Source organism: Salminus brasiliensis, chromosome 2, assembly GCF_030463535.1.
Source record: "Salminus brasiliensis chromosome 2, fSalBra1.hap2, whole genome shotgun sequence".
Taxonomy (NCBI): Eukaryota; Metazoa; Chordata; class Actinopteri; order Characiformes; family Bryconidae; genus Salminus; species Salminus brasiliensis.
This window is the reverse complement of record NC_132879.1, coordinates 20,578,936-20,707,382: the sequence shown is the minus strand read 5'-3', so window position 1 is coordinate 20,707,382 and position 128,447 is coordinate 20,578,936. Positions and strand designations below refer to the sequence as shown.

Genomic DNA, 128,447 nt, shown 5'->3' with positions numbered 1-128,447 from the left:
TCATCATTCACTTCAAAAAGAGGATTTGCAGATGAAGATGAGGAGAACATCCTGTTAGAGGCTTTAAAAGACATACTGTACTCTCAGACTCAGACTACTAGACTCTTTTCCAGAGTGAAAAGATTGAGAGCATTAATCTTAATGTTACAGACCCACACAGGTGCACTCGAATAATAGAGTCAAGTGTTAGTCTTAGCTAGGATTCTGTGTTTAACGTGCTTTTGTACATCTCAGGAACATTAAAAAGGGTGACTCATGTTTTTGTCTTTTAAAGGTCTTTTAGACAGGTGTCGAGGGAAGAATCACTGTTCCTAAATGGCTTCATTTCCAATAAGGTCATTGCTGACTAAAGACAAGGGCAAACCATTTACCGTCTTAAACGCTGTCACCAACAGAGAGAAGCACCACAGCAGCTTTCTCTTTCACAAGCAGAGTCTGGAATTTCTTTGCTGTACCACACTTATAATGTTGAGGGTTATCTTAAAATGTACAACTTGTCCATGAAAATCTAACAGAAATAAACCATCAACACTCAAATATGTGTTAAAATTACAAACTGGCAGGAAGGCATAAAAAGAGGGCTTTAGAATACATATTCCATTTTTGCATTTTCCAGATTTCAAGAAAAGCAGGTTGCTCTGAGGTTAAAGTCACTGAATGAGAAACCATAACCACGCACTCCCTATACACTCTTAGCAAAGGTGTTCTACACAGTACTTTGACTCACAGCAGTAGTGAAACCCTTTTTGGGCTTTTCCACCATACAAGTTAACCTTTTGACCTGGCAAAGAACCATTAAAGCATTCTTCAAGTGAGCACACATGCCTCTGCTGCTGCGCCCAGGGAGCAGAGAGGGTTAAGGGCCTTGTCCAGAGGCCCAACAGTGGCAGCTTGGTGAGCCAAGGTATCAAACCCACAACCCTGCTATCAATAATCCAGTGCTCTAACCACTGCAGGCACCATTGCCCCTGATGGTGTATTTCTGTGTAATACAGTATCAGAGAACTAAGCGTTTTTTCTCAGTGCGTGATGGGAGGGGGAGGCCAACAGGATATTGTTGGTTAATTTTATTTGCACCACTTTCTGATGCACAGTGCCACAGATAATCAATACTCAGAAGATGTTTTAGAGGTGTCAAGCAGTACTGCAAACAATAACTTTGTCTTTTGATGTGAAGAATTAAGCTTAATATAACCAGAGGCATGAACTAACAAGGTAATAGTGGTCAGTGACTTCAGGTTGACTGTGAGCAGCACAGCAGCTTTCTCATGCATATGAATGCTCTGCGGTAAACATACTGTTAGAGCTATACAGGAAAGCAGATTACAGCAGCAGTATATGCGGATCTCAAATTGTTGGAAATGATAACAGTACTACCCAGGATCAAATAGTAACCCAGATTATTAATTAGTAATATAATGTAGCTTATAAATCATGTACAATGAGAGTCATTTTAAAAGGCTCAGAGTGACTCTAGTGAGATTCCCTCTGTAGCAGCTCTAACAGCACACAGGAGGTTTTATCAATGTTGCCGAGCGTTTTATCCTAAAATTACACGTTAGACTGTTCACTCAGCAGTAAATCATCCAGCAGAGCTTTCCAGCAGCATGGTCTCTGGCATGACTCAGTGGATATGAGCCTTAATGTCGTCTGGTGGTTGGTGCGTCCTGTGCTAACCGTCTTGCCGACTAATGGAACTTCCTCTGCATTCCTTAAAAGTGATGTACTTTTTCCCTTTTAGCCCAAACTGCTGTGCATGGTCGTCTGGTGAGGCCACATGAAAATAAAAAGTACATGACTGATTTTAAACCTTGCTGTGATAATCCCCTCGAGTGTTTAGCAACTAGAATCATGTACTTTAAACAGTTGAAGTAACTATATGATAAAATGCAGAACAGATCAAGTACTTCTCGGCTTTGCTCAGAAATAAGCTGTTTGAGGAGCTGATTCTGCCAGATGACTGTCAGTGGTGTAACAGGATGTAACTAGTGGTAGATACTGGAGGTTTCATGTGGTGTGTAATACCACCACGGAAGCACAGTGGCTTGAAAAAAAAAAAAAGGCCTCAGTAACTTCTGCTCTCCAAACCAGTCATGCCACTGAGGCCACAGACCACAGCGTTTTCTTCATTAGGCAGGAAATACACTTTTCTCTGAAAACAGCTTAATTTTGAGTGGCCCTTTTTAGATTAGTCCTTTATCGGTTAAAGTTAGGGTTAAGGCTAGGATTGGGTTTTGGGTTGAGGTTAAATTTAGGATTAAGGCCTGGTTAGTGTATGGGTTTAGGTTAGGGTTAGGGCCAGGGTTGAGTTTTGGGTTGAGGTTAAACTAAGGGTTAGGATTAGGGCTGAGGGTTAGGTTTTAGGTTAAGGTTAAATACATGATTAGGGCAGTGGTTAGGTTTTAGGATAAGGTTAAAGTCAGGGTTAGAGTCAGGGTTGGGTATAGGGTTGTGGTTAAAGTTAGTAATAGGATTTGGGCCAGGCTTGAGTATTGGGTTGAGGTTAAAGTTAGGGGTAGGATTAGGGCTAGGCTTAGGGTTTGAGTTAAGGTTAAATACAGGACTAGGGCCTGAGTTAGGTTTTTGGTTGAGGTTAAGGTTAGGGCCAGGGTTGGCTTTTGGGATAAGGTTAAGGTTAAGGTTAAGGTTAGGGCAGGAGTTAGGTTTTGAGTTAAGGTTAAATACAGGATTAGGGCCCGAGTTAGGTTTTTGGTTAAGGTTAAATACAGGATTAGGGCCCGAGTTAGGTTTTTGGTTAAGGTTAGGGCCAGGGTTGGTTTTTGGGATAAGGTTAAGGTTAGGGTCAGAGTTAGGTTGAGTTAAGGTTAAATACAGGATTAGGGCCCGAGTTAGGTTTTGGGTTAAGGTTAAGTTTAGGGCAAGAGTTAGGTTTTGAGGTTAGGTTAAATACAGAATTAGGGCCTGAGTTAGGTTTTTGGTTAAGGTTAAGTTTAGGGCCAGAGTTAGGTTTTGAGTTTAGGTTAAATACAGGATTAGGGCCTGAGTTAGGTTTTGGGTTAAGTTCAAAGTTAAGGTAAGTGTTAGAGCCAGGGTTGAGTTGAGGTTAAGGTTAAGATTACATCCAGGGCTAGGCTTAAATGTTAGTGACAATTAAGGTGAATTTGTTTAACCAAGTGACATCAACATATAACAAATCAGCAGTATCTCCTTAAGAAATGTACTTCAATGTATTCAGATGCTTCACTGCTGCTTCTTCACTAGGTAGGTGATATATTACTGATACTCAATAACTATCAAATAACTAATCTAAAAGCACAAGCACAGATGGAGGCTCTTAATGAGGTTTATTATGTAGGAAGACTGGAGATGGACATAGATCAGTGTTCCTTTTTCTGTTTCATATTACGCAAACTGAAGCTAGTAATTACATGCTAAGAAGACAAGACTGGTCCTGACTGACCCTGCATCCTGAACTCTTTCTCACATTTTCTTACATTTGCAAATGTCTACCTCCTTCTTTCTGTCTATTTCTTTCAATTAATTGATGCATCTTTCTGCCCATCATCCACACACCCATTCCTTGCCTTTTTTAAATGTCCATCCATCTTTCTAATCTGTCAACAATCCATCAGTTCTTCCTTATATCTATCCAAACAATCTTTCAACCATTTCTTTCTTTCCATCCATCCTTCTTTTTTCTTACTTTCCATCAATCACCTTTTCCCACCTGTCCTTCTTTCTGTCTGTCTTCTACCTAGGTCCCAGTTGCTACAAGCGGAAGTGATTGTTTATAATTCATGACTAGGAGCCAGTAGTTAGTGAATAGAGGCTCTTCTGCCCGCTCTTCATTCCAGGGCTATTTAACATAGCTGAGTGGGGCGAGTGGGGTGATGATAAGGCAGGATGAGTCGGCCCCATCAGGGGAGCATGACTAGGCTGGGTGAAAGGCCCAGGGCTTTGCGCTGTACAAACACGTGGAGAGCCCAGCCTGTGTTTGGGTGCAGTGGCAGGGAAGTGAAGTCCTGTTTAGATTTAGCTTCCAGTCGTCACTGTCTGTACAGTGAGCTGGATCCCTGTGTGTCATATGCCTGACTAATGGAAACCCACCTCACTCGCTTTACAGAAGAGCAGAAACAGAAGACAGCTACGGGGCTACTGAAAAAGCAATTTCATTAGTCATCTTCAACTAAAGGTGGACTCTACTGAAATAATCGATTAAAAAGGTCCCAAGGTTATGAATGGGTTGTGAAAAAATCTGCAATGCACACACAGACTTCTGCAAATAGAACAATGCCAGAGGAAACAGCAAACATAGTCTGTAAAAGCAACTGAGAGGAAATCCTGTCAACACGGCAAGATGCAAGTGTGACAGTGAAGTCTCCCTCAGCCACAAAGTAAGAACACATTTGAATAATCTTGTTCACCTAGTCATAGTGAAAACACGTGCAGCTTTTTGGAACCAAAATAATATAATAGGGCTTGTTTTTAGGTTCAGATTTCTGTTTCTGTTTTTACTTTCAGGACAGCTTCAGTGTCCAGCCCACTTTCATGATGACTAAGTAAATGCCTAACTAAAGACTTACTGGTAGTTTTCCAGTGGTGTTCTCAGTCAAGTCCCAATATGTTGACAGAGAAAAAGGGCAAAGGCATATCCAGACAGGAGGGCTAAAAGCTAAAAAGGCCCATCCACTACCCACGCCTAGAACAGTTTGCTTTCATCAAGAGGATGTCAGTTAAGAAAGCTCTCTTGTTTGAATATGCTTAATGAGGATAAATGACTTTTACTATAGTAGCTGTGCCACAAAAGCATTGGTTCCTAACTGTTGCCGTTTGTAACTTTTTTACATGAATCTGGCAGTTGTTCTTTACATTGTTGAAATTTAATGATAAATAGACCAATAAAAATGCTCCAGAATGACTTGATGTATAAATTTTTATTTATTTATTTTTTTATTTTTTTAAGTTGCCTTTTGGACGGAACCTTTCTTTTTTGCATGACAGTGACACCAGACTAACTAAAAATCACCTCGGCTTTGAAGGAGAGGAATCCAAAGTTGATTTGTACTGACTGAAGGAAAAATGAAGTACACTCACTGGGAGCGGTTCTCTAACAATGACTAGTATAAATGTTCTTTGAAGCAGCGGACAAGCTAGGACTTCTCTCTAGAGCTTCATTCTGACGAAATATGAGCCTCTGTTCCTCTCTTTTACCCTCTTGAAGTGAGCTTAGGGAGACAACGGACTCAGGCCCTGTACGAGCAGGGGAAGTTTACTTTCCTTTTATTCTCAGCATGATGTGTTAGCTTTACTCCCATGACACTGCCGTGGATTCAAGTAAGACAGTGGGTCATTTCAATGTTCCTCTCCGTGAATCCGGAATAATGAATACAAAAGAGAAGTCTGACTCCAGCACGCTTCCTGGGAGCACGAGAACAAAGTGACACTATCACTGTACCTTTTAAATGTATGATAGTGCTGATGTAGAAGTCAACTGGAAGTCTCCTAGACATTAGGCAAGCATTTGTGTCTGTAAACTATTGTGCTGCTATTGTGTAATGTAGACCATGAAGAATTTTATCAGACATGTGAGACCGAAACGGAGACTCCGGATGGCAAATTTGATTTTCCACCAGTCTCACCTCCAACTGTTTTTTTTAATGAGATCTCCCAGTCCCACTATGCTTCCTTACTCAAGGCACAGAATGTCAATTTGAGGCTGGGGGGCAGGCAAAATGTCAGATTCTGCTTTGCTGTGTTAATGTGGCTTTTATCCTTGGAAGCCTTCCATAAGATTTCCCCCAATTTCATTTCAATGGAATTAACACTGGCTTGAATGTCTAGTATGCTTAGAAAGCTAGTCTGGCATTAAAGCGCTAGCGCAGCATTAGTGGCCTCACGACAGGGAGGCTGGCGATGCAATTACCGAATATTACAGTTTCCGACTTTACAGAGCTTTTTAACATCACTCCGTAATTCCATTAGTGTTCCTTCATTGGTAATTAACAAGGTCATTTAGTCTTCCTCTTTGTAACCAAAGGCAAAATCCATAATTCATGACATAGCTGTTCCACTCCTTTTCAGAAAAAAACAATGAAGGCCAATATATCAGGCTGGTTCAGTGCATTTCTGTGCTCCAAGGAAAATTTGGTCCATGTCTAAACGTTGCCGTTTCATGTCCATTGGCATTATAAAGAAAGAAAGAAAGAAAGAAAGAAAGAAAGTCAGCTTCAGCATTCTCCTCATCCACTGGTACCCAGCCTTAAACTTTACATTAGCATCATCTGTGTCACAAAATAAACATTTTTTAAATGGTTCATTAAGCGATGCCAAAGAAGAATCACCTTTGGTTCCTTAAAGAACATTGGGCCATATGTAGAGTATTAGAGTGAGAACACTGATCTAAAGTCAGTTTACATTAGTGGCTGTAGTCCAGTGCAACTGAAAGGAGCATCAACTGATTCCAGATCTGCATGCATAAGAAGTTAAATGTGGGGCATTTATTTTAAAGATATGTGAGTGTAAAGAACCTTTATATCAACTTCAGACCTCTAAAAGGTTCTTCACACTCACACATTCATCACAAACATGGTTCTTTCTAAGGCATCACTCAAAGAACCCCTTTAAGAACCTTTATTGAGTGTGAGTGTATGGGCAAAGCACACCAAAACAGCTGCTGCTCTCTTCTTGGCGGTCAGTTTGACATGGTGGATCTTGATCTGATTGAGTGTGCATCACACAGGGAAATCATCCTGCTGTATCCAAGCATGTCGACTCCTCATCTGCATACCAATCAGCCCTGGAACATGCACAAAGAACAGAGCCTATGGATGCACTTCACACCCGAAAATGATTGCAGCAGTAATTACGGAGCAAACGGGGGCTTTGTCCAGATGGCGAAATCTCAGCGTCTTTATTTGGTTGGGAGAACATGACAGGTCTTTCAAAAGTGTCTTAAAGAACAGCAGGCACGACAGCAGAAGTGTGTGATCATTATTATTATTATTTTTTTGTGATCTGGGCAGGGCGTGGTGCTAGTGAAAAGGGGAAACGCTGAGGGCTGAGACTGTGTGAGAAAATGAATGACGTGCTGCAACAACACCAGTGACAAACTCTTCAAGGCTGGCCATTGTCGAGGTGTGCTTATAACTCCAGTCCTATTGTCAGGGAAGGGATTTGTGCTCCCCTCGCCCCCCTCCCCTCCTTTCTTTTCTTCTCCTGTGCACCTTCCATCCCAGTGGTTACTAGGAGACAGTGAAGGGGTGCATGGCGAAATGGAGGAACAGTGGGTACCCTGTAGCAAGCAGCTGTGAGGAGCAAAAAGCGCTTTAAAAAAATAAAAAAGAACTAACTAAAGAACCCCTCCACCGATTCTTGCACACCCCCCAAGACTTTTCTAGGCACCCCTCATCACGGAAAGCACACATCACTCTGAAACCAAAGCAACGGTACAGGTTGAAAGGCAGCACAGAATATTCCCCAGCCTGCTGCTGCTCTGTTGTGCCTAGATGCTGGGCCAGACTGGCACTGCCAGCGTACTGGTCCACAGAATTATTCTACTATTCCAGCTCTGCAGTGACTTTTTAAATGCATGTGTTCAACAACATCTTTAGCGCCCATGATTCTGCAGCACAAAACTCAATCAAATTGGTTCAGACATGATTTTATTCGCTTGACTGTATGGTGTATGACACTCCAGAGGATTTATGGGTTTGAGTTTTCAGTATGTTAGAGGGAAAACAAAGTTATAACGAACAAGATTATGGTAGAATGGATAAGGGAAAATTGGCCAACATTGCCCATTATTCAGTTTTAAAGTGCCTTTTAAATCCTTACAGTGAACCATCACTGAACTATAATCTTTTAGCTGCAATAAATACCCAAATATGACCAAATGTACATAAATAATTGTCTTTTCCCAGGTTACATTTACATTTACGGGATTTGCTTGATCGAGCGACTTCAATTTCTGAACCATCTTACACATAAGTAGGTGGAAGCAGTGTTAGGAGTTTTACTCAAAGACTCTTATTGGTGTAGTGTGGTGTGGTGTATTTGCCAGGGAATCGAACCCTGGTCTGCCAAAGGGAAGGCAGTGGTGTTACCCACTACACCACACCAAACACTTTTTTTTAATGCAATAAATCCTGGCTCTTTTTCCCAGCTGAACCCTGAACACATTGCTATTCTACTTCACTTGTAACAGCCACTGAGTCCAATAATCTCCTCTATTTCCCTCGCTTTCCCTCTCTTACTCATCATGCTAGGCAAGGGCCATGCGCTGGGGCTTCTCCAAGTTAACGCGGAATTTATCCAAGAAGCGGGACGCGAGTTCGTCGTCCACTAGTCGCCCATCGCTGGACAGGGTGACCGTCATTAGTTGCCGGGTACGCAGGACAGGGTCAGAGCCATCCGGGCTTTCTGGGGTCAGTGTTAGCTCGTCCCTGGAGCGGCCCACCGCCAGGATACAGGCCTGTGGAGGGTTGATCACGGCGCTGAAGCCACTGATGCCAAACATGCCCAGGTTGGAGATACTAAAGGAGCAGAAAGAGACACAACTTAGGGAGGACCGTCAAAGAAGCTCTGTTAATTCTAGAAAGACAGCTTCTTATTTTTACAGATAACACACTTTCTAAAGGAGACACTGAAGAAGAATAGTCAGCAAACAGCTTAAGCTGAACTCTGTTCAGTTCTGTTTATTCTTTCAAAATGTGACAGAGGCGTTTCAGGGACGTTTCAAGGCTAAATATTGACTATTTCCAGTCTTACTGGCGCAACAATGCTGAAGCAATACCAAAGCACTGCTTTCACTTCTTAGAACTACCTACCCACGGACAACACGTGTTTTACAAGCTTAAAGATACATGACACTTCATTCATTTGGATGCATTTTTATTTTTTTATTTTTTTTTGGGGGGGGGGGGGGCTTTACAGTTCTTAGCACATTGACTTTTCTAATGTGGCTTAGTAGGACAACCAGAACAAAGCAGAAGATACAAACCCCCAGAAATAAGACAATGAGTGATGGCTTACTACTGGGATTTCTGGACTATCTTTACTTCAGAAATCCCATTTATTTCAAAGCGACCCTATTAAGTCTCTAATGATAAAAAAAGACCGCCTGTGGCTGGGGTGGAAGTGATTAAATTGATGACCATAATTTATGATCTTCCTCAATATCTCACACATACACTCCATTCACAGTCAGGAGAGGGATACATCAAATATGCAGAGTTTCATGCATGTGTTAGACATCTCCCAGGCTGTGAAGTGCCCAGTGTTCATCCTGCATAACTGTTTATTTAACATCTTCTCACCAGGGTAGACTCAGAGAGGAAATAAAAAGAGAAGAGTTTGTAACAACTGTCAAAACGTCAGATGCTTTCCTGACAAACCGTAACCCTACAGCCACACATTTGGGTTTTGAGGGTGTAAAGGATTAAGTGGCAGAATAAAAGGAATTTTAAGCTGTTAATGAGGTGTTTACCTGAAGGATCCCCCCTGGTATTCTTCTGGTAGCAGTTTTCCTGCTCTTGCTTTCTGTGCCAATGCCTGGGAGGGAAGAGAAGAAAAATGAAGACATGGGACATAGTATTAACCACACATGCGCTATGTTGTCCAAATGTTTGTGGACACCGCTTCTAATGAACACGCATTTCAGCTACTCATAGATTCCACCCACTGCTGACAGAGCTTGGGATGAGGTGGGGTGGTGATTACCTGACATCCTGACCTCACTAACACTCGTGTTGCTGAATGCAAACAAATCCTCACCGCAATGCTCCAAAATCTAGCAGAAAACCTTCCCTGGACAGTAGAGACAGTTATTCCAACAAAAGATACACTCTTTTTAATACCCTTGATTTCAGAAGAAACAGTGAATAAGCAGGTGTCCACATATTGTTATCCATATAGTGTACCATATCCATGTAATCTACAGAACACAAACATGCTCTTATGCTCTTATGCAGACTCGAGTAGTTGGTCATTCCAGATCTCGATACTGCTGTGCTCTCACCTTGTAACATGGAGCATGATACCACAGCACTATTGATCTGGACTGACCAAATACTTGCGCCTGAGCCTGAGCCTCAGCTGCTACAACCTATTGTTATAGTAACACAACAAGATCAGCATCCAGGAGAACATTTCTCATGAAGAAAATTAAAACCATGGAGTGAAGTGTTTTTTTTGTTTTTGTTTTGTTTTTTAAATAAGCTGCGAGGTCACCTAACACACTGATCGAACCTCAATGTGGAGCGTGACGATTTCATGCCCTCTTGTTACCATGACAGCAAATTCAAGTATAAGAAACTGACGACTTGCCAATCAATCTTCTTCTAGACAAGGTGTCCTGTGGTGTCTTGCACCAAGACATTAGAAGCAGATTGTGAACAGTGCCTTGCTAAAGAATTCACTCCCTTGGCATTCCTCCTATTTTGTTGCCTTACAACCTGGAACAAAAATGGATGACTTGGGTTTGTAGATGCAAAATGTTTGAAAATGCAAAACATTCGTTATTGTGAATCAAGAAACAAAACAAAAACTGAGCGTGCATAAATATTAACCCCTCAGTTGCAAGTCTGTTGGGGTATGTCTCTATAAGTCTGTCACATCTATCGACTAGGATTTTTGCCCATTCTTACCCAAGTCATACCACAGATTCTCAACTGGACTGAGGTCTGGGCTCCCCTTAAACCACACAACTGTTGCTTCAGCAGTATGCTTAGGGTCATTGTCCTGCTGGAAGATAACCCTCCGTCCCATTCTAACATCTCTGGAAGACTGAAACAGGTTTACAGAATGTTCCTGTATTTAGCATAAACACTTCAATTTTGACCAGTTTCCCAGTCCCCGACAACGAAAAACATCCCACAGCATGATGCTGCCAGCACCATGCTTCATGATGATGTTCTGGAGGTGATAAGAGGTGTTGGGTTTGCACCAGACATAGCATTTTCCTTGATGACCAAAAGTTACGTTTTTGTCTCGTCTGGCCAGAGTACCTTCTTCCATATGTTTGGGGAGTCTCCCGCATGCCTTTTGGGAAACCCCAGACGCATTTTTTTTCTTCCTTTAAGCAATGGCTTTTTTTCTGGCCACTCTTCCAAGCTCAGCTCTGTGGAGAGTATGGCTTAAAGTGGTCCTGTGGACACATACTCCAATCTCCACTGTGGAGCTTTCCAGCCTTTTCGGTCTTTGGTCTCTTTCTTGCCTCTCTGACTAATGCCCTCCTTGCATGGTCTGATACTTCATACTGAGAACATGTGACATTTAGACTTCCATTCCACTAAGAGCCTGTTTATACTTGGCATTAGCATGTGTTTTTGGTAATTGGATCAGGTTCAGATTTAACTTGTCTGAATGAGATCCAGGTGTAAACACCCCCCAAGATGCACTGTGAGCAGATCACTCAAACCACATTCAGAGGGGAGCAGAGATGGAGCTCATTTACATTTAATACAAGTATAAATGAAATTGGTTATTAGTGGATACCGTCCCTCTTGCTACATCTCCCTCGCTTTCTTGCTCATGCGTGTGGCCGCACTAGCATCTGTGCTTATTTACTGGTAGATGAGAGCCATATTGGAGTGTTGCAAGACCCATCTATTGTTCCACTGGGTTGTAGAACCGCCACTATTAAACCGCTACTATCACTAAACTGTATCTACTATCATTAAACTGTTTACAGACTCCTAAAGCAGGACAATCTTGACAAGAGACCATTGTTTACAGGAAGTGAAATGGTGTTTTAGTGTGCTTTATTATTATTTTTTTTAATGTAAAATCAGATCTCATCTGGTCACACTGGGAATTAATTTTAATGACAAGTGTAAACAGAATCCGGTCAATGTAGATCCAGATACTTTCCGGATACACAGCACATGTTAATGCGTTGCAAACAGGTCCAAAGACATAGCTGGGGACGACTACTAAACGATAAAACGATAAGCTTGCGGGTTTCTACAGTGTGGAATGTAAGAAATGGCAGTTCTGGGGAATTTTAGAGCGACCTGGAAGACCACAAAATTCATGGATGCTAATAAAAAAGGCAATTAAAAACCCATATGACTACCAAGAACCTGCTGAAAGGTTGGTTGTGCAGTGTTACAATGTGTAGGCAAGTGTTGCTTGCACAAACAATCTCAGGGAAGAGCCAAAAGCTCAAAAGATGCTTACAGAACTTGTAGGAAAGCCAGGTGAGTTTTGGGAACAAATGTTGTGGACTGACAAAGTCAAAATAGAACTTAAACCAGAACTGAATTGAGAACACCTTGTGAAGCACCTGTTAAAATTCTGAAATGAGGATGGCATCTACAACAGGTTTAATGGATCAAACCATAAAAGTGAACGACTTTTAGCTGGCCATAAAAAGCATTTGCATGCTATGACGTTCGCCGTAGGGGGTGTTACCGTGTACTTTGTAAGGTGTCCAAACCTTCACGCCGGCCAAATGATGATTTTGATTTATATTTTTTTAAATGTTATGAAAGATATCAAAAGTTATCCAACATGTCTGATAAGTTCCAGAAGCTGTGTTTATTACTTTTGTAAAAATGCAAAATATACATGTCTAAAAATATATTCAAAGATGGGACCATGAGAACACAGATCAATACAGCCCTGAAACTCAGCTGTTCAACTGCTCCATCATGTAAACTTATAGACAAGGAAAATATGACTTGATCAAAGTTAATTGAGTCACATTAGTCACCAAAGAGCGCAGCAGGATTTTACGAGTCATTTGACAAAGCAGCCTGAAGGCGAGCACAGGTGTTTCAAACGTCAGCGTGCAGTCAGATCTGACCTTTTGTTTTGCCTCATTAATGTTCAAAATGGTGCGGTTGCTATGGCAACAGTTACCTTGGCGTTGGCGGCAATCTCCTGCACACCTTTGTCCGCCGCGTCTTTGATGATGGGGGTGATGAGGCCGCGGTCGGTTGCCACGGCGATGGAGATGTGGATGGAGTCCAGGGCCTGTGGTCCTTCCCCTGACCAGGTCACGTTGACCTCTGGCATCTCCTGCAGAGGAGGTGAGTAAGGGGACATACATAAGCAAGGTCATGTTCAAACTCTGACTCAGATTCTGACTGATCTGGGAAACTAAGTTTAGTTTATACAAATAAATAAATAAATAAATAAATACATAAATAAATAAATAAAAAATAAATAAATATGACTTTCACCTCATTCCGGTGCAGCTGATCAGCTAGGCTGTGTTTGGTATCTAATATTTTTGATCTATCATCATCTTGAGTCTTTACCTGATGTTTTTTTTTTTTTTTTTAACCTCCTTGCATGTGTCCCATGAAAAGTTGTGCAGTCCCTTTCTGATGGTAGATGCTGTACTTTCACATCAACCATGGCAAGAGCTACTCGTAGTTTCTGTGAGGACACTTATGGATTGTTGGAGACTTCTTTATGCATCTTGTGGTCTGCTCCTTGGCTGGACTTGCTAGGACTTGGTGGTTGGTGTGGCGCAACAGATAACACCACTATTTGCCAGTGAGCTACCACAGCATGTGGGAGACTGGGGTTCAATTCCTGGTGTGGGTGACTATGCTGCACTACACCAATAAGAGTCCTTGGGCAAGACTCCTAACACTACATTGGCCCACCGCTGTAATACCAGTAACCTTATAAGTCGCTCTGGATAAGAGCGTCTGCTAAATGCCATAAATGTAAATGTAAATGTTGACGGCCAGATCTGGCCATATTGGCAGTTTTCTTAAATGTTCTCCACTTGTAAAACATTCAGCGAATAGTGGGAATAGCTGATTCCTAACCATTCTGAGATCTTTTTAAATCCCTCTTCAGACTCATCTGCATTCTGACTTCACCAATCAAGAGCAGACCAAGCTAAATGTCTGAGATTTAAATAAAACAGGCTCCTCCAAAATCCTCTCTAACCATGTTCTAAACATCTGCAGCTGTTGTGCTGCACCTAAATCTATGGTTCCTTTCTAGCTCCATCTCCCAATATCCTTCAGGTGAAGAACAAATGTCCGTATGTTTAAACATGTTAACAACTTTAAGCGTCAGACACCACAATGTCTTTTCCGCTGAAATACTATTTAAATACTATACTATTTAAGAACGCGTGTTTTGAGATGAGAGAGTGACGTTACAGGCATGAGCTCATCAGTGGTTAGCTCATGTTCCATTACCTTCGGAGGTCCAGTACACAACTAAAGAAGCAAATGTGCCTAAGGACAGGTTTTAAGGTAAGGGTAAAATGACGTTAATTTGGTTTTTAGCCGAGCTTTCACATTAAGACCCGGAACAAGCACATGCCTGGTGTCTGGTGCCTGACCTCAACTTATCTGAGCCTAAGGGATACAGACTTTTAGCCTCTTCCTCTTCCACTAACCCCAAGCAGAGGACATGGAGCCACTGGTTGTTTTATGTCTGCGATTTCAGAGGAAGCAGCTGACAAGCTCAGAGAGTATTGTACAGGAGAAAATACGGCTCCTGTGAATGGCATCTCCCAGCTAAGCGCTTTGTGTTGTGACACATATCAGCGAGCGTGTCGGCAGAAGCAGGACGGGAGGGAGCTGCAGACAATAATGTGACAATCAGACATTACTAGCGCTTTTTTCTCTCTCCTTCCCCCCTTTCTTTCAAAAGCCTGTCTTTTCAGAGACGTACATCCTGCTAATTTCCCCTTTACTCTCAGTAACAGACGGAAAGAAAAGGGACGGGTGCTAACTTGAAACAGTCTCTATTTAAAGGCCTGTCATTAACACAGGCTGTGTGATAAAGCAGGGGCTTGATGAACCTACATGGAGAGCATTAGGGTAAGACAGAAGGGAACAGAGGGAAAGCCTGAAGCTAAATGACTATGAAAGGGTGGCAGAATAGTATTATACAAGAAGATGACTGATGTGATTTGATGTGTGTGTGTGTGTGTGTGTGTGTGTGTAACACACACACACACACACACACACACACACACACACACACACACACACACACACACACACACTAGTTTAGTATATTAGTTTAGTATAGTTTATATATTAATACCTTGTACATTTGAAAATTTTGCAATAATGTATGTACAGCGTCAGTTAATATGTATATTTTGTATATACTGTATTTTTACTACCAAGTTTTTTTTTTCCCCCACTCACCTTAACACCTGTGTAAATGGGATGGAGAGAAACTGATTTGATTATATTTGGTGTGATTTAATGTAACAACAACATAATTCCTGGTGTTGGAATCACTGTTACAGATGAATTACAAAATCAAATCAGGTTTGCTGTCATATCACATTAACATTGCTGTAAAGGTGAGTGGAAAAACATAGGTAAATAGTCCCTCACAGTAGTAAAACACAAATATATACAAAATAAAAATAAAGGATTTATAGCTGCTGTCATGCATCTCCATTTTTGCCCATTTTTTTGTTTTTCTCCATCCTTTGAACCTTGTAGCTGCCCTGTACACAGTGTCAATATTTCTGAATGAATGGATCTATACAAATGCTCAAAATTGACTTCTTTCTACATTCTACAAAATCTTTCTACATTGACTTCCTTAGAAAGTTAAAAAGATTTTTTCCTCCTCCTGTAAAGTGGCATGCTTTTCATTTAAAAGCTCCAATATACACATTAACTTACTTGCCCTGTTTAAAATGAACAGGTTTATTATATAATCTTCAAAATATAGACACTGGATAAGATGTGAATTCAAGTGCGGTGGTGGATACAGTGTGACTGAGCAGAGCTCACAGTTCCAGTAAGTAAGTAAGTAAGTAAGGGAAGGGTGCAGAGTGTGTTTGTATGGGGTGGAGGTATGATGAGATATCTTGCGGGATAAGACCAGTGAGATTTTTGCGCTTTGTGACGGACTAGACTGATACACTGTACTACTAAGCTACTAGGCTATTCAGCAGCCTAATTGCTGGTCTCAATGCTTCTATACCTCCTGCCACCGGGCAGATGTGAGAACAGGCAGTGGCTTGGGTGGGTGGAGTCCTTAATAATGTAGCTATACAGTAGTGCAGCTAGTGTAAAAACAAATGTGTATCAAGTCTACATATGTGTAGTAAGAGGATGTTACTGTATTTATATGAACTGTTTTTTTGTTACAGCTATCGAGATGGCCTTGTGTGAATACATGAGATGAATCTAAAATCGGTACATGTTTAATTACATAAGCTGAACTACTGTAATCCACCTGTAATCATAAATACCAGTATTTACACTGCCATTACATGGATTCTTAATGAGTAACTACACGAGTATTTAATGGCACTTAATATAATGTTATTATAAACCTAATAAATTCCATTTGGAAAATTTTAACATTGTGCAAACAACACAACACTGCCATACTATATTACAGTTATATTAAAAAACTGAAATAGTTTAGCCGAAATGTCAGGTACTTACTTTAAGCGTAACGGCCGCCGCTTTGACAATGAAGTCGTTGACGGACACCTTGATCTCCTCTGAAATCAGAGAAAATAAATGACGTAAACAGATATGTTAAAACAAGATGATTCAACAGCCTTTTTAAGACATGACTGGTCCACAATTTTATGCTTTTTTCCTTTAGTCATGGTTGTTCTCTGATTAATTTTTAAGAAGTGTTGTGTTGTTACAGCTCAAAGTGTCTTAAGACCTAGAGGAATGACCAATAGCAATTTCAGACAGTGAAGTATACACTTTTTAAACAGGAAAAAAACTGCACTGGTAATGGTAAATACCATAAGTTCAGACAGGAATCAAAACTGAGAAAAAGTGATATTGCAGCACACCTAGGTGAACAAATGGCAAGATCACAATGAGCATTGCAATAAACATCTCATTTCTATTATTTAGAGTTATTAGAAACTATTAATTGATTATTAACCATGAAATACAAATACTTAAAACTGCAACTTAAAAACACAAAAAAAGGAACTGTGACAACAATACAGACAGAAATGGCCATCTGAACTCTAAACACAAACATGGTGAGAATTTTAAAATACATGCACCCAAGTGTAAAGTATTATAACTAGGCACTGACAAACAAATCAGTTTAAATGTTTAAGTAAAATAAAATTAAAACCTACATAGATCTGCCAGCTAGTCATGTTAGGGTGATTGTTGAATCGGGAGGACTTTTATGACCCCACTGTATAAATAACAGGAAATTACAACACGAACAGCTTAGGTATTGAAATATGATCTACTGCACCACTGGAATATGTACACAGCAAAATCATTATAATCCTTTATGTTTAAAATATCCTTGCTTTGCTACTTTGGCCTTGTCCCCAACCCAAACTTTAAAACTTACAATAGCTTAAAAAGACACTGGGTATCATTTACGCTCATATAGATACAACTATACAACTATTACATAATTTCAAACTATATATTTCTGTCCCCAACATTACAGTAATTACTGCAACAGCCTATGATTTCTGTAAGGGAACACTTGTTTATGTTGTAACCATGGAAACAAAGACTGGACGTGGAGAACTATCAGCCATGAGAGAAGATTGACATTTTGATGCCTGGAAAAGTGAGTAATTTAGTCATGTACTCCTCCTGATCATGGAGTAGCTTTATTCAGCATTACTTCCATTTAGCATTCTATGGAAATATTTACACATGATATACATTTGAAAGGTTTTTCTTGGTCATTGTTCCATATTTTCATCTAAGCATGCAAACACTGTCCTGAGATAATACAAAGAAATATATGTTACTACTTCTATTTTTTCAAAGTGAACTGAAGAACACTTGAATGCATACATGAATACAAGTGTGTTGAGTTGTCTTGCAGTGGCAGTTTGGAAACATGTAGGATAGATTCTACACACCATAGAGGAAGGATGTGCTAACCCTTATCCTCTCTGTTTTCAGCCATCATGTGATAGGAGAGGTGTAAACAGCAGGAAACATGCAAAAACTAAATTATCCTGGGTGAAACACTTGAACCATTTTTTGTTTTTATCACAAAACACCAAAAGTGTATCAAACTGTGAATGGACTTAGGAGTTTAATAATGTTTACTAAAGTTTGTATGTGACTCATGACCTTTTCCCATGCTCTACTTCATGGTAATGAGTGCCAGAGTCCTGCATAACCTCAGTTCAAAAGGTTAACAAACCTTTTTTTTTTTTAACAAACCTTTTTTTTTTTTTTTTTACAAACCATGCTTTTCTTTCCACAACAACACACACCCACCCACCCTGCACAACATGTGTGGCTTGGACATCTCTCAGAAGTCCTGCCCAATTCTGTGGTTTAGATTCTTTTCAGCATGTGGTGGTAAAGTGGTCAAACGGATCGTGTGAACAAACACTAACTCTGCACAACAGAGCAGAGAGGTTGCACAAGGTGCATGCAACATTTAGTCAAGGCCATCTTGGAGGAGACAACTGTGGGCACCTCAAGACAATCGCCCCAAGCCTCATGCATCAGTGGTCATACAGATTTGGTGGGTTTATGTAAGTCCTGTATTCAAGATTTACTCATCATACAACTTTAAATGTATTGAGATAATGGCTTGATGTGTCTTGCTTTAATGTCTTCAATATAGCTTAGACAACCTCAATCAAGAAACTACAGGCTAGTTGATAAGCTAGTGTATGTATACTAATGTTCAAATTATAGGAATCACCTGTTGCATAAATGTATTATTTTATATGGCATTTGAGTTATTGTAAACTAATATATTAATACTGTATAATATAATTTACACACACACATACACACACACACATACATACACACATTTTATATATATATATATATATATATATATATATATATATATATATATATATATATATATATATATATATATATATACACACACACACACACACACACACACATATATATATATACACATACATACATACACACACAGAGAGGATTGTACAGAGTGTTGCAAAGTAATATTCTGTATTCATAAGCTAGGGTCTATACATAGTAAAGCTATCAGATAAAAGTTGGGGTGCAATACTCATCATGCATCATGCACCAGAAAGACTGGTCGGTCTCAATTAAATTAAAAACAGTCGCTTAACTTTTTATTATTTCTTCATGCTACTAGCATAGAGGAGCTACTGATACACCCATGAGTCTACTGCTCTGATCCCCTGTACTGCTGGAAGCAGGGAAATTGGATCTTTCCTCACTGAGCGTGTCCTAGCTGTTCTGTGCACCCCCCCTCCACTATGCTCTTACCTTGGGCAAGCTCCTTACGAAGCTTTAAGATGGCCCCCAGGTCACAGTCCACTGAGGCGTATGCGTGAGGGATGGTGGTTTTGGATTGGGTTAGTCTCTGGGCGATGACTCTGCGCACATTGGAGGCTGGGACCTCCGTGAAGGTGCCCTGAAAATCAGACATATCTGTCAATACAGTCAGCTAAAAGCATATTCGGTTTCAGGGAAATCCCTCAATACATTGATGCTGTACAGCGAACAATTGACTGATTGGTTTACTCAAGAGCCAATGGAATATCTTGGTGATGTAATGATACAGGTGGAGGTCTTTCAGGCCACTTGCAGTCCGCTTACAATCATTGTCATTTTCCGTATTACTGACTGAGTGAGAGAGGGACAGCAGAACTAGCATACAGGTTTATAAAGTAAAGGGATTTTTCATATATTCAAACATTCGATTTTATGCCAAGATCAAAATTAGGAAATGAAAAAACGAAGCAGGGGCTGAACTTGTTATTTAAGTTCAACAAGTTATCATTTTAAAGTTGCAATGCGAAGTTTGCTGCGTTTGCCTCATCCTTCAGCATGATGCTAATATTCCACCCTAAAACAGTGCCACAGTTACATTCTGGCACTCATAACCTCTGCACCATTTATGGTGGAACAGAAACTACTGAGGTTACGTGACAAGGAGGTTAAATTATTAGAAGCTAAAACAGTCACATTACCTGAGTGTATCTTGAGCACAATGTTTAAATAAGTAAACAGAGTTTAACTTGCATTTCAGATACTCTTCTTTGTCATTGAGAGAGCTTAAAACAAGAAAGTGTGTGACCGGTATGACTGTCAAACTTACACTGATTAACAGGCGTTGCTGTGTGTCAGCAGTATTGCAGAGACACACTGTGTGCTGGGATCATTCCAACCAAGGACCAGCCACAGTGAATCCCCCTGGAGGGACCATACTTGCTAAAGGGTTAAAAAGGCACATGGTCCTAGTCTCTACATCCGTAACCAATGACAGTAATAACGCCCGATTCCCTACGATTGATGGCCATGTTAGCCCTGTATAGATCATAGTATATAGTAATCACTTCTTCTGAAAGTCTGGACCACATTAACCAAACTAATTAAATATCAAATAGCCCAGTTTGCCCCCAGTTCATTTTTGTCCTTTTCCTATAAAACAAACAAACAAACAAACAATAACAACCATTTTTTGTTTTATGGTAACATCAATGGTAATGGTTCCTAATGCACATTTTGAAAATGAACACCATGCCCTGCATCTCCACCCTCTCTCTCACCACACAGCTATTATAGCATGTCAGCTTTAGAATAAACCCAAGCATATCATTCTTGCAAAATGAAACTAAGCACCTGCCGCAAAAAAGTGAAAGATGTAAAACGCCTTTAAAAAATTCCCCTCCCTACAGGCTTCTGGGGTGTGGCATCCTGTAGAAAGATGTCAAATAGCTGCCACTCTGCTAACCCTAACCTGTAAATAAAATGTATACCTGATCTACAAGATTACTGCAGGAGACGAGATTTACTCTAGTAAACAGGGTAAAACCAGCTTCCAAGACTGGTGGTTTGTACTGAAAATAAAAAGCAATATTAGCACCTTTAAATATTCAAGAGTATAGAAGAGTGGCTATTTTTTCCCTCCACCCTCTTCACTGGCTGTGGTTAAAGCTTGCTTCACCAAACTGAGAGAAAAAAAAAATTAAGCAAAACATCTTGGCGTGTCTTTTCCGAAAGCTTGGGGGGAGCTTTATCGTTGCAGCTGCCCAGAGAGAAACCACAAAACAGGATGGGTTTGTAGTAGCAGCATATGGCACAGAATGAAAAGAGAAAGAGAGAGAGACAAAGAATTAAGGTGGAGAAGGCACTGGCACCTACTCCTGGTAAAATGTGAGTCAGAACCTACAGGGTGAGCTTGTCTGGTTCAATCTCTTTATGCACCAGTGAGGGCTATGAGAGAAATCAAGTTGCCCCCCAGTGAAATAGCAGTTCCCACGCTGGAGATTACTACATATCCTTCGACTGACAGCACTGACTCAGTCGAAGCATTCACCTACTCCGAAGAGGAAAGCTCTCTGTGCCCCCACCAAAAAAAGACTCCCCCCCCAGGGACTTTTCAGAGGAACATTCGCCAATATTTGCCCTAACCGTCACCCTAGCAACAGCAGTGTTGAACCAAAATGTGTGCTAGGAGTGTCACTCTAGACAGCCCTGGCTCTGTTGCAAACTGAACAGGTTAAATGTGATTGTGTGTGTGTATGTGTGTGTGTGAGTTGGTAACTGATCACACAGGACAAAATGTGTTTGGATATGTAAGTATTTCATGATACTCACTGGAGCTCCAGGCTTGCCGGGCACCGATATCGGTGGGTAGTGAGGGCGACCTGAGGCAGGAGCAGCTGTGACAGTGGGGGAAACGGGGGCAGGAGCTGCAGGAGCTGGAGCAGGGACAGTAGTAGGAGGAGCAGATATTGGAGCTGCTCTACGCCCAGCATCTCCCTTCTTCAGCAGGTTCAGAGCATCCCTGCAGAGAAGACAGGACAGACATGAGTAAGTAAGGAAATGGTAGATTACGAACTCAAACAAGCAGGTTGCTATTATTAGACAAAATATAATTATTACCACAAAAAACATGTGCATTCTTCACTCAAAAACCCTAACGTTAATAAATAAAAGAGCTAAAGTGTTGCGAATAGGCTTCTGATAGCATTAAGCAGTTATGATAACAGTTTGCAGTTATACTAAAGTACTGGGCAGTAAGTGTTTACTGGTTTAGTAAAACACAGAAGAGTAGAAATAATATACTGCTGCAACAGATACTGGTTAGTCACTGTATTGGTTTAATCATTTCCAGTCTCTAAGGAAGCCCTATATTATATGAAGTTGTCATTCCCTAGAAATGGTGATGGAACAAAACAAACCCAAGCTAGGGAAGTCCAAGCGAAATCTAGAACCAGACTTTGTTTCTCAAACAAGCTCACGCGATATTTACACGTTTTTTCGGCCTCCGAGGTCGGGGGTGGTAAGTACGAATATCGAGCCATCAGCAGCTTTGCAGCTCTCTCCGGGTGGGTAGATCTCTCCCTACATCATTCTTAAGTGATGTTGGCCAAAACTGGGGAACTGGTGCTTCCCTTGTGTTGGCTGCCTGGCAACCCCGCATCGGCAACAGTTTAAAATGAGAAGGTGGCTGACTTTACATGTATCGAAAGTGCCATTGTGCTTGTCCTTACCCTCCTAGTTTGAGGAACATTGCCAGTTACATTGGCAGTACCGAACTGGGAGAAAAAAGAAATTTGAAAAAGTTTGATTATATAAAAACAATATGTACAAAAACTAAATTAAATTTAAAACATTTCTTGTACTTTTTTCCCCAATTATTTAAGTTTAAATGCAAATTTCACAATCACACATGGGTTGTTTTAACAAGCAAATGTTTTAACTTGTGTGCCAAGGGATCAAGAGCTTTTTGCAAAGAAATGTGCATATACTGTGATGCCAAGGTTTTTACTTAACTTAATTATGTGAAGAAGTTTGCATCACTGTACTTTGAGGGAAGACAAGGGAATGTATATCCACTACATTTTTAAGCTAGTTAAGTTAACTGGTTTAGAATTACATGGTTATACACTAATAGCTAAATTATTAAAAAAAAAAAAAAAAAAGAAATAAAAGGTTTGAGAGGTTGCCTACACTTTTTAGAGCATGTTAAATCTTCTGTACCCTAACTTTCTCTAGCCTCAAGGACCCTGTAAGAAGCTTTTGGATCCTGTCTGAAGTAATCTTTGACAGAGTTAGAACAGAAATGGCGGGAAGAATGGGCAGATTGCTTGGTTGTTTGTTGTGCACGGCCTTCAAATCAATTCAGGGATGTTCTATTATATTTGAGTCTGGAAACTTGAAAGGGCATAGCAAAATGCATTCTCAAAACCATGTCTCTGTTGACTCTACCTTACGTTTCAGAATATATTCTTGTTCTTGATATTTTTAACTCCATGGCAAGAGTCGTCCCTCTCGGGTCTGCTGAAATTGCACTACAGTTGTTCTAACCTTCCCTTTCTGCTGAGCTTCAGCACATCACACAGCCCAGGACTTCAGAAGGCCTACGCCACATTGGACTGTAGGAATGGTAGGGTTCTTTTCCTAGGCACTGTTGTTTGTTTTTTTTTTTTGTAGGGAATAATAATGTTTAATGTACATATCTACTGATGCCAGAGTCAGTACATGAGCATGCATGTAATGTAGAAAGCTTGAATAAATCCACCTGGATTTGCATTGTAAAGAGAGAAGATGCTAGCTTATTTCTACAAGGACACAGTAGCTTAGCATCACCTAAACATGTTGCCCAGGTGTATAAAATCAACCCCCATATCCACGCAGTCTGCCTTTACAAACATAAGTGAATGAATGGGTGGTTCTGAAGAGCTCACTAAATTCCAGGATGGTACTGTAATAGGATACCACCGTTGCAATAAGTCAAAAGTAAAATTTCTACCCTCCTAGATATTCCACCATCAACTGAGAAAGGTACCATTGAAAAGGGGACGCATTTAGAAACCACAGCAATTTAGCCACAAAGTGTCAAACCATATAAAAGTTACAGAGCCGGGTCGCAAAGAGCCGAGACGCACAGTACATTAGGCTATTTGCTCTCCTGAGTTCCAAACCTGCTATTACAGCTGCAAAAGGGGGACCAGCTTCTGTAGGTGCAATGTGTAGGTGTCCCAATACTTCTGTCCATATAGTGTGTATATACACACCTTATTAAATGATCACCGTAACTTAACTGAGCATTATGTGGGAACAACTGCAAGGTTAACTTTGTCTCAGTTTCACTTGTTTCAGACTGAAACAGCAGTTTAAGAGTCTTGTTAGAAAAAAGACTGTTAGAGCCATTTCCTCCAACCACTCTCACACATCTGCACACATGCTAGTGGCTACACCCAGGAAACCTATCAATGAATCTCAACATCACACGCATAATAATTAAGGAAATTCATGTAAATATCTTAATAAAGATATTACATGTTAATGAACATCTTGGCTGTGTTATTCTAGCTACTTGAAATATCTAAAGGATGCCTGTGACACCAATAACAGTCATCATGATGATGATTACTGGGTCCCTGCTGGCCATTAAAACGAAATGAAACCAGGGGCTGCTGTCCAGAGCATGCTAAAGTTCATAAAAAGAGTGTATTACAGCAGAAACAACAACAACATGACTGCTTTAAAGGAAGCCTTGAGTCGCTTGTGTGATTCTAAGCCAAAAGGAAGCACATTCATGCCCCAACCCACCCCACCCCTCACCCCAGTACACATGCGGCTGTGTGTGTGTCTTCAGGGTTAGCGTAGCTGTTGGTTAAGGGGGAAAGAGCCAGCATAGCATTTTCAACCGTTTCCTCCACACTCATACACGTACACACCCATCCCAATGCACGTACTTGTGCTAGAGCAAACACCCCAGAGCGCTTCCCCCAAAATGTGCTGAATGGAAATACTACCACCCTCTCAGAAACACCTCTTTTAACCTCTTACACAAATTAAACTACCGTTCAGGAACGTAAACATTTACACAGAGTGGCCAACGGCTGCTTTTCGTTTCTGGGGGCTTGTTTTATTTTAAAAAATGCTCTGTTGTAAATATTGGACAAAGGAATTCAGACTTTTATAGTACTCAGTGATGACAGACGGAAAAGCTGTCTTGTTCTCCGGATGAGGGCCCAGTTTAGACTGACCGGTCGTGTCTTGGAGTGAGCTCATTGTTATCTGTAAGTGCGGTTGCAGTTTGTTCTTCAACTGGTTTGGGATTACTTGCGGGTAAAATACCCATGTCAGAGCAGTGGCATGCCAGCAGTATAGCACACAGGAATACCCCTCCATACCTGCTCAACGAGGCAGCCATCGGTAACCCTTAGTGTCAAACCGGACAGCCTCAGTACACATACACATGCACTGAGAACAGCGAGCGACTTACCTAAAAACCACGCTAACCGTAAACAGGCCAACTGGTTTCATAACCAAAAAAGCTATCACATATTAATCTGGGGTGGGTAAACAAACAAGGCTCTTTATTAACGATTTACACGTTTCATCAGTTCTCACTCATGTGTGATTAAAAGAAAGTGACAAACACCTGGTTGACATCTCATTAAAGCAGCTTATTGACTCACAGTGATCAAAGATCTCACGGCTTTAGGCGAGTCTTTCTCCTATCATTACAAATGCAGGAACACTCATCATGTCTCATCACATCTCAGCTGAGGGGCACTGAAATGTTTGAACACAATACCAGCTATTAAACGGGCAAGTTCTGAGTCTCAGCAGCACAGTTTCACATGACTCACACTGGAGTTTTTTTATATAGTGTACTGCTCTCCATACATCCATACATTAATAAAGTTAAGATCATGTGTGCTTCCTTGGTTTATAAAGAGGCGATAGGTTAACGTTGCTCAAAAACATTGCTGAACACTGCCCTGTCACTAATGTTCAAAGCTCTGTAAATACAGGTCAAAACTTTCATTTATCGAAAAGGTTCAAAATCAGCACAAAGGCAAAGGCAGACTTTATTTAAACATTTCAGCTAAAATTGAAACATCCCAGTTTGTAAAAAAAAAAAAAACAACCTAAAAAAAAAAAAAAAAAACAAACTGCTGTGCACAGAACACCACATACTGTGCTGAGGTCCCACCATTCAGCTATGTGGAGAGGTTTAGTAGTAGTAGCAGCAGCAGTAAGTCATACCGTGTCCTTAATAACATCAATTTGTCTGGACAAAACAATCAATAATTTTTTGGCAGGCTGAGAGATGTTTTTGGGCATGAATTCACGAGGTGCGATCAGTGACAGTCCAAATCCAGTGTTTGTTAACAGGTTAGCCCTGCACCTTCTGTTCTAAACGAAATAAACAAACTCCAGATACCAAATACGTCCTGGCTGATCGACTGCGTCTTGGAAAAGGGACGTATGTTTGATTTTTTTTTTACTGAATTTCTCCTTTAATGCTCAAACCTAAACCTGCCTCGACTGTTTCCACCCCAGACCCTGTTTAGCAGATTCAAACAGGGCCAATATTTAATTACTAATTATATAGTTATTACTATTCGTCATCAAAGAATGTCTTACAAACCTGTCATAGACTGTTATTTGTATCCATCTTCTTCTCTTAAAATGACACCATATTGAACACTATCATAACAGCATTATGGCAAAAGAACACCGGTGCAGACAATATGCCAGGCAGCAAAATAACACATCCAGGCCTGAGACTCATGCAGTGTAAAGAACAATGAATCATGCTTCTGTGCTCACAAAAAAGTACTAGTGATTATGGGATTTAGTAGAAACCAAACGCATTATGGCAGTAATGTTTTGCAATAACTTGCCCTTCACATCCTGAAAGGCATGCAAGTCACTTCAAAAAAGAGAAAGGGAGAAGGGAGGGGGAGGGAGGGACGTAGGCAGTGGTTTATGGTTCAGTGAGAAGGACGTGTGTGTTGTTCAGGTATCAGGTATGCTGCTACCGCTCAGCTCTCTGGTTACAGCCCAGCGCCCGGAGACCTCCACTCTCTCTTACTCCATAAATCAGGCCTTATAGTGTCAGTCGCCTGCCCCCAGACTTTCCATTTACACACACACACACACACACACACACACACACACACACACACACACACACACACACACACACACACACACACACACACACACACACACACACACAGTCTTGTTTGTTGGTATTATTGTCCATCATTGTACAAATTGTGGAATTCCCCAACCCACAGAGAGCAATCAGAGAATACACACTAAGTACACACACCAGCATGTGTGCACTTGTGTACACAAACACACACAGGATTATTGTCAGAGCCCACCCTTCAATCATTTACTACGCAGTAAAACAGTCATTAAGTAGGAGTTATTTACTATTCAGAGTCAGGGTGAAAAAATAAATAAATAACGACAAGAAAAAGAAAAATCACTCACCTACCACTCCGACTACTACTTCTGCTACTACCGCTACTACCACTCCGACTACTACTTCTGCTACTACCACTCCGACTACTACTTCTGCTACTACCGCTACTACCACTCCGACTACTACTTCTGCTACTACCACTCCGACTACTACTTCTGCTACTACCACTCCGACTACTACTTCTGCTACTACCACTCCGACTACTACTTCTGCTACTACCGCTACTACCACTCCGACTACTACTTCTGCTACTACCACTCCGACTACTACTTCTGCTACTACCGCTACTACCACTCCGACTACTACTTCTGCTACTACCGCTACTACCACTCCGACTACTACTTCTGCTACTACCGCTACTACCACTCCGACTACTACTTCTGCTACTACCACTCCGACTACTACTTCTGCTACTACCACTCCGACTACTACTTCTGCTACTACCCCTCCGACTACTACTTCTGCTACTACCCCTCCGACTACTACTTCTGCTACTACCACTCCGACTACTACTTCTACTACTTCTGCTACTACCACTCCGACTACTACTTCTGCTACTACCACCGCCACTATTACTACTACGACTACTACTACTACGACTACTACTACTCCGACTACTACTTCTGCTACTACTACTCCGACTACTACTTCTGCTACTACCACTCCGACTACTACTTCTGCTACTACCACTCCGACTACTACTTCTGCTACTACCACTCCGACTACTACTTCTGCTACTACCACCGCCACTATTACTACTACGACTACTACTACTACTACTACTACTACTACTCCGACTACTACTTCTGCTACTACTACTCCGACTACTACTTCTGCTACTACTACTCCGACTACTACTTCTGCTACTACCACTCCGACTACTACTTCTGCTACTACCACTCCGACTACTACTTCTGCTACTACCACCGCCACTATTACTACTACGACTACTACTACTACGACTACTACTTCTGCTACTACCACTCTGACTACTACTTCTGCTACTACCACTCTGACTACTACTGCTACTACCACTCTGACTACTACTGCTACTACCACCGCCACTATTACTACTACGACTACTACTACTACCACTCCGACTACTACTTCTGCTACTACTACTACTTCTGCTACTACTCCTACTACTGCTGCTAGTACTACTCTCCTCCTACTCCGACTACTACTGCTACTCCGACTACTACTGCTAGTACTACTACTGCTACTACTACTTCTACTGCGAGTACTACTTCTACTGCGAGTACTACTCTGACTACTACTGCTAGTACTACTCTGACTACTACTGCTAGTACTACTCTGACTACTACTGCTAGTACTTCTACTACTACTACTACTACTACACTGACTACTACTGCTAGTACTTCTACTACTACTACTAGTAGTACTTCTACTACTACTACTAGTACTACTCCGACTACTACTGCTAGTACTACTACTACTGCTACTACTCTGACTACTGCTGCTAGAACGACTACTACTACTACTACTAGTACTACTCCAACTACTACTGCTAGTACTTCTATTACTACTACTACTGCTGCTAGTACTACTCCGACTACTACTGCTAGTACTACTCCGACTACTACTGCTAGTACTACTACTACTGCTACTACTCCGACTACTGCTGCTAGAACGACTACTACTACTACTGCTACTGTGACTACTACTAGTCAAGTCAAGTCAAGTCAAGTCAAGTCAAGTGGGTTTATTGTCATTTCAACTACATACAGAGTACACAGTGAAACGAAACAACGTTCCTCCCGGACCATGGTGCAACATAGACAGTGCATACAAGACACAAGTGCAACACAAACAAACAAGTGCGGACAGACAACACAGTACAGACAGAGGATAATAAATAATGACTGTAGTGTGCAAAGTTGTGCAAGTACTACTACTGCTGCTACTCTGACTACCACTAATAATAAATTACATTTTTTATGTAGCAAGTCAAATCTCCAAGGATCAGTCTTAGAAGCTGGAGAGCTTTCTGCTTCTCACCATCCAAATAAACGCAAAGACATTGAGGTCTGGACTGCAGGGTGGTCAGCCCATTGTTCTGAGAACATCAGCAGCTTCATCAGCAGTTTGATTTAATCAAAAATGTTCTTTTTCACGCCGGCTTCCTTTTTTCAGTGAGGGCTTCATGTCCTCAGACTCACAGTTGGTCTTCACAGTGGAAGGATGGACAGAAACACTTTTTTCCTTGTTTCTTTTGTGAGTGGAGCATAATTTTCTCCACTCTCCACATTTTCTCCACATGTTTATCTGATAGGGCCAGTGTTGATAGTAGGGGTCCTATTTTCTTTGCATCTCTGAATCATGTGCTAAACTCTATTCCCCCCCTTTTTATTTTGCTCTGACTTCCACACTCATTATGCAGGAGGATTATCTTGTATCTAATCTCCTTAGAAATATCTCCTGAAATGAACAACTCGTACCTAATGTGCAAACATTTCTGCTTTGAAGGCAAATTATACATAATTCAATAAAGAAATCTGTCAACTGGACTAAAATGAACGTGGGAATAAACAGAACAAAAATATTCTGAGCCTTATTAAAAATTCATTTAAGTGTCTTAACACCAGCAATAGAAGAAACTGAGCACTGTTCCCATAGTGCTCACTCAAAAAGACAAGGTGATGGGTTGAAATTCAGTGTTTTCAAACCAGCCATGTACACACTCCTGCTGACACAAATACACACACGGCTGAAGCCCCAACCTGACTGGAATATTAAAACTCACAGCCTGTTGGCCATAACTGACAACCAGACACACACATACCTAGATACATCACAAGGAAAGGGCTCTCACTGTGATGGAGATTCAACAAGCATGGCTGATTAGGTCTTGATCCATGTCAACACTGAGATTCCACTGCCAACTCCTTATTTGCATGATCAGAACAGAACAGCATTGAGAAAGCCGGGTCTTAGCCTGTCAGGAACCCAGTTACGTGCTTTAAAAACAGACCAAGAACAGCAATTAAACCCGAAGTGGTAACGATACCAAGTGAAGACATAATTAGTGACTACATGGCTATATGTGCCAACAAACAAATATTTCTACTACTGCCATCAGCATTACTACCAACAAGCAAGACAACCATATTCACTATTTGTGTTGGACACAGATGGAATTTGGCTTCCACCTTTAACCCATCCCTGCAGTGAACACACATATATGCTGTAGTGAAACACAGTGAAAGTGAGCACACATGCCCGGAGCGGGGGGTGGCCACTACTGTGGCGCAGGGGAGCAGAGTGGGTGCCTTGCTCAAAGTCCCCCAACAGTGGCGAGCCCGGGTATCGAACAGACAACCCTGTCATCAATAGCCCATCAATTACTACTATTACTACTACTACTACTGAAACTGCTACACGCATAACTACTGCTGTTGCTACAAGCATGATTACTACCACTGCTACTACTACCACCACCACCATTTCCACTATTGATACTGCTTTTACTACTGCTGTTGCTACTACTACAATTACTACCATTGATACTACTGCTACCATTACTACCACTGTTAATACTTCTACTATCATTATTACTACGGCTACTACCACTATTACAACTCTTGCTACTACCACTATAACTACTACTACCACCACCACCACTACTATTGCTTCTGCTACTACCACCATTACTACTATTGCTACTCCTACTACATTGCTACTACTACTACTGCTACATTACTACTACTACTACTACTACTACTATATTACTACTACTGCTGCTGCTATATTACTACTACTACTACTATTGCTGCTACATTACTACTACTACTACTACTACTATATTACTACTACTGCTTCTACTACTTCTACATTACTACTACCACCACCATTACTACTATTGCTTTTTCTTCTTCTACCACTATTACATTACTACTACTGTTACTACTACTACTACATTACTACTATTGTTTCTTCTACTATTGTTACTTCTACATTACTACTACTACCACCACCACCATTTTTCTTCTTCTTCTACTACTATTACATTACTACTACTGTTACTACTACCACATTACTACTACTACTACATTACTACTATTGCTACTACTATTACATTACTACAATTGTTACTACTGCTTCTACACTACTACTACCACCATTACTACTATTGCTTTTTCATCTTCTACTACATTACTACTACTACTACTACCACCACCACCATAATAACTATTGCTTTTTCTTCTTCTATTACTACTACTACTGCCACTATGTCCATGTCTACCACCACTACTGCTACAATTAATAATAATAATAATAATAATAATAATAATAATAAAAGTGCTGAGAAATCTGTGCCATGCGGCACACCTAAATTACTTACTGACTGTGCATACAGAAAGGAATAGCAGCAGGTCATGTATAAAAAGCACACTTAGTTCCTATGTACCACGCCTAAAACACAACCCCTCAGTGTGCCCACACAAAAACATGTTGTAGCATGAATAAATGCCACACACTAGCTCTCTGACCTGAAACCGTATGGGAAGGCACTGGCGTCACTGGGCTTGCAAAGAGTAGACTATGCAATGGACAATGTACATACGCCAACACATCCTCGATACAGCAGAGTGGCATTAAAATAGGCGTTTTGAGTGGTGTTTCCTTTGTTTTTGCTCTTACCTGATAAAACGACTTCCACCCCTCAAAACAGAGTACCACACTGTACTGATTTCCTCTAAGACATGCAAATGATGAGTGCCATTTGAGCTGTGCACTGTTTATTCTAGCCTTGGAACCACCGGTAAAAGCCATTCACGTTTCTAGACACTACTTACTATTAAGGGGGGGGGGGCACTCAATCACCCTATCCTGATAAGAAGACCCTCTGATAAGTATACTGTTATCGCAGGAGTTCCCACTATACAAGTTAATGTTCGAGCATGGGGCAGGGCTGGGCAACTAAAAATCTAGCAGACCAACATACTCTTCATGCCTAATTAAAGGGCTTAACTAACTAAGTTTACCTGTTACTTCTGTTTGTCTGTCTCTTCATCATTTTCTCTCTTGTATGCAGACACTTAGTCTGCCGGTCTGTCAGGCTACTCACTGAAGCTACTCATTTATGCAGTTATCTAATTAGCAAATTATGTGGCAGCTGTGAAACACACACAATTGTGTAGATATGGGCCAGTGGCTCCAGAAAGCTGAGGCTGCAGTGGGTACAGGCTCACCAAACTGGACAGCTGAGGAGCGGACAAATGTACCCTGGTCTGATTAGTCTCTACTAAGGTATGCAGATGGTAGAGTCAAAATTTGGCACCAACAACATGAATCCATGAACCCGTCCTGCCTTGTGTCAAAAGTATAGGCTGGTGGAGAGCTATATCCTAGGACAATAACTTGTGTAAATCAATCACCAGCCTTCAAATGAACACCACCACTTTAGATGGTTTAGCTTCAACCAGAGGTAGGATTATAAAGAAAAATCAATGGTTGGGTTGGTGGAGCTATAATGAATGGGCATGCTACAATACAACTAGAGAGTCAGAGTGATTTATCTGGGAACCCTATTCCACAGAACATCTTCATAATAAATGTTTATGCTCCTACCAAGAGCACTCTAGCAATTTTGGCCTCCTGATATACTGAGAATCTACAGTTTCCCACTAGATTTCAGATTTTAGATTGCAGTAAAAGGCCCACATTTTTTGTTACAACCACATAATTATTATATTTCTCTGTCTTATGGAGGCTTCTGGTTTATCTATGATTTCTAAATCTATCACTGCTGGAACAGAGTAAACATAATAAAGGGCTTACGGATGCAAACCAAATGACGCTAAATTAGATTAGACTATTCAAACATTGCACAGTAAAGCAAAACAGAGCAAGAGAAAGAGTAATGATTGTTTAGTGCACAGTCTCTAGGCAAGCATGTGGACCATGTGTATCGGCTATAGGACCATACACTGCAAGGACCAAAAAATGAAGACTGCTCACTCATTGTTTCTTCTCAAATCATGAATTTATCCTGCTTGGGATAATTGTCTCTACTGTCCAGAAAAGTCTTTCTACTAGATTTTAAAGCTGTGCTGTGAGAATTCCATTACATTCAGTGACGAGAGCATCAGTGAGATCATGCTGCTGGATGATCACCACCCTAACTCATCCCCAGATCATCCCAAAAAGTACTGAATGGAGCACAATCATTCCAGAGAACACAGTTCCACTGCTCCACAGCTCAGTTCATGTACATTTGCTTCTATTGGCAGGACTTCTCTACAGGGACTAGACATGTGCATTTGCACATCTGTGTCGGCAATGGGTGCAACTTAAAAGTTCTTGAATGCATTCATTAGAAGGTGCGTCCACAAGCATGTGTGTCGGACAAAGGCATTGCATGCGCATTACCATTCTACTGCAAAGAGTAATATAACTGCACAGATATTGTCACTGTAATTTAATTAACTTGAAATGGAGTTAAAATAGCAGACTGCATATTGGTGGTGTGCTTTTTATACCATGAGAGCTTTCCTAAAAATGATATAACAAACAAAACAAATGCAATATCACCTTGCTTACAGCATTGCAATATATTGAATCATAACCTTTGTATCATGATGCGTAGCATATCGTCAAGTTCTTGCCAAGTGCTCGCTAAGTGCTACCCTGTGAATTTAGAACACATGGACCTAAACTAGAGGAACTCTCGGTCAAACCAACAGTATTGTTCAGCAGTGTACAAGAAGGTTAAAGGCAAATTATGAATTTCTGCATGAACAAAATTTACATTACATTAAAAACAAAGAGGAGAAAAAATGACTTATCTTAACATCCTGTTCATACATGGTTCCCTCGTCACCCCTTTTCTCATTAACTCATTGCAGGGAATTATACAATAATGGGTGAGCTCATCCTAATGTAACGTGCCCTGTTTTCATACCCACTTTGCAATAGCCTTGCAGCATGGAGGCTGTCAGCCCTGAGCTGAATCTTATCAGATAAACCACCACAATAGAGAGGAAGACCTTTTTTGGAGCTTATTATTAAGGCATAGGGTTAAAATACTGCGCTCGACAGGCAGGTGCATGCTTATATAAACCTCTTATCAGAGGCTGAGCAACATGGCGAGTCTTAAATTGCTCCCGTCTCAAGCAGACCGTGAACTGCTGTCTCTGCCTGTGTGTATTCACACACTGGCATTCAGCTCAGACACTATTGATTACACTCTGGGCTTTAGTAAACGGCTGAGGGAACCCATGCTGGATCACGCAGAAGCTCGTGGGGGGATATTGGGGGGGTCTCTACTGGGCTACCGGCTGCTTTCTCAGTTCTGCTCAGTTTTCTATAGCCTTACTTACTCAAAGCTTCAAATGCCCTTAAGTTACAATAATGTGGGTAAGGTTGCCTGACCTCTTTTGCCACTCAACACACACAGACACACACCATGGTCTCTGCTTCTCCTCCATAGAAACAGAGAGACAGGGTTGTCATGGCAATGCATGTTGCTAATGAGACTGGCCAGTGGGATGGTGGGTAGTGCAGCAGGCACTCCATCAGGCCCCCAGTGGCAGGCAGAGTGCATTAGAAACGCGCTCTCAGCCCCCACTGCATTATACCGACCACAAGTAAAAACACAGCTCTCTTCATCTGTCTCTTTATTGGCGCCTGGAAAAGCTCTCACACCTCAGCCAAACTACTGCTCTATTCCAAATGGGTAAACATGAAGCCTTAGCCCTTTCTCTGTGTGTGCAAGAAAATGTGCTCGTTTAGACTCACTCTTTAGTGATGAGACCACGTGGACCGGTGGCTGTGGCTAGGTGGGGGTCCAAGCCATGTGTGTCCAATATGTGCCTTGCAGCAGGACTTAACCGCAACCTGGGGAACAAAAGCAAACACACACAGATATACACATTAGCCTACAAACAGAAAACAGACAATGTGCTGCGGGTGATAAGAGAGACACTCAAGTCACTGATGGATAAACCCCCCACCCCCAGCACTGCAGTGACACTGACATGATAGTGGTGTGTTGAGCAGGTATGAGTGGATACACAGTTTTTAAACCTTGTGTCTACTCACTGTCCACTCCACTAGACACCCCTACCTAGTAGATGTAAAGTCAAGAGACAGAAGCTCATCTGTTGCTGCACAGTTTGTGAAGGTTATCCTCTTGTCTTCCTCAGTGGTTACAGGATGCAGCCCACAGAACGTTGCTACCTGGATATTTCTGGTTGGTGGACTATTCTCGGTCCAGCAGTGCCGCTAGGGTGTTTAAGAACTCCAGCAGCACTGCTGTGTATGATCCACTTATACCAGCGCAACACACATTAACACACCACCACCACCATGTGGTGCTGAGAATGGCCCACCAGCCAAATAATAATAAGAACTGCTCTATGGTATTATCTGGTTGTGGGGGTCCTGAAGAACAGGGTGAAAGGATAAATATGGACTACAGTCTGAAATTCTAGAAATACAAAGTGCTCCTATTTGGTAGGAGGAGCTGATGTAATGGACTAAGTGTAGAAACAAGGAGGTGATTTTAATAAAGTGGCCGGTTTTTGTATATAAAAATCATCGATATAACTAACATGGTGGGAAAAAGAAACAGCATAGAGAACTGTTATAACTGACGTGCGATTACATTAAGAAATACACCTTAGGTCAAAGTACTGTTTTAGAAGAACAATTTGCCTTAAATGTTTAATGGAGCAATTCACAAAATAGCAGGGTGAGTCAAACGGCAGTAATCACCCAAAAACCTCTAAGACACACAGGGTTCTAATTTCTTGATCATGATGCAAGCGCAATGCTGCAGCAATGTTCATTGAGCAGTGTATACCGAATGCTGCAACCCTGTTACGCCTCTTCATTTCTAACCTCCAAAATAACAACCTGGACACAAACTGGAAAAATGTGTACATGAGCACGACGCCATCATTATAGCACTAAACTGCACTTAACTTAACTAGAGCCTTCAGTGTTGGACTGATCTCTCCATTACCATTACAAAGCAACTTAGCACAATGAGGACTCTTAAACGGTTAAGTGAGCCTCACACTGAACACTCACCCCCCAAGTTAAGGATAATCTTAACACAAAGATGCTTTTGGGAAACAGGGCCCAGATCAGCAAGTGTACCTCTGATGCACGTTTTCCACTGGTCTAATACAAAAATGACACTGATGTGATCATACTACATTAGTCAAACAGATGGTTTGGGGCGTTTCTCTACAAAAATGATGACAAAAGTATGCATAAATTGTTATATCATGGGGAATAAGGTTATAATCACCTTGTCCTCTGAACCAGAGCCCAGTACACCACTATATTTATAATTTTTATAATGTTGTATTAACAAAACCTTTGCTTGGGGGCCTTGGAAAAAGACCTACGGTCATATTAAATTATTAAACTTATTTTTAAAGAAATGTAATTAAAAACTACTAACTACATTCATAGACTCATAGAAAGTTTTGGCAGATAAATTAAATTTGTGCTGTGATTAAATGTGATGGCATATGCCAATTTGTACACATCATTAACCGTCTAAAAGGGGAAAGTAGCAAATAGTGATCAAGCTTTTACCATATAGCAACTGCCACTTGGACCTGATTCAAAATTGAATGTATTATTTGAAGAAACACAAACATGCAGTGTATTGGGTTCCCAGCACTTACTGTGGGGAAATAATGACGTGCAGACAATGGTGATGACTATGTTGTCGTTAGTTACAGCTACTTCTCATTTGGCCATCAGACTGAACTGACCCCTCATATGCTCATAACAGGAATACTGTATTCTTCTACCCATCTCTGCACTTTGGCCCTCTCTAAACATATGCAGTGCAGTGTGCTGTATTGGTGTGGCACTGCCCTGTCTGTTTACTGTGCCAATTGTCATTCATATTTATCATATTTACATCTGCACTGTATGCTGTCTTGCAGTCAGAGTCGTGTTGCTTTGTGCTACAATATGATTGACAGCAATAAAGCCTCCTGAACTTCAACTTTATAAAACTATAAACACACATCCACATACATATTTATTATTTTTTTAATGATCCAAATTCTGTTCATTGTTTTACTGTTCATATCCACACACACAAGCTTAAAATACTACATCAGCAACAAATATTTCAAACACAAAGCCGAGCCCCCTGTGAATCAATTGCTGAAGTTAAGTAGTATGATTTTACCCATTATCTACAGTCAGAACATCAGTGATTCCATTAACAGTTGTAATGACGGCGCTTAGACACTGGCAGGCGCTCCCTGGACTAGATGTATTACATACACCAATAAATATACAAATGGAACAAAGCAAAACAACACAAACTAGAACAAAACAGCAAATTGATACGTTAAACTGAATATGCACTGGATGGCAGTGTGTCATGGTGCTGCCTGTGACGGATTAACAGCACTCTGCACCAACAACCAACCATCAACCAAATTAAAACCCAGTAAAACGATAAACAAAATTGGATCATAATAATGACTGGGAGATGCATATTTCCCTGCATGGCGCTCACTTTAAATATGCCTTTTTAGCCTAGTTTAGATGAACACTTACACAAGACATGACTCACTCGCAAATTAACACAAGCCTAAGAACACAAGTGTAGAAACAAGGAGGTGATTTTAATGAAGTGGCCGGTTGGTGTATATGAAGGGTTGCAACAATCAACCAACCAACATCAGCCAACATCATCGATATAACAGAAAAAGAAACAGCAATATGAACTGTTACGGATGTACGATTACATTACGAAATATGCCTTAGGTCAAAGTACTTTGTTTAGAAGAACAATTTGCCTTAAATGTTTAATGGAGCAATTCACAAAATAGCAGGGATTAACAGCACTCTGCACCAACAACCAACCATCAACCAAATTAAAACCCAGTAAAATGATGAACAGAATTGGATCATAATAATGACTAAATAATAAAACACCACATAAAAATTTATGAGTTTAACTTGTAGCAAACGATTGCATAGGCTTTGGTAGATGATGCATATTTCCCTGCATGGCACTAACGTTAAATATGCCTTTTTAGCTTAGCTTAGCAGAACACTTACACAAGACATGACTCACTCGCAAATTAACGCAAGCCTAAGAACACAAGGCTTTTGTCCAGCTGATGTTATGTGGCTTTTTAGAACTTTATTGAAATCTAAAAGAGCACGGCAAAAAAAAAAAAAAGAATTCATGCTACAACAGTCTGAATAAAAGCACAATTTCATTTTCCAAAGAAGTGATTTCATAGCTCCTGCTCTCTGTTTTTCTGAATGCCATACCTGCCATTTCAAGCTAGAGGCTCTTGACACTTCCTTCTCCTGTGCAATTTAGTCCTGCCAATATGCCTACTTCTCCATCCCACAACCAAGGCAACAGCCTTTCAAATGAAAAATATCATTATCTGTCTTCTATTTTACATTCATGGCATTTGGCTGACGCCTTTATTCAGAGTGACTTACATCTGAATCATATTACACAGGTAGGAGAATGCAGCGTTAGGAGTCCTGCCAAAGGTCTCCTTTGGGCGAAGCACTGCGTGCTTGCCCAGCCTGTGAATGGAACCCAAGTCTGTCACAGGGAGGGCGGTGTTGTTATGCTACACAAACACTCACAACATTTTATTATATTACACACACACACACACACACACACACACACACACACACACACTTCCTAAAGTGGCATTACAATAATTGTATTGTCCGTACACCCTGAAAGTATATAAATACATTAAGATACACAATATTTATCGTGACCAAATGCATCAGTAGTGGCAGATTCTTCAAAGCTGCTACTCAAACCCTAATCCCATATTTATTACAAAAATTTGTGTTCAAATTGGCTGCAATTCATCCAATTAAACAGAACTAACTACAATCTTTGTAATAAAATGTGCAATTATTCAGTGTTCTTTAAGCATCCATGATATTCATATTGAGCAGCTTAACAAATATTAACATCTTAACATTACTTTCATATGGTCCACCTCTACCTAAAGGCTTTTTATTATTTATTACATAAACAACTAGTTTACTGTTATAATATAAAAATGATAGCCAAAGCTAGACCAGGCAAAGCTGATCACAGTACTCTACACAATAATAATAGTTAATTCATGCTCCAAACATCCTTCCTTTCATCTCTTCATCATAAACAGCTCTTTGTTGTCAGGTCATGTACCATCCGCCTTCAAGTCTGCCAGAGTTGTCCCAATCCTAAAGAAACTCTGGACAGCTTGGACATCAGCAACTACATATCCATTTCTCTTCTCTCTTTCCTCTCAAAGATTCTCTAACGTTCCGTCTACAACCAACTATCTCTCTCTCTCCCTCTGAACAATCTACAGAACCCCAATCAGTCTGGCTTCAAAGCAGCACACTACTGAAACTGCTCTCCTTGCAGCTACAGAAAGGCTCCATGCAGCTAAAGCTGCCAAACTGTCATCGGTTCTGATTCTCCTTGACCTCTCTGCAGCATTTGACACCATGGACCACAAGATCCTCCTGTCTATCCTTGCCGGCCTTGGAATTACCGGCTCTGCATGGCAATGATTTGCATCATACCTGCAGGGACGCTCATACCAGGTAACATGGCAGGGGGACACTGCGTCTCTCCACTGGCGTTTCACAAGGCTCAGTTCTTGGTCCTTCTTGGATGGTGGCTCACCACCTCAAACTCAACCCCAGCAAACGTAACTCAGTCATGCAGATTTTCCCTGTACAACATCCAGAGAATTCCACTCTTCCTCTCTAGAGAGGCCGCCCAGGTGCTCGTTCAGTCTCTCGTCACTTCAAGACTAAGTCTAAGCTTAGAGGTATCTTTGAATTTTAAGCCTATTCAAACTAGCGGAGGTTTTTCTTGGGTAAATAACAAAGCACTTTTGAAAGTCACTCTGGATAAGAGCGTCTGCTATATGTCTTAAATGTACAAGTAAATTAATACTTGATGACGACCTCCAACTAAACTAACTTTGACAGTCAAACTAACTTGAGCATACAAAAAATCAAGTTAAAAGAAGCATACCTGCCTCAGAAACTGCATAATTCACACACTTCACTTGATTATCAGTTTCTGTTGCATAATATATATATATAGGTCATACTGGGGGCAATTCTGAATGACATTATGTTTCCAGAATCAAAGGAAAGAGAAGGATGGAGCAGACCGCTGATCCATCCAGTCGTGTGGGTTGGACAGATTCAACATGGAGGATCACAGATGGCAGTGGGTTGAGGCCATTCTAAAAACAAATTCAATGATGCATCAAAACCAAGCCATGTTTGTCCCAAATTATCTGGACCGTCTTCAGTAATGGCTGAAACTCTCTGGGAATTCGCCCCTGCCTCAACAGTGAGTCTGCTACCTCATTACTTGAGCCAGGCATATAAATGCCTCGCTGGGAAGCTAGTACGCATCCAGAGATATTCTCTGAACAAGCTCACTCTCCAGAGAGTATTCTTGTTATCGGGGCACTATACGTCCACTGTGGACGTCCAATGGTTTCACTTGATCCATATTTAAGCTCTGCAGTCATCTGGAACGGACAGAGATGTAAAAGATCCATGAGGAAGAAAGGTGAAGCAGCTTTCATCAGGTCTAATAAACATGAGAATATGGAATGTCGGGCAGCAATCCAACCAAACATGAGAAAGGGGGGGGGGGGGGGGGGGTGTTGGAGACAGGCCTATGAACATGGGCAAGTGACACAAGGCTGAGTCCACCAAACATGGGATTGTCTTAGAGTGGCCTGATGCATTATCAGCAGCATCAAGGAGCCCTATAGCAGGTAGAAGATTGGAACAATGTTCAATGCGACTGCATTGAGCAGCGATGAAGAAGGGGATGTGCTGCGGTGGTCTTACCTCTACAATCAGGCATTTCTAGGCATTTAATAAGTCTCCAGTTGTAATTAAACTAGTGTTGATTAAACCGTGCTCAGCATAGGAACTGGGACTAGTAAAACACAAACCGCTGGTTGTGGAACAGCTGGTAGTATTTCAAGGGAACATAACATGCAGGCAAGAAGGCATGTAACCTCCACAGACCTATACTTCTAGTCTTCTACTTAACACATTTGTAGGCCATTATCAGGAGCAGTGACCTACATAGCTCAAGACGAAACTCTACACCAATATGATATTCTTGCCCTGTATGAACGGATTCTTCATGTGGAATAACTAATTGTAATATACCACTCTTGGCTTGACTCAACTAGGCTATACCATAACAAATGGCCTTTAAAGTTTTACAAGACCCTTCTCACCCGACTAGCCTTATTATTATTATTTTTAATACTTCCTGTCTTTTTTTAACACTTGTTCCAAAATTCCAAAAATATAAAATGTCTTAAAAGTCAGCTGTAATTTGTACATACGGTCCAGCATTTGCAGCTCTGGTGGGTGGGGCTACAGGAACTGCAGAGGAAGGAGCTGCTGCAGGTGGAATAGGAGATGGAGCAGGCTGGGCAGGTTGAGTGGAGACTGGAGAAGGGATTTCCACTTGTTTCCAGTCTTCCCCTTCTTCGACCATCAATGCAATGAGAGTACCTAATCGTACACTCTTACTACCTTCCTCCATCTGTGTGTGTGAGAGAGAGAGAGAGAGAGAGAGAGAGAGAGAGAGAGAGAGAGAGAGAGAGAGAGAGAGAGAGAGAGAGAGAGAGAGAGAGAGAGAGAGTTCATCAATTCTGAACACTGCATTAAGTTCTAATGGGCTTTTGTTATCACCTTTCCCAAGATGTTCACCCATTTAATAAGTGATAAATATTGTCTTTCATATGAAAACAGCAGGAGACAACTGAAACTGGTAGGAAATCAGGGAGTTAGAAAGACAGCAGCACTGCAATGAATTCAAATGTTTAAGATTTTCTGGTACAGTCCATTTAACACAGAATGGTCAGAGTCAAGCAACAGTTTTAAGCATAGATTTAATTCCTTGGATCCTAAACCAGATTCCAATCCTAGACCCTTCAGTGATTGCAAAACCAGAACTGAGGACTGAGGCTTAGTGTCGTCAAAAATATCGACCTACCAATACTGAACATTTTGAAACTGTACAAAACTCAGTTTCCCGCAGTACTGATACGATTCATATCAAATGCGCTTCTAACTAAATGCTACCCAATTCCTTGCGAGATTATTTTCACATGGGGAGGTGGGTAATAACTATCTGGGTACATCTATTTGATTTTATTCATGTCCAATTCCGCCACATCAGTCAATTTTATTGACTTTATTTATTGACTTTATTATTTATTTATTTATTTTAATAAACACGACCCATAAAATTAACCCCATGTTATATTAATCCTGTGTGAAATGGCATGTTGGTAAATATTCCATCACATCCTGTAGATTTTCTATAGTATGCAAGTGCTAAACGGACGTTAAACTCATAATACTAACTTTTTAAATGTAAATATAGCGCCTTCCCTGAAAGCCTACAGCACTAATAAACAGAGGTAAAACTAAAGAGATGGTAATCAGTGCTGATAATGTCCAGTTTGTATAAACAAAGTAAAGACAGGATCAGCCAGTTAAAATTGTGCAGAATTGTGTGTTTTTGCGCATCCTTGATTATAGTAGATTGAGGTTTACAGTCAACTCTTGAGAATATATTTAAAAATGGCATGCAATGCACATACCTGCTGAGGAAACCAGAGTATGGCTGAGAGTGTTTTAACGTATAATACATTTACTTACTATACTACTGTATAAATATACCTGGATAAGGATCACGAAGACCAATTTGTTGAAGATTGCGATTATGGGGGGAAAAAACAGGCATATTTGTCCAGCAGTTGGAAGAAGCAATTTTTTTTCCAGCAATTTTTGGGGGTTCCTACCCATTGTGTTTGTTGAATTTGATCTGCCACTTTCTGGAAAGCATTATTGGGTGCTTTGGGCCACAAAAAATGGTTAAGAATTTATTATTTATGAATTTATTTAATATTTATTCTTCATGGATTCCCCCCCCCCAAAAGTCAATAAAAATGTAGTTGATTTTAGTTGTGCTGTGATTAATACAGAGTGAAGCTGGTATGTGCTCTTAGGTGTGTTTTGTGTGTTGTGTTGGTCTTTGTATGTACACTTTTTTTTGCTATTTATTTATCTATCACTTTTATAGTGTGCAACCTGATGAAGCCAAAGACAAATTTACAGAGATGGACAAGAAACCTTTCTATTCCCATTTAACAAACATTAAGGAAAAGACAAAAAAGGTAAAATGCATTAACAAACAAGCTGGAATGTGGAACACCTTGACAACATTTAGATCTCAAAGATTTTCCAAAGAACGTCTCAGAGGAATAGTGCTTCTGGCAGCTGTAGAGAGAGATTAGCCTCCTACAGTTCGACACAAAAAGGTACTAAACTGCCACATGGGCTTTTTAGGTGTGACGGTGAGATGTTGATACATTAATCATAGTGTCATCCTCATTTCTGTCATTTATACCCTAATTTCTCATCCCGTGTGAATCAGTCATAAATGTTACAGAGGTCCTTCAGCAAAATTACATTAACATTTAATGCTTCTGTATTGTGTAATTATCTGCTTGTATTTAGATAGTCCTGTTTGTATACCCCAGTGTGATTAATCACCATTAAAAGTATAGGTGGAGTCACAGATCTACAAACCATATGATTTAATGAGCCTTATTCTTGCTCTTCTCAGGAAAAATAAATAAATAAATAAATAAAAATAGCAGGCAGGTCATGTTAAGGCTCTGCCTTGGGTCGCTGAGACATATTGCCACACACACAAAACATAATTTGGCAATAAAGAATCTAACTTCCCAAATTTGAAGTACCAGTGAACTTCAGCTGACTGTCATACATAGCATCATGCTGACCTATGACCATTATGTTTCCTCAAATGTGCATGAGTACATTTATTTATTTATTTATTTCAGCACACCGCCACTGAAAATCCACCACATCCCGCCCAGCACAATCAGCCCGTACAACACAGAAACACATATCAAAGATGTTCTGCAACTGATGATCTCTATTCTAGGATTAGTATGAACGTTTAATAAAGCCAGATTGGATCAATTCTCTGCCAATCAGAGCTGCTTCTGAGCTTCTGAGAGTCAAGTCAAGAGAAAACTTTGGCAAAACTGCTCAGAACAAACCTGCAGTGGAAACATCGCTGGCAGTAAACTACAATTCCACACAGTATGATTTCTGCATTGCCAGCACCTGTTACTTGCCACAAATACAAATTAAAGAACCATCACATAATTGAAATCCAATTACAATTTTGAAAAGGTGACAACTTTGTCCAGTCCTTTTCTGGAGCTCTGTGCAGAATGTCAGAAGAATTGGCTTAAACAAAATAAACAAACGTGGTGCATCTTCTAAAAGAAGTGCAGGGGTGCCAATATTTTTGGCCCGTGACTGTAGGTCTGCACTGGACATCTTTAGTTAGTCAGAATTAATCTGAATATTAATTAGTAATGGTTGTATGCTACCTGCTCTATGTAACTCTAGAACTGCGCAACAGTGCATAAATCATGCATGTAACGTCCTCTAAAATATTACTCTACCACCTCAGTCCACATGCAAGAACTACCAATTCTCCAGATTGCTGCTAAATGACAGGTTCACACTACAGATTTTTAAACTGCCAACTGTTTTCGGAGATTGCAGACAAAAGCCTCAGAGCTCACCTAGTGACAGCCAATGCCTTGCAAGCCTCTGACAAATATAATATCGCGCAGGTTTAATATCTGGACTGACTCTAAATCTGGTAGTGTGAAAAGTGTTGTGACTGGAAGTTTGTGCAGCGACTAGTTTTGCTCACCATCAGCCAACAAATCTGGTGAAAAAGTGTCTTGAGGAGATGAGGTAAAACGCAAAATGCTGCCCTATAGCAGCCCACCAGTACGTCAATCAAGGTCACTGGATCACATGCTCTAGATGGCGTCCAGACTACAGTTAGCTTAGTTCAGGCCACTGATGGTGCTGCTGAAGCCAGGACTAAAAGCTCCATCAATGTGAAAAACAATGCGTCTCTCCTGGGGGCTGCTGAATAAAATTGGCAAAGAAATATTCCTTCACTCATTAACACTTACAAGACACTATATTGGTCATCCTCTGCTATCTTCGGCTTTCCGTTCAAGAGCAAGAAAAAGGGAGACGAAAGCAAGTGTGAGAGATAGAGCCTCTCACTGACCGCAGGCAGACCTCACATGCAATTTCCTCCCATTAGTTTCTGCGATTGTGTGCACGTAGCCATTTGACTCCTTTTTAGTAGCAACACCTGTCATGACCTTTTTTTAACCATGATAGAAGGAGACTGTGTACCTTTTGACAAACACTGATACATGTTCTTTTACAGTCAAGACTGATTATTTCTAACACAAAGACCAGACACTTAAGCTAGGGGGGCAAAAACTAATAATTGTTAGGTCATCATTCCTTCACAAGGTGCAGCTCTACCAACTGAAAAGAAGAGTGTCTAGTTTGTGGTAAATGATCCAGTACCAGTTTCAAGAAATGTACATGCAAAATCCCAGCACTAATTATGGTTGGAATATGGTTTCTCATCGGACTTTATCCAACAAAACCTTTAAAGAGACATAGAGCGCAAGCATGCAACTGTGTCTGCCCAGATGCGGATTTACAAGCCTATTTACAACCCTGTTATTTCCCCTCAGAATATAGAATTTATGCTTTGTTTGTGATAAACAAAACATTACGCCCTGCGCTTATTTCCTGGCTTACGGCACCACATTGGCTCACATTAGCCATGTAGCGTAGCATAGCCCATCATAGCTTAGCTTTGTTTTTGCACTGTAACAAGAACATTGTAACTACTTATTTTAATTCTTACCAGAGAGTGTTGTTGTCCTCTCCGGGCCCTTTTGGTTGCAGTAGAGTATACGTGGGTTAGCTTTTAGTCTTGAAAGGCTTTCGCTAGTGGGCTGAATCTATGTAAATTATATTCATTTTATCGTGAGTCAAGATTGTTATGAAAGACTGTTTATTTTACATGGTTGGTTTTGCTTTTGAAGGAGGGCTGAACACTGTTTGAGGGCCTTTTTTCCATGCACTTAACGCTCATTTTTTAAACTATACCAAGGTAAACAGTCTTCTAATATAGGACACTACTCAAAACTAAACAGGTAAGAATGTAGGTACATAATCACTGCTCACTTTTAAAATTGCAATGAAAAAGTACAACATTTTATTATATAAAATATATTAAAGGTTTTAAGTACTATTCAGCTGTGTTTGTGAGCGATGAGTAGACTGAGCATCCACTCCTATCTTCTCCCATAAACTGATATTTCTTATTCTCAGCAAATTTGTAAAACATTAAAAGGACTAAAGCTACAATACAGCACTAAACAATACTGTCATATTACTGAGCCAGGTTGATATAACCTAATATAAGACATAGTAAGCCAAACATTAGTCATAGATGACTGCAATCATGAAAATACTGCTCGTGCTCATTAGTAAATTGGTATTTTGTTGAAGGTGGCACTGCAGAGTTTTAGCTTTTGTATATACTTTAGATTGCATTTTCAGATAAGTAAATACACCTTTGTCTGATTCTTCAAACTGGTAGAAAACCTTTTGTAGACAATTCTACATATAACCTTTTTAAAATGGTTCCATTTAGCACCAAATAGAATCAAGGAACTTTTTTGCAACACTACATAGAACCCTTTCTGTTTAGTGTTACAGTAAGTATTTCTTTTTAAGCACATACTACCTGCTGATACCAATACGGTTCAGATATCATTGTGCTTCCCCACATCTAACCCAGAGTGTGTTTTAAAGATGTTTGGGGTGGGAAACACCTATACAAAGTGCTGCACAGGATGTAGTCAGTGGAGAACTGAATATCACTGTACTAATCTTAATAATAATTCGGATTGCAACAGTATGAGATTTTTATGGTATGATTATAGTCACAGAATGTGGTGTGCAACATTGAATGAAAAAAAAAGGTTGTTTTGTTTTACAATATTTAAAAACATTATAGCCGAGTAAAAAGCCTGCCCTTTGAAAACATGGTAAACAAATAGACAAACAACTGAAGCTCTTTCTAACCATTTTAAATCCAGGTAATTATTATTTGTATTGTGAAAGAATACAAATATTTACTACATTAAAACATTGTTATTGTTTTGTTTTTTTGAAAATTGAAAACAGTAAAAAAAGAATTGGAATTCTACAAAATAAGTGACTAGAAACAATTAATCAAGGGCTTAATAAAGCTTTCATGACCACAGTTTTAGTTCACGTTCACAGCTGTGATACAGGAGTCATGCAAGCACTTGCAACAAACAAGCTGTGAATTGTGCAAGCACAGGAAACAGGCAGGCCAAAAAACAAAAGCGCTGCACAAAAAAAGAAAAATCCACAGCCTTCTTGGAGGTTGGTAGTACATGCTTAGCATGCACACACACTAACAATCACTAACAATAAACAACAATTAAGCTAGAGGGCAGGGGATTTATATAGGCTTTACAATTCATTATTTTCATGAGCTGCAGCCCTGACTCTACTGCTACTGGCGACATAACACCCATTTATAACTGGTGCTCCACCATTCTCTGCCATTTTATCCTTCTCTTACAGATGGCCAGGCTGGCTTAATTGCAAGCAGGGTGAACTTAAGAGCTCAACACTACCATCACTTGGATGGACAAGGTAACTGCACACAAGCTATTCATTTATAGTGTATGTACACACTTTTTTTTCATGACAGCTTTTAAATGACAGACTCCCTTACCCATCCAGTCTTACAGTTACAGCTACAGAACAAGTAAAAAACATTTGCTGAAGATAAACACAATAATGAGAAAGGTGTTGAATCCAGGCCTGTGCACTCTCAACCCCTAAAACACTCACCCATCCCCCTTTCAGCTCTATACAATACTTCACACATCCACATAGCTCCTATACTTGGGGGCTTTCTCACTCCAAGCCTATAAAAAGATCAGCAGCTATATTGATCTGGTCAAACGAGTGGTGAGTGTTGCCATGATCGAACCAAAACATAGTCCTGCTTGTTACTAGGCAGAATAGCATCCAGCAGGACTTCTGGGAGATTTACAAGAAGCTTCACTGCAAGCTTCAGATTTCTGTGCATAATTCATTTCACATACAATGTGAGAGGGGCTCCTAACACCTCAGGGCTATTCTTTAGCAATGAAGAAAAACAAATAAGTGAACACCATGAGTAGCTTGGTTATCCTTTATGAGATTCACCAAGAGGTCTTCTGCACGGTTGTAATTAATGAATGAATGAATAAATAAATAAATAAATAAATAAATAATTTAAGAGTCAAAAGTAACATTCAAGTCTCTAGTCCAAATAATACCAACCCTGTAAGCCAACAAATTTTCATCTAAACAATACAACCCACACTCTCCTCTTAAAAAAGCCTCATTAACTACAATTGTTTATTTCTGAATGAAGCAGTGAGTAAGCTTTTAGATAGAGGAGGTAAAAATAGCACAGAGTGTAGTCCCATTGAAAAGGAGCCGCAGATGGTGGATGACATGGGGCGCAAGAGAGCGGCTGGCACACGCAACCAGGGCAGGAAGCACCGAACTGGGGCACGGTGGAAGGGAGCCGGGCCTTGCTGAGCTAATGAAATGGAAGTCGCATGGCGCACCAGCGAGAGGTCCGCTGAAGCGTCCGTGAAGTAAAGCCTTTGGTTGACAAAAATGAATTAAGAGCTTTAATCACCAGCATGATCCACAGTCATACACTCTTAAAGCTAAAATTCAACATTAGGCTATTGATTTTTTCTCCATTTTGCATCAAAGGAAGAGAGAACATTTACTCTGGTTTAAGGATGTTAGCTTACTTGGAGCTCTCAGTAACACCAGAATACAGTCTCTGTTGTGGCAATGAAGTTGGGATGGAATCAGAAGATCAGATGTCTCCGGTCATTAGACATCTCCTGCCCTTAGTAAGACGATAAACCAGTTAGCGGCCTAAGGCTAAATCGTAGGGCTGTGTATTGGCAACAACCTGGCGATACAACACATATTACAATACAGGGGTTATCTTACACTGCGATATCTTGTGTAAGAAAGACAATATATCGATCAGCCATAACTTTAACATCGCTGACAGGTGAAGTGAAAAACCTTGTCTTTATCTGCAGTGGCGTCTGTCAGGAGGTAAAATATACTAGGCAACAAGTGAACAGTCAGTCCTTGAAGTTGTTGTGTTGGAAGCAGTAAAAAAAATAAAAATGAAATAAAAAAAATAAAAAAAGAAAGAAAATGAAAAATGAAAGAAAATGGTCAAGTGTGAGGATGTGAGCAACTTTTTAAGAGCCCTTTTGTGAAGAGTAGACGACTGGGCCAGAACATTTCCAAAAAGATCAGGCAGGTCTTGTGGGATGTTCCCGGTATGCAGTAGATAGTAGCTATCAAATGCCGTTGGAACCACAAGGATCCACTTGTGAACCGGCAACATGTGCACCCAAGGTTTATTGATGCAAACCATTGAGGCCCCATCTCAAGTTACAGGACCTTAAAGGGTCTGCTGCTAATGTCTTGGTGCCAGTTCCCACAGGATGCCTTCAGACATCTTGTGGAGTCCATGCCTTAAATGCTCAGATCTGTTGTGGTGGCACAAGAGGAGCCTACTCAATATTAGGCAGGGGTGTTAATGTTATGGCTGATCAGTGTACACTGCGATTTTTTTCCATCAATTTTCAGGAAGTCAGTATCCCATCCGGTCACAGTATATTTAAAAAACAACAAACAAACAAACAAACAAAAAAAAAAACAACAACACACAACACACCATCATCTGCACAAAATCTGAGTGAAAGTGGGATCTGAAGACAGCAGCCCGGGGTTGAAACAACACAAAATGAACCACTTTTGGGCACAAATCGTTAGGTGTAAACTAAAAAAAAAAATCACTATCGTGTTTTTGAGAATTCATAAACCATAGCAAAACATAACCTCATGATACTTCAATATATCAATATCTCTTACACTCCTGATAGGGGTGAAGATATATTATCGAAATAAAATGAAAAATAAATAAGCATATTGTGGATATTGCCAGTACCTAAAAACACTGGCCAAGCGCACACATTACAGAGGGTGTAATTAGTGCGGTTTAATTAGATAATGTGCATCAGATTTTGAACAGAAAGAGAAAAAAAAGTCATTGTACTCTGTATGGAAGAGTATATACATTTTAAGAATCTGACGCTACTGATAAATTTTGTCTGTGTGTCAAAATAGTGATCAATATTGTGAAATTGACATTAAATACCATGATACATCACCCACCCCTAAGTCCTAGTAAATTGATGAGTTAGAGGGTCATCTACAATTGTTAAGAGGTAAGGGAATATCTATACACTGTATGACGGCAAAAGAATTGTTTACAGGCAATCTAACAGACCCACTTTACAGAGTGTGTTTCTGTCCTGAGGATTACAATGAAAATAACCCTATCCTCAAAATCGCTGTACTTTTAGCTAGTCAATTTGTAGAGTTATAAAAGAAATGCTATAGAATGGTATTCTAACCCTAAGCTCATATCTAAGCTCGTCAAGCCATCCCTAACTCCATTACTACATTATCCCACCTTTCGGCTTACAGAAGAACCAATGTCAATATCCATGTCGATATTGCCTTCCTATGTGTGGAATTGAATCTTCAGCAGATGGCCCTTTGTAGATTGAAGTCACTGAGGTCAAGGTGGAATAAGCCTACAGCTGAAGGTGGGGGATAACTTGTGTATTGGCGTCCATATTGTTGCTCCCCTGGACACCTTTAGACCTATAAGCACTGTGGACGACGATTAGGGGGCCATGCTGAGAATGACTTCTCCATAAATATACTCTTAACGGCTGCCTGAGGAGGGGGTGGAGTACAGAGAAACATATTCATGCACGCAGACGCATGTGCAGCGAGACTGAACGAGCTGGCGGGGCAGGTGCTCTTCAGGATCACGCTGGTTATCTAATTCAGGCCATATTTCTTCTGCTTCTAAGCCCTTCACCCCCCTCATCTCTATTCCCCTGGCCTGTTGCCATGGAAACTCCCTCACAGAGGAAACTGAAAAGTGTGTGAGAGGGAGGAGACGTGACATACTCAGCGGCCTGTAGGTCAATGTTTTTACTGAAATGTTATAAAAGACTTTATTACAGACCACTCAAGGCACACGTGTTTCTACAGGGACAAAACAGTGATGCTACAAAGACCTATTTGAGCCCACAACAGATGCCACAACCAGCTGCTTTTTCCAATGCCCTATTGCATTACTTCAAGAACACCATGCTATGACCTGTCCCCCACAAAAATGTATAGCTTTAAATCAACATTAGTTTATATATTCATAAACAAATAATAATAAAAACCCTAAGAAAGATCAGAGATATCCCCTCCAAATGAGAAGATAACAAGGTAGTGTTGAGGACAGCCAGACACATCAGTTTAGGCCTTTTCTTTTTTACATGGCTCTAAACTGCACAGGCTGATACTAGATCAGTGTTCTTGCTCTAAGACGCTTGAATAACTGGGCATCAGTTGATCATTCTACAAAGCAGGATTTATCAGTTTAGCCAGATAACTTAAGCCCCAAAGTCAAGCCTGTCCAATCAGATAGGAGGTCTATCTAAATACATAGAGCCTGATAAAATTATTATTTCAGGAACAGCATCAGCATGTGCGTTAGAGGTTTCTAAAAAAACGGCTTGAAAAAATGACTCTCCAGACTGGAGTCTTGTCTGTGTTTACACTGCCTTCCTGTCAGTCACTTTATGGGACACTCCTCAAAAACCCATTACTCCACCCAACATTGTGCAATATGGCCAGTGTCTACACTGCCAGCCTATCTGAACTGTGGGGGGAAAAAAGGGAAAAAAAAACAAAAAAAACAAAAAAAAACCCACATGTTTATTCTTGAAATGGTCGAAGTACAATGCAGAGTAAGTGGTGTTTCCTCTGGACAGGTACACTATGTCAAAATGTCTGTGGACACCCCTTATAATGAATGCATTCAGCTACTTTAAGTTGTACAGCTACTTTAAGTTCGACACAGATGTGCTAATACACTCACACACCCCGATGGTTTAGTCTCAGCGAAGAAATACAGCCAACAGAATAGGACCCTCTGGAGCAGATAAACATGAATCTATTGGCACCATGTGGGCTAGTAGGGTAAAAAGCCTCCTAGCACTGAGCTGTAGAGCAGTGGAACTGTGTTCTTTGGAACAATGGTTGGTACTCCATCCAATACTTTTGGGACGAGTTGAGGACTTATAAGGGAATAAGGTGTGATTGTAATCATCCAATGTCCTGACTTCACTAACGGTCGACACTGAATGCAATTAAATCCTCACAGCAAAGCTCCAAACTTTAGTAGAAAGCCTTTCCTGGACAGTAGAGACAGTTACTCCAACAAAAGTGGAAGAACCTCTTATTCTAATACCCTTGCTTTCTGAAGAAACAATGAATGCGCTGGTGTCCCAATATTTTTCATCCACACAGTGTATGTAAATGTAGTAAATGCATATAATGCACTGATCTGTTTGAGTGCACTGTCTGTTTCGACTTTAAATAAGGAATTGAGTCGATCCATGTTGCCAGATACACGGACAGACAGGACTTTGGTCTTTGAAATCTCAGAGAATGGACAGGCCTTTAGATAGTGCTACACTTTTGGGTCACTAATATTCATTCCTCAACACACAGATGTTATCCCAGCTACTCCGCATTAACACTCTTGTTGCCTTTCCACTACTAAATCAAAAATAAAGGGAAACGTGCAGGAAACAAAATGCTTATTAAGAAATGTTTTAAGCGTGGGAATCCTCCTAGGCTCCTTGGAGAGATCACTGGATTATGGAAATGAGGTACAAGCACTGACAATTCTATTATCTAGTGATGGAAGGCTTTCTACTAGAGAAAGACAAAAGGGAGGGAATTCACAACAAAGAGCCAATTCTCTTTCATCTTTTCTTTTCGAGGAATGCAGCTTCTTCAGGAGCTTTCCTCGACACATGAAACGAGGAGAGAGAGAGAGAGAGAGAGAGAGAGAGAGAGAGAGAGAGAGAGAGAGAGAGAGAGAGAGAGAGAGAGAGAGAGACTGACCTGCTATTGCATTAAGTATTCAGGCAATGAACATGAAAAGGAATGAGCGCGTCTTTTTTAGAGGGGGCTTATTTTTGCTCCTCCGGTTCACAGCAATCTTAATGAGTAGCTCCAATTAAAAAAAAAAAAAAAAAAAGAACACTCACACAAGCACATGCTCGCACACTGGCACACAAACATGCTCTCTCTCTCTCTCTCTCTCTCTCTCACACACACACACAATCTTCTATAACTCTCTAAATGAGCTGAGGAGCAAAGCTGATGGCGTGAGGACTCAGGAGACTGAAGTCAATACAGCAAAATCAGTCCCTCTTCATCTCTTTTCACAGGCCGTCTCATTTCTGCTTTCACTCCAGAGCATCCATAATCACACACGTGTGCATGCGCACACACACACACACACACACACACACACACACACACACACACACTCACCAGAATTTTAGCTAGGACTCCGTCATCATTGGATTCCATGGTAACCACAGCCTTGTCTGTCTCAATTTCGCAAAGAGCATCACCAGCTGCCACAGCCTCACCTGTTCACAAAACACAAACAAAAATGTGCATCTTTAATGAACAAACAAACAAAAAAAAACACTCGTCTGAGAGATGTTATTGCTTAATAATATAATAACAAAATATAATTATATATATTATAAAATAATATAATATACAGTGAGTCCAAGAAGTATTTGATCCCTTGCTGATTTTCTTCGTTGGCCCACTAATAAAGACATGATCATTCTATACTTTTAATGGTAGATGTATTCTTACATGGAGAGACAGAATATTAAAAAGAAAATCCAGAAAATAAATCTAAGGAATATATATTAATTGATTTGTATTTCATGGAGTGAAATAAGTATTTGATCCCTTAGTATTCATTAGCAGTTCTGGCTTTTACAGACCAGTTAGACACTCCCAATCAACTTGTTACCTGACCTGAAGCCACCTGTTCTCACTAATCACTTGTGTGAAAAACACCTGTCCACAGAATCAGACAGATCACACAGATTTCAAGTCTCCAACATGGGTAAAACCAAAGAGCTGTCACAGGACCTCAGAGTCAGAATTGTTGACCTTCACAAAGCTGGAATGGGCTACAAAAAGATTAGTAAGGTGTTGGATGTGAAAGTAACAACTATTGGTGCAATTATCAGAAAGTTTAAAGAGTATAACATGACAATCAACAGACCTCGGCCCGGTGCTCCAAAGAAGATTTCGCCTCGTGGGGTGGCAATGATGCTGAGAACAGTCAGAAATCGTCCTGCAACCACTCGGCAGGAGTTAGCAAATGACCTGAAGGCAGCTGGGACCACAGTTTGCAAGGAAACAATTGGCAACACTTTGCGCAACAATGGATTCACATCCTGCAGTGCCCGAAAGGTACCCCTGCTGAAGAGAGCACATGTGGAGGCGCGCCTCAAGTATGCCAATGATCATTTGAAAGATGAACCAAGTTATTGGGAGAAGGTTTTGTGGTCAGACGAGACCAAAATTGAACTTTTTGGCCTCAACTCCACCCGCCATGTGTGGAGGAAGAAAAATGCTGCCTATGACCCCAAGAACACTGTGCCCACCGTCAAGCATGGAGGTGGAAGCATAATGTTTTGGGGGTGTTTCTCTGCCAAGGGTACAGGGCTACTTCACCGCATCACTGGGAAGATGGATGGAGCCATGTACCGCACAATCCTGAGGGACAACCTCCTCCCCTCTGCCAGGGATCTGAAAATGGGCCGTGGTTGGGTCTTCCAACATGATAACGACCCTAAACATACAGCAAAGGCAACAAAGGATTGGCTCAAGAAAAATCACATTAAGGTCATGGAGTGGCCCAGCCAGTCGCCAGACCTCAATCCGATCGAAAATCTATGGAGGGAGCTGAAGGTCAGAGTTGCCAAGCGACAGCCCACCAACCTTCATGATTTAGAGAGGATCTGCAAAGAAGAGTGGGCCAAAATTCCCCCTGGTGTGTGTGCTAAACTTGTGGTTAACTACAACAAACGTCTCACCGCTGTGCTTGCAAACAAAGGCTTTGCCACTAAGTATTGAGTGTGTTTGGCAAGAGGGATCAAATACTTATTTTCCTCATTGAAATACAAATTAATTAAAATATATTCTTTAAAATTATATTCTGGATTTTTGTCTTGATATTCTGTCTCTCCATGTTAGAATATATCTACCATTAAAAGTGCAGAAGGATAGTGTCTTTATTAGTGGGCAAACAAAGAAAATCAGCAAGGGATCAAATACTTCTTGGACTCACTGTATTATATAATTGCTTAATAACTTTCCTAATAACTTCTAATCTGTTATTTGACATTCAGAAATAATGCCGATTCCACAACACTGATAGATTTAGGTAACATGGAGATGATCTCTTTTAAAATCATTAAATAGGAATTTCTGAGATATTTTATAAAAAATTTAATTTTAATTTTTTTTAATTTTAGTATTTTAATAAAAATGCACCAGTGAGAGCTAGTAACAGACATTTTGGCAACTTTCAAGCAAAATTCCCTCCTGAAACTGGTTGACTGTGAAAGGAACACACACACAAAAGCAAAAAACAGAGACTCTGTGATCCTGTTTACACCTGACATTAGCATCTGATTTTAAACCAGATTTATGTTTGATTTGGTTTTATTAAACAGGGTCAGGTTTGGATTTCATTTGTCCGCATGGATGTACTGTGTGTTTGTGTGTCTGTGTATGCTTGTGCTTGTGTGTATTTACAGGTAGATGAGAGCAGAGTATGTTCCCATGCGGTTTCAGTAATGTGTCCCATGTGCTGATAGAGCCATTAAGGGAATGTGTGAATTATCTATTGTTTCATTGCGTTGCAGAACCACCACCATTACCGTTCACAGGACAATTCTGATGAGAAACTGTGGTTTACAGGTAGTAAAACAAGAATGATGTATGTGCTGGTGTGCTTTTTACATGAGAAAGTAAAATCAGATCTTATCTGGTCACACTTGGGATGCATTTCAATGAGAAGTGTAAACAGAATCCACAAACTAAGTAGAGTTTTTAGAATTTCTTAGAGTTTTTAGAATTTCCTATACCTCACTGTAAAGCAAATAGGTTGTAGTCTGAAGGCCCATTCCGTACTAAAATAGCTGGTTCTTGGACATATTGAGCAACAAAACCAAGATTCTTTTAAGTCTGGATTGGCTAAAGCCCCTAAAAAGCATTCTCTACTCAGCCAGAACTGGTGACAATCGCTTATGGAGCACAGTCTGAAACAAAGGACTACACATATTGATGTTCTCTCATTCTATTAGGGATGCTGGAATTCAATCGTACTCCATTTAGTCTTGTATTGACCGGGGGGTGGGGTGGGGGGGGGGGTGGGGGGGGGAGAGGTATGAGACTAAAGGAAGAACTTTCATCCCATGTGTGTCTTTAATGCTGCATGAGAGCTGCAGCAGACTCCTCATTACTGAGCAAGAGAGGATTAGGAGAGGAGCACAACCTATTAATCTATTAACCTATTAAATCTCGTGAAAGTCAAAACACCACTCAGTAACCTTTCTTGGCCTAATAATGAGTAATAAAACATATTTCTAATTGAGATATTTAGTGCTCAATTTCAATTGACTGTTTTCTTTTTCACTCGTGGACCATCAAGTAACTGAAGTTAGACCTGCCATTAGGTTGAATGTGTGAATTACAGCAGATCATAACACTTAATTCTTTTGTTTAAAAAGCAACGCTTGTATAAGCATTTCATATCTGTGGAAGAAGGGTGATGGAAAATTTAGAGAATCTGGCACTTACAAACTCTGTAAAATTCTCCCCCTAGTTTAGACTTCTAAGTGCAATTAAATGTAACTGCTCAATTCGGGAGAATTCTGTTCCTCACTGCTAGCTGATTTTGTTTAGCATTTAAATCAGGCTGACGAGGCTGGCTTCTCATTCACCCATTTCCCCATTCCACCAAATATGATGCAGAAGCGACATTCTGAGACCAACCGTGCCTAAAAGTAGCTTCTACACCATTTAAGGTGGAAGAAAGAAAGGACCATTTATACATTCTTGAGTGCTACCAGTGGTTTGCACTCTGAGGTAAACCCTTTGTATTTAAGATAAGATAAGATGCTTTTGTCATTAGTCATTGCACAGTGTACAAGGAAATTGAGGAGCAATCAAACGGTGCTTACACATACAATAAATTAAAAATATATAAAAAACTAGAAACAAAATTTTTTTAAAAATGTGAAGAATAAGACAGTTTATTGTAAAAAATGCTAGTGAGGTAGCAATGAGGTACTGCACATGCCCTTTATTTAAAGAATTATTTAAAGAAGATATTGCATAGTCTATCCAATAATTAAATAAATAAATAAATAAATAAAAACAGTAGTGCGGTCATGATAATTAACAATAACAAAATATACTAATTAAATTAAATACTGCCACAGTGAAATGAGGTTTAGCTGTTGTATTGCACTGGGGTAAAATCTGTTTTAAGGCCTGTTAGTCCAATAAAAGGTCTCTCTTGACTGCAGACAACAGTGCTGCTGAATTGACTAGATGTTGTGAAAAGATTTCTCCTTTACCAAGAAAAGAATTTACCAAACTGTTGCCCACTCAAGTTTCTGCTATCTCTGCCGGGTTTTGTTCGTAGGTTTGGTACACACAGCGTTCATTTCTGAGGATGTGCACAACCGATGACCAAATGACGCAAGATATGCAAGGCAGCGATCATGTGTAAGCGGATGCATAGTTGGCAGCAAGTATATCTCCAGCCTATATCTCCAGTTCCTATGAACAGCTAGCAAATGCAAATTCAACACCAGACCTTTTATCTCCTCATCTTGTAATGAAATAACGAGGCTTTTCAGTCGATGGTCCAGTTACTTTCTGAGCCTGAAAAAATGGAGAATGGGTTAAAGAAATATGCCTGTTAAACCCCTTGAATTAAGTCGACACTCCAATTCAACACTGTCTGAATGTCTGAACCTATGGACCAAACTGTATACATTTAATACAGCAGTATCATTCTCTTACTAATGTTGCATGAAAAGAGAGATGCTCAACCTCTTAACTTCAGCACCTGCTCTCATTTACTCGTTTCCTCGACCCCCTAAAGCCCTAATAAAACACGCTATCCTTCTAAATTCACAGTAATCCAACGTGAGACACCCCTGTGGCTAAGAAAGCTGCATCGTGATGCCAGCACATTGCTAACCATGCCACAACTGGGAGAGTCCCAAAGAAAAAAAAAATAACTTGCTGGTGGGAAGGATATCTTTGCTCCAATTGTGGAGACATGCCAGCACACAGAGACAGACTTGGGCTCTCAGCATTTTCTTTCGGGTGCATTCAGTGTTGTGAGCAGCAGGTTGAAAAGATAGGCTGGCCTGCTTGACCTGCTCAGAGAAAAGCACATGCTTGCCTTAACGCTCCCACATTAGTCAGAGCTGTACAATAGACCAGATTCAGAAAATAGGCTGGAAATAATTGGGGAAAACTAAATCCAATGTGGAGAGTGGGAAAAGGTCTTGCGAGATCATTTGACTGACATTTGTATCCACTATGACTCCATTAAGCGGGAGTAAAAATCTATTTTCTCACCTTTTGTTAGGCATGTAACTCAAAGCTTGCTGCTAACACCTCTTATATTGACTGTTTACTGAGGCAAAAACCTTGCTATAAATCTCATTTGTGTGTGTGTGTGTGTGTGTACAAAAAAAAAAAAAAAAAAAAAGTGAACTGACTTCCCTGTTTATGTTTACTGGAGTCGAAGGAGAGAGGGGAAAGAAGAAGAAGAAGAAGGAAAAAAAACAAACATAAAAACAGATGCCGGCACATTAAGCCTGGCTGTAAGCAGCCTGGGGTAAGCCTATGATATATGACACAGAGCTCTGCACCCTAGCTCGAGCGGGTCTTGTAGCTCTGTGATGAATTGAAAGCAGTCCTCTGACTTGCTAGGAAGCCTAATGGGCTGCAAAGGGCTTCCCGGCTGCTCTGTGATCTGGAGTGGAGTCATTTGCCCTCATATTGAAGATGAGCTCACTTATCGCCTACATGGGTCAACAAACCCCGCAGCAGAGATGAAGTCTCAAGTCTTAATAGGGCAAGAGAGAGGAGGCGGAGGTGTGCAATCTGACAGTTTTACCAGAGGAGGTACTGAAATGTAAGTGATTACAGACAAGATCCGTGGCGGTATCTGTAACCTTCGCAGTTCTGACTGGTAAAGCAACAACTCGAGTAAATGACCTACCCAAATTGACTGAACCAGCGCTCCAGTCAGTAATAACCCTTGGCAATTTGACCTCACACTAATATAATAACGAAGCCAAGTAATAGGCATGTGCTGTGTACCTTATTGCTTTTGTAATTGAGGGCTGAAGCTCTTGTGCAACACTACTCCATCTCTGAATTAATGACTCCAGCACAAATACTGTCCAATTAATTAAGCTTATTACTGTTATTAGTCTTGGAAATAAGGTTGGTTAAAGACCAACAAAAAAGAGAGGTGTAAGAGTGCATGAAGCTGCTTCAAATGGCTTGAGCGATGCCATAGGAGAACCACTCATGGAACCTAGTTTGCAATAGAGATTCATTTTAAGCATGGAGAATCTTTACTTTACACGCTTAAAAATGAAGAGCGGTTCTTTGAGCTAGGGCTGGGCGATATGGTAAAAATACTACATCACAATATTTAATTGAACTTTTTTTGTGATACACAATATTTATCACATGATACATGTACTCACAGACTAAAAACATCAGTAGAAACAGATTCTCATCTAACTACTATTCAGATACTCTCCTGTACTAAACAGTCATTTCTATTTAACTTTCTCTCATTTTTATTTATCTGCTGCTCTTCATTGAATTTAACCAGTCTAATTACACTGTTATTAATTAAATCTGCAGCTGAACAGTGTTTATTAAGCATTAACAGTACCCTCCATATGCTTAGTAAAGCATATTCTTATTACAATAAGAAAATTTATCACAATACAATAAAATATTATCATATTGCCCACCTCTACTTTGAGCCATGCCATTAAAGACACTTTTGGTTCCATGAAGAACTGTGTGTAATATATATATATATATATATATATATATATATATATATATATATATATATATATATATATATATATATATTACACATACACTTTTCAACTTTTTCACACACATTTCAACGTCTGATTCGGAAATAGGTTTTTAAAAGATCCCAAAGGTGGTTTGTAGGCACTATTCTACACAATGGACCACCAGAAATGCTGAAACCTACTCTACTCTCGTTCAAGGCTAGTTCAGACCTAGTGCCGACATGGATGCAGACAGCGCTCAATGTTAATACCTCGTGCACCAAAGACACTTGGTGACCGCAAACTTTGACGTCAGAGTTGGTATTTATATGTAAAGGAATTTTGGGATTGTAAAGATAACTTGGTCAAGGTGAAGTTACTCCATAGATCACATTATATTTGATATTAATATAAAATTATGTGGATTTAAATATTTTGGTGACCCATATAACTTTATTTATTTATATAACTTTCTGACTTCAGTTATTACAAAAACAAAACAAAACCAAAAACCAGACCCTAATGTAAACAACCACTGATGACATCATGCACAACCCCATGGGGATGGATGGTGTTGATCAGTAAAGAGGACCATGTGTTGAGGTGAGCTGACAGACGGCAGTGGCATGCACGTTCTGAAAAGTAGCACCGTGAATTTAGCCAACGATTGAGGAGATTAAAGCGATCAGCCTGCTACCTTGGAATTTCCCATGAATACGTGACTAAGAGAGTGTTGTAAATCTGGGCTTTTGCATTGATTGACTGTGTCAGTGTGTATGCTTTGGGCTTGACTAGATTTTACCCATATCTAATGTTTTTATTTAGCCATTTCTTTGCGTAGGGAATCACATAAATACAATAGAGCACATACACTTTGATACGGGGTATAAATACTCCTGACTGTTATGCTGAAGCTTTTGTTTAAACCTGCATTTTTGCAATATTTAAACCTTTATTTACAGTTTTATGATTATAAAAAAATTTAATGCTTAATTTAATGAATGCTTTTATTAATCGTTAAGATTATTCGACAAAATAATCAATAGATTAGTGTATAAAACAGTTGTTAATGGCAGTCCTAGAGAGAGAACAACCTTTAACAGGTCTACAGATCCTTCACTTGATGTAAAGGATGTTTACCATTTTAAAGGTTCTTCACACATCTCAATCTCAAACATGGTTCACTCTGACACCTGAAGCACCTTTATTTTGAAGAGCGTAAAGTAATTCTACATGCCTGAGCTGATCAGAACAGCTGGAAGACGACAAATTGGGTAACAGAGAAACAAAGAACCAGTGTCTCACTCTCACCTTCCTTCTTCAGCCATTTCACAATGTTGCCCTCCTCCATGGTAGGGGAGAGAGCTGGCATCTGTACTTTGATAGGAGCGGCCCCTGCAGGAGAGACAGAGAATTTCACTATCAGGAGAGAGCATCAAGAAAATGAAGCAAATTTAATTAGGTTAATAGCCCACATTTGAGTGCACAAAGTAATTTGGCTGAACGAGATAGGAGAAATTGTCCCAGGTGAAAACAGGCAAACATCGTACATTATCTGTTCTCCTGGTGAGAGAAGGAAAATGATATTGCTAATAAATCACGCTTAAAAATATCACTGCTGCTGCACCATGTGGCTTCTGCCAAAGGAAAAAAAAAGTCACCGTCCACCACAAAGTGCACAGCAAATGCACACAGACAATAAAAGAATCAGAGCACATCAGTGTCATGCTGCAGGCCAGTGGGAGAGCAGCACCAGCTCAGCGCCGCAGGCTTCATGCTCCAGCACACAGCTGCCATCGCACAGACCAAAGGGCACCAGACCACTGGAGGTAGAATGTGTATTTGTGTATGCGTGTGTATATTTGTGTGTGCTTCATCTGCCTGAGCAATGATGATACTGATCGGTCTAAATTTGAGCATGACACAAGAGTAGTCTATTTACCAAACCAGGAACATCACTGGAGACCTTAAGAGACAAAGGACATCTACAATGTCTAGTTCATAAGCAATTACTGCAGAGTGTTAGACACGCATGCATCAGTGCACAGCCATAAAGAGGTTGTCCCAAACACTCGGAACATTGTGCATTCAGTTCACAAAGAGGAAAAATTAGAAATTGCCTTTTGGGTACAGAGAACTCATAACTATTCAAAGACTTGAAAGAATACAGTCTTACGCAAAAGCTGGGGGTCATTGAACAAATCCTAATGCACAGTTACTTGCATTAAATGGTTTTATATAACATTAAAAACCTTATAATCAGTGGGTCCTGTGCAAAAAAAGAGTGCTGCACAGGTTCAGATTATGGCGGAATGCCATTTGCGTACCTTTACAGGCATTCAGTCAGTTTTTTAATAGCGAAAGTTGTTGTTTGCTGTATAAATAGCAATGACATGACTTTGGTTGGGGTGAAAACATCCAGATGCAGTTTTACATGCCTATTTACAATCCTGTTATTTTGAACTTAGAATATGGTGGGCTCATGAATATTTTTGATAAGCTCTGCTTTGACTGTCTGGTTCACATCACTGCAACGGCTCACCGCAGCCACTTAGCATAGCACAGCTTTGTTTGGGCATCAATTGAACAAGCCATATTGTTACATAACTTTGGGGTTTCGCAAGTTTCTCCAGCCCACTATATTCTGACAGAATGCTCACAGTGCCTAATCACTGAAAGTGGATTCCATGAAGAATGGTAAATGGGAGACACTCATTATGGACCGGTGGGTGTACAAGTTGTTAAACAAACATGCAATTTCCACTGTGTAGCTAAGACGCTACCATAGATTAAATATTTAACATACCTAATACAACTGGAGGTGTTAATAAGATTCACAGGATTTATATTTTCAGTTAATATATGATATGATGATGTCTCTATATGATGTGTCTGACAGATCAAATAATGGAGTGCCTAATATGTCTAAAACCTCAATTCTGTTCTGTTAACACTCTTGACTAAATTATATTTACACCCCCAAAATTTGAAATGATTTAAACAAAACAGTGGCTTCAAAGTGTTGTTGATGCTGGAGTGCCGAACATCAGCACCTCATTGGACTCATTGGTTATTAAAGGAACTAGGCCTTGTGACCACCCTTATCCAGCGCCAGTGTCCACAGAAGGGGAGCTCAAACTCTGCATGTGATGAAGAGAAAGGTGGGGAAGCAAATGGGTTTCCACACTGGACTGTAAACTATTGCTAGGTGATGGCTTTTAACATCTTTTCTCTCCTTTGTCTGGTCCCTCAAAACAAACTGGACTACCTGTGCCGAATACTAAACAGGAGCTAAACATGCATCAGTTTATTATTTTTTTTACTGGTCTAACCCAGGGAAGCCTTTGGAGGCAGGCTAAACAGGCAACCAGTTAGAATATCTTCAGCTTGCTAACAGCATATTCACATCCACAAGCTTACATACTAACCACAAGTACATGCGTTAGTCACAGACTAATGGGACAGCCCAGAGTTGTCGTGCTAGCCGCTACAAAACACCCTGATCATGTTTAATACTTTGCATTGTTCCAGTCCTAAATAAAACAGAAGAGGGCACGTGGTCCACAATTTATTGCTTTTTTCCCCCCACATGTAGGCCTGCTTTTGTGCTTGACTTCATATTCCATCTGGAATCAAGTTTGATTCCTATGCCAGAGGCTATTAGATGATGCAAAAATCTTACAATGTTACTAGGAATCTGAAGACTTTCTAAAACTGCAACAAAAGAGCAGATACACGCTTTGCTTCTAACACACACACACACACACACACCGCCATCAGGCACATATCTTTCCTTCAGAGTATTTCTCATTCCTCTCACATTATTCAGTTGACAAAACAAGCGTGCACATGGTCAAATCCCCTTAGCATATATGCGTCATATGCCCTCGTCTTCCCCATCGAACTCTTGCACGCTCACATGATCCCACATGTTTGACTCACACATGTCCTGAGGACCATATTAACAGAGACAGTTCGGGCTAGGCCATATCCACTGAGGATCTATAGGCCAGGACAGTCACCGTTTGCTGCTTTATGTCTTAAAAAAAATAAAAATAAAAAAATTCAGAGACAGAATACTTGCAACAAACAAAAATAAAAACTATTATGTGTGACACAAGGCCTCGAGGCTACTTCACATCCCATAACTAAGTAACACAACTCAAGGTTTCAAGGGAAGTGTGCCAAGCTGAATACTGATAGGTTACTTTTGGATTACAGGAGGAGAGCCATCACTCCTAGCAAATACATTTAGCACAACACTGATGTAGAATCATACTGGTATCAGCTAAAACATGCCGAGCATACATTTCAAACATACATTAATGACATTTTAGTCATTTCAGTGTCTAAACAAGTACCTAGGTCCACACATTGGGGCAGACCCAACAAAAGTTCTAAAGTGGTCCACCAGAAACAAATTAGAATTCATATTCTCAACGGTGATGCAGACAAACTCAGATGGAGAACCAATCAATAATAGAGAGATATGAGAGACCAGGCACCTCCAGATCCCTTACAATACTTAATAATTCTAAATAATACAAATATTCCGCACTTGGTCGTTGTTTACGTTCCACACTACGTCCTATGAAACTTCATTAGCCTAAATATCAGATGCAGTATCTCTTACTTCTGCCTTGCTATGATAGGACTTGATGTTCTTCAGATGTTAGCTAGCAGTTATCTATTTAAATGCAGAGAAGTCTGCAGGGTCAAAAACAAAACACAGACACTGCTCATTCAAAAAAAAAAAAAAAAAATTACAATAAAATTATTGGGACAGGATGTTTTAGCTCTGACAGAAATTATATGTAGTGCTGAAGTGTTCATGAATCCACCAAATTCATAAATTCAACTAATTATTAACTAAACAAGTGCAATCCACCAAAAACATATAAACAATTAATACGATTGTAATGCACTGGTAACTATTAGCTAAGTAGTAGGTTTTAATAGTTATCAACTTTTTACTCTCCACCTTTTTTGCTTGACCACTTCCCCTCTTTTTCAGACTGCAGCAATTTTCCCACTGTTTGATTGCACCTTTAAAAGTGTGTTAGCATCTGGGCTTTAAATTGCAACAATGATATGTTTAATTATAGTAACTGATGTTGCGTGCAATAAATTGCAGTGTGCTGTTGGAATGACAGCACAAGGCCAAGTGCACTGTGTAAGTGGAGTTATATTTACAGTTATGCAAAGGTGTTTTGAGAGACACATATTGTGCAAGTATCAGGAGATTATTGCCCAAACATCAGGCAAAAGATATACATTGGTGTCATGCTGCCCCCTAGTGAGCAACTGATTAGAGCCACTGGACATTAGAAACAAACATTGTGGACACAACATTCTGATTTCTGCTAATCTGATAATCTACACAGAACATTTTTTTAAAAGTTCTGCACCTTTGGGAGTTTTGGTTAGGCCTATACCTAGCCAGACCAGTCCAAAGGTCCAGTTTGAACAGCTAACCCTTCTAACCTGCAGAACTGCACCCATTAATCCATGAATTACAACCACTTACGCTCAACAGGCCTTTATTTAGGAGACTACCTCTGTCAGAGTTTGATAAGACAAAGACAAATGCAAATTACTTATCAGAAAACACGGGAGGTAGGCGTGATTTCTGTACAGCAAACATTTGCCTAGCATGACCTTTTGATCTTACCCATACATTACACAATAGTCACACACTTTAAGGCCCTGTAAATCCACCCCCCCCCCCACACACACATACATACATACATACACATTATATATATATATATATATATATATATATATATATATATATATATATATATATATATATATATATATATATATATACACACACACATACATACATATACATTACTCTTTTATTACACTGTGGCAGAACTAAATTTGAATGAAGCTACAAAAATAAAAAAAGAATGTGAGAGATTGCATTATGAAGATCTGCTGTGGAAAACAATCTAATGTTGTGAGAAAATGTGCTTCATATTTGTGCTGGGTTTTATTATTATTATTATGTTCTTGGCTCCTGGAGACACCTTGGTTTGCACAAATATCCGGATACATTAGATCCGGGCCTTAAATCCTCCCAAAATTTCAACAGATGCTTTTAAAAATGGCTTAAAGTCCCAAACTCTCCCTCGGCCAGATGTGCAAAAGTGAAGGAAAAGCTGTACAAATAGCTGTAACGTTAAATGAGGAAAGACCACCTCTTGGCCTAATACGGTTACGGCATCATTACCTAAATACATTAAATACATATCTGGACAAGGGCCCAGCATAAAGGTGCACGTATTTGTCACTGCACAGCGAAATGTGTCCTCCGCATTTAACTCATCTGTGGTAGTGAACACACACACACACACACACACACACACACACACACACACACACACACACACTAGTGAACTAGGACCAGTGAGTACACACACTCAAGCACCCAACAGTGGCAGCTTGCCAAGCCCGGGAATCGACCCCACAACCCTGTTATCGATATCCCGGCGCTCTAACCGCTGAGCCACCACTGCCCCTAAGGTAAGATCTGAAGGTTACTGTGAGCAAATCACAAACTCTGAGACTTTTCCCATCCTGAGTAATATCATTCATATCATAACAGTCATTTCTAATTACAGGAGTGAAGAACTGGAGTCTGGAACCACCAGTGATTAGTGCTGGATAGGCTAAAGAACCAGACTAGACAAACCTCCTCCTGATGCTGTATTCTGATGGTGGTTGATGTACGTTGTAAATCAGTAAGTAAGAAAGACACACTGGACCTCTCTCTCTCTTTCGGCGTCCAGAGCACCATACATTGTAGACCAGCTAGCTTTTCAGGAGCAGAACTGGACACCACTGTTATACACACCTGTGTGAGCAACTGGTGCACCTTAAAGAAGCTGGGCTGACTAATTACAAGGTAAAGGTAAAGGTAAAGGTGCACGTATTTGTCACTGTACAGTGTACAGCGAAATGTGTCCTCCGCATTTAACCCATCTGGTAGTGAACACACACACATGTGTTAGGGGCAGTGAGTACACACACACACCCAGAGCGGTGGGCAGCCAACTCCAGCGCCCGGGGAGCAGAGAGGGTAAAGGGCCTTGCTCAAGGGCCCAACAGTGGCAGCTTGCCGAGCCCGGGAATCGACCCCACAACCCTGTTATCCCTGTTAAGGTGTGTGTGAGTGAACCATTGGCCATATAGTGCATCACTTACTAGTAACACAGCAGTTAAGCAGCTATTGGCTGTGTAATACAGTACTGCGACGGCTGCACAGGCTGCTGTATTACTGAGCCGCTACAAATGACCTCCCATCCCATCCCATCACACTGCAGTCCTTTCGCTGTAGCTACTAGCTAACTAACTAAACGATTCTTCAAATGGCACTACGTGTAAACAACACACACAGACAGACAGACAGATAGATAGATAGACAGACAGATAGATAGACAGACAGACAGATTCACACAGCAGAACAAAACAGTGACCTGCTGTCCCAGTTATCTGACCACTGTTAGCTAGCTAGCGTTACCTTCACAGCCTTGACAGGTAGCTAGCTAGCTAACGTTAGCTTAGCTCTCCTGCTAGCACACACACACCAGCAGAAAGGGCAGAACGAAAGGAAACGCTTACCAAAAAAAGACGGGGACTGAAATAGTTGCCTGAAGGAACCCCGACACACATGTGGACTCCACTGACATTTTTTAATTTTAATTATCCTCAACCCTGTTAAAACGAACTGACGCCCCAGCCGTAAGGAGGCAGCCATGTTTGTGTCCTCCAGCAGCAGAGCCTGTCCAAAGCTGTGCCTGCTGATAAATCAGGTCTAACGGATGTAGTTCATCTTCTAAAAAACGAGTGGCCTACAATCAATATAAATAAGAGCAGGCTTTTCTGTCATGTTGTGAACAGATAAGCTTAAAATGATTACGATATCAGTGGTTGGTGTTCTTAAAGAAATAAGGCAGGGAGGTGCTGTGTGAATAGCGCCATCTAGTGTAGAGACTGCGCCAGCGCTGACCTTTTTTTGTAGCTCTCTGGTTCTCTGAAAAACCTCTGGAGGAAAGACCTGGGTAAACACATGCACCCTGTTTACTTTCGTTTACTTCTCTTTACTCAAACTCCGTTAAACCTCACAGGACACATGATGTAAGCTCCAAAAGATGGATGAGAAGATAGCAGGTTCTTGAAGATATCTTCAAGTTGATTTAGCTTAAAATACCACCATCGATACTTAGTAAAAACTCAGCTCCAGATGGTCAAGGGTATGTTTTTGAGTTTGATGGTTTAGCTGCTCTACATGACCAAGCTAGACAACCAGTATGACCAAGCTTTACCATGCTGGTCATGCTTATTGACCAGCATGACCAGCATCATCAAGCTGGCCAACCAGCATGACCAAGCATGATGAAAACCCAATGCCACACATTGATATCTAAAATGAGGTGGCACGGTGGCGTCGCAGGTAGTGTGTGTGTCACACAGCTCCAGAGACACTGGGTTGTGGGTTTAATGCTTGCTCCAGTCTCTGTCTTTGAGAAGGTTAATGGTGTGTTCACCATTCTCCAGGTCTGTGTGAGTTTTCATTGACATTTACATCTCTGACATTTAGCTGACGCTCTCATCCAGAGCGACTTACAAGGTTACTGGTATTACAGAGGTGGGCCAGTGTAGTGTTAGGAGTCTTGTCCAAGGACTCTTATTGGTGTAGCGCAGCACAGCCACCCAGAACCAGGAATCGAACCCCAGTCTCCCACGTGGTGTGGTAGCTTACTGGCCGGAAGTGGTGTTATCTGTTGCGCCACACCAACCACCATCATCCAGGTACACTGGTTTCCTCCCAGAAATACCCAAGGTAGGTGGGTTGTGTTAAATTGCTCATTGGTGTAAGTGTGTGGGGTATCCTAAAATGGACTATTGCCCTGTCCAGGGGGCTTCCTGCCTTATGCCCAATGATTTCGGGTAGGCTCTGGACCCAGTGTGACTCTACCCTGGAAGAAGCAAATATGATGAATATGAATGAATATCCAAAAACTAGACTTTCTACTAGTCTGAACTACAGTGTAGATTTCTGTGTTACTTGTAAAAAAAGAAGGGTAGATGTCTTCAGTTGGCTTTTTCCCAATGCAAATGTAATTATTGATAAGCAAGAGTGAGATTTGCGTAAATCAATGGTAGCATATGACTAGTCAAATTACATTTTGTCCTGGCAGTATGACTGATCAGAATGGCTTTGTGGATCTGTACATCTGATATTATTAGCAGCAATTTCCATTTTCAAATGTGAGATTTTACAAGTATACATTTAGGTTGATTCAGGCTTCATTTCTGGTGGCATTTTAGGCTAAAATGGTTAGCTGTAGTTGAGATTCCCTGCTCTAACACACCCACTAAAACTGTCAATTTAGGGATGAGTTGAACTGGGAGTGTTTGACAACTCGTGCTGGACAAACGTGTACCAAATCAACAATGTGATCTCAGGCGAGATCAGCACCACCAAAATGCTAGTCAAGCCTAAACAAGGCAGGAATACTCTCTGTGAGGTAGACGTGTTATTGGCAAAGTCTACAATCAAGAGACGCCTTCCAGAATTAAAATACAGGTGGTTACAACAGATGGACAGATGGAACCAAGGTTATGCAGAAGAAATGAAAGGGTTCATGACCCAAAGCATACCGACATGATCTGTTAAACATGGTGAAGGCAGTATTATGGCATGGGCATATATGGCTGCCAATGAAACTGGGTCACTGGTGTGTATTTGTTAATGCCACTGCAGATAGAAGTAGCAACACAAATACTGAAGATCATAGAGCTATATATTTTGTGATTCAGTGAAATGATGCAAAGCTGCTAAGACCCAAGCCATGAAAGAAATGAAATGTTCTTAAAGCAACATTTAGTAGTATTTTCATCTTAAAATAGCAGCTTATTTATATTTCAAACTAATGTTGATGCTCCACTGACTGTAAAAGCCAGAAGAGCACCTCTATTTTTGCTACTCCAGGCTCGGCAAGCAAGAAGCTACCCTATGTATGTTTGGTGAAGTGGGCAGGACAGAACTACAAAACGTTGAGTAACACGAGTCATATTTGTTTAAAATGCAGTAATATTACTCTGTCCACATACTTCTTTCAGTTTCAACGACAATTCTGTATCTCTTAGCATCCCACCTAATGCGTGTCCTTTAGGGGTATTATTACACTTCCCAAGTGCAGAGAGGAACCCAGAAGCAAGAAGTACAAATTCTTACATAATGCCTCTTTAAAGAGCTAAACATAACTTACTGAAGACATAACTGAGGGCAGACAAGAAGTGACTGAAGACGGCTGCCAGGTAAAGGCCTGGCAAAGCATCTCAAGGAAGGAAACTCAGCATTAGGTGATGTTTATGGCTTCCAGACTTTTTTTATTAATAATATTATTATTAACAATAATCCCTCTATTTATTATTCCAATTACTTCTTAGCCGGTGAATATGGAGGGACATCTTTGTTCTTGCGTTTTTAAACATCAAGCTTCTTGACTAAGATTCATCTAGAAACATTATTGCTCATTGTCCTACACTGTAACACACCATTCATGTATCTTTTCCACTATATCTGTTTCTTGACTGATCAAAAAATGTGCAATATATTACTGAAAAATGGTTCATTGACTCTTTGACTCCTCTTATTCAACCACATCCCAAAGGTGCTGAACTGGATTCAGATTTGGTGACTGAGAGGATCACAGAAGAACACTGAACTCATTGTCATGTTCATGAAGCCAATCTCCAAATATTCTGTAGCATTTAAGCAAGATTGACTGGCATTAACAGGTCCAAAGTGCACCAATAAAACCCCACATTACACCACCATCGGATTCTGGAGGTGTATAGGTGAACCTAACAAAGTGTTCAGTGTTCAGGGTTTTCCATCAATGCAATAATTCTTTATTCAGTTCTCATAGTTCTGTATAGGACATTTGTCTTTACTAAAGAACCATTAAAGAACCTTTTTGCTGACAGCATGTTTTTAAAGTACATCTTATTAACTCAGAAACTAATATTGTTCCAGGAAGCAACTTTGTTGCCATTTGCATGGGGGGGTTAGCCCACATGGGGAAACCCCTCTCAAAGGTATGTGATCACAACAGGAAACTACAGGATAGCTTGGGGCTAAAACTCACAGAGCAGTAAATATAGAGAATGTAGGGAATAGCGACCGACCTAACTTCCTCATGTTTGGTGCAGAGTCAGTGATTCACCTCATTTAAACTTTGCTGATACGTTTGGTAGATAGGCCTTTTTGCAAAATATACACATCCTCTGGTCTCGGCTGTGTGTTGGGCAGACATCAACACATTACAGCAATCTGACAAAGTTCTACTATAGTTCTATCAACATCACTACTACTACTACTGTGTAGTACTGTGGACTGCATGGTTATCCATGCATTATAACCACTATATATGACACATATAATAACCTCTTAGCTGCCTTTCTACCCCATTGCACACTGACTACATAAGCAGTCAGCATACGTATGCAGTATTTGATCAATCAAGTTAGCAAAAGTATTTTTCAAATAAAGGCTTCTAAATTAAACAACCCTAACTTAAGTAGTGCTTCAAGTACCACTTAAAATATCCTTAAAATATCACAGTGGATCTCATTTCTATGCCAGAGACGATGTTAAAGCACATGATCTAGCATTTGTACCTTAAAATAACAGCTTCAGAATCATTTGATGCTCCCACTGACCTGTTATAGGGAGGATAGTGTCTATGCCATTGTCACTCTGGGCTTGGCGTTCTGCTAACTGCACTATATAACTTTGGTATAAAGAACAGTGCTCAAAAGAACTGAGCCACTCTGCATAACCAGAATTATATTTGTGTACAATACTGTAATATTATTCACTGCATCAGAGCACATGAAATTACTTTCAGTGACAGTTCTGTGTTTTTAGCTTGTCCAGAAAGGCATGTGTAAAGCATGTCCATTAGGGGTGGCTCAACGTGCGAATTACACTTCCTGACAGTAGGGGGAGCCCAGGAACAAGAAATACCATTTCATGTATAATGCTGCTTTCAAAAATGTAATATATAAGGTATATATAAGATACATATCTTGCATACAATGCAAAGTGTACACAAGTTTAAAGAGATTAATCAACTGGTTAAATGGTATCAAAATCTGAGCCATACCCAAAACCATGTGTTTTGGGCAGGAAAAAGGTTAAAGAAAGCCACCAGTGTTGTGAATATTCTACCTTTAAAGAGCTCAGCACCACTGAGCCCAACCACTGGCTTCCGACATTGATTTATTAAATGTCAGAAAACCTGCATGTGAGAGAATATTCCATTCAACAACCTTGTCAATACACTAAAAAAAGGAATACCAAACCTTTTCAAGGCAGGAGAGGTAGTGTTTGTTAAGAGACCCACCAAACTGTTAAATAATGTCATTTCGGTCTGTTTTACTTAGTATACTGTTTTTTAACTCAAAAAGCACAATAACTGTATAAAAGAATAACACATTTGTGCCTACATTCTTATATAGCTCAGTGAAACTGTGAAATAGACAAATAATATGCAATATAAGACTATTATATATAGATTGTATGGACAAAAGTATAGGGACACCTGCTCATTCATTGTTTCTTCCGAATTGAAGATTTTTTATTCTGCTTTTATTGGAGTAATTGTCTCTACTGGCCAGGGACAATTGACAATTTGATTGAATTCAGTGACAAGAGTGTTAATGAGGTCAGGATGTTGGATGATTAACATCCCACCTGACCTCATCCCCAACTCATCCCAAGTATTGGATGGAGCGCCATCATTTTAGAGAACACTGCTCCATAGCTCAAAGCCCAAAGCTAGCCCACGCCTGGCATTGGGCATGGTGTCAATAGATTCATGTTTCTCTGCTCCAGAGAGTCCTATTCTATTGCCACTACTTCTCTTAATGGACTAGACAAGCTGTGTGTGTGCATTTGCACATCTGTGTCAGCAATGTGTGCTACTTAAAGTTGTTGAATACATTAATTAGAAGGGGTGTCCACAAACATTTGGACATATTGTGTATCTGTTCAGGATTTGGATGTGATTCATTCAGAATATTTAGACATTAAGGGCGGTTTCCCAGACAGGGATTTAGCCTAATCTTGGACTGTGCATTCCTTTCCGTTGAGAATCTCTCTTTAGGAGTGTCAATATCTCGAAACTGTAAGCTCAGCAACTTCGCTTTTTCATGACCAACAGAATAAAAAACAAACTTAATAATCAGGTTTCATTGGAAAAGCTCAGACTTTTTTTTGAGATTTTTTCCTGTCCCATCAATATACTGGATTTTTGCCAAAATTATTTCTTTAGAGTTTTCATATTTATTTATATTTATTATGCGTTCACTGAAATTAGATATTTTGCTGTGGTTGACTGTTCACCTCAAAGGTCACAAAGGTGAAGCTAAGTATTACTGTGGCATTTTTTTCTTTTGTGCCTAAATAGCATGTGTACTATACAGAAAAATGTCTCACTGATGTCTGGCAAAAATGTACACAATAGCTAACAAACAAAATGTGACCTGAAAAGAACCAGAAGGTGCCCACACCAGAATGTCAACATTGACTGGTCAGAAAAAGAAGGCTGCAGGTAATGGAGGACTGGACTAGCTAATATCCTCCCTGAATGGAGGACCTCCATACTCATCTGATATAAAATTGATTTTGAATTCTATATACAATTGAGTTCTGCTCATCTGTCTATTGGTACATGTAACCTCCCCTCTATGCCTCAACAGGAAAGGTGGTTTGATCTTCTCTGCTTATGTAACTTCTTCCTTCTGTAGAGAGGATTAGCAACTCTGACCTGTTAAAAACTAAACTAAACAACAACTTAAATCAGGACTTCAGAAACAAAAGGAGCAAAGAAAGAGAGAGAGAGAGAGAGAAAGAGAGAGAGAGAGAGAGAGAGAGAAAGAGAGAGAAAGTGAAAGAGAGAGAGAGAGAAACAGAGAAAGAGAGAGAGAGAGAGAGAGAGAGAGAGGTAGGCAGGAAATGTCTGTCAGAAAGAAGGTGAGCCTCAGGTGCCAACATGCGAATATATTAAGGCATTTTTAAATAGCTCATGTGATGCACACAGTGTTTGTGTTCCCTTGATAAGGCAGAGACCATTTTCCCTTCTCCTCAGCACACATTTATGAGAAACGTTGAGTTGGACTGACGTAAAAGTCACATCACTGTTCAGACAGTCGCATTGCTGTGTATAGGATTTCAAACCGGAATTGAAAACGTTAGGTTTAGTGTTACATAGATAACACATCTGTGTCATGTATGACAAAAGCAATTGGCTTTGGACCGCTTTTATCTGCTGTGGGAACATAGCCTACGTTTAAGCCTAATATTTGCTGAACTGTAGCAAGATTAAAGATTCAAAGCACAAGTTAACCCTTCATTGCACAGCCAACTCCATTAAGAACCAAAACATAACATCGCTGTTCACTCAGAAAATACTCTTATATACTTTGTATAGACTAGGATCCAAAAATACCTTGGTTTAGATACTACTAAATACAAAAGTCTGTAGACCACAATACTCGACACTACACTTTCACAGCAACAAATATCTCATTTTTTTCACTTTATTTTCATGGAAGAGGGGAAGGGGGCCCTGGGCAGACTGTGCTAGACTGTGCCCAAGGCCCAAATTGGGGCTATGCTTGGTGCTGAACCAATCTAAGTGTACATTCATTCAGTTCAAGTTTAAAGTAAACGTCTTAAGTAGCCTGTGGGCCACTGGTGGGCCGAAAGTGTTATTACACACTTCTATTGCCAAAGAATAGCCAAACCAGTTTGTACAGAAGTCCCTGCAGTTACTGAATAATACGTCTTAGTGTGTAATAAGCCTTTCTGTGTTAAGAGGTTCAACTGGCTGAGCATAAAGTCCTGCTCTACGAAACTGGCCCCAAGTTTGCTAATACTGACAACTATGAGTTCTAATTTGACAAATGGTGAATGTTTAGAAGTTAAAAAAACTGAATATTTGAAATATTTAATTACAAGAAAGCATTCTGTTTTACATTGGTTACGTAACTCAGTAAACCCTGTTGTAACCACATGAAATAAGCAATAAGCAATTGTGTATGTGGTAAGTATATAGTGCATGTATTAAATTATGTATTGCGTATTTATGGAGCGCTATGCGCTACCATTTGCTTAAGGTTACAAATGCCTTTAGAACACTGACCCTGCTAACCTTACGTGCAGAATTTTTAAACATGGACAATAGTCTCCCATTTGAATGTACTATGTGTATTGTTCCCAAACAATTATCACTTAAGGGAGAGGGCATCAATGCAATCAGATGCTGTGGTGAGAACAAGGAAGTGATGGGAGATAGCTGTAAAGACAACAGTGCCTGTTAGCTCCTCAGAGTTAAGAGGAGCCATTGTGCTCTTTCTGCAGATACTAAATCATAGCCTCTTATCACTGCACCCCACAGTCAAAATCCCTTTGAGGTGCCTGATGGAAGGCATCAGTTAGGCAGATTTGCCCTGACTCATTTGCTAGGATGACATGCTTTCCCACCACTCACCCCTCATCTTTTTGTCTGAACCTATGTGTGTCTGCTGCACATTGAGCTTCGAGTGATGTTCCACAATTCTTTTGTACGTCGTTGTTTTAAACAATAAATTAAAAAGGCGAAACACCTAAAATCCCTTTGCTTGGTGCACCTGCTTATCCCAGTCATTTCAGACCACAGTAATGCCTGTGCATGGCTCAAATAATCTGCCTGTGTTGACACAGAACAGGAGTGGTTGCTGGTGTTTGGTTTATGTGTGTGTGTGTGTGTTTGTTACTGCTATGCAAGAGGTGCTACATTTCAACTGGTTTTATGCAGATCTGCCAAGAGACAGAGTTGTAAGCAGACACTCTAGCTGTACTGACTGACTGAGATGATCCAGCATGTCTAAGCTAAAAAAAAATCTCTGCTGAAGAGATGTATAACCTCATCAAAGCTTTACATTTTCAGCCCTATCACACCCCAAGCTTCTCTTTTGCATACTTGGGACCATGGCCAGTTAGGGAAATCAGATGGATGCTTCAGAGCAGAAGCGAGCTTGTCTTATGTCTAGCTATTTGCCTAACTGCTAATGTTGGTCCTGTCTATATATCATTTCATTTGGGACGGTTATCAAGTTAGAGTTATAATCTGACCAAAACCAATGACTTATTATGGGCGATATACATGGATAATTAAACGAATAATAGGTAATGGAAAATTAAAATAAAAAGGGTGGACGAGGTCAGTGCAGTTGTATCTCAACCATTCCACCCTGACTTATATAGACTTATGTTAGAGGGTAACAGTGCTCTTCACAGGATGATGTAATGGACATTGGACATTGCTATTGCTTGAGAAAAGTGCATTGTCTAACCTATAATGCTAAAGCTGAAATTAATTCAAATATTTTAATTAACATTAATTATGCTAATAGTTTACTATTGGTTAAATTATTACCGCTGCATTTCAAAGCCATTATCCTTGCAGAGGAATGTTCCCTAAACACTCTTCTAGCTATGTTGCTTATTAAGCAACATTATGTAGCATTTGTGTCTTAATCTACTGACTAAAAGGAAGAAGAGCATCACTTCAGAACGCTGCCAATTGCACCATGCATGCTCCATAACTTTGGAGAAGCGGGAGGACAATGGTTGTGAGAATTACGTAATGCTGAATATCCTGAGTCATAGTCATATAAAACCCTGTAATATTACTCGACCGTGTCAGTCCACATATGTTTTTCACGGTTTTTCACAGTAATGGTGCTGTATCTCTCAGCTTGTCCTAAAATGCATGTGTAATGCGTGTCATTTACAGGTGGCTTCCTAGCTGTAGGGGAGCCCAGGAGCAAGACCAATTCTCACACAATGCTGTTTTTCACATGTTTTTTATTTTACATTGCTTCAAATTTTTATGATGAAAGGAAGAGTAAGGAGGTGTTTTCCTTCTCCTAAAAGATAAAGTTGCCATTTTGGAGAGATTTTTGCAAGACAGCAACAATACATAAGGCACTATTCATCTTTCTTCAGAAGTAAACCTGTCATGCAGATTTGTACTCTACAGCATCCAAAAACATCTGCCTTTTCTCTTTTGGGAGGCTTGTTCAGTCGTTTGTTATTTTAGGACTTAACTTACTGCAACTGCCTCCTGGCTGGACTTCCTGTGCATGCTATAAGGCCCTTGCAATCATATCCAGGATGTTGAGACCCATTAAAAAAAGGTATTACACTGGGCCCCACAACTCTTCTGCCAAACAACAGTTCTGCCAAAATACTAAATCAATACATTTTCAGGGCCTCTGTAAGTCACAGGCCCTTAAAATCATGCTTACCCCACACTACCCACCCAAACCCCTTATATGATGCCTGATCCTGTCATTTTACTGTTGCATACACTTTGCTAGCTTATTGCACCTGCCAAGGCACATTTAACATATCACACATTTAGGGCATTGTAGCAGCAATCCTACCCAAAAACTCTTATTGGTGTAGCACGAAATGCTTGCCCAGTTGGAGAACTAAACCCTAGTCTGCCAAAACTGGCAGTTTTGTTCCCCACTAGACTACAGCAACTACTTACAAACCAGGCATCTGCAGGTAAGTGTCCAAACAGCTGGGTTACCTGCTTTCTCAAATGCTAACTGAAGTCTCATCTTTTCCAAGAGCACTTAACTGATCTGGCACTGGCTTGTGATTGCAATAACATAATGTCTTATATCTGTATTTTGTTGTATCTGGGCATCAAAAATTGGGTATTGTTTTTATCTAGGTATCAACACAGACTCTTTTGCCTGGCTTCGGGGTGTCTGTCCTATTTACCCTATTCAATAAAGCTCAGAATATTTTGAGTGGGCCACAAAGTACTTTTATAAATTGCTCAGGATAAGAATGTCTGCTAAATGCCTTAGATTGGCTTAATTAATTGCTGAAAGTTGCATAAATCACCCATACATTTTAAATTACAGTGTTTTTTTAATACAATGAGCAGAAGGTAGTGGACAAAAAAACACAAGCAAAGTACAGATACTTGAATTTCCACACGTGAACACTGAATAAAGATAAAAACCATCTCAGTATGCAGCACTGACAGTTATGAAAAGATGATGAGGCATTAATAATCCAGCGAAAGACAGAGGTGAGAAAAGCTGAATGTATGAAGGTGGAGGGGTGGATTTGCCTGTGAAAAACTGGACAGGAGGGAAAAAGAAGTGGGCAGAGGCATAACGTGATGAGAGGCTTATCTCAGACTGCATCCGAGAGCAAGTGGCTGTCTGTCGCTCAGAGGTGCTGCCATGGTGGCCGTGTCACGCATCAGAGGACAATTAACTGGCTGGCATTTGACTTTATCAGAGATTAGTCAGCTTGGACTGATCTCCGCTTGAAAGCTGAGAACAGCTCATAGGCTAGCCTGCACAACACAGAGGACAAAAAGAAAATAAAGCATTTGGGTGTGATTCCACACTGACAAATTCAACCCTTCACCTTGTCTGGCTAGTTATACTGATAGTCAAAGTGATCTGCTGAATATTTATTTATTTATTTATTTTTTTTTTGCAATGATCACCAGGTACCTACTAAATGGGTCTTTGCTTGGGTTTATGGTACCAGGTAAAAGCTTGGTGTTCTTGCATATTGGTGTAAGATAAAACATTATGTGCTAGTTCTTCTATAGCATCATAACCAGGCAGTGGGACTATCAGCTTCTTAACTACTAGACATCATCTATAACCATCATTTATAATCATTCGCCAGTATAAAAATGTGTTTATTGGTGGGTGTGTGAATGAAGTGCTACATAAATAGTTTTTATTATTGTAGAGGAGACCTGAGGCTGATTACCTTTGGCTACTTGGCTGCTGTTCATCTCTTGCAGTTCTTTGATTTTATTAAAATGAAAGAATAAAGGTATTATTATTTATTTGTTTATTTAATTTGAACTGATGACCAACTGAAGAGGAATGCTGGAACTGAAACACATTTTTCATTCAGAACAAACCCAAAATGACATCTGATTGTATTGGAATCCCTGATTTGAAGACACTCTTTTACTTTACTGAATTCTGTTTTAGGGATGTTAGTAAAAATAATACACTCATTTAGTGATCACAATGTCGCTATTTTTAACAAGTCAAAGGTCAGCCTGCACAATCCTAACTGTCTAATTTCAGTACACTTGGTACCCTAACCAGATAGGTAACCACAATTAGCAAGCATACTTACAGCAGGTATGGGCTTGGGCTTAAGTGGCTGCTGGTTTGATTCCCTAGATCATTGGATACCATTCATGGATCATGTCCTTGAGCAATGCACCTAACCCCTAACTACTCCCTGGGTACTGAGATGGCTTCCCACTGTTTCAGGTGCGAAATATGCCATGTCCTGCTGTACAATTGGCTGTATAGGATGTTCTGATCTGATAAAGCAGCATTATGGGAGATTTGCTAGTTTTGCTACTAGGCTCCACTTACATAATGTTGCTTTAAACCTCTTAATCTTCAGAGTGTAGTTTTTTTTAAAGAGCTCAGTCAGACTTTTAAATCATGCATTCTTCACTGCTGTCCAAAGATCATTTACAGAAGTTGAAGTCCCCACCACAGTTGTACAAGTTCTCAATCTCATTGAAATCTGGTGATAGGACTGACTGCGTCATCACCTGAATTTCCTCAAACTCTTCCTTACTTTACGAGCAGCATGACAGTTTGCATTGTCTTGATAGAATATCCAGTTTTGTGTTTTTTTTTCCTGTTTTAAGTGCCCAGAATGGGTAGATCCCTTCAAACATGTTACTAACAATCGCCAGTATTAGCAGTTAATATTTTCTTTCAGTTTTATGTACGAACAGTAAACACATCTAATCTAAAATCATGAGCAGATGACATGAGTGTGTTTAAAAACATTTTATTCAACAGATTACAGATGACAGACTACACACATACTTCAAACATAACATATTAACACATTGATTTTACTGCCCCCAAAAAGACTCCTCAACATTGTAACAATGTATAATCTATTTACAACAAACTTTTTTATTTATGGCCTTTCTGGTTCATAGAAATAAATTAACCAACAATAAGTGCTTGAAATTCTTAAAAAACACTATCGTCAGAGTGATGTTTATCTTAATCCTATCATTGCCTGGAATTTAACTGAATCTTTTCCTGCTCATAAACCTTGTCAGAAGGAAACTTTACCTCTGCAATTGTCTGGCATTAAAAAAAATCTGTCTTATGTTGAGTCAGCAGTCTAAATAGTAGTTGAAAAGGAGTTTTCAAACCATTCAGGTTTTCTGGCAAATCTAGTCAAGTGGGTTTAAAAGGTGTGAAACGGGACACGTTTACTTGCGAAATGCTGGAAAACACTTCTAATCTGGGAGCCATTAACTGCTGAAGGGTGTTTAATTCACTAGTGAAGCAAAGGTGTTTGGTATTTTCTATAGAACATTAATTGTACAACTTAAAAGAGTACTTATAGTGTCTTACATGTACAAGAAATGAGACGATATCTCTCAATCCCTATTCGAAATTGATTAGTTTTACACGGGGAGGTGGGGTAATTATTACCAGATTTTCTCTGTGATTTTAGTCCTGTCTGAATGTCCATGTCAGTCATTTGTATGGACAGTGCACTCCTGTGTCAGTAAAGATTCTGGCACCTTTTACCTTCTGTAAAAGAGCCATAAAAATAACCTCCGCTTCTATTCATTTCGTGCGAATTGACATGTGAGCAAATATTCTGTCATGTGGAAAATTTGTTTGTTTTTTTATGTTTTTCTCAAGAATAGAGGCCTTTAAAGAGGAATTGGCACAGATAAAAGTCACTCAAGTCTGTGGTAAACTTCAGTTATCCAACATTCAAATCCAGAAGACAAGCCTCAGGACTCGTCACAGGTGCAACGCTTCTGGCAGCTTTAGGTGGGTCATTGTGTAGCGTAATCTACAGTCTACACAGGTGTGATGAACATGTAGCTGCTAATTTGAGAAGCTGCTAAGTGGGTTATAAGGTTGGTTAACAACCTCTAATAATTTATCAGTGGTCACAAGAACCTTTATGGAGGTGATGGCATTGTGTAATTCAGTTCACTCCCAACTTAGTAATTTATGCAGAGATTTCTTAACAAATCGTTCATGAGTTTTACAGATGTCTGTAGTAAAATTGCATTCCTCCACCTAGACGAGAACTTAGGAGGCTCATGTTGTAAAAACTGTACACACACCTGTAAACAGTGCAATAAGTAGTTAAAAGAAAAAAAGTCTTTTTTGGCTCTGTTTTTAGGTAAACAACAATCATACAATTGTCAGTGAGGTCAGTGCATCATACCAGCCTTTTCGAAGCAGATATAGAAAATGAAAGAGCAAAGATAAAAAAATAACAACCAGCTAAAGAAACACATTCCTTCTTGTAATGGCCATATTGTTATAAATAAGAGTCTTCACAGGTTTTTCGCATATTACAAAAAGATCCTCAAGCCTAACTCAGAACTGCTTCACTTCTCTGTTTCTCGCCAACCACGAGCATTCCTTCCAAACTTGTAGACCAGCCTGCGTCCATCCACACGCTCTAGAATCTCTCGTTTGTAGTAATACCTGCATCGCAACAAGTAAAACAGGTTAAGTACTGTACTACTGAAAGTACTGTAACTAAGTCGGTAAGGAAAACATAGGATGATAAACTGTCTATGCACCTCATTGCTCGACTAAGCTTCTCGTAGGTCATGCTGCTGTTGTTCTTCTTTTTGCCCCACAGCTGTGCCACTGCCTCGGATTTTAGAAAGCGGAACACCCCTTCAGACCTGTCCTCCCATTTAATGAGGCCTGGGTTCCTCTCTGGGTTCAGCAAGATGTCCCGTATGAACTCCCACAGATGGGTCCCACGAGGGTCTGAGGGAGGCAAAAAACACAGCACGCACACCAGACAGGAATGATGAGAACATGCAGCCTTAACTTGATACAGATCAGATTGTAGAGTGTGCAAGCACTGCACAAAGATTGTGTGAAAGATTGTGTAAATATTATCTTGCAGCAGAAACTGGAGATAATGTGATACTTTTCAGGTATGGATCAAGGAAATAAACTCACTATGTTTTTTCACTTGGTGGGAGCGACTGTGGGACCTTTTGGTGTCTGTGGAGTCAGGAAATGGGTAAAGGTTACATTAAGGAAAAAAAACATTGCCAACATTTGCATTTGCCGCACGGTGATTTCGTCTGTATGGTTATAATGTGGTCCTTTATTCAGGGCCATGTCAATACAAATGTGTTTCACCGTCATCTGTAGGCCTCCATGAGTTGAACTTGAGTGTTAGAAAAGGGAAAACACTAAGAACTGGTCTACACCTTCCTGGATTTTGCGCCAATCTACCATAACACTAAGTCTACCTGCCTAATACTGTGTAGTATTGTCCCATGAAAACAGATCCATTGAGGCATGGACTCAACATGACATAGCCAGCATGACCTTCCAGCATTTGTGCCACAGTGGCTCTTCAGTGGTTGATGCTGGTTAATCAGCACACCAGCATTAACACCCAACAAATGGAGGTTTTGGTAATGCTCAGCATGATGGCATACAGTATTGGTTACCAGCAGACCAGTGTTCAAAACACAACCTTTGCTGGTTTAGTTTAGTGTACCAGCATGCAATGTTGGTATTCTATATAACAGCACAATAACTGTTTTGCTGGTGACTAGCTATGCTGGTCTATGCCGACTCATCTAAATCATGTCAATTCAAAGCATCGTTTCTAGCATGTAGGGCTAGGTAAGTCACTGAGCAAAGCTAAATGACTCAAAAGGGATTGGACATGGTGCTCATAATAGAGGCTAACTATATCATTAAATGGCAGTCTATACATCTAATGTTAGATTTCACTGCTTTAGGCAGGGGATGGCTTTATAAATGAGTGTAATTTGGTCCAGTGTCAGCTCTGCTCTGTCTTCCTCGCTCTCATTAGCGCTGCCTTAAATAATGACTTCAGACAGAAACGAAAGCCAGCAACAGTTCTTCTGCTTTCACTTATCCACACTATGGTATGACCGGTACCTGTGGAGCGTATAATTGGTTTGGATTTATCATCTGAAAAGTGTGCTGAAACTGGTTTTTAACAGGATTATGTTTCTTACCGGGACTTGAGGGGGCTGGAGAGGTCATCATGGTAGATGGTTGAAATGGGGTTTTAATGTCAAAAAGCTCTGTTGAAGGACCATTGTACAGACAATTAGTGCATGGCAGCTACGCTGAGGAGTCCTGATTATATCTGCAATCGAAGCAACTGAAAACACTGCTGTACCTGACGTGGTGTAGAAACTAGGCTCCTCTTTGAAAGACAAGATTGCACATGGAAGATCTGCTAAATAAAAGTGCCTATTTTATATATTCATAATGACAAGGCTTCAATAAATCAATAAATGATGAAAAGCTTTATATACTTGTGTGTAAATTTAAGAACTCACCATCCAATTCTGTTTTAATGTCCCCTGGTGTGAACATATCTGCTGAGGAGCCATATTGACCTGTCCAGGTTCAAATAAGAGGACATTTTAGAGAACAAGATTTTAAATGATGAACGCTTTTTTTTTTTTTTACTATGATCAGCAGACGTTGCATTTGCAGACAGTGTATGTTTCATTACCAATGGCTTGATTTCCTTCATCCCCACCCACGTAACATTCAAACTAGTAAAACATGTTGATCTTGTTTTCACGCTCCAACTGAATAAACTTAGGCTCACTAAAGTTCAGACTGTAAAAGTAAAAGTATTGGGACACCTGCCCATTCATTGTTTCTTCTGAAATGAAACGTATTGAAAATTGTTTTTTTATACTTATGTTGGAGTAACTGTCTCTACTGTCAGAGGAAGGCTTTCTACTACATTAAAGAGCATTGCTGTGAGGATCTGATTGCATTCAGTGACAAGAGCATTAGTGAAGTCAGGATGTTGAATAATCAGCTCCCCAACTCATTCCAGAAATATTGGATGGAGCACCAAAGAACACAGTTCTTTCCAGAGAACACAGTTCCACTTTATACCCCTCTAGCCCACACCTGGCATTAGGCATGGTGCCAATCGGTTCATGTTTATCTGCTCCAGAGAGTCCTATTCTGTTGACAGTACTTCTCTACAGGGACTAGACCAGCTGTGTGTGTGTTTTTACGTAACTGTGTCAGCAATGGGTGCAACTTAAAGTAGCTGAATGCATTAATTAGAAAGGGTGACATTTGACTGTGACTGTAACACATTGAAATGAACTAATCCATAGCCAGACTTACAACAAAGATATCTTATGAGAGCAACACAAGGAAGGAACTTGAACTCATAAGAGTGTTCTACCTTCCATTTTTTTTCTCTTCTGGATAGTCTCATATAACACATAAGAAGTGTCTTCTAACACATAGATACAGATGAGAAGTCATGCTAGATGCTAAAAATAGTAAAAAAAACAAACAAAAAAAACACAGTTGCTAATTGGTCCTTGCTGGTTACAGTCATTATTTGCATGCTTGCATGCAATACATGAGGAGTTTTACTATATTAAATTGTTATAACAGTGTTATAATACTGTTTATACATTATAATCTTACCGGTCCACTTGAGGTCAGCCACACTCTGGTAGAGGATAGGCCCAAAGGATCCAGCCAAGCGGGTGAAGTCCTGGAAGGTCATGCTACACAGCTGCCTCCCATCCAGATCAAAGTTACTGAAGGGGATGGATGTGGCATCAATCTGGTGCATGTCCAGCATCTGCTGAAGCCATTCCCACACCTGATATTTTGACCAGTACTGTGGATGGAGGTCCTGAGACCATAATCGACCCGTATAGCCAGGCGTCACCATGGAAACTGGAAAGCAGAAGGTACTAGAATTGAGTTTGAATGATTGACTGGTAGACGTTTATTAACCTTATCAGACACTTTGATTGGCCGTGGCCTGTGCACTAATTGCACATTTACATTTGCTAATATTAGTCTTTCTTGCAGGGCAAAGAGTGACGGATTACCTGAAGCAGGTAAGCTAGTGAAAATAATGTCTAATGTCTAGTGTTATCCTACTGCTTGAGCTTGTCTGAAAACCATGAAACACAATACCGCTGAGAATCACTGGTTATACTGCTGTATGGGGTAAATTCTTACTGTATAATGTAGATTTAAGTAATAGAAATTAGACACTCTTTTTTTACTTTTTTAGCTAATATCTCAATGCTGAGTTATTACTTACACTATGTGCATGCTATTCATAAATTCTGAAGGGAAATGAAAAATGCTGGCTTATATTATCACAGCATCAATACCATCTTAACCAATAACCCCTTGAACACTATGTTTACCATCAGTTATTTTACCTTATCCAGAACGATTTTGGTTTTTTTTTTGTGTAAGTTTTATTTGCCATGTCTTGTGGTGGAGTCCCACTGGGTTCTATCTTAGGGCCTATGAAACTGATGTTAATCATTCTAGTAATGTAGTTATTAAGTGAAGAAATGTGAGCTACAGGGTCTAAAGGGTTAAAAAGATGGTCTTTTTCAGCATTCCAAGCTTGTAAATTGAAAATGCATAGAAATTATATATGCATGAATGATTCAACCTAATCAGGCATATTCTGTGCATTTCATCACAGCTCACTGGACAACTTCCTTTCTTTTTTAGGTCTTATTAAAACTTTGATGTAGGCATGAATGAGTGTGAGCGTGATGAAGACAGACAGTACCATCTGGGCAGTTGTAGTGGGGGCTCCAGGAGGCAGGCAGCTGGCTCTCAGCGCTCACACTGGCAGGGATGGCACTGGCACTCATGCTGCAGCCGCTATGAAGGACCATGGTCCAGAGCTACAGGCACGGACAGAGATGCCACTGCAGGTCAAATGCAAAGCAAAGCATACATTACGCACAGCAAGAATGGCCAATTATACCCAGTGTGTTCGCTACTTAACGTGCTATTCAAATATCTAACATCAAATAAGATCTGCTGCCTGTCACGTCCCACCCGTGATGCTTGAAGATAAGAGAACCTGTATATTATCCTGTGTCCAACGATGCACACAGAGCTGGAGAGAGAGGTGCGTGGGTGTGTTTCGTGCCTTGCCTGACCACACACACGAAACCACATTTGCACAGGAATGGCGGTAGTTGCTTTGCATAAATAAAGGCTCACCTGTCCTTCTTTCAGCTTCAGTTAACAGCACAATCAATGCTGTAGTCATAGCCTCCCTGTACCTGATGTATGAGCTACTGTTTCTGAAACTTGTGGAGCTACATGGCTGTATTGTCTTTCCAGGCATGTCTTTACTTAGTTTTTTTTAAATCCACATTTAAAAGGGGTGTCCTGTGAGGGTTTTTTAATCAAGACAATGGTTCAACTCAAAGAAGCACTTAAATGCTTAGATTGTTCTTTGTCTGGTTAAAGATTTCTTCACTGGGATGGATAACCTATTGTAGTACCTGTTTAAATAAAGGACCTACAAAGGGTTCTTTGGGTGATGTCACTGAAGAACCACCATGTCTGTAATTAGATGTGTGATAAGAAGGACCTTTTAAAGGTTTTTAAATACTTCACTTGATGTAAACCAAAGGTGTTTCATCTATGGGATTGCTTAGAGAATCTTTTTTAGCCGAGTGTATGAAGAGTCTCTGTAAAATATATATAAAGAACCTCAAAAAGGATCTACGAAGGGTTTTAATATTGTTGCAAGCCAAAATAAATGGTTCAATACTACGTAGAAACCTTTTGGCTAAGTGTGTACATTCTTTAAAAGAAGTTTGTCAAGGGTTCTAAAGTAAAGGCAAAAGAGCCATTACATACATTGAGTGTCATTGCTTACACTGAATGCATACATTGTCTTTTTGTCTTTTTCTAAAATATTTTCACACGGTGAAAGAACCATTTTTAATACTCTATAGAACATAGATAGTTTTGCTTTGGGTGTAAGTTACATTTGTTGCCATAAAACTGACTGAAATAAATCAGCTGACAGATAACACAGTGATTAAAAACCTGGAGCCAGCCAATTTAAGTTACATGAGTTAAAAGACAAATACCCTGTAATCTGTCCATACCCAGAATCCATAATCACACAAAAAAGTAATTACATGAAGGGATTGATCAATTAAGCCATTCATATAATTCTTTCATCCATATATAAACAGTTTCTAACTCACTGATTTGGGCAATTTTAATAATAAATGGTCAAGCTTCATGAAAATATCACATGATCACATCTCAGATCACGACCTGTATGTAGAAACTTATATCATATATATAGTATATTAACATATTACAGGTAAATGCTAGCACATGTAGTACTTACAAGAGATACCCAGTTGTGAGCTTGGCAGGCCTCTGTCCAGCACAGATTGTTGATTAGTTTTCTTAAACACAAACACACCTGGCTCAAGTCATCAGTTACTGACCAGCTTTAGTAGGTGTGTTTACACAGGAAATCATCAAACGGTGCTGGACTCTGGCCTTTCAGGACTGCAATTGGCATTCCTGACATGATGATAGTTTGCAGCGGCAGACTCGGATGACGTAGTTATTACTTCCCAAGCAACAAACGTTCTATTTTTGACCTAATCTGACCTACATTCAGCATGTTTATTGATCATTAGCACGCATGGCTATGATGACTTTATAGAGGGCTATAGAACTGGAGCCCTGACAACATTGAGGAAACCCAGGTTGGCGAGGATTTAAGATAAGATCATAAACAACAGAATAGCCAAAGAAGAAAATATTTTTGAGGAACGTTAAGCAATTGCACCTGTACTTTTTATGATGCACAAGTTTACACATAAGCATCTCCCTTCCTCCCTGAAAAGTAGCCAGAATAAGACCTTTTCTCTAGCTTAATGCTCATGTGGAAATGTGGAAGCTGGGTGGTAAACATATGAATAAGCATTCAAATGCATCATACCCATCCAGTGCCTTTTGTAAATAATGTAAACATGTAAAGATTATATCAACCTGTACATGTAACTGCTTTAAACCAGTGCAATATTGTAAATAGAGGGTATGTATAATGTGTGTATATGTACAGTATAAGTGAATGTGTAAATATTCAGTATTCTATTTTGTAAATATGTATTCTTTTTTGTAACACTGTGAGGGACGATGCACCCAAGGTTTTCACTCACCTTTACACCTGTGTAATGTGACGTTGTTTTGACTTATATATATCTTTGGATGTAAAGAATATATAGTTGTACCCTTAAGAAAATGGTGACAAAGTAATGATTGTCCTGAGGCCTCAGCATTAATAACTTAGGTTAAAGTCCCGAAACATGGGTGTGTGTGAAGCAAACATTAGTTGAATCATTTTTAGCTGGAAAAGGCAGGTCGCAGACATGCCAACATCCTGTAACATCTTAGGTATTCCTCTCGTTGTTGTGATTTGTTTTTACAGTGATGACCTTGTTAATGGAGGAAGGAAATTCTCTGGAATATTTATGGTCTTCCAGCATGCAGCATACTAAATGGATATGGGGAGCATGGCCTAATGTATTGCTGAAGCTTAAGGCCCAAAACGAAAACTCACAATTTTCAGTTCAGTTTCTCAGTTTGGTCAACAATGCTGCTTAAGTTGATTTAAGTTGAATTAGTAAATGTTCTTATGCTGAAATTGCTCAAATATTTTTGAAGATGTTTGGCCTATTCTCATACCAAGGTGAGCTGTGGTCTTGATGGGATTTGGACAAAAACATCCTGTCCTTCACAGTTAAATCCTGTGTATTAAAGCAGTGTATGTTCACAGCTCCAGAGTGGCACAACCGTCTGTCTGTTTGTCTGTCTATCTATCTATCTCTGTCTCTATTCCCATTATAGCACCAGTCTCAAATAGATCCTATTAAGAGAAATTATCTTTCTTTGCCAATTCTATTTGCTTGCTCCAATCATATACAATGTTATATGATTGTTTCATATAACAAGTTAAAATTATTTGCCAATTTAGTAACACAATTCACTCTACTAGATCTTCTAACAACATATTCTAACAACAGTCTCAACAAATATTTGATAGAATGCCTACATTTAGGATATAAGATTAGAATAGCAGGATTATAAGGAATTCCACTACTAACAGTGGTTCTGACAGAGGCCTGACAGAGAATTTTTCCAAATAGAAAGTGTTTCAGAAATAGACTTATTTATGCTTTCTACAATCTGGGGTCTTGATCTTGCCAGGATTTGGAAAGATGAAAACGTTTATACTGTAAGTGCTGATGTCGGATCCATGAGGTGGCAATTGTTTTAAAGCTCCATTGTTGTCAACTCACTTCCCAAATTAAAATTACTTCCAAAATGAAGTGCATTGAATGCTTTTGACACATTATTTTAGTGTACTGGCACAGCTGACTCAATGTCACAGACAACTGAGATAAATTCTTTGTTCTTGTGTGAAAATTGAACAACGGACCAAACCTGAGAGTTCCAATTAGCTCCACTTCTGAGTAATTATCATGGAATAATTCTCAAATGTGGCCTATTGTGGCCTCAGAGGCTAAATTATTATCCATTCACTCCAACTAGAACAATAACATTAATTAAGCCTGAGAGACTTTTGGTAAGTGTTTAATCTTTCAGAGACACATGCTCAGAGCCTCTAGTGATACTGAAACAGATCTGCTGCAATGACACAACAGAAAACACCTTGGTATGTTCGGTTGGAATTGCAGTTTCGTTTGTTTACAGTACGTAAGTATCTGAGAATGATATGTAAAAGTGTTTATCTGTGAAGTCCATGAATGTTCGCTAAAACAAATGCACACATTAACATTGTAGTAATTACAAATAATTAATATTTTATGATCTGAGGTGTGCAAGGAAGTCCAGCATGAACAGCAATACTACCCAATACCCAGTTTATCTAATCTATCCTTCATTAAAAGTAAATCAGATGAACAAATCCGTAAAGTGGCTGGAGTTCACAGACAAGTGTGGTGTTTCTTTTAACCAATATGGTGCACAGTTTAATGCATCAGTGGCAAAGTGTGTAAATGTGCGGAGATAGCTGATAGTTTCCTGTACACTAATAGTACACCTGTATACTAAGAAATGTGCAGCAGACGGTTATTTGAGTAATTGTTTGAGTAATTTTTAAGGTCATTTTTGCAAATAAAATGACCTTAATAAATTACCTTAATTTTGTAAAGAACCGTGAGTCCAAAAAACTTTAAATTGGTTTAAAGTTTTAAGAATTTATATTTAAAAGAATACAAACCTAAACAAAATCTCTTTTCCAAAAAAAAGTTCTTTAAGGAACTGAAGTCGGTTAAAAAAAACAAAAACAAAACTTTTGAACCCTTTAAGAGCTGATATGTAGCAGGCAGTGTTGCTCACCCGAGATGCTGAGTAAGGTCCAGGCACCGTGCTGTGAAGTCTTGCAAGACGTAAGGTGTCCTGGACTTGTGTTTTGGAATGACTTTGGCTCTCTAGACTCTATAATGGAGAATGTGTGTGTCTCTCCACCAATGGGGATTTTTCAGTTTCTGCTTCCTCTTCATTGGATTGGTTTGTGTTTCTGACAGGTAGGTATTTGCATACTAAGGAAGAAAAAAAAATCTGCATGCCTGTTGCGCTCTCTCTCTCTCTCTCTCTCTCTCTCTCTCTCTCTCTCTCTCTCTCTCTCTCTCTTCTGAGTATAGTAATCTTACCAGCTTATCTGTAATCGTACACCATGCAGTGACATCTACACTCCCCTGAACTCAGCACTGAATGCACAATATTAAAAGTAAAACTGCACAGTTCTCTCATTTGTTTATTTATAACCATATTTATAGCTCTTTATATTTATATATTTACAATTCTGTTTAGATAATAGTTGCAGTAATATAATATATGTATACATCATATCATATTTAATTTCTATATGATCATGTGATTAGTAAAGTAATTCTACTGCAGATTATTGCAAAGGAAAACCTTGTATCTTCAAAGTCATTTTGGAGCATTACTATTTGTCCATTCGTTATTCAATTTTCACACAGTATAAAGAACAGCTGTTGGATTCAAATTTTGCCAAAAAGTTAAAAACGGCAAAAATGGAGATGCAAGATTTTTGGTAGATGCTGTTTTCCATTTCCAACACTGTGCTCCTTTATCATCCCCTAAAGGAACTGCATGGTAGTACACTTTAAAAGGAAGAAAGCCAAAAACCAGCCTTTGACAGAAGACGCATTAGAAGAAACGTGCTATGCGCTAGTCATTGGACTTGGGAGGGACGATGGTACAAGTTTTATCACACATGACTAAAAGAAGGAAGGACACGTATCAGTCAGAATCAAACTAAACTCACTTCACAGAAGCCTTCACATATCACACAGCCCCCCACCACACTCCCACCCGCCCACTTTTTTTTCTCTCCCAAAGATCAAAAAACACAGTGTGTCCTATTTTTAGTTTTGTCCAATTATGCCAGCGACAAACGCACAACTTTCTTGATCTATCTTCTGATCGCAGCTCTTCGCAAGCAGGCAGGCAGGCAGGGAGGCATGTTCAGGGTGTTCAGCAGTACTTGGAGGGAGTTGGTAATGATGTTATGCTGCAGATTGAAGTGGCGCTGTGAAGCATTGAGTCAGCTAATAGGTAAAAGAGGAGCGCAGGCTCAGTGAAGGAGAGTTCATTCTGGTTGAGTCTGTTTGACTCGTGCTTCATTTGCATCAGTGAGCGTGCGCTATTAGGACGTACATACACACAGAGGCCTTTCTCTTTTCCTCTTCCTTTTGCTGCAAGCCAGCTCTGATCAATGGATTTAACTGCCGTGTCACCTGTCTGAGAAGCGGTGTTTAATACAGCTACAGAACAGCTCAACTAACTAGAACAGTCTGTTAGCCTGAGCAGTTCACAGTAAAAAAATACAATTAGAATTTGTATTATTTTTAAGCTTAGTGTTCCTGCTATGATCTTCTCCTCTGGACGGCAACATCAATGATTCATTTAGTGGTCCTTAACCCTGGTCCAGGAGGGTTTTTCAGAGGTTTCCTGTGCTAACACACTACCTTCAGCTCAGGAAGGGCTTGTTAATGAGCTGATTAGTTGGATCAGCTGTGTTAGGAGCAGGGCTAAAATGTGCAGGGCAGGGGTTCCTCCAGGACCAATGTTGTGAACCACTGATCCAGAATTATTTTGATGCTGTTCCTTGTATATATAAATAACTGAGAACCTATTCACTCGAGTACACACTTCCAGTTGGTTAGCTGAATTAGCTGAATTGTGTCTGTAAATGCTCATGCAAATTGAAAACAGATACCTGAAAGCAACACTGTGTAGCAAATATACCTTAAAATTCCCTCTGGGAACAATGACCCAGAAAGCGAGCCTGTCTGCTGGCTTGATAAGGTCGGCACCCTACTGACGGTTTGCCAGTGCTGGACAACCCTATGACCACCCAGAACTGTCATGCATACCAGATCTAACTATATATTCTTCATTTTCTCAAACTATTTTTATGGACATAGATGTTTATTTTAGTCAAATATGACAAACACCTGAGAGAAATAAGTCATTAATAGACAGTAATGATTTGGTTAAAAATGTTGTTGCTGAAACTAAACTATTTACTAAATTTATTAATAAATGATGACAAAAGTAAGAAATAAAGGAAAAGTAAGTATATTGGACTGCTGGTGGAAAATTAGTGGAAAAAAGTGGCATTTTGTCTAATACTATGCTTAACCACTGCTATCTGCTATCTTCTTGCTATTAGGGCAGCAGTGGTAACATTGAGAAGGACATCTCTTGTCATTGCCGCTGCAGGCTGGTTATTTCATTCTGTAACTTTGGTAGACCATGAAACCTCTCACAAGAACTGCAAAATGCTGAGTAACCGAATCATATCTGTGTAAAATCCTCAAAAATAACTTCACTGCGTCAGTCTATATGCATAATGCATGTTTAAGGAGAGAGGTATCCAGAATAGTACTACGATAGTGCTTTGCTGTTTGAAGGTTCGATGACTGGTTCCTGGTGACTGACAGAATTCAGCAGCTACACATTGTCTTCTCCCATAAAGGGATTTGGAGTTGATGAGGGTTCTGTATTTTGCTGAGTGCAGATAAATGTGTCCACGTTTTGGTTGTGTTAACTTGTGGCATGTTGCAGATGTGGCAGCCAGAAGTTAGAAGAAGAAACACTGGAGTGTTCCTTTAGCGCCTCCACTCACCCATGGGCCAGGCTGCAAGCTCCTGTAGGCTTGGAGTCCACCGAAAGGGCACCAGCACAACACCCAGGTTCATAATGGTGGCCAAATCCCTTCATTCTCTCATTCTCTCTCAAGCATTATTAAAGGAATACTCCAGTGCTTTTCAACCTAATCTCTGTCTAGTAAAGGAGTGACAAACTCATTCCAGCTAAAGGGCTGCATTACACAGTCCAATGTCAAGGGGACCAGACTGTTTTCATTGGAAATCCCAGCACTGTGTCCACTTCTTAAAAAAGAGGCATTACGTTATTTGTGTGCTAATGGAGAATTAAATATCATTAGCACATTCTGGCTAAAGTGTGCTGCTAGTGGAACTGTGACTGGCTGACTGAAAAATGACAGCTTTCTCTAACTGATAAAAGACTGGACCAGCTGGACCACTGACTGACTGACTAGCACTGACTCTCAGCTCTATGCAAAGCCTCTGCCAGAGATGTTATATAATAATGTCCCCATTCAAACAAACAGCGTCAGTGTGTATTTTAGCCCTGCAGGTTCACACAATGCCCATTCAGTGCTAGCTAACATCAGATTATATATCATCATCTGACATACATTTAGTTAGGACCAAGTGTGTGTATTGCAGTGAAAACATTTAGCCCCCACCCCCTTGCTGAAATAGAAATTCTGACTGGCTCTGCTGTTTGACTCTCTCTCTCTCTCTGTTAGCCCAGGGAAATGTATCCTAAGTTTTGGGTGCATAGTAGTTAGTAATTCTAACTAGGTTTTGAGTACGTAGTAAGTAGTGTCAAAGTTGAGAATGTTCTAAATTTACAATGCAAACTTAGAAACTGATGGTTTTTGAGTGTCTTTTGGATTGACACTAGTATCGCACAACGCAGTGTGAAGTGGAAAAGGAGGAGCCACTAACAAAATGGCATATAACGATGGTTTGCGTATACGAACCTGCCCTGGAGTGTTCCCTCAAGATGTTAAAGTCACATGGATATTACTCTGAAGGTGTACTGTGTACTCATCCATGAGCTAGACTCTGTCTGAAAGCTCCAACAGTCTTGGAGCCCTCCTGAAGAGCACCAGCACAACACCCAGGTTTTTAACGGCAGCCAAATCCCTCCATTCTCTCAATCCCTTCATTACACTCTCATCCCCTCTCTCTCAACTGTCATCTTTAATATTTCACATGCTGATTAGCATATGATCCAAGGAGGGAGAAGCAGAAACAGAGAGGGAGAGAGAGAGAGAGAGAGAGAGAGAGGGAGAGAGAGAGAGAGAGAGAGAGAAAGGGGGGATGATTTTATTAGGGTCAATTACAGCTACAAATGACAATTTCTCAGGCTAAATTACAATTTTACATTCTTTTTGCAAGAGAACAATGGGTATGTAATTACTCTAATGAGCACAACAACAGAGGAATGATTTATGCCAAATGAGGGCTTTTTTCTGTGTGCGATTGTGAGTGTAGTTGTGTGTGTATGTGTGTGTGTGTGTGTGAGTGAGAGAGAGAGGGAGTGTGTGTGCGTATGCTATGGCTGTCTATTTGTTGAATATTGCTTGCGACAGTTCTGTGTAATTACATGATAATATCTAATTACACGAGTTGAACTGGGAGGTCATATGCTTGAGTGTAATGCTCTGTGTGTCTGATTTCTTGCTCTACAAAACCTGCCCGCCTCCCCCCGGCCATGTCTACTGCACTCAAGGAGGACAGCGGGAGGCTGCTGGCGCGTGGCTCTACTTCCTGCCACTTGGTGGCACTCTTGCCTCATCATCGGACAGGAAGTTCCAGCGGATGAAAAGGTTCAGGTAAGCAAATGTTTTCTGAGAGTGTGCAAGGCGGTGTATTTTGGGGACACACACATTTGAATGCTGCTACAAGTGTGAAAAACAGACTGACATAAATAACTGGTAACACCATCAGAACTGAAGTAAAAGTGATGCTAAAAGAAGGAGTAAAAGAAGAGGAGAGAGATGTGCAGGGGTAGAGAAAGAAACGGACAGCGGCAGAAGAACGTACTGCATGTTCGAGGGAACAAAATGAGGAATAAAAAAGGCACAAAAAAGAAAAAGGTACACTATATATATATATATATATATATATATATATATATATATATATATATATATATATATATATATATGCAGTACTGGGCAAAAGTTGTTGGCACAAAATTAGAAGTAAAGAAAAGCTCCTTATCTGGGCAGTTAGTGTTTATTTACCCAGTAAAATAAATAAAAATAAAATATTAGAATAAATATAAATAACACTAATACATGTAGTAGTGGTTTTATGGTTTTACATCACTGTGCTCATTCTAGCATCTTTAACATCTCTCTTCATGGAAGTCTTCCAACTTCTTCCACACCTGGATTGGTAAATCAGTTCCCAATGATGTTAAATCAGCTGAGCTGGTGAACTGAACAAATCCCTGTGCTGGCTGGGGGTGTCCTGGAGAAACCTAAAACCAAGCTTTGAGAAACGAGAAATACTTTTTACTGTATTTATGTTATGTTACCTTATCTGATCTAAAGCTTTTCAAGGCAAAAACTTTTCAATAGTGTGCTTAGCTGCCTAACCTCGCTGTACAGTACAGTAATCATTCCTGCAATACAGTCTTTTTACATTGACATAACAGTGGTGCCCCCTCCCCTTGTCAACTAACACCTTAAAAAGCCCATGGACCGCCGGCAAGCCGAAATGACAAGCTTCTATTATTGATGAACAACCCCACCAGTTTGTACAGAAATCCCTGTAGTTTCTGAATAATACACCTTTCCACATTAAGGACTGGTACAGAGCATTCAGCGTGCCATTGTGGACCAGTTAACCTTCCACCAGGGGCACTACCAGGTATATATATATATATATATATATATATATATATATATATATATATATATATATATATATATATATATGTGTGTGTGTGTGTGTGTGTGTGTGTGTGTGTGTGCTTGTGCTATAACTGTACTTAAATAAACATTAGCACCACATGAGTGAACTATACTACACCACTATTACACTGCCAAATCGCTGCCCAAAGTTCTGAAGTTGATTTGAATCATGTGGAGTCAATCTACATATTTAAATCAAGTTTAGTGAAGAAACAAAGAAAGTAAGCAGTGCTGAGCAAGAGGTATGGACTCCTAATTAAAGTGAAGTCGAGGTCTCGATGGACTGTGAATGCTGTTTTACGAGGCCAGCCTCTCTGTGGTGCCTCCAGCCCTTTGCGTTTAAATGAACACAGCTCTCAGAAGAGCCATAAGTCTTTTATCTGGTAGAAGCCCAGCAGCCTGCAGGCAATGGCCCAGATGAAGCCCTTGTGGCTGGGCACTGTGTTCCAGCTCTTCCCCTGCCCTCCACCAGCACCAAAACAACACACTCTCCTCCGCTGCAGTACAGGCAGACGGCCTGAGGTACAGAAGCAAACAGACGGGCACAGCGCCGGGGGAAAAGCAGGCAAGAGAGCTCACAGACTTACAGCAAGGACAACCTACCTGGAACCCATACTGTGTGGATTACAGGATTACAAGGAGCACAAACACACAGATATAACCCAGACACGGGCATACACACAGCGAAGACATGCACCCGCACACACACACACAAGAAAGAGGGCCATATACTGTGTATACATATTTCCATTTATGACATTTAGCTGATATGCTAATCAAGAGTGACTTACTTTTGAATCATGTTACACTGTGGGGTGCTTTCCACAGGACATTACATCAAATGCTACTATATGTAGTATATAATTAATAACCTACATATAATAATAATAATATTTCCCATATGATAAAAAATATAATCACTGAATATATTTATATTTAACACTGAATATAAAATATATCACTGCTGTCTTGCAAAAACCTCCAAAATGGCACCTTTCTGTTGGTCCATTCATCATTACAGTGACAATTAGCCATAACATTAGTACCAGTGAAGTGAAAAACACTGATCATCTTTACCTACAGTGGTGTTGTTTGTTTGGGATAGAATGATCAGTACCTCCTAAAAGTGGTCCAAAGAAAGCGATACAATGGCATCAAGGTCAAAGCTCACTGATGCAACTTAAAGGCCTTTAAGGATCAGCTGCTAACATCTTGCCAGATACCACAGGACTCCTATAGAGGTCTTGTGGTGTCCATGACTGAACTGTGCATGTGCATGAGTGCAAGTCAGAGTCCATTGGTTCCCCTAAAAACCATACCTACCAAGACCTAGACCATTCATGCTGCCCTCATCAGATAAACAGCACTTAACCTGTGGTATCTGACAGAACCAGTACCAAGCCCAAGACAAAAAGAAAAAGTAACTTTCTGAAATCTGCCACAAGACGGCACCACTCTCAACTCTGTTAGCCATGGTGAAAGTGCTTTGTCACACTCACAATCTGCAGGGTCTTTGCAGTTCTGGATTTTCTGTCACTACATAACACACAGCAGGATGAGTCATGCTGTATGATGGCTGAACACATTTTGTGATTGAGAGAGTGTGAAATAACATGACTGATGTTTAATACTGATGTTCATTTGTTGGACTTTCTACATCAGCAAAAACATTTTGTTGGATCACATTCGTTACAAATCAGACTAATTAGAAGAACATCACTGTGAAATCAGTTTATTAGCGAGAAATCAGGTTATAACACTCTCACATTGGCCCTATGTTGCCACATCTTTCATCTTAGAGAAACAGGATAAATCCAGCTCCAGTCTTGCTTCAGATCAGAAAAAGTCCTCAGGTGTTTCTGTCTGTCTTTCCACTGTGAGAAGACAACTCAGCGCTGTGAGTTTGAAGGGATGTAGAGCTGATCAAGAAGCCCTCACTGAGAAACATAAACAGACATTTGAAGACCAAACTGCTGAAGCTGCTGGTGTTCTCAAAACAATGGACTGGCCACCCAAGAGTCCAGTCCTCCACTTACAATAGGAGGAAAACAGAAAATGCTCCGGCTTCTATGATTTAACTCTGGAGGTGTGTAAAAATCTCCCTGCAGATTTGTTTGAAAAACTAAAAGAATGGAAGCTGCAATACTCTTAAAAAATGTGCCACAAAGGAGTTCTTTAAGCTACCATAGAACAACCCATTTTGGTTTAAAAAACGTTGATTGTAATAGAGATGTGTAAGTGTCAAGACCCTTTAAATTGGAAAGAAACTTTACATGACAGTGAAGGCTGTTTAAAACTCTGAAAAGTTCTTCATCTCTTTTGCAAATGTGGTTTTTTATGGAACCAAATGTGGTTCTTTTGTGGCAATGCTTCTGTGGCAAGAACCCTTTGTAGCACCTTTATTTTGAGAGTTGTAGAGGAACTCTGAAACTCTAAATACTGAAAACCTTTGTCATTTAGCGGTTGAATCATACACAGCATCACATGTTCTGCTTTTTCCTGCTTTTGAATATTCTGACTCTGAGTTACAAAAATGTCTTCAAATTCAAAAGGTTTAAAACCATTTAGTAAATATGTGCATGCTTGTAAAAACACAACAACAGAACATATGAACAGATTAAAATAAACATTGATGCAGTTAAAAGTAACATAAATTTCCCAGATTCAAAACCAGGTGGTATTAGATTGTTAGAAAAACACAGGTTTGGTTTCAGATTTCTTCTTGATGACCTTACAGTCATTACATTATTGTGTTCAAATCCACCAGCAGCAGCAGTTCTCTTGATTCATCCTAATGAAGAACTAATTAGCCACACTAGGTACTGGATCATTGCTACAATCAATACTAGACTTCCTCAAGAAGATGTTTACAAGTTACATATATAGTAGTGTAAATGTAAAAATAGTTTTTTAAAGCCTTACCCTAAGCCTAAACCAAATTATAACCTCATTAAATGTAGCTTTAGCTTTTATATTGAAAAAATATTTTTTTTTGGATTGGTCAGATTTAGATTTGTTTGTCTGGAAAATATACTAAAACCAAACACACAGAATCCACAGAAATAAATTACAGGCCTTTTTTTTAGAAGAAAACAAAAAGCTGACAGGCTTAACTCCCATTTCTGACTGTGTTTGTGGAATAAATTAACTGAAAGCTTCGGCAGAACAGAACACTAATGCTAGCTCTGTACCATCTCCCTTCTAAAAGGTCCTGTAGGCGTCTACATTGCCTGGCAGGCCTAAGCAACAATGTGCAAACAAAAGGAGTAACAACCAGACCGACAAATGAGCTAAATCTCCCAATTCTACTGACAAAACCACACATTTGGTGAGAATCCTTGCTCCCTCCTCTCCATTTGCTCTCACAAACTGTCTCGAAAATAGAGATTACTGCTTGATGAATGTCATTGTCACTCCTCAACACTGTACTTTTTTCGCTTTCAGACAAGCTGGAAAGGAAGACAGATCAGGGCATTATGACATTTTCCATGAATATTACTTTTTAATTTAGCACTCCGATGCTCATTTGCTCAGTGTTGCTGTGGAGCTTGTGTCTCTTTGAGGAAAAAGACACATAAGTGAAGACTAAAGGTAGTGTCATTTCAATATCTGACTACTGCAGCTCCCTTCTGGCAGGTCTTCCTAGGCATCTGCAACTGATCCAGAAAGCGGCGGCATGACTTGTCTTCAGTGTTCCTAAATTCAGCCATGTAACTCCTCTGCTGCGTTCTCTTCACTGGCTTCCTGTAGCTGCTGCTCGCATCAGACTCAAAACCCTGGCGCCGTCCTACAAAGCCAAGAATGGACCAGCCCCTCTGTACTTGATGGTAATGGTCAAAAGCTGATCTGTATTAAGAGCCCTTCCAGCTTCAAGTACATCTTGGCTTGACCCGCCATCCCTCAAAATCAACGAAAGACAAGCATCCAGACTTGTTTTCTGTCCTGACACCGAGTGGTGGAACGAGCTTCCTCTGGGGGTCCGAACAGCTGGGAGTCATTTGCTGTATTCAAACGCTGACCGAAGACTCTCCTCCTCCAAGTGTATTTAAATCAGCACGTATTTTGCACTTATTAAGACTTATGATTGCACTCATGCCTTACTTGATTTGATTGATATTCAGGCGTATATATTTAAGTGTAGTGTATGTTGAGTATTATGGTCTCCATACTGACTTTTGTGTTTACTAGTATCTAAGCTTAGAGGTATCTTTTGGATTCTATCCAATTCAACATCTATGGATATTTTCTGTGTAAACAGTGAAGCACTTTTGTAAGTTGCACACTGTATAAGAGTGTCTGCTAAATGCCTTAAATGTAAATGTAAATGTAGTGTGTGTGGGTGACTCATGCATCTCTATCTCTATGTTTCTTTATTCAAACCACGTCTTCTCAAGTCTTCCATTCTTAGCATGTCAGAGCATTTTCTATGTTACTATGTTAAGTGTGTGTGTGTGTGTGTGTGTCACTGTAACGCTGGTTTATTTTTACCTATGGAAGTACTACAACCTAGATGATTATCAATGAGATAATCCACTACTTTTATTAATTCACTGAACCCAGAGCTTCTTCAGCAACTGCACTGCACTGGAATAGATCTCACAGTAATGCAATTCTGTAAACTGCTAATTAACACAGCTATGCATTGTTTATTTATTTAGTGTGGTGCCTGTTGCGTAACATTGACGTGTACATCTGGGTTCTGACGGCACACACACATATCATAATCACACACGTTATCATGTATGAATCATTCAGCCAAATCTCACCAAGCTGAAATGTCATTAGAGAGCCTCCTCTGGTTAAACTAATAGAACTTTAAGGAAGCATTGAAACACACATATAGCATCAGTGGAAGTACGGCAGCTCTGTCCATCATACACACACACACACACACACACACACACACACACACACACACACACACACACACAATACCCCAAACGATACATAAGTACATGAGTGCACTGGGGAGAGAGAGCATCATGAAAGGAAGAAAGAAAGACAACATGAAAGTTAAGGAGAAAGAACAGTAAAGAGAGAGAGAGAGAGAGAGAGAGAGAGAGAGAGAGAGAGAGAGAGAGAGAAAGAGAGAGAGAGAGAGAGCAGAATGAGATATAGATCATGAGATAAATATAACAAGGATGGGGAGAGAGAGAACAAGAGGGGCAGAATAAAAAGAAGAGAGACAAAATGACTGAACAAGGAATTGGGGAGAGAGAGCATAGAGAAAAGGGAGGAGAGAGCACACAGAATGAAAGGAAGAAAGACAGACAAAACGAGAGGGTTAGAGAAAGAAAGATAGTGAGAGAGAGAGAGAGAGAGAGAGAGAGAGAGAGAGAGGGAGAGAGAGAGAGAGAGAGAGCAAAAAGAAAAGAAGAAAGACAAATTGACTGAACAAAGAAGGGGTGAGAGAGCAGAGAAAGAAAATGAGAGAGAGAGAGCGCAAAAGAAAGAGTAAAAAGAAAACAGGGGGTGAGAAGAAGAGAACAAGAGAGTGAGAGCAGAAGTGGAAAGAGACTAAAGAACTTAAATAAGTTAAGGAGAAAGAAAGAGAGAGAGAGAGAGAGAGAGAGAGAAAGACTGAGTAGGGGGTGGGGTGGGGGGAGTGGAGGAGGGCAATTAGCTTTCTGTTGGCCGTTTTCTGACTAATTATGTGTGAGGGATATGACAGAGAGGCTGGTGAGTGCTGTAATGGGATCCCTGCTGCTTAATGAACATGTCACAGTCCTTTTGTGAAAGCTGACATGACGACAGCCCGCCTGATGACCACCAGACAGCCAGCTGAATGACTGAGCAGGTGGGTGTGAGTGCACTTGGTTGTGTGGGTGGGTGTGTGGGAAGGATCAACTATAGACATGCAACTTCAATAACACTTATTCAACATGAATATTACATTACCATGTAATGATGTAAATAAGTGCTGTCACTTTCACATTACAGAAATGCCACGGCATTACAACAACAAGGATGACAGTGTAATCTCACAATAAAGGCATCAATGTAGAGCACATTATAGGTGTACTGTATTAGTATATTAAATACAAATTAAAGTGATTGTATATATTATTATTCTTTAATAAATATCTAAACACATTTCCAGCTTTTCTGTGCACATCGTGACTGACAGCACAAGAAGAAGTTAACAACATCGCCAAGAAACACACTCAGCATACACTTACTCAGCAAATTATTGGAAACACTATACCTATACCGGATAGGGCCTCCTTTTGCTTTCAAAAAAGCCTCAATTCTTTGTAACATGGATTCCATAAGACATTGGGAACATTTTCTGAGATTCTTGCCCAGGATTGTCCATCTTGTCTTGTTTACATGCTTGTGTTATACAACTCTCGTAGATTTTTCAGAAGCACTTTCATGCTGTGAATCTCCCATGCCACCACATCTCAAATATATTCAACATATATTCTACTGGATTCCGATCCAACAGGCCACTAATGAGCTTAGTATCAATGTCATGAAACCAGTTTGAGGTGACTTTTGCTTTGTGACATGGTGCATCATCATGCTGGAAGTGGCCTTTAGAAGATGGGTAAGTTATGTTTATGAAAGGAGGTCAGCAACAACAATGCTAGAATAAGTAGAATGGCATACAAGCCATGATTAGTATTGATCCCTTAACACTACTAGGCTTAATACACTCTAAGGTGTATTCTTCAGTAACTACAGGGACTTCTGTACAAACTGGTGAGGCTATTCTTTGGTAATAGATGTTTGTAATAACACCTTCGGTTCATCAGCGGGCCACCAGTGGGAATTGCCAACAATCATGCCATGCTCCATCATTTTACTTGATTTGATCAGCGAAAGTGAAAATGGGCATCAAGTTTGTGGCTCCAACTACATGAATAAACTAACGTGTTGAGGTCAACTCTATCATTAAGAAAAAAGACACACAAGTCACGAAAGGTCAGCTCAAGGCCCTGTGGGTGAAACGTTTGGCACATCAAGAGAGGGGCTGAGATACATGAAGGTGGCTGCAAGGTGGTCAATATGGTGTGTTTTATTTTATGGTTTTATGGTTTTTGTTTTATGGTTTCATGGTTTTATGGTGTGTTTGTGTTTAAATATGGGAATTACAAAACTAAAAATTCTGAAATAATATCAAACTAAGTATATCACATGTCTAGCTGCAATTCTGGAAAGTGAGTGCTACACAGCTCCAGCTCTACATCTTCTGCAGCGATGAAACTTCACAAGTGATTCTCAGATTCACTGGACCTGACTAACAAAAAGTGTTACAATAACATTTTAAATTTGGTGAAAAACATAATGGGGTCTGGCAGTTTGGTCCAGTTTGCAGTCCCCACAGTGTGCATATATTAACATGTCCACCATGCAATAAAAACGCATACAGATACACACACAGACACACACATAAGTGTCCAGTACACAAACACACACACACTCAACTTGGGAACAACAGATTGGTCCCCACTTTGGCTTTGTACTAGCATGTTGAGGTCCCCACTATGTAAGAAAAACCTACATACAGGGCCAATATTCTCTGCCACAGTAGAGGAGTCCCTAGTCAGCCTGAACACTATTTGCTTTCCTGACAAGGGCACTCACAAGTTGCCATTAGTTCTCTTTCAGGTCCTGGAGCTCAGGAAAAAGTCAGACAACATCACTGAAGAGAGCAATGCAGATGGCAGGCATGGCAGATTGGTGCCGGGGCCACGGCTCTCACCACTTTACTGCATTCAAGTAAGGAAATCACTAACAAAAGCTTTCTTCAGGATTACAGCACTAAAACCATTTGCATGTCAAACTGCAGCTCATGTTTAAGACTAGATTCTGCAGACATGGCTGACAAGTGCGGTACAGGTGCATACAGAGGTTATGCCGCATTGCTAAGGCTGGATGACACAACAGGCCTTGTGAAGGGTTGTCGAAAGCAATGTTTTTTTTTTTGTTTTTTTTTTAACATAGCTGAAAGTTTTCCACTTAAAATCACATGCTGTTTCAGGTTTACATTCGGGTTTAAAACACTGGCTACAATTACATTTTCACAATCTTACCCTCACCCCAATCACAGTTTATCTCTCAACATATTTGGTGTTATATTATGTTTATTTCTTTAGTGTATAAAACTATATAATAATACATGCAAATCTAATTGAGATGACTTAAGGACTCCAGAATGAACTGTATTTATCTTGCCATAAATGGATATTGAGAGTACATGGAAGTGACATACCATTAATCTCAAATGTTGTTGTGTCCTTCTTCAAAAGAAAATCCAGCATAGCTGAAAAAGAGGTAAATCCCAGAATCCCACATCTGATTCATATCAGTCTTGATTTATATTGATTTATATTAATTATATTGATTTAAATTCACACCCCCAAATTTAACGTAGCCAATTAGTAAAAGCCCAAGTCAAAGCTGGCGAAATGGTAAAAAGCTTAAAGGAGAATATTGCCTTGTTTATACTGGGGAGCAGCACATTACCACTAGAGTGATCTGCTAGTTATTGGAATATAGGGTTGGTACTCAAACCAGGTCTCGTGAATGCAGCTGTTCTTTTGCCAGGCAAAGGCCGGGGGCAGCAAACAGGGATCTGTGTTAGACTAAAAGCAACACTAGCTCCCACCATCACTTCTCTCCAACATCTCCAACAAACTGGACTATCTCAGCTGAACCAAACCTGAGCTAAACACACATCAGAAGAGAAAGCACTGGCTTATATTTTGACTGGTGGGATTCAAGAAAGCCAAACCCAGCTAAATCTCTTTAGCTTGCTAACAACACATCACGCTGAGAGGACACAGCGACAGGACAAAAACACTATCTGTTACCTATTACCTTTGTTTGTTATAGTATTAAATCTATGCTATAATACGCAACCTTTTGCAAGCTGTCACTGATGCTGTAAACCAGACAATAAAAGCATAACATAATAAAAACATAACTTTTTTCCCCCCAAGAAATTTCAGTGTGTTGCATTCTGAGGCAAAATAACAGGATTGTAAATAATAGGCTTGTTAAAATTTGTCATCCAAACCAAAGTCACAAACTTACTATTTATATATCAAAGAATATCAAAGAACAATGAATAAAATTAATAAAATACTTAATAATAAATGCATTCTTAGGTAGCATTAATAAGGTTGGTTAATCTGATTGTTAACATTGTATTATACACTGCGTAATCTCAGACATATGATTACATATTATGTTATATTTCATGGCCAACTGATGTTTTTACATTGGTCAACAGTACTGTATCATTATTATGTGATTCTTATAATATGTTAATTATAATATGTATTACAATCATATAGTGGTTGGTGTGGTGCAACAGAAAACACCACTACCTACCAGTGAGCTATTACACCCTGTGGGAGACAGGGGTTCGATTCCCGGTCTGGGCCACTGTGCTGTGCTATACCAATAAGAGTCCTTGGGCAAGACTCCTAACACTGCATTGGCTCACCTCCGTAATACGAGTAACCTTGTAAGTCGCTCTGGATAAGAGCGTCAGCTAAATACCGTAAATGTAAATTATTACTTTTTATGACATCAAATAAAAACATTGTTTGAATGAGGGGTAAAAAACAAACAAACAAATAAGCTTCTGCCTGCCAAAAAGATATCATCGGAAGCAAAAAAACACTAGTGCTGGCCTCCCCCAGCTATCCCCCAGCGATTTGAATTATGCTACGTGCTAAAGGGGAGTTGCATTGAGCATGCAGCTGCATTAAGTCTTTAGTTTCGGGGGCAGTCACAGCACTCTCTGAGACCCTCACTAACTCGCTCCCCTTCTCTCTACTTCTCGTTCTCTCCTCTACTCACCCTTTTTCTTCATTAGGGGTGGAGATGAGTGCGCTGCATTATTGGAGCTAATCAGAGTGAAATGGGGAAAGGCGCTGAGGTGAGACAGCAGAAATTACCACCTCGAGCCCCCGTCTGTATTCTCCCCTCATCACACACGTACACACACTCTGCAGAAGAACTGGCAATCTGGCAACAGACGCTGCTCAGAATGCACTACACTTCATAGCAGTGGACTACAGGGATGTGCACACATACATGCTAATCTCTATAATATGGTAATCATGCCTGTGGAATCTGGTCAAAAATGAATGAATTTATTGTTATCAAGTTATTATTTTTTTTTTATAAAAAGGAACAAATATTTAATTAAAACTATAAATATAAAGAAGTCATCTAAAATTTGCCATGACAAAGTGCCATGCCCCTTAAGCTTTAAAACGATCATAAATAAGTTAACAGTAGACTAGCTGTTTATAGCAGCCTTAACCTATGACTGGCCACCAGTTCTGCTGTGCAATCCACATTTCTCTATTATTAATGTGATGCTTCACTAAGCTTCTTGCATTCATTTGACATATAATACATGTGATTTAATAAACATTCAGAGATTATTATTTTACAAATGCAAACTGTCCCCTGAATGAGCTCACACAGTCATTCTGTAAAACAAAATAAAAAAAACAGTGCATCCAACAAGAAAGAAGAAAAAACAATAATCACTTACCAATCCAGAATACCCTTTTTTCTAGAAAAAAAGCAAAATATAAACATTTGAAAATATAATTATTATCTAGTATTCCACATTACACCTTAAATGAGCTCACACCCTAATTATGGAGAAAACACAGTGCATCCAACAAGAAAGTACATCCTTGTATATTAAAATGCAGTATAAAACATGGTAGTACACAGCACAGATTATACTGTTCATGCAGATCTGATTTACTATGTGCACTGTGGACATGTATGCATAGTAACTCCTCAATGAATATGCATGAATACATCTGGCAAATCGGCTACTTAAAGCAAGGCACATCTGCAACATGTTGGATACAACTAATACTGATTACACATTACAGACATAATAATGAGAGAAAGTCACATGAGTCTGTGAGACGGAGATGAGATTGAGGCTGTGTTGACCTTTTTGCTTACTGTACATGAGCCTTTAAGGCACTTACACTCCGAATGGGATTTTTCAAGTGCATCAGAAACATGTTCAAACATGATTTTTCAGAAGGTGACAAAATATGCAATAAAACCTCTAATACTCACCTTCTGCTCTTATTTTGAGATTTTTCCCTGGCTACATAATCTCTCTCCACCAATCACAGCTCTCTTTCTAATGCTGATATGGTCACAGCCAGCCACTGACTAAACTGTGTATCCTCTTCACCTGTGGAGCTGTGTCTCCAACAACAGTTCAAACTCAGTTAACGTGCACATGAGCTGTGTGTAGAAGATCTCCTAAAGTTTAATATGTGAAAGAACTCTTCGTTCTTCTTTCACTCCATTTCCAAAATGCTGCATGCATTGTTTACTCTGTGAGGTCCTGTCTCAAATCACTCCCTCTTCCCTATGTAGTGCACTTTGTGGGTTGGGAAATAGCAGCACTTCCTCTCAAACACTACACAATCTGATCTGAATCTCATCCGAAGTCAGTTAAATTCAGCAGTCGGACAGACATCTCTATTTAGCATGCTCTAATTAACCGATTTCTGTGTTGTTTCTTAAGTAGTGCACTATGTAGGGAGTGTGATGTGATTTGAGACGGAGATTAAACTTTAGGGGAGTTTTAGAGACACAGCTCCACAGTAATGTGAATAAAACCTCATTTTGCAGTCTGCACACAGCCTGCCTGCTTGTGGGGTTTTTTTTTGGCCTCCAAACATTCCAAAAAAAAATTGCATCACATTCAGTGCGAATGTAATGGCCTTTTATTCAGGCCCAAACAGGGAAGATGGACATATATGTATGTATGTGAGTGAGTGAGTGAGTAAGAGAAAGAGTGAAAGAGAGGGAAAGAGAGATAGACAAAGAGAGAATGAAAGAAGAGATTAAAGAAAAGATCTCCTGACCATTCCCAAATATTTATTTCTCAGTAAACCTGTACTACTACATGTCCTTTGATCCTCAAAAAGTCATTTTTTTGCTCTAAAAGCCCAAAGAGAACACCATGAATTTGACTTGATTTCCCTTGCTCTTTGATCAGGGGACTTTATTGGACTTGATGATAGTCAATGTGTGGTGGGCTGAGCCCTCAGGGATGCTGGTCTCTCCTCTGTGCTCCAGGGGGCTCAGGCTGAGGAGGGCAGATGACAGAGCTGCTTCGTTATTGTGCTGCTGCTGCGGCTCCTGCTGGAGTTGGGCTTATAAGGCTTTAAGCTGAGACTTTGACAAGAGCAGCATGAGGGTAGGACTCCTTCACTTCACTATAGATTCTCGCTCTTTCACTCTGTCTCTCTCTCTCTCTCTCTCTCTCTCTCTCTCTCTCTCTCTTACACACTTTTTCTATCACTTGGGTTCTTTCTCTCTTGTCCTCTCTCCCTCACTCTCTCATTCTCTCTCTCTGGTGTACACTTCAATTTCCAGGCCTAAAGCACAGGCCATTATCTGAAGGTTGTCTGTGCCGCTCTGTTTTCTCTGTTGTTCTCTGGTCCTGTGCGTTCATGGTGCTGGGTGGGGGCAATTTGAAGCTGTTAAGTTGCCAGTGATATCAGTAGAGCCTGTAGGGTAGCAGAGGAGAGCAGTTATAGAGAGCAATGCAGGACAGTCATGACCACTGGGGCTCTCTTTTTAGATACAATTCAGCACAGCGGTTTTTAGAGGGTCAATATATATACATATACATATACAGATATACATATACAGATTTTTTTAATTGAGTGAATTAAATTCACACACTTTCAAAAAAGTAAGATGATAAAAAGGGTTCTTTTGTGCAATGGTGTCAAACAGGACTCTTAGGGCCTTAGAAACGTAGGGCTTGGAGTCAAGCACAGTTAGACTTTGCCCGGTCAAGTACATCAACTGAATCACAACAGTAATTAACTAGTAGGGATTTTTTTATGTCGTTTGGTGTGTTTAAACAGGGAAATCACCAAACTGTGTGGTAGACTGGCCGTCCAGATCTGGAAATGTACAGTATAAACCTGCAGTAGAAGTTCTACTTTTGGTTCCATATAAAAAACTTTCTATGCAAGCCTTTTCAATTTTAAATAACATCCCGATAATGTAAGTTTTCCCCTAACTGTATGTCCAAGACAAAATATTTAGGTACGTTTTGAATGCATATTTATATGCATATTTGCCACTGAGCTGACATTTGTTTTCTTATAGTACATTATATGTAGTTTCCTCAGAGCTATTTGGGGTCAGGCACTTAGCTTGAAGGCACTATAGTAGCAGACATGAGCTCAGAACAATTGCATGACTTTCTGAACTATAGAAAAGGTCTCAAACCATGGAAAGCTACTACCCACACACATACGCAGACATGCCTACATGCACATATGAACAACTAAACAGAGTTGGGTAGAATAATTTGACAGTAGTTATTGCTGGATTATGAAAACGGTGTCTTAAAGGCAAAACAAACAAGGAGTTCTTTAAGCAATATCATGGAAGAACCACTTTTGGTTCCAAAAAGAAACATTTTTGTAATGTTTGCGTAAACCTTAAAGAATACTCCTTTAGAAGGTTCAGAAACATTGTTGTTGTCATTTGTATTGAATTCACACTGTTAATCTTACTTACTTACTTACACACACACACACACACACACACACACACACACACACACACACACACACACAAGATATCATGAATGTCTCCCAAATGAAAACTTTACAGAAGGAAAACACCTTTTTAACTGTCAATGGAAAACAATGAAAAATAAAAAAATAAAATTTTAGAGCATTTCTATTGGTCCATTCAACATGACATTCTGACAGATTTATGATGAGTGACAGTGTGGATAAACTACAAACAGCTTTTTTTTTGTCACCTTCAAAAATGAAGACGCCATAGAAAAAACAATATCATGCAAGATTTCAGAGCCTGAACATCTATATAAAGGTTTAAAGAACCTTCAATAGATGTGAAAGCTCTTCACATTCACACCACTTTTACAAAACTGGAACCAAAATGGTGGTTCTTCAGTGGTATTACTCAAAGAAACCTCAGTAGCTCCTTCAGTTTTATGAGTGCAGGTAAAAATACACAAGCGTTCGTTGTTATTGCGGCTGCAACTGTTTCCTTCATATACGCCTACTAATAAGGTTGGCTTATAAAACACTGTAATCATTTCTGTGCTTAAAGTGTGCCGGTAGCCTTGGTGTGTGGCAGCTTCAGGACAGACCTCATGTAATAAACAAGAGTGATGTGTTTATCGTCACCAAGACAAATTTTCAGGTTGAATCATGTGCATGCTCACGCACACACTGCAATGTCACCTCTCTTTAACATCTGTCAGTTTCAAGGCTGATCAACCACTATGGCCTCACAATGACTCGCTCTCCGCTCTCTCTTCCTTTCTCTCTCTCTCTCTCTCTCTCTCTCTCTCCCTTTTAGCAGATCACTTCTCACTTCTCTCGCTGTCACTCCACATTAGATCTCGCAGTGTGCCCCTCAGCTGAAAGAGGTGCAGAAGGTTTAAATGGTTCATTATCCCTTTTCTTTTTCTTTTTTTTTTTTCAGACGGGATTAGACAGAGCCTGCGGAAACACTGGGACAGGCAGCCACATCAAACGTTTAAAAAAAAGAAAAAAAAGAAAGTGCAACATGTCTCAAGATGACAAGTTATGGTGAATCGCCCCCTGCTGACCTCTGATCCACCGCAGAGCTCTTTAAAGAGGTGAGAGTGGTTGTGCGAGAGGTCCTGCTGCGTGCCCTGCGGTTACACTGAAACACCCCAAAGATCATCATCTGTGGCACTAAACCTCACCATACGCTTCTAGATCATCCTTATTAAACTCTATATTCCAGCTCACTCCCAGGCCCTGACAGACCTGAGCCCGGTGCCCAAGACTGTAGAGCCCTCACTTCTATACAGAGTAACGATGTGGATCAGAGAGGGATTTGAGAGAATTAGAAAATATTGTACCTGCTTTTAATACTACTATGACTACTGGTCCCATTTTATATATAAACCAGGTCCCATTTCAATATATACATTTATATTCACCCAGTGGAATTTTACTTAAATGTGGGAAAGATGGAGAATGGATGATTAGTAAGTGTCAGAGAGTTAGCCAAGTCATCTGGTATGGTCAGTTATCAATTAACCCATTAACACTCCAAGGCTTATTACACACTAAGGCATTTATTTAGTAACTAATGGGACTGGTGGGGCTAATCTTTGGTAACAGAAGTTTGTAATAACACTTAAACACTAGCCGGCGATCCTTTTTAAGGAGTTCCTTGTTGTAACAAGGTCTTTTTGTAAGAAGTCAGACTCCACAGCTTTGGCAACATACTCACTTACGTCTGTTCTACACAAATGCAGCACATTAGGACTTCTTCATTCTGCAGATTACTTTACTCAGAGCTGTTCCTTTCTCCTGCTTTTAAACATGTTATTTAGAGATGCACTCACACTTAAGGCCTATTCACACAGATAGGCCTTAAAATGGATGCGATTCCTCTAACGTGGTGGAACCTTCACACCAAACGAGGCTAGAAACTCCATAGCTCTCAGAAATGTCCGCTGCTCCCTGTCTGCTTGTGCGTTCTCTTTAATTTCCCACCTCCACACAAGTGAACAGACTAGGATGCACCTAGACTAAACTACAAAAACAGCTACATAAAGTGGCTATAAAGTTCTCACAGTCATTCCTCAGCCTTTCAGCTTTGCTCCGCCATATGTTTTCTTTAACCTTTGCATTTGTTTGTCATGTAAGCTTTTGTTTTCTACTAGAAACAAGATGATCTGTTCTGCTGCTGTCTTGATGCTCATTTGTTTGGTCTGCAACCATAACACCATGACATGAGCTCTGATTTGGTCGGCCTGAGTTTAATGCATCTATACAATCTGTAAAATATCAACAGTCTGTAAATCTGTAATCTACAGAAGGCCATAAAAATAAAGTGATGATAATAATAATAATAATAATAATAATAATAATAATGTGAATGGTAGCTAAATGTACAAAGCATTATAAAGTATAAAGAGATCATATAATAACAACAACAACAATATTAATAATAATAATAATAATAATAATAATACATTGCTTTGTGAAACACTTAAGTTCTTCAGTATTCAAGGGTGTGTAAAGTGTGTGTTTGGTGAGGCAGTGTTATTTTACACATTACCATCAACAGACACATATAGGGAAGTAGACTTGTACTCGTACTGTTTATGGTTAGCATGTTAGCTCATACAGGTTGGTGAGAAAGGTAGCTAAATAAAAACTCTTATCCTAGATGCTTTTAGTCATTGCTAAATTATTAAAAGAATAAATGGATTTTCCCCCAGTAATAATCTTCACACCTTGGACACAGCTACACAAGGAGACACAAACTGAGAATGTCTAGTGTGACAGCGGCTTGAGGCTATCCTTTGTCCTTAAGTCAACTTGAATCCAAAAGTCAGGGCATTGTAGCTGTGATGCTAAAATTACACACTGCTACAGGGCTTCAAGTTTTACCAAGGCTGCGTTCAGATTACACAGTGTCATCTTCTTTTTTTAAATGTCAGGGTAGTAGATATGGATATAGTATGTACGTTAGGGTGAAATATGTAAACTAGAGTAATCTCTTGATAATCCAGCTGGCCTGCAGATTCGGGAGGGACGTTTATAAGTCTTTGGCAACTGCCTTTTTCTTTTGATTTTTTTTTGTAAAGCTTTTTCGAGCCCCACAGGAGCCCAGGGTGAACAGAAGGGCTGAGAGCTGAGAAGAGAGGAAGAGGCAGAGATAATGATGTTTACTTTATCATTTGGGGAGGTTTAGAGAGTTTAGTCCATAAAATAGTAGAGCGAGAAAGGAGAACGCGCGCGCGCGAGAGAGAGGGATAACGAGGGAGGGAGAGTGAGAGGGAGTGAGAGAGATGTTTCTTTTAAACCCACTTCATCCATCAGATTAGTGCTGTGCTACAGAGCGGTGCCCAGGGAGACAGCGTCCTCACATAAAGCACTTAAAATCAGCCCTAGCAACAGGTGGGTTTAATTGAAAATGGAGCTTTCTTAATGTCTGAGCTCAGCTTCCAGCTTTTCCTCAGTTCACGCTGATCCACAGGAGACACTTAAGCCTCTATTTCCTGTTTACTGCTGATGATGGGCCCTTAAATGATGGAAATCAGCCAAAAGATTAAATAGAGCTGAAGAAGATCATCTGTACATTATGCTGTTATGACTTAGTACACTGTTCTGTATTATTCTTGTAGTTTTTATTATGATAAGGATGACTGCACTTTAAAAAAGAGAGAGACAGAGAGAGAGAGACCCATGCTTGGCAAAACTGACGATTTTGGACAAAGTGCAAAAAAAAAAAAAAAGAGATACGAAATATTTAACGGTAATATGGTAACTTAAACCATATATACCATATAAATATACTTAAATTATACCATAAAATATGTGATTCTACAGTTACGGCAATATCCGTTAGGCAAGCTGCTCATTCCAGTATAAAAAGGCTAATGAAGGAGTGCTTTGGGAAGCAAAGCTGGAGAATTTGTTGACATAGAATTTGATAAGAAGTCTCCAAATTTGTTTACAACAGTATTTAAAAGGAATTATTACATTGTTTGTTCTCAGTCTGTTTTTCTAATTATTCATTTTGTCCTCTAAATCTATAAATGATTATTCATCTCATTATAATCGCTGTTGTGTAACTGTAACTGCTAACATACATGCTATACAAACAGACTGATCCATTGACCTCTAACCCTGCTCCAACCCTCAACTCTGACATTGGATCCAACTCCAATCTACCCACAATCAAACGAATTACTGTTTTCATTAGTTAGATTGGCTATTGAATGGGGTGCGTTGGAGTTGAAACCTGTAGGAAGATAGTTTTGCAGGAGGAGGGTTGGAATGACATGTACAGCCTTTGGCTGACGTTCTGATCCAGAGTTAAATTACATTGAATTACATTTGAATCTGGTCAGACAGTTCCTAGGACTCTTACTGGAGAAGTGTGGTGGGCTTGGGAATCAACATCACAGAGTAGGCAGTGTTGGTACCCCTGACGCTATACCAACTGCGGGGCTGGAGACTTGCCTCTTTTTCGAAAAATTATTTACTGCAATCAGTTCTCTCCCTGAGACTTTGTTTCTGTAATAAAATATTTTTTAAATGGTTAGTTTTAGTAGGTGTTCTCAGATTTTAACCCCAGAGAGTCAATAATGGATTTAGACTTGTACTCCAGAGACTTGAAAACAGACTGAGACTCCTACGCCAGAGTGTTTTTAGAAAAATAATTCAGATTCATACCCTAGTAAATAACAGTAACTGTAAATAATTGAGTGACTCTTACCCCACAGACTTGAAAAATGATTCAAACTCGTACCCCTGAGACTCAAACATTGACTCAGACTTGTACCTCAGAGATTCGAAAATCAACCATGACTCATAACACAGAGACTTGAAAATCTCCCTGCACCCTAGGGACTCACAAATGGACTCAGACTCATACCCCAGAGACTTGAAAATAGACTCAGACTTTTATGCCAGAAGCTGTTTACAAAAAAAAAAAAGATTCAGATTCATACCCCAGTGACTCCCAAACTGACTCTTACTCATAACCCACAGACTTGAAAACTGATTCAGATATGTACCCCAGTGACAAAAAAAACACAACTCAGGCTTATACCCCAAGGATTCAAAAATGGACTAAGACTCGTATGCCAGAGACTCTAAAATAGACTCAGATTCATACCACAGAGACTTGAAAATCATCTCAATTCAGACGTACACCCTGGAGGTTTAAGATTATACATAGTCTCACATCCAGAGGCTACAGATGTGACTCAGACTCACACTTAAAAGACTTGACACTCAGACAGGGCAAACAAGACTCGTGACTCGCCTCATACTCACAACCCCAGAGACTCCAGACTCTAGCTGTATGTTTCAACCTGAAAAAAAAAATGTCTTGGTGAAGATGAACACATCACAGGAAGAGGGGTGAGAGAGAGAGAGAGTGACAGAGAAAGAGAGAGAGAGAGTGAGTGAGAGAGAGAGAGAGAGAGAGAGAGAGAGAGAGAGAGAGAGATATCCAGCTGTCACAGCTATTTCCTGCTGGTGATTTATGGACAGGAGCTGTGAAGAATGGTCAGGTGGATGTTTTGGAGAAGTGGTAGTATGTCCTTGTCTCCAAGCCACACGACTGCACTTCACTGGAGCTGTTCTGTACACTTTCCATCTTACAAGATGGACAAAGAGAGATGAAGGACGGAGAACTGGAGCTGGCCATTATCTGCAGCAGGGCTTTATGTCTGAGTGCTCGCTGCTGTTATTGCTGGATTTCTTGCCATGGAAAAAGTAGGGCAGCTGCTGATCGAAGCTGTCATGTAAAAAAAAAGACCCTTATGAAACCCTTGTGAAAGAAGCAGTCACCTTGGGTGTCTGAACAGAAAGCTCTAATGATAAGCGCAGCATAACTGCTCGAGGTGTTGTGAGTTTGAGCACATACACAGACACACACATACGTACTCAGATACATGGAGAAGGGTTTGTCTGTGGTGTATCTTTTCAGCCTCGCTGGCTGGGTAATCTGTTTCCTTGAAAGCTGGCTATGGGTCCATTCAAGCAGGTTGATAAAAGGGGCCTTATTGTGCTATCAGCCTCGTTCCGTGGCAAGCGCCACGCGATCCAGGTACTTGCCTCTAAGCCGGAGATTATTTAGGTCGTGCTTATTGCTGTGACTCACTTGTGCTAATTCACCACATCTCTCCATGCTGGAGAGGGGGAAAATAGAGCTATGCACATTAAAAATGAAAGCGCTTGCGCAAGCAGCCACGCTACGGCGTTTTGCTTTATACCAGTCATAAAAATGTGGAGCAGCAAGGTAGGCCCGCAAACAGAAAGCCCTAAACTAGGCTGAGCTGAGCTACACACTCCCTGGCACAGCGCTCAGCGAATGAATAATTCCTCTGTGCTCGTTCATAAATAGCAGGTTGCACTCTACACCCCTTTCAAGAACATGTCCCGCTCTTCCATTTCCCTCTAATCTGGCCTTCCTGTTTGGGCTTTATTTCTGTGTGCTGGCTTTGCTCGGAGGGTCTTGTAGAGAGGATTTTATTATCACATTGATCTGAATAGACCATTTAGTGGATGTGTGTGTGTGTGTACACTGAAGTCTCCACTATGTGTGTGTGTGAATGCTGGAGAGTACAAGTTTGTGCTACCTGATAAAACTGGTGTGTGTGTGTGTATACTTTGCTCTTTAGCTACATTTCTATCGAAATTCTGAGGTTGAGTAATTAAAGAAGCGCAATTTTGTTTTTGCATTAAGTGCTAAAATGTAATCAAGAATTGCAGTAAATTGGACAGCTTGTGGACAGTGCATTTGTTGACAAGCCGAGAAATGCATAACTCCGAACCAAATTCTGAAATGATCTCACATAGAAACGGTCATGGTGTGTACGGCCAGACAAGGAGGGATGAACACTCGCAGAGATGGAATCAAAGCAATACGATTATTAATGTAAAAGAACACAAACAAGATACTAAGAATAAACAAGGTGCCGCAACTAAGGGTTAAAACAAAGAACAGAACGTGGCAAACAAGATGGCGAACACAACACACCTGGGACTGGGAGGAGCAGGGAGCTGAATGAGAAAATAACGAGGGGCATGAACTAAAGAGGGGACTAAACTGAAAGCCACAGGCCTCGCTTGGGCAATGCAAGCAATAGAGACAGAGGGTAGCACTAAACTAGATCCAGGGCCGTGCTCTGTGAACATACAGGGGTAGCTGGAGAGCCAGCTGCCTAAAGCTTGGGCAACAGGAATAACGATATGCTAGATCCAGAGCCACACTCTGTAAACATCCAGTTTCTGGGGAGCCAGCTGCATGACCAGAAAACCTGACCTGAGTACGTAGCGACTGCCTCAAGCCGGGGTCGCCTAGGAGCATAAGCAGGAAGCGAACGTAACACGCTTGCCTCTTGAATCAGACTATATCTCTTGACTAAGAACAGAACACTAGATCCTGAGCCGCGCTCTGTGAACATACGGAGGTAGCTGGAGGGCCAGCTGCCTGACTAGAAAATGAGGCAAGCCAAACCTGAGTAAGCAGCGACTGCCTACAACTGGGGTTGCCTAGGAGCATGAGCAGGAAGCGAACGTAACACACTTGCCTCTCGAACCAGATTGTAGTATCACTTGACTAAGAACGGATCACTTGTCAACCTGAACACGCCACCAACGCGTGGGGAGCAAAGGAGATCCCTGGAGATTCAAGGATTCAATGAGATTCAATTCATGGTAAGGAGTGGCCGTCTTAGAGCTCCTTAAATGCTTCCAGTCCCAGGTGCAACACATGAACAGTGAATGAACACAAATGAACAGGAATGAACTCAAACAACCAGGATGTCCTTGTATGGGCCTGTGGGCGGCGGCTCAGGATCACCCTGGGGGAGGGTGCGATAATGAGGGCCTGACAGAAACGTCCTTATAGGTTGATTGATCTATAAATACGACCTATTTGGTCTTTCAGTTTTTAGCCATCCACTGAGAAAAATACCCATGAACATTCACACAACCTGTCTGGAATGTACTCAAAGATAAACAGCGCTGGAAGATAAAGTTGTAAAGTGTGGTGTAGATTAAGGTGCAGATAAAGATGTTTGTGTAGATTAAAGAATAGGTTAGGATTAGGTTTAGGTGTAGGTTAAGGTTAGGTTAAGGAGTAGACCAAGCTTAGGTTAAGATTAGGTTTAGGTGTAGACCAAGGTAAGGTTAAGGTTAGGTTTAGATATAGATTAAGATTAGGTTTAGGTGTAGACTAAGGTTAGGTTAAGGTTAGGTTTAGGTGTAGATTAAGGTTAGGTTAAGATTAGGTTTAGGTGTAGATAAATGTTAGGTTAAGGTTAGGCTTAGGTGTAGACCAAGGTTAGGTTAAGGTTAGGTTTAAGTGTAGATTCAGGTTAAGTTAGGTTTAGCTGTAGATTAAGGTTAGGTTAAGATTAGGTGCAGATTAAGGTTATGTTAGGATTAGGTGTAGGTCAAGGTCAGGTTAGGTTTAGGTGTAGATTAAGGTCAGGTTAGGTTTAGGTGTAGATTAAGGTTAGGTGAGGAATAGGTTTAGGTGTAGATTCAGGTTAGGATTAGGTGTAGATTAAGGTCAGGTTAGGTTTAGGTGTAGATTATGGTTAAGATTAGGTGTAGATTAAGGTCAGGTTAGGTTTCGGTGTAGATTATGGTTAGGATTAGGTTTAGGTGTAGATTAAGGTCAGGTTAGGTTTAGGTGTAGATTAAGGTTAGGTGTAGATTAAGGTTAGGTTTAGGTGTAGATTAAGGTTAGAATAAGGTGTAGATTTATATATGGATTAGATATAGGTGTAGATTAAGATTATGTTAGGATTAGGTTTAGATGTGAATTAAGGTTAGGTTTAGGTGTAGATTAAGATTATGTTAGGGTTAGGTGTATATTAAGGTTAGGTTCGTATTAGGTGTAGATTAAGGTTAGGTTTGAGTGTAGATTAAGGTGAGGTTAAGATTAGGTGTAGATTAAGTTTAGGTTAGGATTAGGTTTCAGTGTAGATTAAGTTTTGGTTAGAATTAGGTTTAGGTGTACATTAAGGTTAGAGTTAGGCTTACGTGTAGATTAAGGTTAAATTAATGTTAAGCTTAGGTTTAGATTAAGGTTAGGATTAGATTTAGGTGTAGATTAAGGTTAGGTTAGGATTAGATTTAGGTGTAGATTAAGGTTAGGTTTGAATTAGGTTTAGGTGTAGATTAAGGTTAGGTTAAGGTTAGGCTTATGTGTAGAATACAGTTAGGGTTAGGTTTAGTTGTAGATTAAGGTTAGGTTAAGGTTAGGCTTCTGTGAATACAGTTAGGGTTAGGTTTAGGTGTAGATTAACATTAGGTTTAGGTGTAGATTAAGGTTAGGTTAAGATTAGGTTTGGGTGTAGATTAAGGTTAGGTTAGGATTAGATTTAGGTGTAGATTAGGGTTAGGTTAGGATTAGATTTAGGTGTAGATTAAGGTTAGGTTTGAATTAGGTTTAGGTGTAGATTAAGGTTAGGTTAAGGTTAGGCTTATGTGAATACAGTTAGGGTTAGGTTTAGGTGTAGATTAACATTAGGTTTAGGTGTAGATTAAGGTTAGGTTAAGATTAGGTTTAGGTGTAGATTAAGGTTAGGTTAGGATTAGATTTAGGTGTAGATTAAGGTTAGGTTTGAATTAGGTTTAGGTGTAGATTAAGGTTAGGTTAGAATTAGGTGTAGGTGAGTGGCAATGACAGGGACACCATTCTCCAGTCAGTGTGCCAGTGTATTTAAGTAATGATGTAACTGTAACTCTTGTCACACACATTTCAGACAATTAGAAAAAAAGATTATTGTATTTGATGTGTTTCCATCTCTAATATCATGTATTTATGCTGTATGCAGTGGAGGGACCTGGACCATTAATATCTCTACAGCAGTTTTGACAGGCCTCTGTCAGCTGCACATGGTTGTATCCCAGGTAGAGGAAGCAGTGGCCCATTTAGTCAGGGTCACTGGCTACATTCCAAATCGCATACTATTGCACTAAATATTATTTAAAAAATGCAATAACATTAGAAGAGCATTCATTGGTATAGTATGTAAAGTATAGAAAAATGTGGTTTGGGAAGCAGCCAATTCTCCATCGCCCACCAAACTGCTCTGAGAAGACTCTCATGTCCGCCTCAGTTTGATATGTGAAGGAAATCTGTCTTATACAGAGGGTTTTAGGCACCTACGCACATTATTTAAAACCATTTATCACTGCAGTGAGAGTGTTTTTCCTCATAAAAACTCCAGATCATATTAGAACAGATACGAGTAAACATAAATACAGTCAAAAATAACAAGAATTTCTCATTTTAAATAAAGTAGTAGATTTTGTGAGCTAGTTTGCAGAACAAGGCTTGCTTTCAGGCTCGCTTTCCCCAAGTCAGTGCAGTGATTTGCTCAATTTCATCACCAGCTCACCAGATGTAACATCATTAGGCACTGATTTACCAAACCCGTTGTGGATTTTATGCACGTAAAATCCCTACTTCTTGCTTTCATTAGGCTGACCATTCAACCACACGTTCTCTTTTTCCCAGACATGTCCTCTTTTTCCCAGACATGTCCTCTTTCTGGGATTAAAAAATGCAGTTGTTTAGAATTTCTAAATGGTGTAAAAAATGTCCAGGATTTTGCATTGATCCCAAGTCCCGTTTTCTTGATTGGTCTTTATATTGTTTGGACTTCATTTTACCACTGTGCTGTTTATTATTATTTTTATGTTAAATTATATGTAAAATGTCATTTTGTTTTTAGTTCTTTTACTTAAAATGAAAGGAGATTATTTGACCATACTGCCTTTTTATTAGTTTTAAAAAAGGGCAACTGTTTATGTATTAATGTTCATTAACATTGTATTGATTTAGAGGTATTTAACTCACTCCTTCCTCTCTCTCTCTCACACACACGTTGTCATGATCCTATAATTTAGGACTAATTGAAGACCACAGTAGACATTTGTTTGTCCCCAGTGGCCTCCTTTCTAAAAAAATATGGTCACCCTATATTAATGAGATTCATGTTTTACTGAGCTGATAAACACTTGCTGCTCTGACAAACAGCTTTTTCCTTTAATTTCATCTCATTTTTACAGGTGTCTAAAACACAGTACTGTAGATTCAACAAATGTTGACATGACTTCAAAAAAGTTCTCAGCTAGAGAAAATACAATTTTCTTGACATTTATAAAAAATAACTGACAATTGCAACAAAGCCTATGTCACTATATTTTGTTAGAAATATTTGCCTGGAAAACTTGCCATAAGCAGATCCAACAAAATGAAGAGTGCTTAAAAACACTGAACGGTTCTTTCTGATATGTATATACTTGCATATCCAATAGTTATTACATATGGGACATATGCATGACTTCATGTCCCGACATGGTACAAAAACAAGCATGTGTGTGTGCTGATCTCATCCTAACTCATATTAAAGATTTCCGGAGCACAGTGCAGCTTAGCCTGCTCCCTCCCTATAGCCGCTCTCTAGGCCCATGAGGGGGAAAGGTAATATTATTAGTGGGTATCTGGAAAGGTTAGCTCGTTAGGGAGAGGGATATAAATATAATTGGGGAAAGCTGTGTTATTAGTGTAATAGGCTGCAGCTAAAGGGCAGAGTGAGTGTCCCTGTAGGCCCTGTAAATGCTGCAGCCGCTCTTATTATGTCCAGAAGAGTGGAATTATCCAGCATCTTATCAAAGCTGCTGGGTTTGGAGAGTTTAATGGCCAAATGGTGCCCATCAGGAAGTGCTGCAGGTGTCATGTGTTTGGCGTGGACTGTAGAGCTCAAAACAGACAGCTAGTAGTGTCAGATTTATCACACTGATTCTACTGAACAGCGCTAACTGGGGCAGCAGCACAGTGGTTAGGGTGTCAGGCTCCAGGCCAGCAGCTCTAAACACAGAGGCATGAATCCCAGAGCGGCCTGCGGCCAACAGTGGCCAGCCCAAAGCAGCTGTGCACAAGTCAACACTGCTAGTGCCTTTCAGCAGTAGTGCTTTTTTATCCGCTATATTATCACCATGTGCCCTGATACATATCTACACATCTACCACAAGTACCACAAGTGATAGGCCAACACTTGTGCAGTGTTCCTCTTAAAGTACAAGGCTAATATGGTAATGGTATTGTAATAGTATTCTATAGTATTCATTTTTTTAATTCAATGTTGGTCTAAGCTGGTTTATGCTAGTTTGATGGTGAAATGTGTGATGGTTTAGGTAGTGTGCTAATACTAATTATATGCTAATGCTAATGAGCAGCTATATGCTTTAATTACTAGTTAGCTATGCTTACATTGTAGCTCCAGTCGAAAACTACAAACATGAGGGCAAGCAGAAAAGTGGGTAAATTTTCTTTTCCAAGGTAGTCACCGATACATTGTACCCTTTGTCTTACCCCTGTGTTTTCCCTTCCTGATCTGTATCTCTGTTTTGCACATTAGCACATGGCTCTGTTTAAGTTTGTTTCCTGTTTCCATCTTAGCCCCGCCCTGTCATTAGTGTCTCCACCTTTGCCTCCTTTGTAGCTCTGCCCTCTTGTTAGTCTCAGTGTTCATTTTTGTCTGTGTTTAAGTAGTCCATTTGTTTCTGGTCTTGTACATGTGTATGTGCATTTATGGCAGTTAATGGTTTGTTTGCTTGGCCTGTTTATTCTCTTTCTGTTCCATTTGTTAGCCTAGCTTGTTTGGTTTCTGTCTGTTTCTACTATAGTTTGGTTCTCTGGTCATGTTTGTTTTTGTATCTATTTTTTTCATTTTGGTTACTGTTTTGCTTTGGTTTGTTTTCTGTTAAATTACTGTGCTTACGTCTGCCTCTGCCTCCAAGCTCCACAACTGTGACATACACTATATTGCCAAAAGTATTTGCTCGCCTGCCTTTGCACGCATATTTTAGTGAAATCCCATTCTTAATCCATAGGGTTTAATATGATGTTAAGCCACACTTTGCAGCTATAACAGCTTCTACTCTTGTGGGAAGGCTTTCCACAAGGTTTAGGAGTGTGTTTATGAGAATTTTTTACCTTTCTTACAGAAGCGCATTTGTGAGATCAGACACTGATGTTGGACGAGAACATCCCAAAGGTGTTATATTTGGTTGAGGTCAGTAAAGTTCTTCTACACCAAACTCACTCATCCATGTCTTTATGGACCTTTCTTTGTGCACTGGTGCGCAGTCATGTTGAAACAAGAAGGGGGCATCCCCAAACTGTTTCCGCAAAGTTGGGAGCATGAAATTGACCAAAATCTCCTTTTACTGAAACTAAGGGGCTGAACCAACTCCTGAAAAACAACCCCACACCATAATCTCCTCTCAACCAAACTTTACACTTGGCACAGTGTAGTCAGTCAAGTACCAATCTCCTGGCAACTGCCAAATTCAGACTCATCCATTGGATTACTCTCCTGTAGAGTATCAACCTTAGCCTTGATTGCCAGACGGAGAAGCGTGATTCGTCACTCCAGAGAACATGTCTTTACTGCTCTAGAGTCCAGTGGTGGCCTGCTTTACACCACTGCATCCGATGCTTTGCATTGCTCTTGGTGATGTAAGGCTTGGATAAAGCTGCTCGGCCATGGAAATCCATTCCATGAAGCTCTCTATGCACTGTTCTTAAGCTAATCTGAAGGCCACATGAAGTTTGGAGGTCTGTAGTGATTGAAAGTTGGAATTGATTAGAACACCTGAATTCAATTATTTGGATGGGTGAGTGAATAATTTTGGCAAAATAGTGTACATGCACAACATTTTATACTTTTTATAATACCATACAACATTTTATAATACCATACCAGGACTTTTTCTAGTATACCAGCACTTCTTTAACTGCCTGTACTCCTTTCTGCCTTCTCAAGGTTTGGAAGATTTAAAATGACTATACATAGATGTAAAAAAGAAGTCAAGTCTGGAATTTCAATTATTATTTTTTTTATTTTGCTTCTACATTCTGTGTGCAGATATTTGCAGCTTTAAATGCGTCTGTTTAAACCCTGCCTTCTCATGGCCACTATCAGTTCTCTCATGCTCAAAAGAGGCTTGAACCCACTTTGTGACAACATTTGAAGTGAAAACCGCTACATAAATGAATTTATTAGTTCTAGGACTAAGTAGACCAACTATCCTAAATAAGTACAAAAGTGTTGAGTTTCAAATCAATAATCAAATCTGTTACACACTGCATTAAAGGCTGTCGGGCACACCAGGAGAACTGAACAGTGTCTAATAGTGAATATTTAAATCGCAACTGACTTTATTTCATTGATGCACTTATATAGGCATTAAATAAATAAAAAAAACTCCTACAATTTAGGCTTTCTTGAAGCCCCAGAGTCACAACATCCTGACCATGGCAGATATGCATGTGACTACAGTGTCCTCTTTTTTGAAAACCAAAATATCACCCTACTGTATAAACTGCAGTACCCAAATCTATTTTTCTGAGAGACTTATCCTCTAATCATGCTACACATGTACTTCACAAATTCTTCTTGGTATCGCAGTGGCATTTGGGCAGAGCATGCACCAAACTCCTATGTCTAAGAGATGTTGGCATTTCACCCTGAAATTCAGCTTCTTTATAGTCAAATTAAAAACCTATAAAAACATAGAATTCGACTTGTAATGATGAACTTCTGGGAGAACAGTTGAGTACATTAGCTGTGTGATAGTTACTTGTAATGAGCTCCCATCAGTCACTGTGTTACAAGTTAGCATTGTTAACTGCAGCTTATTATTATTTCTATGAAGGAGGTTCACCCTAAGCTGTACTTTACACAGCTCTCCAGGTAATTAAGATGTATGTACTTGATTCATTCTGTAAAGTCTGCCACACAAACTGCCACAGTTCTGTGAATTATATAGATTTAAAGTATTTACATACCTGCAGTGCTGCTAAATCTGTGTCCAGGTTCACTCCTGTTTGCATGGGGTGAAAAACTCTTTCAGTGTTTACTCTAAATTCTTTGGTAATGCACTTTGCTTACTGGCTTCCTCCATGTTCTTTTACCTGAACGGGCGGAAATGGGAATGGAGTAATGGAGCAATGAGGAGAAGGGGGTGATGGGAGTCATTAAAGAGTGTTACTTAAAAACTGAATGGAGACCAGTGTAAACACGGAAAAGAAGCCAAACAGGGGTGCTGTTTTTGACTTGACTAGGATCCTTTAAAGTGTTCAGACTGTTTGCTGGTATTCCACTTGCAAAGTCGGGCTACTCTTTTTGCAGTAACATTGGCAGTGTGTTAATTATATTTTAAGGTTTTAACAGAATTTTGTGTGAAAATGGATACTTTGGTTTGCATGCTTTCTAGCAGCATCCCTTCCAGCTATTTTGATGCTGATCAGGTTGCCATGGAGATACTGTTATCATTGTGGAGATGATGCGATTGCCCAGGCGATGGCGCTATCTCAGGCACCCATCGCACCCGGTGGCTCCAGTAATCAAATGAAAAATATGCACTCTGCTAGATTAGGACCATTAAATGAACAAAAGGTTTTTAGGGCAAGAGCGTGAGGGGCAGATAGAATCAGAGAGAGAGAGAGAGAGAGAGAGAAAGAAAGAGAGAGAGAGAGAGAGAGAGAGAAAGCAGGTTACTCTGCTAGGTCCCATAATCCTTTTTCAGAACCTTGAATAGACGCATAGAGACAGTTACATACAGTTTACAAATGAATATATCTGTCAAAATTCAGTGACTGCAGAGTTACTTGCTTGCACAATCATATACAGTTCACAGAATCAAGGATTTCAGTGTGACAAACAACAATTTGATTGTATCAGAAAATGATTCAGTGTATTACAAAGTCTCAAAGTTCACCAAAGTAGAACCAAATGGTTCCAACTACCAGAACATGCTGTTCTGTGCCAGTGCTGACATGCAAGCCCGGTAACGATTTCTGTTGTGTTGTTAAATCAGGACTGGGAAACATCAAAGAAAAGCTACACTGACAGTTGCTCAGTGACAGCTAACAGGCTAACAGCACCACACACCACTGGACAGGTTCAATTTTGGCTACTTGTCACTCCAACACCAGGCACTGGTGTTTACTTTGCTCCCTCAGATCTCTCAGTTGAACTTTGATCAGCCACAATTGAATCTGTTATGGGGTGTATGGAGCTGTTACCTTCTAGCTAGCTTCCAGCTCCACTGTCCCACTAAGCAACACTCATTTAGCAATGCCGTAGATAACATAGGCATTTAGCAACACCTTACATTGATGGTCCAACATTTATTGAGTGATGAATTGAAAATCACACTCTGAATGTGTGTGTTTGGTGTTTGTATAAGCAACAGGTTTTTGGACTGTTTTTGGATGTGAAAGAATTCTAAATCACACAAAAGTGATGGCAACATAAAGAAAGTCAATAAAAACATACATTTTCATTGAAATTATTTGTTTGTTCAGTATCACACCCATAGTGAAAAATACTCGTGTATAGTATTAAAACATACTGACATATAAAAGTATTATTATATGATATACTAATATTATGCTCTGTTTGATCACACCTTTTCAATATAGGTCAATTGTTTCAGACCATAAATACAATCTATTTGTAATTTTTTTTTGACTATCCACTAGTTGTGCTGTTGAGCAACATGCACACAGATGCACAGAAGAATTGATAAAACAGTGCGGGGAGATCATGTAGAAGTAAAATCCTGCCGTTTATGACCTTTTTGGAGAAAAATTCAAGATTCATTTCAGTCCGATTAACATAACAAATAAGGATTTGAAATAATTGTTAAGATTAGCTAGGTTAAGATTAGAAGGTAAGGTTAAAGTTAGGTTCAGATTGGGTGTAGGTATAGACTAAAAAAATAAAACTATCTTTACATTTTCATTACAGTAACTCTTCATTACAGCATTTGAAGTGTCGAGTCAATGTTGTGAGTCGATTCTCAGTTGTGAGGCGGACTGCAACTTTGGACTACAACACAGGGAATGATCATGGACTTTAGCATCATGATTTTGTTGAGAACGTGGCTGAAACATGGCATCCCCAAAAGCATGGTAGAGTAAACGAATCATGGTGTACAAAATCCACTGCAACTGTAACTAAGTCAGTGTTCCTCCAATCTGGAGTATTTCGTGATTAAGTGTGAAGCCTTCTATTTAGACAAAGAATTTTCAGCTGTTGTTGCCACTGCATTTTATAACTCTACTGATGCTAATGCCAAGCTGAGCATAGCAATCAGCAAGCAACAAACTGCGCATCCAGATGGAGTTCTTTGTTGTGAACTGCGTTGCTAAAACCTCACCAGAATGTCCTCTGCTCAACCAGAGGAGACAACATTTTGGATCATGTTTATACAAATTAGGCTGTCCCCGTCCCCGACCTGGGACAGTCTGACCATCTCTTTTTATTCCAACGTGTGAACACATCAATGACAGTTAAAGTATAGCCAGTCTCTACAGCATCAGTTTTAAAAACACTGATTGGAGTATGTTCTCCTTACAAGCCACTATGTGCTCTTGGCCAGACTGAGGCACATACACCTCAGCCATCTGAACTCATATCAGCTCAAGTATTGACAATGTCACCTCAGTCAAGCATGTGAAATATGCACTACTTTCAGATCTGGTGATGCTGAGGCCTACAGCTCAGCCAGGGTAAATCACAGACTACAAACCATCCCATGCTGCAAAACCGACTCCCATGCTGCAATGCCTCTCTCCTGGAAGAGGTTAGTTCCATGCTTGACCACAGCAGAGAATAATAATTCTTAGTCACCTGATGAAGTCACCTAGATCCAAATGGATCCCCATCAGTTTGTGTACTTTTTCCCACAGCATTTCATTCTGCATTGACCAATACCTAAATATGGACATTTATATTGAAATGCTTTTCATTAACTTTATCTCTGCCTTGAACACTGTTCTTCACACCAGGCTGGTCACTAATCTCAGTTACCTGGGAATCAGCACCCCCACTGGGTCTTGGACTTCCTGACAAACAGACCACACTTGGTGAGGTTGGACCTGTCACATGTCCTCCAGCCTCACTTTGAACACTGGAGTACCGCAGGGCTGTGTGCTGAGCCCCTTTGCTCTTTTCCCTGTTCCATGACTGTGTGTCACTGCACAGATCCAACATCATCATCATCAACTCTGCAGGAGACACCACAGTGGTCGGCCACATTAGCAACAATGATGTAAAAGCCTGCAGGGAGATGGTCTAGCACTTAGAAGCATGGTGTTTCTCTGCATACTCTTCTGTCCAAATCAACAGGACCAAGGTAGAGCACATCTTCAGCTTCAAGTTCCTGGATGTCCGTATCTCTAAGGGATGGATCATTAACACCTACCATTTGGTTAAGAAGGCGCAGCCAACTGTGTGACATTGTGGTATGTCATCTCCCCTGCCGACAGAAAGGCCCTGCTAAAGGTGGTGCACGTCATTTGCTCCCTGTCATCAGAGACATTTACCACTAGTGCTGTGTGTGCAGAGAGTGCAGCATCATCAGGGACTTCTCCTACCCCAGGCATGCACTGTATGATCACCTACAGTGCGGTAGGTGATAATACAGACTAAGGAGCATCAG

General features: G+C 40.0%; 2 protein-coding genes across 3 annotated transcripts; both read right to left on the bottom strand.

Moving 5' to 3' along the window:
• Positions 1 to 7,605: 7,605 nt before the first annotated feature.
• pdhx (pyruvate dehydrogenase complex component X) lies at positions 7,606 to 68,104 on the bottom strand. The gene is made up of 11 exons (XM_072669884.1): positions 67,935 to 68,104; positions 61,614 to 61,697; positions 53,680 to 53,780; positions 41,523 to 41,725; positions 34,903 to 35,001; positions 21,495 to 21,684; positions 19,158 to 19,305; positions 16,359 to 16,417; positions 12,823 to 12,981; positions 9,446 to 9,510; positions 7,606 to 8,492 (listed from the first exon to the last, which is right to left on the bottom strand). The coding sequence occupies exons 1-11, from the start codon at positions 68,068 to 68,070 to the stop codon at positions 8,222 to 8,224; spliced, it is 1,515 nt and encodes a 504-aa protein (XP_072525985.1). The 5' UTR covers positions 68,071 to 68,104; the 3' UTR covers positions 7,606 to 8,221.
• A 13,645-nt stretch (positions 68,105 to 81,749) lies between these two features.
• On the bottom strand, positions 81,750 to 90,766 carry ehf (ets homologous factor). 2 transcript variants are annotated; one of them, XM_072673653.1, is made up of 9 exons: positions 90,678 to 90,766; positions 86,053 to 86,194; positions 84,930 to 85,187; positions 83,801 to 83,860; positions 83,638 to 83,697; positions 83,471 to 83,539; positions 82,428 to 82,472; positions 82,034 to 82,229; positions 81,750 to 81,935 (listed from the first exon to the last, which is right to left on the bottom strand). In XM_072673653.1, exons 2-9 carry the CDS (start codon positions 86,159 to 86,161, stop codon positions 81,836 to 81,838), a joined length of 897 nt encoding a protein of 298 aa, XP_072529754.1. In that variant the 5' UTR covers positions 86,162 to 86,194; positions 90,678 to 90,766; the 3' UTR covers positions 81,750 to 81,835. The 2 variants fall into 2 exon arrangements, with proteins under 2 accessions (XP_072529754.1, XP_072529755.1); XM_072673654.1 differs by having other exon boundaries at positions 83,638 to 83,694.
• Positions 90,767 to 128,447: the final 37,681 nt, after the last annotated feature.

Excerpts from the sequence above, each read along its gene's own strand:
- pdhx (XM_072669884.1), bottom strand. The coding sequence starts at position 68,070 with ATGGCTGCCTCCTTACGGCTGGGGCGTCAGTTCGTTTTAACAGGGTTG. Across the intron at positions 21,685-34,902 it reads CGTGGTCTCATCACTAAAGA|GGATGCTCTGAACCTGCTGA; the intron begins GTGAGTCTAAAC and ends TCTTCTCTGCAG. Across the intron at positions 9,511-12,822 it reads AGATTGCCGCCAACGCCAAG|GCATTGGCACAGAAAGCAAG; the intron begins GTAACTGTTGCC and ends CTTCCCTCCCAG.
- ehf (XM_072673653.1), bottom strand. The coding sequence starts at position 86,161 with ATGGTCCTTCATAGCGGCTGCAGCATGAGTGCCAGTGCCATCCCTGCC. Across the intron at positions 85,188-86,052 it reads CCACTACAACTGCCCAGATG|TTTCCATGGTGACGCCTGGC; the intron begins GTACTGTCTGTC and ends TCTGCTTTCCAG. Across the intron at positions 81,936-82,033 it reads AAGCTTAGTCGAGCAATGAG|GTATTACTACAAACGAGAGA; the intron begins GTGCATAGACAG and ends GTTGCGATGCAG.